Source organism: Ziziphus jujuba, chromosome 6, assembly GCF_031755915.1.
Source record: "Ziziphus jujuba cultivar Dongzao chromosome 6, ASM3175591v1".
NCBI lineage: Eukaryota > Viridiplantae > Streptophyta > Magnoliopsida > Rosales > Rhamnaceae > Ziziphus > Ziziphus jujuba.
This window is the reverse complement of record NC_083384.1, coordinates 9,595,829-9,700,017: the sequence shown is the minus strand read 5'-3', so window position 1 is coordinate 9,700,017 and position 104,189 is coordinate 9,595,829. Positions and strand designations below refer to the sequence as shown.

Here is a 104,189-nt window from a genome sequence, read left to right as displayed (position 1 = left end):
GAATAAAAAGATAAGCAGCAGACATATTGCCAAACAGTTAACCATTCTCAAGAATTTCAATTTTCACAAGCTAACACAATGAATATTCAAGCTAGCTACTTGTTATGGATTTTTTTAGTTTATTTCTTTGGACAAATCTTGGATAAAATATAGACTTCTTTATATAATATCTTTCTTAAAACCAAATATTTAACTTATTTCTTTGTGTTTCTTTACAAAAACATGGATCATCAACACTTGGCCCCAAATATATATATAAAATTGTAAAAGAAATTTCAGTCCAATTCAGGAATTAGATTACAAATCAACTTTCTCCCTCATTTTCTATTACCATTTCCTTAGTAAAAAAAGATAACACTGGCAACATAAAACAAAACTCATATATATATATATATAAAGATATAGAAATTAATCAAATTGAGCTCAGTACCTTATAATATTGCCAATATATGGAGTCTGAACACAGGCTCTGAGGGAAGAAGAACCTCGATATCTTGGTTATCGATCCTCTGCGAAAATTGAGAGTATTGAAAAATCAGACGTCCAGTATTAACTCACTTACAGATTAGGCTCAACAACCAACAACTCCTCCTCCATATTTCTCTTCTTCCCATACCATACCATCCTAATATTTTATTCATGTTCTCCATATACTCTTTCCCTATATAAACCCCCCAGAACCCTCCTCTTCAAAACCCACCACTATCCCACATTCCTTCGTCTCATAAACTAAAACCAAAAAACCAAAAAAAAGTAAAAAAGAAAAAAGAAAAACACTTTGCTAATCTCTCATTCTCTCTATCTCTCTCTCTTTTTCCAAACCAAATGGCGAACAACCTGAAGCTTATTGGAGCTCTAGTCTTATGCATGGTACTTGCCGGTTCATTGACAAGTACCGAAGCCGGCATGGCGTGCAATCAGATCAAAGTGCAGCTGGCACAATGCATGAACTACCTGATAAAAGGTGGCAATCCGCCTCCACAATGCTGTGCCGGTGTTAAGAACGTGGTTAGCGCATCCAGAACGACACCGGATCGCCAGAGCGCTTGCAATTGCCTTAAAGCTACTGCCGCCACTCTTAGAGGAATCAACGTAGGCAACGCTGCTAGTCTCCCTGGAAAATGCGGCGTCAACATTCCTTACAAGATTAGCCCCAACACCAACTGCGCCACGTAAGCTCTCTTTCTATATAGATTATCTAATCTAGAATTCATTCTATTACCCATGATAAAACAACAGAAGGCACTTTACTATTGATAATAAAATGAATTCTGGATGAAAATTTATCTAGAATTTTTGGAGAAGAGAGACCGATTATATATATATATATATATATTTACTATCTGTTTATTTTTCGAAGTATTACTTGTTATATTAAAATTTTTTGTTTTTGTGGATTAATTTTTGTTTTTGTTGTTTTTCCAGCGTGAAGTGAGGATGATGAAGAGGGAATTGCAGGATGAAGAGGGTGACGTAGGACTGTTTTCATGCAGTGTTTTTAATTAATAAAATAAAAGAAAAAAAGGGTGTTTTGTGGGTCAAGATGGTGAGCTCCACTTTGGCGAGTTTCCATGTGTGGTTTTTGTTACTTTTTGTATGTCGTTTCTTGTTTGGTTTTTATATCACCGATTTCAAATCGGTGGGAGGGTCGTTTTTACGTCATAAAACTTTTCAGATAAATCTATATGATCCAGTTTATATCCCCGAGTTTCAATGTGCGCTGTTGACTTTTTCTCTTTTCAGTTTCGTGCAATTTTATTATACTTTTGACTTTTTGCCTGGGCAAATTAATATTAATTATATGAAACAAGCAAATGGTAATAATAACAATAACAATATTGATACTCAGTAAAAAACCAACCCCCGCAACAAAATCCACAGCCAAGGCAAACATTCATGCATCTTTGCTTGACTAATGTATTAGTAATGCTTGGAACTAGTAAGCAATTTGTTAAAGTACAACTTTTCTAAAAAGTCAATACTTTTATAAAAAGATGGTCAAAATTATGCTTGTCTTAGAAAAAATTTCAGTCTCTGAAACACTAGTACATAAGCACACTTCAATTGCCATCTCACTGGCAAGAGATCAGAGTGAGAGGAAGTTTAAATTAATAATCATGCATCGGTATGGAAAGATATTCACCTGCTGGTTATTGAATCAGCAACTTTATTTAAAATAGAATTTTATTATTTATCATAATTAATAAGGATCATTAATTTATATGATAAATTTTAACTAGAAATATTTAATTTAATTTATTTTTAAACTAAAATTTTAAATTGAATTTTTTAATAATAATTATTTAAATTGTTTAGCATATAGATTCTATAGATGATTTTTCAAAAATAATAATAAATAATATTTTTTTAATATATATATATATATATATTTGAAACATGCCTATTATTATAACATGATACATTATAAATATGCGACCGAGTTGACAAGTGTCATATTTTTTTATTTTTTTTGTTCAGATTCGAATATGTGACAAGACGACATTGTCGATAATTACTAAAAAAAAAAAATACATCATAAAAAATACAGCTAACTTGCAAAAATTCAAAAAGTGCAGCCATATTCCGAGGGTTTTGCGAAAGAAGGGAATAGAGGTTGTTCTAGGTTCTAGCTAGCATTCATTCTTCACACTTTATGCATGTTTATAGGCACTATACTTCAATAATTAAGTTCATTAATGAATAATATACATATATATTTTTGGAAAAAAATTCTATATATATAACGTCTTATTTTTAATATTTAGAATATATAATTTATAAATATAAATAATTTATCAACTGAATTAATTTTATTTGAAAATCTAAATTACATATTAAATATATTTTTATTAAATTTAAGTGTAAATTAGTCGTACTAATTTCTAAATGTGTTGCATCATATATAAGAATAATAATAAATATTTATTTTCACTAAACTTAGGTCAAAATGGAATATATATATATATATATATATAGATAATTTAAGTGTACAAGGAAAAACAAAAAAAAAAAAAACTCGTAGGATTTTGTTTGGAATTAGAAACAAGAAAAATTCGTCTTTTTCAGAATACAGCAAAACGCTTCATAAACGACCAAAAGAGACACGATTTGACTCTCGTGTCCTCCGAACAAATAAACAAGTCGTTTTTAAAAATGCAACGGCCATATTCAAACAGTTGTCACCCTCTCAGCATTAGAAAACGACATAAAATTATATTTTTTTAACACAAGAAAGCTAAGTCGTACTACAGCTCGTCTTGCGTTTTAGTCGTCTTAATATCGAAGGGTCCATCCTGTTTCAAAGTATAACTACTCAATTTCTGATTTTCATTTGCGCAAAAAACAAAAAAACTTTTGCATTTATATTAGTAATACTAAACTAAAACAAATTTGTTTTCGAAATTTTGGATACCAAATTTTCATAAAAACTAAAAAGTCTCTATATTTTATTTTATTTTATTTAAAAAATTTTAGCTTGTTATAAAAGTTAACAATTTGTTGACAAATAACATGTTGACAAAGAATATTTCTGGTTTTTGTTTTTGCTTATTTATTGTTTTCTTTATCGTTAAGCAAGCGTAAGTAAATAACAAATACATTTTTTCTCTCCTTTTTTTATTAAGCAAACATACAAAGATTCTTTTTTTTTTTTTTCAAATGGAGTATTTATCAAACAAAGAATAATTGTAGATTTCTAATTAATGATTTTCAAACAAATTAAAAAAGACTTCTCTTATTATAAAACTTAAATTTAACTTACTTCTAGATATATATATATATATATATATATATATATATATATATATATATATATATATATATATATATATATATTATGTAAAACTAATTTTGACATGAAAAGATAAGTAATACACAAGAACAAATCAAATACCTTTAAGAATGTTTGTTTGAGAATAGAGGAGGATAGAGTATATATATAATTAACCTTTCACTTTAGTATCAAGTAAGATTTATCTTATTTTATTAAACTAAGATTTATCATTGATAATCATTCAATTTTATTAATGGATCAAGCCTTACATTATCGTTTAATAAGGTAAGGTAAATCTTATTTAAACATAATTAATTAACTTTTTTATGCTTCAACTAAAATATATAGTAATAAATGTGTAGAGTCAAGTTTAGATCAGGATGACATGATAGTTTTAATATTAGATCATCCTTTATTAATTCTTGTGTTACATCAAAAGTGAGAATTTAAAAGTTTATAATGATAAAATATATATTTAATGACATATTTAAATTCTATTTAGAAAAAGTAAACATTATAAGTTCTAATGATTAATAATTACAATTTTAAATCTCAATTGAAGGACTAAAAAATGAAGTTCCAGCATTTATTATGATATTAAAGACTTAATTTGATTTGTATTATATATATAATGCTGTTGGTAGATGTTAGAAGAAATTTGGAATGGAAAAGAACTGTATCGTTCAATGACTAGTTTCTTTCTTTCTTTTTTTTTTTTTTTTTGTTTTTTTCTTCTAAATCTGAACTAGTTAAGAAGTAAAATTATGTTCAGACACTAATGTGGCATTAGGAATAGAAAGAAATTGTGTGACTATTCCTTTGTGTGTGAGAATCCTTGTCTACCTATAAATAATTTACTCTCAAAATTCACTCTTTTTTAAGCACAATTTGACCTTGATTTTAGACAAATCATGACCGCTGAGTGAGACAGCCGATTGCTTTGTATTTGGTTGTAATTTCATGGGACCCGGCCCATAACTACGTTTGTCTACCCACTCTCTCTCTCTCTCTCTCTCACCTCTCCCTCTTTTTTTTTTTTCTTTTTTTTTTTTAATTTAAAAATTTAGGATCCATTAATTGATTGTAAATTTTTTCCTCTTTCTGCAAACTTGTCCGTGCACATTAATTTTTTGATTATAAAATTATTAACAATTTTTATGTTGTGAATTTAATTGCATAATATTTTTCATTACCATAATTCCTCGTTTTCAAAAGGTAGTCACAATTTTCCTATTCTAAGCTCTATATGCCTTTTTATATATAAAAAAAAAAAGAAAAAAGAAAAAAAAAGTTCTATACCCCTATTCATTAAAACTAGTTACGCCATTCTTCATTCTTTCAATTAAATGCAAACTTCTAATAATTCATTAGAAAAAAAAGATTCCTCGTTCTCAAGTATATAAAAAAGAATTTTCGCAATTATTTATTTTTAGTTTTTTGTCTGATATCTTCTTCAATACTATTCATCAAACTGGAAGCAAATAAAATATATTATCATCAGACTACATTATGCCATTCTTTCCATATAAAAGGGGCAAAAAAAAAAAAAAAAAAAAAACTTATACACTGTGCCATGATTTAGACTTTTCGTTTCCTAATTTTTTGTTGATTTTTTCATGATTTAGTTATCCGTTAAGCCCAATCATGATAACGACATAGTACAGAGCATTAAAGGTTCTCAACCATAAGAGTAACCCAAAATGCAAAGAATTTTGCTTTGTATTATCAATTATGAAGACATGGTTATCATTTTGTTGGTTGCATTTAGTTATATATTAATTTTTTATCCTAAAAATTTTATTTGAAAAAGTAAACTTTTGTAGATAATCATTTAAATTATTAAATGATATACTCGCAAGAGGATGGTTACCAATGCTTACAAATAACAAATTTCAAACAGAAAATAAAATAACTATATATCAAAGCATTGCATTAATAAATCACACAACTACCAACTACCACCGTCCCTCTCCCTAACCCCAAGCACATCACTTTAATTTCCGTCCTTTCATTCCATCCAATTTTTCACCTATAAAATCATAACCACAAACTCAATTTCCCACATCAAAACTAAGTTGAAGGTTTTCTTGTTTTTTGAATTTTTTTTTTTTTTTCCTTTCTCTAGCTTACTAGTATCATAAACATTATGGCAAGCTCTATGTTTGTGAAGCTGATTTCCATTGTAGTGTTGTGCATGGTGGTGGGTGCACCGCTAGCCCATGCCATAACATGTGGCCAAGTTACCAGCTCCCTTGCACCATGCATAAACTACGTCAAGTCTGGCGGAGTTATCCCTCCCGGCTGCTGCAGCGGGATTAAGTCGTTGAACAGCGCGGCCAAGACCACTGCCGACCGCCAGGCCACTTGCAATTGCTTGAAAAGTGCTGCTGGCAGTATTCCCGGAATCAACTTTAACCTCGTTGCCGGACTTCCTGGCAAGTGCGGTGTTAATATTCCTTACAAGATCAGCCCCAGCACCAACTGCGCCAGGTCGATCTTACATTATTTTCCACCAGTTAACTTAGATCTTAATATTTTTGAGTTTAATTATTTGAAAAATCCATTAGACTAAAAAAAAACAAAGGAAAAAAAAAGAAAAAAGAAAATGAAATTCTATGCACGCTTCATTTTTACCCCAAATGAAAATTTTTAACTAAACAGTTTCAACTAATTAATAACCACTTGTATAGCTGTATTATATATATGACTGCTAGTATAATGATATTTCAGTGAAAGAATGAATATACTACAGCTAATTTTTGTTGTACTGATACAAGTTCTATTTTTGTGTTGCAGCGTGAGGTGAGCTTGATGGAAGATAAAATTTCAGTCACAGAATATATATATATATATATATTAAATTAGAATAAAATGGGTCCTCATGTGGGATCGACACGTGGCTGCGGAGTTGTTTTATTTTATATTGTATTATTATGTGAGATGCTGGAGTGTGGTTCAAATCAATGTGATAATTACTTATAACTACCTCTTCTATCTTATACAAAGTTATCGTTTTAAATTCCTTTCTTTTCCAAGTGGATGAATTATTCGAAAACCTACATTTCGTTTTCATATATGGTTGTATGCTACTGACATCAAAATGCCCAAAGAATTAAGAATATGCATGCAATATTTAACCAACACTAATCAGTATTGTGACTAATAATTAAACATATCTTTGTTTGTCACAATAATTAAACATGCTATATCACTAAACGTTATCTCGGGTTATAATCTAACTTTGTTAGACGGATAGAATAAATTTAGACAAAGTTAATTGCTAAATGATTCTAGCTAAGCTAACACACGATATGCATTATCAGCAGGAATATTCTTATAATCAGCCTAACACTCTATCACATAGAAATAATTGGATGAAAATTTTCCATATATACAAACCGTTGCAGATTCAGATTTTCAATCCCCATTTATGTTCTAAAGGATATTAACAAAGAAATAACATAAATAAAATGGAAAAAAAATTTAATTACGTTTTAAATTAAGATGAAATTCTATGACAATGGATATAGAAAAATTGAAACAGGAAATCTCCATCCAAAAAGTTACCGCTCTTCTGTGCATATATGCAAGCAATTAATACACCAACACACGGGTTTGCTGGACATCTTTCCTTAAAAAGTAATTGAACGCTAAACTTGAGATTTGATGATGATCAATAATAACAACTTGATAGAAAACAAGAAAATGGTATATTGCAGCTAGATGAAAATCAATTAAACATACCTAATTAAAAAAGAATAAGTAATAATCAATTTGCCAAAAGGTCATTGATGCAATGAATGTAACTAACTTCAGGATATTAGATAGAAGAGATGGTGCAATTTGTACCTAACTCCGAACATGCCACAATCGGGATCCATCCTTTTCTAAACCGTTTTGAAAGGCATGTACAAACATAAAATTTTGACTCAATTATACCATAGGAGGCTGGTGGCTATTGTTTATTGGTAAGGCTTTTTTTTTTTTTTTTTTTTTCAAATAACCCATGGCGATAGTTTATAAGTCCTAACTGGTTGGTAACGTGGGATTCTTTAGCAAAGTCCAGTTTATAACCATGGTTTCTTTTATTTTTTTTTTTCCCAAAATAAATATGATTTCTCAAACTAGACGTAGTTATTCTTTAAATTTTTTTTTTATATTTAAAATAGTTTTTATAGTTTTTAAAGGACAATTTTAACTTTGTTTCTACTTACAAATATTTTTATTTACTAAATATCTGTTTTTAAATACACACCCTAGCGTTTACAAACATTTTCAGACAATAATTCTAATTGAAAGCTGTCCCATTGTAGAATAACTATTATTATTATTATTATTATTATTTAATCAAATATACATACATATATATATAGAAGGTTTTCATGGTGCGGACGGTTAACATACGGATGCACCAAAAGCCGATGCTTTTTGGATGAAAACATTAGTTTACTGTATACATCAAAATCGACGCTTTCATCCAAAAAGCGTCGGTTTTGGTGCGGTCCACATGCGGACCATCTACACCGTAGAATTCTCCCATATATATATATATATATATATATATATATATATATAAAGGCTACTAAATTGGATAAAATCGAACATCACATAGTGGGTAATAGCTATACACAATCATTAGATTTGTATATGATCTATGTAATCTGACGATTATGGATGATTGTGGTCTACCAAATTGTGACAATTTGTCCCAAAATTAGAAGTTAGAGTTTATATTTTATTTAGTTTGATTGGATCCATTAGTTAGACTTTTAGTAGGATCTAAGTTTGACTTTTTATTGGTTAATAACTTTGCTTTGACGAGTACACTGTAGTATAGAGTTCGTTAACACGAGTTTGTAAACTGGTGGCATAACTAATTCTGAGTTATAGTGCAAAAATTATGATTTTAGGAAGTTTTTAGATATTAGTATTATATCAATATTTAAACTAATATTGAATTTTTGTCTCTTAATAACCCAATTACCTATATATATATATATATATATATATATATATATATATATATATATATATTTATTTATTTATATCTCTAAGAGTATGTGCCTTAGGAACCCAATATTTTGAAAATACCTAAAATGCTCCTGGAAAATATAAAATCTATATGAACACCTGCAGACCATCCCGAAAACCAAGTTGACCAGCATAACCATATATAAGTAGTTTGGATTTGCAGAAATCGATTGAATTCCAGCCTCCCAAACACCACAACATCGGACCACACCCTTCTCCATCTCAAGATTGGTCGACCAAAAAACTTTCATTGTAATTGCATTGTCGATGAGCCCAGATCGGCATTGAAAAGCCACAGTGATGTCGTCACATGTCGCTTGCAAGTTGGCTAGATTTTTGGCCATTTTAGACCGTGCTATACTCTTTTCCCCCATAATTTGGACACTTTGAGCTCGAATCTAACCTCCATTAGTCAAAATTCTCTACAGTTTGAAAGATCCATTAACGTCAAATTAGGCCAAAATTTTTGTCATGTTTTTTTGTTTTTGGCGATCTTTTTGGACCAAGGTGACCTTGGATTCTTGTTACTAATTCCATAAGTTTTCCATTTATATAACATTTATAAATTTTAAACATTGTTTTATAAATTTTTTCATTTTTAGGTCAATTTGATAAATACTGGATAAAATTAGATTGTGTTTAGACACTGATAAATTATATAAAATTAAAGTTACATTAGTGTAATTAAATGTTAAGAGGATCCATGAAAAGATTCAATCTCATAAACTTTGTTTCTGGATAAAACCCATATTTTGGATATCGGGTCTTAAAGGTTTACTATATACTTAGATCTTTTAGTTTTCAATTTATGTAATTTTAGAGTTGTAGTAAGTATTTTAAGATTTTTGGTATGCACTAAAGTCTTGGGTTTTATTTTTTGAGTCTGAAAATTATTGTATTATATTATAAACACTATAAGTTAAACTTGAGTTGACCTTGCAAAGAAGTAGGAGTGGATATCAATGGTATTAGTGCATGGTTTATAAAATGATTTTTGGATATATTAGTAAAACTATATATATAAATATATATGGTTTGGGTTTATGGTGAATTTGAGAATTTTGATATTTAAATAAATGGGTATTTAAATTGATGCTTTAGTCTTTTTGAAAAATAATTGATTTTAAGATACTTAATTTGAAATTGTATATTTTTAAGCAAATTTAAATGTTTACATGTTAAAATGCTTAAAAATAATTTATGATTATATATATTTCTTTGTTGATATTTATTTTTAGTATGAAATATTGATTTTGAGTATCTAAAGTATTTAAATAAATGAATGGGTTTGAATATCAAATTCTAATTTATGGTACTATATTTATTTAAATATATATATATATATATATATATAATATTTAAAGGATGGTTTATAAATAATGCACTCTTGTTTTTAAAGTGTGTACCATATAATACCGATTGCTCCTTTTATATTATTAGCCATTTGTAGGCTTAGTCATCCTATGTGTAATCGAAATATGAGAGAATTATAATAAGTTATATACCATTCTTTCAGAGTGATGATGGATTATGTGTCACTCTTTTGTGATCATAGGATGACAGGTTATCATAATATGAGACAATGATGACGAATTATGTACTATTTTCTCTGAATGATGATGAGTTGTATGCCATTCCCTTATGATATTGATTTTTATGTATATCTTTATTATTTGGTGGTTTTTCGGGATGCCTTGCACCATGTGGTTGTGCTAGGTATATTGTATTGTATATTGTATGTGTTTTATATATATATTTTGATGGTTTTATTACGTTTCAATATTATTTTTAAATTATTATTATATTATTTATCGTTTCATGATAAGTTTATATTTCAGTTGGTTAATGATATTTTAAATTTTTTAATTATAAAATATACTTTGTATGATATTGTTTTAGAGTATAAGTTGTGTTTTATGAAACGGTACTAAAAGAGAAAATTTTTCAAAAAAGTACAAGTGAAGTCTCGAGTGAAAATGTTTGAAAATAATTATTTTCATATTGTTTATTTATTCCATTTATTGAGCTTATTTCATGGTTTTATTTTTTTTAAATTGTTCTTATAGGTCTCAATTGATAGGTTATGTATACTGCATCTACTATCTTCATCATCTTTCTAGTATATCATCTTTTTATATATTTATTACCATTGTTTTCCATTGTTGATATATTTTTTGTTTTCCATTGTTGATATATTTTTTCACATACTTCTATTGGATTTTTTATTTATATTATCTTTTATTTAATTTTAAATTTTTACATTTCTTAGATTATTTTGGTAAATTGACTTAATATATATGACTTTTATTTTATTTTTTTTCTCTTGATTTTCGAGTTAAAACCCTTGATGCTTATGAAGATGTTTTTTATATAAATTTTATTAATAGCGTTTGATATTTTATTTACACTGTTGGGTTAGATCTTACTAAACTTTCAATACCGATTTAGTGGATTTTCTTAGACGGGACTATTTTGAACTTGGGGAAGGATTTTGAGAAAGATCCTGTCAAAATGTTGAATGACTTTCCACAATTACATTTTCATCTATATACATATATATATTTTTTTTCAAAACTTTACTTAAGACAAATAAGGTTCTTGTTAGAAATAGATAAGATAATATAATGCATTTTCATTCCTTGATAGACTCGGTTAGTTTAAAAACTGTTTTTCGATTAATTCATTTCAACCTGAAATTTATAATCCGTATTAGAAATGGCTTCAATATTATTAAGCACTCTTACCATGCCAAACCCAACAAAAAGTTGTTCCTCCATAAACTTCACGATTTTTTCACCCCCTCAATGCCATTTGCATTTCATCAGTTATAGTACTGAATAGCATTAACTACTCCAAAATTGAAATCATTCGCAGTGGACCCACAAATCTACAAATACGTGTATTCACTTTAATGAGGGTGTCGTACCACAACCACCAATAGACAATAGCCACGCAATGTTTGTCCTTTTATGTATTTAGTGAATTCGATATCAAGTACTCGAAATTGGACTCGTCTTTCACAATAATGCACCCTGAACGTGACAAACGTACTCGCTGACTCCTTCTGGGTTTTAATTTAAAGCATTTTCCCGAGCTATGATGTGACATATCAACCCTTGGACAATAATTATTTACCAAAAAAAAAAAAAAAAAACCCTTGGACAATAATTAATTAGAAAAAAAAAAGAGAGAAATTACTTTGTTTTTCTTTTTTGCTGAGAGAGAGAGAAATTACATCTTTTAATTCAGTAAATGAGAGAAATTTATAAAATTATTTGACTTCGAAAATTAATGTTATTTGCAAGAAATTAGTAATGAAATAAAGCACCTTAGTATCATAATATGCATACGTAATATATAAACGATCTGTGCTTCCTATAATGTCCAATTTTTACAAAAGTTTTTTTGGTAAAACGAATTTTTATTAAGTTGCGTTTGCATGTGTGATATTGTATTGTGTTTCGTATCGAGCACTATGGTATCGCCATTAAATAAAGGCTCTGTACTGTAAATTATTAATAACAAGCTCTATATTTGAACCAAAAAAAAGTTTTTTTTTTCTTTTTTTATTTTTTTATTTTTCTTATTAATAAGTTAACAATGAACTCATTTTAAGGTTTTATACATATATTATGAGATTATGGATTCAAAATATTTTTATTAATAATAATAATAATAATAATAATAACATTCATGTATTTCCTATTTAATGTCGGAAAGTAGGTTTTGACCGTAAGGGGGATGGAATCTTTCAGTTGGTAATTACAAGTAGAACATTTATACATAAAAGCATTTAAGGTGCTCAACTGTAAGCTTAGCACAGATATATAGGTAATTATCAATGCATTTAATTAACCAACAACTACCACCAAACGTCCCTTTCTTTCTCTATCTCTAGATCTCTCTCCCACATTACAAATGACGTTTGTAATGGTACATTTAATTATTTCCCTCCGATATTTTCTCCTATAAAAACCAGCACATCTTTTAGCCCTAATCACTACTACTACTACTACTACTACTACTACTACTACTTCCAAATCAAAGTTCAAGCTCTGAAAAAATCAAACTACATTTCCTTCCAATTTATTATTATTAGGGTTTATTATCAACATGGCAAGCTCTATAGTTCTTAAGGTGGTTTCCATGGTGGTGATGTGCATGGTGTTGGGTGCACCAATTGCTCAGGCCATAACATGTGGCCAAGTTAGCACCAGCCTTGCACCATGCATAAACTATGTCAAGTCCGGTGGAGTCATCCCTCCCGGCTGCTGCAGCGGGATTAAGTCGTTGAACGACGCTGCTAAGACCACCGCCGACCGCAAGGCCGCTTGCAGTTGCTTGAAAACAGCTGCTAGTAACATTCCTGGACTCAACCCTAACCTTGTTGCTGGACTCCCCGGCAAATGCGGTGTCAACATTCCCTACAAGATCAGCACCTCCACCAACTGCGACACGTATAAATTTCTTACAAATTCTACTTTCTACAAATTTTTTACTACCTTGTAGGATATGGTTCTCATTATATATATATATATATATATATATATATATATATATATTCTACATCTAATTATTATATTTTATCTTCAAGTTAAATATTTATAAAAGCTTAGACTCCATTTTGTGACATTTGCTTGAATATTAAAAATTTGATAAGTTAATTAATATAGTTATTATATAATTGATTCTACATTATATATAGAAATAACTATATTAATTTTTGATTAACTTTGTCTCATTTGTGTTCTATTTGGTTGCAGCGTGAAGTGAAGTCGTTTGGACGAGCAAATTTTCAGCTAGGGAATGATATATAGTTGCGTCAGAACTAGGGTATAATATATAGTTGCGTCAGAATAAAGTTTGGGTGGTCATATATATAGTCATATATATGCATGTCCATGTGTCTTATTATGGCTCCTCGTGAGGGCGTCAATCGTCTTATTATGTTGTCATTATCAGCCATGCATATCTATAAAATAATTCTAATACTTTTGTGTGGTTAATTTTATCTTCCTTTCTCAAGTCTTTGTTTCCTTCCTTCTTCCTTCTTGTTCTTCTTCTTTTCTTTTTTGTTAAGTGGATACAAAAAATTTTATAACTTACCCGCGTTAATTTTCACAAAATGATATCGAAAGCAAAAGACAATATATATTAAATTATAAACAGATTTGTTTTGTTTATGGCCAGTGGTAAAATCTTTAATTCCCAATTTATCCAAACAAAAAAGATAAATAAATAACATAATCGATATCTTAAACATACTCCACAAAGGAATACTTCTAAAGATTGTCATTTCGTCAAATTCCATCCAGCATGAAGTTTCAGATGGAGGGAGTTTGTTATCTTTAAAACTACTATTTCCAAATAGATAAAAGGAGTATTAAAGCGATTTTTAGGGCCTGTTACGAATTATTGTGATTACTAATTTAAACTATATATTAAAATAACTGCTACACCACATAAAACTTTCCATTCTATTTTATGCAATTCTTGATTGGGACTTTTATTTTACTTTATAAGGTAATATAGTGAATATATTAACTTACAGGCGCAGCATATAACTAGTTTCCATTTTTTTTTTTTTTTTTTTGGGTAAATACTGAAATTCATTACGGAAGCGAACAAAAAGCCTCCAAAACAGAGGAATTACAAAGAAGCACCACAACCAAGCATATCAGATATCTGGATGTCCAAAATGTGATCATCGGGAAGGGAAGATAAATTACAACCAATGTCAAAAAACAGATTATTATGTAAAGCTTTTTTGGCAAGCAAATCTGCCAATCTATTAAGACTTTCTTGAATTCCAAGAGATAATCACATTAGAGCTTGATATTTTCTCTAATTACTTGAATATAATATATATATATATATATGTATACTATATCTTTTTTTTTTTCCTGGATCCATGAATTATGAATTTTGTCTAATTAATACAAGAAGCCTGGCGAAGAATTGTTGATAAAACTGAGCTACCGCGTGAACTCATTTATTGGCTTTTGATACGAGTAAGAGGTTTTAACTAGTCCAAAGCAGAGGATCTTAATTTATTCCTATTTACCAAAAACAAAAATAAAATAAAATTGGGCTATGCAAGGTGTTAAGGAGGCATTGACAATCTGCTACCACGTAAAAAATATATTTTGTTCCACGTGTACGGGTGTTCAATGCCCAATTTTCTGAAATTCCATTTATGCCCTTTTCGAAGTCGAAAGAATTGTGACGTATTAAAGTGAAACAACCCCAAAAAAATAAAAAAGGACTAAATTTTATTCAATTTTTCGTTTTTCCCTGTTTTTTTTTCTTAAATTACGAGTAGAATACCTTCAAGAAAAAAATTTCAGTTTTTCTTCAAATAAAAAAGTATCTCCGTTTTTTCTCAAAAAAAAAAAAAATAATAATAATAAAACGAAAGTATCTGTGTTTAATATGCACTAATTGCAGAAAGAGAATTGGAGTTATCCATCCTGAATATCATTTATGTGGGAAATAATTTATCCTCAAAATATGCTTTGGGATTATATAAATTAAACAGACGATCTGAGGATTTTTTTTTTTATTTTTATTTTATTTTTATTATTATTTTTTGTTAAGGTATTAATGGTCGAAGTGAGACGTTGAACAAAGGGTATAAATGAGATTTTCAAACATCGGACAACACAAATTAAAGATTTACAGTTGGCAATGAATCATTTAAATTAAAAGATCAACACAGGCGAGGACAACACTACATAATAAAACTTCGGCGAAGCTGACAACTTATATATACACACACTCAACAATATTAATTTAGGACCCACGCATGTGCATTCTACAGGAGACCTACATATTTATGGTTTGCCACTGTATTCTAGCACTTTCGAGATATGAAATGATTAACGCATCCTTGAGAGTTTTCAAGAAAAACCATATCAATCATTAAATTTCCGGAAACATTTATATCAATAATACTATGATATATATAGTTGGATAAAATATTACGTAACCTATATTCTATCTTCTCCCAAAGGATAATTTCACATTGCTGGAAACCAATCTAAACGCAGCTTAAATTGAATCTCTTTCCTTTTGCTACAAAAAAAAAAAAAAAAAAAAAAGGAACAACAAAAAAAACAAAAAGAACAAAAAAACAAAAAATTATCACATGGGAACCTTAGAAAAATACCAATATTATTCGAAACAATGTTTTATTTTTTTCTATGTAAAATACTTGTTGAGAAAAGATAGATGCAGAGTCGGCTATCCCCACACCATTTAATTTTGCATGTCCTTTGTCTATGTAGATGCAACATTGTAGTAAAAACTCTGAGTTAGATTTTTCTTCACCAAAGAAAAAACACCGAGTTATATTTTATTATTTGATTTCCTTGGCAAATTAGGTTAACTTAGACATATAACCAAAAAGCACATGAGCCCACAGTACTGACAGGAAAAGTGTGGTCACTAATTATGGATCGCTAACTGCCAAAATTTTTCCACCGACTAACTGATAATGCAGCCAACAACCAATTTATGAAGCGTTGACACTTTTTATGGAGGGTGAAATTGCTATGAAATCTCATACATCTAGCAGAAAAAATAACACACAGATATATAATATTTATACATAAACTGTATTATTTCCTCCGTATGGTCAAAAGTAAACCAGCAAATTAAGTTATGTTCCTCCATATGGTCTCAAACTATTTTAGGTAGGTCGGTGTACCTTTAGAAATGATTGTATAGCCCATTTTGGTTGTTGGCTTTGTTGCTCACAAAGGATTATTTTGGGATCCACCATTAACGTGTAATAAGAATAGATAATTTGTCTTCAATCCAAAAGTTTCATAATCTGTTGTTAAATATTTGATTTTCAAACGATAAAAAGTTAGAGATGTTATGTGGTTATTCATGACTAATCGGAAATTTTTATGTTACAGAGGATCTTAATTGACAATTTGTGATAAGAGCTAGTAACAAAAAATGTAAAAAATATTCAATATTGTTAACCATGTCAAGGAAAAGTTTTATGGAAAGACTTGGTGAACAAGCTGATTTCTAATCAATATTGTTATAACTTATAACAATCCCTTAAGCCCATAACATGATTTCCACCAAAAGGCTGCCAATCATCTTACATCCTAAAAAGAAAAACACTAAGCAAAAGAACCAATACAGCAAACTGATATATGAAGGCCATGTTTGACAAATTTTCTGAAATGCTGCTTCGTGCTTCTAATTAGGCTAACAACATTTTTCAGAAGTGTTTAAACAGTTTTCTAAAGAGCTTAATGATTCTAGAATAGCTTCTAATCAAAACCAATAAAATACAACTTCTCATAAAACTAGGGCGTTAATTTGTAAAGAAGCAAAAACAAATTAAAGCTATCACAAACAAGCCATAAAATTAGAGGCTAGCCAGCAAGAGTCAAAGAAACATGCTTCAATTAAGTACATTTAATAACCAATTAGCAGTTAGAAGATGCACTTCAAATTTAATTAATGATCAACAATCCAATCAAGGTGCCCAACCGTGGTTATTATACCAAAACTCAGAGCTTCATTTGGAGGTTTGTGAAAAAGAAAATAGCATTAAAATTGAGCACAACCTCCAACCACTTTTCCCACCCCATCCCTCTCCAAAAGCCACGTGCCACCTTCTCATTCCTCTTCTTTCCCCTATAAATGCACCCCCACCACAGTTCACTCTCCACCCCCACAAAAAAATAGAAATTTAAAAAAAAAAAAAAAAGACATATACAAAGGTGGTTTCTCTGCTGCAACACAGCAAACTCGATCATGGCAATCTCAGTAGCACTTAAGGTTGCATGCATTGTGGTGATGTGCATGGTAGTGGGTGCACCATTAGCCCAGGCAATCACATGTGGACAAGTGGCAAGCAGTGTAGCACCGTGCATCAACTACCTCAAGACTGGTGGACCTGTTCCTCCTCCATGCTGCAATGGTGTCCGAGCTCTCAACAACGCCGCCAAAACCACACCTGATCGCCAAGCCACTTGCAACTGCTTGGTTAACTCCGCTAAGAGCATCCCTGGTCTCCAACCCAACCTCATCGCCGGCCTTCCCGGTGCTTGTGGGGTTAATCTTCCTTTTAAGATTACCCCATCCACCAACTGCGCCAAGTAATTTCAATATCCATAGTTAATATTTAATAATCTTTTACTATAGTGGATTTGCACGTGCATGTTATAATTAATTTTATATGGTAGGCTTTACCCAATTATAATTGGGCTATACATATCATAACGTGCATATCTAAGTCCATGACGACTAAATGTTTATATTCTTGAAAAAGAAAACCACTTTGGTTGTGTGAATTTCGGAATTTTTTTTTTTTTAAAACTTTATTAACCATGATTTTGATGGTTTTTTAACATGTGTTTTTTCATGCAGCATCAAGTGAAGTGGCACGGGATATGGGTGTGGAAAGAATAAAGTTGAGTGCGTTTGGAGATTGATCTCATTGGCTCTCTGATCGTCAGGATATATTTTAGTGTCTTTGTCTCATTGCTAGTTGTTGTTTTCATCAAAATTTAATGTCGGTTTTTACGTTGGTACCTAGCTAGTGTAGTACTTTATCTTTGTACTACGTTGCGCTGTCTCTGTTAATTAATAAAAATAAGCTTAATTTCTACTTCTTACGTATAATATTTTCTTAATGTTTATCTTTAATTAATTACTATACCCTTCTTCATGGAAATTTATTAATTAAGTAGCCATCAATGTCATAAGTTATAACCTTCTGGGCACATGGTCTTCAATATTCAATAATGTTTCTCCAGCATAGATACATATATATACCAATTGGTATAGGTCGAGTACCAATTACAAATGAATGAGACTATTGGATTTTTTTTTTCTTTTTTGGCTAGAAATGCAACTAATGGATACGATTAATCTAAATAAATAAAAAAAATAAAATAAAAACCAAACTTTTCAAATTCAATTTGTTTGGGTGAATTTTTAATTTGTTTTTGTAAAACATCAAAGAAACTCAACAAGCATATCATCCTCCCCACCTTGCCAAAAAGACCAAAAAAAAAAGAAAAAAAAAGAGAAGAATAAATAAATAAAGAAGAAGAATAAAAAATCAGCGGTCAGTCTCTGGCCAAAATTGACATATAGAAACTCTGCAGAGGAAGTTTCTCTGTTCCGAGCCTTGCTTGGTAAGCAATCAGCTACTCTAGTATGAGTATCTGTGTCCTTCTAAGAAGCCCAGGTGGCACTAATAAATGCAACCCAACTGCCCTATTTAATTTCTTCTCCATTTACATTAATTGTGTTTTTATTAATGTGTTTAAAACACCCATACAATTTACCAGGTAATAACTTTTCTTGAAAAAAGTCTCTAAAATATGAGTTCCACGATGATTTCAATTTTCTAGACAGCAAATTAATCCTTTAGTAACTGCACTTTCAAATTTCTTACACATGCTACGTCCAGCTAGCTAGCTAAGAAAGTTATAACATGTTCTTGCAGCCGTTTGAAGGCACAAAATGCTACAGCACAAGATGGAAACCAATAAGGAGAGAAGTAGTATAACTTTGGCTTAATGAAAATTAATTATCCAAAAATCAACTCGCTATTTCTCTAATAAGATTTTCACTTGCATGAGAGGGTAGGAAATGAACATGGTATTATGTAAAATGTATAATGCATGGTGTCGCCTTCAATTTATTCAATTTATATGATGTCTCACATGTACCTTATTGAATATTAAAATTTTATATGGGAAAGTAAACTGTTATATATAATTTTTTTTTTTTCCAGCTTATGGCAAAAAGAAAATTATATATATATATTAATGCAATGTGAGCTCGAAGCCATTAAAACGTGAAGGTTAAAAAGCAAGTTTGAAGAATAAAGTTTGTCAGATCATTTAGGTCAGGTTAGCTTAGCAAATGGTAACATAAGAGACACCGCCAATTGGACTTTTAGGCCCACATATGCGAAGTATAAGTTGCTTTCATTGATAATGACGGTTTGTTTTCAACGTATATAGAGAATTAGAGATAGATATCATCTTTTCTTTTCTTTTTTTTTTTTTTTTCAAACAATATAATCTAAGATTTAAAAAAAATAATATTAATTGTGGAAAATAGTGGAGCAAGAGATTGAAATGCATAGCCACTCAAATATTATAGTTATCGATCCCAATCGATCAATCTCTATTTGAAGCGAATTAATGGTACGAATAATTAATTCCTCTTTGCCATTTCTACCAAAAACAAAGACAGCAATTACTATTTAATCAATTCTATAAAAAAAAAAAAAAAAACTACTATTTAATTAATTATTTTGAACTGCCTCACAATTATATATTAAGAACTGACATTTACATGATTTACCCAACGTTTTCATGAACAAAATTATTTATATCAATTATTTTACTGTTACAACTAATTGCTTCAATAATTAATTCACCTAGCTAATAATATTATTTTACTAATCGCTTGATTTATATGCGTGTATATACATATATAGATTATTCTATTGACTTACGCTTTTACCACAATAGATGGCTTAATTAAACACGATTACTTAAGTTCCACCTAATTCAAATAATTAAAGTAATTAATGAAACATTTACTAATTTGGAAAGGAAAAAATGGAAACGAATGAGGATGAGTTCTTATAGGAGTCAAAGTAATCAAAACAGTCCTATGGGAAGAGAATTTCTTCTTCTTCTTCTTCTTTTTTTTTTTTTTTTTTTTTTTTTTTTGTGGGTACCTTATTGAATTGATAAATGAAAATTACTGACCATTAGGTATTCTATAGATAAGTAATAATAGGTATTCGAATAGGAATAGTTTTTTACAAAAATTAATTCTCTTCAGGTGTTGTATTTAAAAATCTAAAAAATTAGAAAAAAAAAATTGTTCTAAATAGAAATGGGAATAGATTTCGTCTGTCAAAATCCTTTTTTTTTTTTTTAAAAAAAAAAATTAGGAAACTCATTTCTTATTTCAGAATCCAAATATAAGAAATATATAAATATGTAGATAAAGAAAGAAGTCTAACTTCTAAAAGGAAATTAACATCTATATTTATACGCCATCTATTGCTTTGGACTCTGTTTTTCTACTGGTAAATTATTTTTACCCGACACAAATAATGTACTAATTTTTTTTAATTAATAAATGTACTTAATTGTTAAGAGAATCAATTTCGAAAATTTTTTCTTGATTTGAGATTTTTTTTTTTTTAACAACTTAGTTTGAGAATTCAAATATAGAGAATAAACAATATCTCCAGCATTTGAATTAAACATGTTCATCTACTACTATCTTTTTTTATAGCCTACACAATGTCCAAATTTTTTATTTTTTTTATATTTTATAATAGCAAGTTAATACTATTAAAAAAGCATATCTTAGAGCTTAGAAGTACTACCATCATAAATTCAGTATGGACCAGTCGTCATAATTAAATACTTGTAACGCTGGCCGGTACATTTGTTCTAGAATGGAGGCCGTCCAATGGTTTTTCTTGAAAGAATTGAAGAAGAATTTTGGATGTGGATGAATATTCAAGGCCAATATTGCATTGTACATATCTATTTAATATATCTTAATCGTACATTTTACACTACCAAAATTATTTTTATCCATGCTTTTCTCCCATGGAAGATATATATTTTTCAGTCTGGACTCTGGAGCATATCTCTCAAATCTAAATTGGTCATAGGGGGATGCATCATTAATGCCATTCAAGCTTTACACAGTTATACAGGAATTTGCAAATATAATGGCTGACTTTAACTTCAATTTTGAACCACGAAAGAAAAAAGAAGAAGAAAAACAAAGAAATTGTTAATTTGCTACTAATTTTCCATTTTAAACCTTTAAGTTTAAGGGGAAATTGAGTTAAGAAATTGGCAGATCCGAAGGAGGAGAAAAAGAGCCAAAAACTTCAGTGCGATCAATAGACCACGTCACCAAAGCCAAGTGGTACATTCATCCAACCAAATAACGCCATCTGTACTCGATCGTCTATGGCAGAACTCTTGTGCCAGCTCAAACAAGTAGTTTCCCTACAAGTGGCACTCTTTGGTTGGACGGACTTATCATCGGCCTAAAGGTGAACCTATTTTTCGTTTTAGGCCCAAGGTTGGGCCCTTAGCCTAAAGCTTTTTATATGAGTTTGGAAAGTTTTGAGTTTGGGTCCACATGTTGGAAGAAACAGTAGAGCCCAAATAATACTAATAAAATTGTTAAAAAAAATTTCTCCTTCTCCAAAAATTTTCAACTAAAATTGTAAAATTACTCTTGTATAATGTTCTCATGTGATTATGAACTGCATTTGCTATTCAAGATTGACTTATCTTTTAGATGAACTGAGTTAAAACGAGTATAAATTGTGATTATAAATCGATCTCAAACAATTGGAGCCTATTTACAATCTAAATTTTAATGTTGTTTGATTAAAGAGTTCGACTTTTATTCGATCGATCTAATGGTTTTAACGTTATTGTTTATTAACTTTTAAATCATATTAAAATTAAAATTTAAAATTTAATTATTGATTAAATATAAATTTAATAACATGTTAAAACTTTATTTTGATATAATAAACAGTGTAAGAACCAAATGATTATAAATTAATTTTTAAATCTTATTTTTTGTTTGATCTAAAAGATAAAAGAAATTTTTTTAAGAGTTTTACCACCATAATAATTAGATAGCATTCTACTTGTTGATTTAAATATAGTTTCAGTACTCTTCCTTTTTGATATTTTGGTTTATCATTGGAACCTTTGAAAATACCAATACTATCAACAACATGTGATATACATAATTGGGTTTTTATGTAAAAGAATTGTGGAGAAAAGACAAATGAAAAATTTGCATGTACCCCGTAACGTTTTATTTTGGATGTCCTTTTATATATGTATAAGCACCGTTTGATTTTGGATGTCCTTTGTATATGTATATCCAAACTTTTAGTAAAAATTCTTTAAGTTCATTTTTTTTTTTTCCCCCCTTGGGAGACTATTGTAAGTTGATTTCATTTTATATTTTTTGGTAAAGTAGTTTAATTTAGACATATAACCAAAAAGCACATGAGCCCACAGTACTGACCGGAACAACGTGGTCACTGATTATGGATCTCGCTGACAAGTCAAAATTTTCCCACCGACTAATTGATACTCTGGCTAACAACCATTTTATGGATCGTTGATCATGGAGGGTTAAATGGCTTTGAAATCTTCCACATGTAGCAGAAAAAAAAGCCCATAGATATATATATATATATATATTAATATAAACCGGCAAGACAATTTTCCTCGATATTGTCTCCAACAATTATAGACCAGCTTTTACAGATGGAAGACATTAATTAGATACATGAATTATTTTGAACTTTTTGCTAACTATTTTAGGGACGTCGGCGTGCCCTTTACAAATGACTGTATAGACTACTTTTGCTTTGGTTGTTGGCGGCTTGTTGCTAAGAAAGGTTTGTTTCAGTATCCACCACAAATATGTGATAGCAGGTGCGAACCTAAATTTTAGGTTAGGCAAATCTGAAAATTGTAAAGGGTATGTGAGAGAATTTAGATTATTGCTCTTATAGGTTAACTTTTTAGCTTGAAATTCCAAACAATGTGCAATAAATTTGTAAATTTGAAAAACTTGGTGAACAAATTGATGATTGATATACACGGATCGGGTCTTTTATCATTTTTATTTAAAATTATACTCAGAAAACAGAAAAATAAAGACAAAATATCCTCATCCATTATGTATACCAATGAAAAAAGAAAGCCAGTGAGCCAGTCAACATGCATCAATGAGCAAAACTCTTAGCAGAAAAAACCAAACGACGAAAACAAATAAAAGAGGGTAGCCATCCAAGCCTCATTTAAGTACATGAAATAATCAATTATAGCAGTCTGAAAATGCACTTCAAATTTAATTAATGATCTACAATCCAATCCAGTTGACCAACCACAGCCATTATACCCAACGACATAGATCCTCAATTAATTCTGAGGTGCATGAACAGAAGAACAAAGCATAAAATTCAACACAACCCCCAACTAATTCCCCTCTACAAACACCACGTGTTACATGTTCAATCCTCTTCTTTCCCTATAAATTCACCCCCACCATAGTCCGTTTTTCACAAACCCAAATACAATCTATCCAACCATCCCAAAAAAACACTCAAACACTAACACAGCGAATCGAACAAATTCGATCATGGCAAGCTCGGTAGGCCTCAAGGTTGCATGCATTGTGGTGATGTGCATGGTAATGGGTGCACCATTAGCCCAGGCAATCACATGTGGACAAGTGGCAAGCAGTGTAGCACCGTGCATCAACTACCTCAAGACTGGTGGACCTGTTCCTCCTCCATGCTGCAATGGTGTCCGAACTCTCAACAACGCTGCCAAAACCACACCTGACCGCCAAGCCACCTGCAACTGCTTGATTTCCGCTGCTAAAGGCATCCCTGGTCTCAAACCCAACCTGGTCTCCGGCCTTCCCACTGCTTGTGGGGTTAATCTTCCTTTCAAGATCAGCACCTCCACCAACTGCGCCAAGTAAATTCAACATCCATCATTTATATATATATATATATATATATTAATTTTCTACTGCATGAATGTTGGACAATAACATTGATTGCTGATTGCCCGATTAATATCTTATTACATGTAGTACATGTGAAAAAACCACTTTGTTTATATGAATTAAAGTTTCTATTTGTTAATTTTTTATTAACTATGATTTTGATATTTTTGAAATGTGTTTTTCATGCAGCATCAAGTGAAGTGGGACAGTTTAGGCAAATTTTCTGGCTACGGATATGGGTGTGGAAAGAATAAAGTGAGCGTTTGGTGATTGATCTCATTGGCTGTCTGATCATCAGGAAATATTTGTCTCTTTGCTATTTGTGGTTTTCATCTAATTTTAATGTAGTACTTTATCTTTGTACTACGTACTCTATTTCCATTAATAAAAATAAGCTTAATTTCTACTTCTTTTATATATATATATATATATATATATATATATAATTTTTATGGAAATTAATTAAGCAGCGATTTATGTCATAACCTTGTTTTTCTATCAGAGCATCTCCAATAGTTCTTTCTGTAAGAGTTTATGTGACATTGATTTTGGAAAGTGTTCATGTTTATATAGCATTTTTTCTATTTAATAGATAATATTTTAGGCAATTTCTCTAATGGTTTCTGTTTAAAATGTTCTGAAATGCTAATGTGTAATTTTTTATTTTAAAATTATATCTAATTAAAAAAATCAAAAACTCACGCAGGAGTTTTTTTTCTTTTAACAAAAATCAATAAAAATAAATAAAATACTAACTCAACATATTTAACAGAACTTCCAGAAGTAGATAGTATCTTTCACAGTTTCTATTTCTTTTGTTGTCATATCAGCTTGACAGAACTAATGCACAGAACCATTGAAGAAGATTTTTTTTAAATTTTATCTATTTATCTGATGTGGCAAATGATTTTTAAATGGACAAAAACCATTGAAGATGCTCTCATGTGTATAAGTGTTTGATACACACGTGTTCATTTTTTAGAGCAAAATTTACTAATGTTCTACTTACCGTTACAAATGAATGATGGAAAACGAGAACCATTTATGGTAGTTCTAATCAAAGAAAGATTAATTTTTATTTTTATTTTTAATTTTCCTGAACAACAAACTAAGATTAATTGATATGTGGTCAATCTAAATAAATAAATAAAACCCAACTTATTTTTTTTCTTTGTCGACGGTAAGACATGAAATAAATCATTATCACCCAAAAATATATAAAAAAACAAAAAAAAAACAACAAACTCGACATACAATTGTGGGCATATATCTCTGGCTAAAATTGACATATAGAAAGTCTGCAGAGGAAGTTTTCTGTTCTGTACACCTTGTTTGGTAACCAATCAGATGCTTTTGTATGAGTATCTCAGTCCTTCTAACCCAAGTGACACTGATAAATATAACACAACTGCCCTTTTGTTTCTTCTCCAGTTACATTAATTATATTTTTTCTTTAACGTGTTATAAAATTTGTCAAATTTACGAAAGTGTAATAACTTTTCTTCAAACAGAGTTTATGATATATGAGTTTCACGATGTTTTCAATTTTCTAGACAGCAAATAAATCCTTTGGTTTTGGTACTGCACTTCAAACTTCTTGAAAATTATTTCAAGGAACAAAAAATAAAGCAAAACATGAAACCAATATACCCAGCAAACTTAGGCTTAGTGAAAATTATCCCAAAAAATCAGCCTGCTCTTCACAAAGATTTTCACTTGCATGAGAAGATAGGAAATGAAAACACTTTACTCCTACAATCATAAATTTAGCATGATTGGCATATTCGTAATAAAATGGAGGCTGTCCATTGCTTTTCTTTTCTTTTTCTTAAAATGAAAAATTGAAGATGAATTTTGGATGTGGACAAATATTCAAGGCCGATAGTGCAATGTAAATGTAAATCACACATTTTACACTACCAAATTAATTTTTATACACCACTTTTTTTTCTCCTATGGAAGATATATATTTTTCAGTGTCAATCATATCTCATAAGTCTAAAGTGTTATATGTATATATAAATTTTTTACAAGGTATATGATTATTGCCATTCACGCTTGACACAGTTGAATTGCAAATATAATGGCTGACTTTAACTTAATTTTGAAACCCAAAAGAAAGAAGACAAAGAAAAACAAAGAAATTATTACTAATTTTCCATTAAAAACAAGTAAGTTTTAAGCGGAAACAGGGTAGAGAAATACGCAAATCCAAAGAAAAACAGAGTAAAGACTTCAGTGCTACAAATAGACCACGTCACCAAAGCCACGTAGTATGTTCGTTCAACCAAATAACACTAATTGTACTTGATCTCTCAAGTCATAAAAGTCTTTCTCTAGATGTGTGATGTGGCACTGTTTGGTTGGACGGACGTAAGCATGAGGGCCAGCCTGTTTGTTTGTTATAGGCCCAAGGTTAGGCCCGGGCTTGGAAAATTTTTAGTTGGTCCAGACTATATGTTGAAAACAAAAGTAGAGCCCAATTAAAACTACTAAAATTGTCAAAAAATTCTAAACAAAAAAAAAAAAAAAAAAAAAACTAAAAAGGTCAGCATGGAATAAAATGAAAATACCCGTGGTAGTTGGTTCAACGTTAAAAGTTCGAGACAAATGTCACATCACATCGATATTATCAGTATTTATGATCATAAAAGATATAATATTCTATATATATATATATATATATACACTCACACATAATAAGACAAACTCACATCATTAATGTGATAATTTTAATATTATAATATGATAATTTTTTTATTAACTATTGGATTATTGGATTGTTTATGATAATTTTTTTATTAACTATTGGATTGTTTTTTCTTCATTATTATTTATGGCCTAGTGTAGATTTAATTATGCAGTAAAATCTAATTTAAAAAAATGAATTTATTAAGAACCTAATAAACTATACATACATTTTTTAAATCTCGATCATATGGTTGATAAAAAAAAAAAAAAAAGTTTCAATGTAAAAATTATCGGATCTAATGCGAACTTAATGGAAAAATAAGAATATATGTTGAAGTAAAAAGGCAAAATTCCACCTATTTTTTGGGCATCATCATCGCCATCATCGATCCCTTTTCGGTCACATGCATGGTCCATATTGTCACCTTCCTTAAAAATCATAACAATAAAAGGGTCATGTACTTCCATTCTCGTATAAACGTTCTTATATCTCATTACCTAAAATATATGGAAACTGCGTTTTATCTAGTCCTTTCTCTTTCTTGTTCTTGGGGATCAGGGATATAGTAGTTTTTATATAACTTAGCCCTTATTTTGTAACCAAGAGAAACTTATTTTTCTGTGATGCTTTTATTATTTCGTCTGACAAGTCATGAATGCATCACCTAAAAAAAACCTTTCACTGGTACTTGATCAAGTTTTTCAATTGGTTTCAAAGATTTCTTGATGACTAAAGAAAATTACTTAAAAAAAAAAAAAAAATGCTTTCAAAGATTTTCTGTCACAGATTACATTCATTGATTGTATCACCCAAATTTGTACTTATTATCAATAAAAAATTCAATCATATTTTAGGTGTGTTATTATGTTTACATCTTCTAATGATCAGATTTTTGATGTCCTAAAAATTATTTTTAACTTATACTAAGAGATATAATGGCATAGAAAAATATTCCTAATTAAAATTTTTATTTTAAATCATTAATTAAGATATTAACTCAACGCAATTTGTCATATTACTATATCATTCATAAGTTTTGAGATATTTAACACGAAAACAGTTCTCATGAATGAGTAGATATATAAATATATACAACTTTTCTGAAATGGTTAGTTGGGAGTGATAAATTAGAGCATGGTTCCCATGTAGAGTCCACAGCCAGGTGCAGTAATATTCTGCAGATGATTTTGTTTCTTATCATACGAAACCAGCATTTAAAATGGCCAACCATATCCCTACCTAAATAATTAATCAAATTATTTAACACCAACCACCAATGAAGGTTCACCATGAATGTCTTTCAATTCAACTTACCGGCACACTTTGCCTATATAAACACCCATTACTCTGTGTTAGCTAACCCAAACTCTACAAAGAGCTCTAAGTTGGTATAGTAGTGGCCATTCAAGGACACCATATATTTTCTAATCGACCATGACAGGAAGAAGGCTTGTGAAGCTGATGTGCTTGGTGGTTTTTTGCATGGTGTTTTGTGCACCAAGCAAAGCCAGAGCACAGCAAGTTACATGCAACCAGGTGGTGAGGTATCTGACTCCATGCATTTCCTACGTGGAAACTGGTGGAAGTGTCCCAGTGACTTGCTGCAATGGAATCAAGACCCTCTATGGAGTTGCTCAGACCACTCAGGATCGTCAGAGCGTTTGCAATTGCTTGAAACAGGCTGTGAGTCAGGTTCCTTATAGCGGTTTTAATGTCGGCCTCGCTGCTGGTCTTCCCAGTAAATGTGGAATCAACATTCCTTACAAGATCAGCCCCTCCACTGACTGCAACACGTATATGATTTTTCTCTTATACACGAATCATGGATAAATTTTGTGTCCAAAACTCATCCTATTATCAGTAATAGAATAGCGGAAGGCGCCTTATTACTGATAATAGGAGGAATCCTGAACAAATTTTTTGGAAAAAAAAAAAAAAATTAATACTCTGCTTTGATTATTTGATATACTGAGTTTTAACTTTTTCTTTGTTTGCTATTTTGGTTGCAGTGTTAAGTGAGATTGATATTGTTGGCAAAGGAAGGTTTTAATTTTCTTTCTGCAGAATCTAGTGGTGTTAGAATAAGTTGGGGCTTTAGTCTCTTGATATATATATATATATATATATATATGAGTCTGAAGCTCCGGTGGAAGTTTACGCACAAGTAGTATCTCGGTTGTGGTTGTTGTTGGTAGCTGGCTAGTGCCATATGTGATGAAGTTGGAAGAGTTATGTAGTGGTTTAGAGAGAGTGAGTTGTAGCCCTTTTTTTTTTTTTTTTTTTTTTTTTTGGTGAATGAGAGTGAGTTATAGTTGCTTGACTTGTTTTTATGTATAAGTGATTATAATTCCATATTATCTATAAGAAAAATGCTACCTTGTTGATCAGCTATTAAATTTTGCATGGTCCAACAGCAGTATTTTCAGCTGATGATAATCGTGTATATGTTATAATAAATGAATACCATCCATTAGGAGAATAAAATGTCAAATATAGTGACATATAACAAAAGTACATAATAATAAAGCACATTACTATGTATACATATATCACTAATTCATTGACTTAACATTCAAGTTCAAATCCACATTTTGTCCGTGCGAGAAACGTCAAGAATTGCTCTTATCTGTTAACTACTAAAGCATAGAGATATAGATTACATGGTTAATTTCATGGCCAATTTTATTTTATTTTATTTTATTTTAAGTAATAGCAGTAAACCTATTCAATCAATAGAAACAGAGGAATTGAATGGATGTAAGAAAAACTTTGTCTTACACTGATCAATGTGTGGTTATATATATGTCAACTTGCAGAGATAAAGCCAAAACAGAAAGTCCCTTTGTTTGTCCCTTATATATCATTTTCCTGATCACTTTGATCCAACATACTGTTCTTGACTTCATTAGACTAACCAAATGCGAAGTTAAGGCCTAAAATGAAGTTTAAATGGGGATACGTACCATGGTCTGATACAGAGTTGAGGTTAATTCGGGGTTTAAATCAAGGCTAAATAAGTGTTTTAAGAAAACCTATGTATATAGACTTAATAAACCTTGTCAGCTACTTTTTAAGCAGTATTAATGTGTCACAAGAATGTATGTAACTGAACAAATTTTCTCAAGTCTAATGTGGCATCAAGTAACATAAAGAAATATATACTGCTTCTACCATACAAATACTTGTATTTTATTAAAATGCAGATACTGTTTAATTTTTTGAAATTACATGTCATTAGAACTAGAATTTTTTACTACATGTAACTCCATAACAAAATAGAACACTAAAATTTTTTCTAGAGATGTATATATAAGGAAGAAAATAGACCAAAATTTATATACATTTTTTTTTTTGTTGGAAAATCAAAATTAATATACTACATACACGTTTAAAATGTTGTCTATTGACATAAATTGCTCTTGGTAAACAGTTTTTGATTTTAAAAAAAAAAACTGTCAATCTAATACTGTTCATTCAGATGGATTTGAAGTATTTCTCGACTTGGTAAGGGAACAGGAAAATACAGGACAATAAACTTCAAACAAGAAGTTTACAGAGCAGTATATATTTTTGTATGAACTATATTTATTACTTGCATATCTGAAAGAAAAGTTTCAGGGCATAAATGTGACGTGAGGCATGGTGGTTTCCGATCTCTTATATCTCCCAAATAGTGTAATTTCTCTGTTAACAAACTAGAGAAAATGATTGCAATGATTTAGCAATTAAACAGTGTTAAGGTTTCCAAACAACAAATAATTTTCTTTGGTACATATATATGGAATACATATATAAGGAGCCACTTGCTTAAGGATTATCAGGTCAATTCAATGTTAAAAACAAAAAAAAACAAAAAAAAAAATATATATATATATATATATATAGAATCACCATAAAAAAAATAGGGTACTGCATATATACATATATATATATATATATAGGGATTATATACCACATATATATTATCTACAGATTTTGCAGTCGGGAAGTAAATTACGTAGGGTCTCCTCATCCTAGCCGACACTTGAATTTGAGAATTGAGAGAGCACCTTTCTATTTTGGCCGATCCTCCTCCAACTCTTGGAACTTATCTCTCCAACTACTGCATTCATTTGCTCAAAACTCTGTCCAGAAAAAAATAATAATAATAATAATAGTAAATAAATAATAAAAGAGAATCAAAGCCAACCACCATACAAAGCTTCACCATGAATGATGAAAGACAAACACCCTATATATATTAAAACCAAATGGAATTGTTAAGCTAAAATTAAATTTACATCTAAAAGATGGGTAAGCATGGAGTGGTAACACTTAGAATAGGTTGTTTGGTGATTTTGTGCATGGTTTTGAGTTCAGCAAAGGCCATAGCAGCAATAAGATGCAACCAGGTGCAGAGCACGTTGAGTCCATGCCTTGGCTACGTAACAAACGGAGGAGCTGTAACACGACCTTGCTGCAATGGAATACTTTCCCTCAAAAAAATGGCCAAAACAAGACCAGACCGCCAAACCATTTGCAGGTGCTTGACCTGTTCTGCCTCTGCCAATATCCTCCGGAAATACATCAATCGCGCAAATGAGCTTCCTGCCAAATGCCGTGTTAAAGCTCCTTCCTTAAAATATATACATTCCTCTGATGATTGCAAAAAGTATGAATGCTTTTATATATATACATGGTTTATGAATGCTTATATATATATATATATATACATGGTTTTTTTGATATGGTAAAGAATTATGGAGAAGAACTGTGAAGGATAATATCGATCGCCATCACATACATTTCTCTCCATAAATTCTCTATCATATCATTTATATATATATATATATATATATATATATATGTGTGTGTGTGTGTGCGCGCGCGCGCTCGCTGCTACACTCCCTAAAGCTAAATTATATTACTGTCTTTTTATGCTTAAAGAGTGAGCAAATGAAGTAGCTAATTTTATAAATTTGTGAATGCAGAGTGACATAGACGTGGACTGCTCGACCGATGGGTTTTCTGCATCTACAAGATACAATATAAGTGGGGGCTTAAAACCTTAAAAATGGATAAGTGGTGCTTTTAGCCCACTAGTGGGTGTACTAGTGTTGATAGTTTCTCCATCGTGGCATATAATTTTATGGTTTTCTTTAATGAAAGGTAATCTATATACCAATGGTTTTCAGACTCTCTTCTATCACATAATCACCTTAATTTGATTCTTGTCATGATTAGAGTAACTTGTTATCAATGTCCGCTTCATAGGAATATCTAGGGAGGTTTCATTGTTCCAACCATTTTATCCAATAATCAAACCTATCCAACCTTGATAGATTTTCTTAATTTTGCATCCAATCCAAAGGGAATTACACATCCACTTCGCTCCAATCCATTACAAACAGGTTTGGATAATCGATTTTTGATTTTGATTAGATTGGATAGGATTCTTTTGGGCTTTTTCCAGGTTTTTGGATTGAGTGTTGCTTTTAACACGACCAAACTTTCTTTTCACACTGCAATTTTATATACAATTACCAAAAGCTCCTTTTGACTTTTTTTTTTTTTTTCTGCTTTTAATTTTATGGCCAGTTTTCACGAAATTTTTGGTTATCAACTTTTCGAAGGGTATCAATTATTTCCAAATTTTCTTTTTAAGTATGATAGCTGCATAATTATTTCCTTTCCAAAAAGTAAATGATTTTCCTTCTTGATTTTTAAAATTCTATTTTCCAAATTAGGATTTGTAAAAAAATAAAAAAATTGGGTCATGTAAGATCCTGCCAGAACGGCAAATTTTGAAGGACGACGGGTGGTTCTACACCAGAGATGTAGGCGTGATACATCCAGATAGATGTTTAGAGATCAAAGGTCGATCTAAGGATGAAGGATGCGATCATGAGCGGCAGAGAGAATCTCAGCAGTGTGAAAGTTGAATCAATGCTCTATATCCATCCGGCGATCAACAAAGCTGTGGTGGTGGCTTGACCTATTACTGGGGAGAGACGCCATGTTCTTTTGTGAGCTGGAAGGAAGGGATATGAAGCAAACCCAGTGAGAAAGAGAAGATAGAATATCACAGACCAATTTGCAAATTAAAAATTTCGAAACGTACAAAAAATATAGACAAAAAGGGTTTTAAAGTAATTTTATATAGGAATGCAGTTTGAGTAGAAAATTGCGTCGTGTAAATTCAATTTTGAATTTAAAAATTGATTTAAACCGAACAAAATCAATTTTTCAACTAACAATCTAAACCAATCCAATTAAAGATTTATTAATCAATTTAATTATATTGAATTGGATCTGTTTTGTATGTTTTTTGAACACCCCTAGAACTATCTCACTTATGCACTGGCTAGAGTGGCTACTGGATGGTTGGTGCTCTATCAAAGATAGTCGGAGTAATTTATATGGTACAGGAAGCATCAAACCCCCAACAGAAAAAAATATTTATTTAAAAGAAAAAAGGACCCAAAGTGCATGTTTTCGCATCACAAGAACATTAAAACAATTAACCAACCATGTAGCAGATCCACATTCCTAATGAAAAACAGGGACAAAACATATCAAACTATTGGGTGGATGATTCACGCAGTGGAAGCATCCAGCATTTGTTGTCTTCTAAGCGGATATTATAATAGTCGATATCACTTTCAAAAACTTCAAAGTTGAAATTTGATTTAAAATTGTAAGTTAGCGAGAGAGAGAATCTTTGCTCCATTAATTATCAAACAAACCAATTCAATTGCCTCCATCCTCGCTATGTTATATGTTATGAATTTACCTTTACCAAATGGCTTATATGAGTACAAGAATAGCACCACAGATGTGGTGCCATGTCAAATAAACACAATCACCGGCTCATTCTACAGCTATTCAAAATTTCAAGTGCAAACCAAATAATCTTTCTATACCCTAATCAGTTTGTTAAAGATATATATATATATATATATACACAAAATACATAGAAAGCAACTTGCTATATACTGCACAACAATGTAGTGAAGAAAACTGTAATGACACTTAAGAGGCTCACACAAGAAAACTTTGTTTTCTGAATCATATTTATGGTGTCAACGTGATTGTGTCAGCATAAAGTTATGTTCTCCTTGACTAACTTGTCTCCCATCTTAAGAAAGCTTCACAACTGGCTAAGAAGCAGGCAGCGGGATGGTAGATGGCTATGACAAACATGGAGTTGGTTGGACATCATCATCAAGGAGAGTTTTGATAAAAATATATACATACATACATACATACATACAGATATATATATATATATATACCTGGAAGCATAAGATGGTAAATTATTTCTCACATTTAAAAGAAAAGAATAAACACTAAAAAGATTGAGAGCATATAATAGAATATAGATAGCATAGGGAAACCATTTTCTTTTACCTAATCTAGAGTAGGATATTATTCTTCTGTGGCACTAGCATCTCCATCCAAGAGAAGTTTCTCTAGTCGAAGCACAAGATTATTTGATGACAAGCTCAAAAGTTGATTTTCTCGTCTCAATTCATCCGCTTGTCTCTTCAACTCTGTATTCTGTAATTCTAAATTGGAAACTGATAAAAGCTGGTCTCTTAACAGTCCATTTTCCCTTTTCAGTTTGTCCATCTCCTTTTTCAGCTCCATGTTTTGCTCTTGTAACATCTTAACTCTGCTTCTCAAGTCATCATCCTGAATCGGTCGGAAAATTCACCAATTACAAGAATAATATAACACGAAAAAAAAGAATCTACAAGAAGCAATAATCTAGTCTCACATCATCACTGATAGCTATAAAGGATGAATCTTGCGAGGTGGATGCTAGCTTTGTTTGCTCCTCTCTCTTCGACAAGCAGCAAGATGTAGATGGGTATCCCACGGTGTCTGTTAGGACCTCAGGTAGCTTTTCTGGCCCAAACAGATGATCCGAATTGACACCCGTTGTGCTTGTTTCTGAATCAGATTCCACTTCAACAATTTGTTCATTCACCATTTGAGATCTGTTTCTTAAGTGATTATCCTGTTAAATAGACAATTACACATTTTATATATCATCTAAACACAAAAAGTGAATGTTTTATGTGAACTTTAAAACACAAAAGAACTATTTAAATATTCAAACATGAAGGTCAGTTCATCTAGAGTAACTAACCCCAACAGTAGGAGAATTGATACAAGAGTTTTGTCCTTTGAGATGCTCCTCTTGATTATGAGCCTCCATCAACTCTTTGATTATGTCAACTTCCATCTCTATAGGAGTAACTTGAAGCTCATTCAAAGTGACCTAATACAACAAACTTCTCAGTTTTATATACAAAAGCTCCAGAATGTTGGGTATGTACAAACACAATGGAAGACCTCAACAAGTAGCTTCAGTTCAATTTGCAAGCAAAAATATATTTTGTTGCTTCAGCAAGTCATATCACCTATTAGAAACTTAGCATAAAGCCAATTGTAGCTCAAGGAAGAAGACAATTTTGGGCGATATTACATAATAACAATAGAGTATTAAAGAATGGTTTTACATTACCTGATGATCCTGTAGATCCTTAAACTGTGAAGTGAACCGTTGCTTATGAAGGGATCTACTATTATCCCATCGGCATACACGAGGAAATGTAACACCGAAATCTAGCAAACTAGGCCTAGCTATGTCAATATGCTCATAAGACCATATCTGCTCAACATTATACAACAAACTTTGAATCATCAAAAGCGAAGATGAGTGCTTAAAATTCAAACACCATAACCTATTTAAATTGCAATTCCCTATAGTTACGAAATAGGGTATTTAAATAAATCCTTCTAAAGAAATGCCATCGTATTAAAATATGGATATAAAGAAACTCACTTGGAGAAATATAAGACAACCTCCAACATACTGTACATTCACTTCTTTTCTTCTGTCCAACCAATTAAATATATCTTGGAGAACCGCTGCACCCCAGGCAAACTCACAAATACCATCTAAATTTTGTAGAAAAGAAAGGTAACGGGAATCTACTTGTCCATTAGCATTTGGGAAAAGAAAAGTTCCGAACGTATACAACAAAAACGTCCTTACAAAATCATCATTGCAAATCCCAACAAGGGAATCAAGTCTACTCTCTAGGAATGCAACTGCAATCTTCCTCTTCCAAAGGGCAGCACCATATTCACTTTCTAGCTCGCTAAAAGGTTCATCGTCCCTGAGGAGTACTGGAACACCTACCACACGTAAACCCAAAATCAGGGCAACATCCATCAAGGAGATATGAAATTCACCAGGATGGAGTAGAAAAGCATGCTTCTCGACGCTCCAATTCTCCATTAACTCAACTAGCAAATTTTTGGAGAGGGTGTGGTTTGGTATCAGGAGCAGGTTCCCAAAACCCATCTTTTCTATCAAAGCTCTTTGATCATCTGTGAGTCTCTTCACTTGTTTGATGAATGATGGCAATGAGAATCGAGTCCTGAAAGTCCCACTCTGCACAAAATAATTTAAAAGCCCAACTTTTAAGTGTCACTTAGAAATCATATAAAAAGGATTAAAGACGTTGAAATTTTTCATGAAATCTGGGAAGTCAAATCACACTTCGACTAAAAACAAAACACAGAACCAAAACGATTTGCTTTTTAAACTAGAAACAAATGGTACAACAATGAGTAGCGAAGTTTGCCTATGCAATCTATAATGGTTATCACTAAATTTTAGGCGACAAACCATTTAAAATCTGACATAAATAGAAGACTACTGAATTTCACTATTATAGAGGAATTTTTGAACGAGAACATTTCACAAGAATTTCGTAACTATACCTCAACACCGCGAAGCAAAAATGAAATGATCTTTCGAAAAGAAATAAAAAAATCTGAAAATTCATTTCGTTTCCTAACAGATACTCAGCAATCAAATTCAGGGGTAAAAAAACATAATTATAGGAAAGCGAAAATACCGAATTGCAAGCTTTCGCAGTCCCAATTGACGATAACCTTGCTGATTTTCTCATGCTGCATACGACTCGCTGTGCGGAATTTTTGAATTTCAAAAACCCTAAACAGAGAGACAATGGGGCTTTAAGATAGTAGATGAAGGTGGAAAAGCTTCCCTTAGAAGCTTCAATGGGCAAATCTGGCGCGAAGGCATCCTATTGGAGGGTGTCTAAATTCCGGACAGATGCTGGGATATTCATTGGGTATACTCACTCACACGGAGAAGCATGGTGCTCAATTAATTTGCCAACGCTCACATGGAGGTAAATATCGTATTTGGTACCAATCACGCATTATTACGACCCATTTGTCGAATTACAGATGATATAAATAAGAAATAAAAGACAAACAAGAAAAAGTAAGAGGAAAAAAAAAAAAAAAACTATTTCTTTTAAAGTAAGCAATGAAGTGAAATTTTTTTAAGGAATTAACGATGAAAAATAATTTTACGAACATATTATATATTTATCATAAGCAAAATCATGTATTGTAATTTGACTTATAATTTTGCTACAAATGGGGAAAGATTTTATTTATTTATTTTTTAGACAATTTGTGCTATTTATTTTAAGTCATTAGTTATGTACGAAAATAGGGAATTTATTTCTCTAGATTGCAGACCCATAACACATAATATTTTATAAATAAATATTAAATAATTTGAAGTACAAAATATTTGCATTTTAATATATCCAATAATAGAGTTATCAAAATTTTATCACTTTTTAAATGATATCTAATTAATAATATTTAAACATGCATTGTTTAGTAAATATTTCGGTATATATAGCGGTGCTCCATTGTGTATTGTTAGAACTATAAATTTCAATCTCCAAAAAAAAAAAAAAAAAAAAAAAGCAATAGTGACAATGACAAAGAAGCAATACCGAATCCTCTTTCAAAATATTACATTAACATGTATTTTTAATTGTGTTGATTTTGTTTGAATTGATTTATTATTTTATAAGTATGGTTTTTATTTACCTGCATAAAATGGTTGTGAATTTTCTAATATCTACATACACATGCATCCTAAAATCTACACTCTGAGATAAGAAGTCTGTATAAGAAATAAAGTCTTCACTCATTATTCTACATCTTATTTTCCAAAATTGCAGCAATAAAGAGCACCTCACATACTTGTCCAAGAGTTCAGTTCACTCAAAAGCGACTGTTAGATATTTGGTTTAAACCGGTTCTACCCCACCCTTATATTATAGTAAATATTGATGAGAGGAAACGAGCTTTTGTGCCCTTCACCCAAACAGTACAACCATGGCAATCCACCTATTGGTGTGCTGCTGCCCTCAAGCGACTTGATCGTCCTAATCCGGTTGTTCTCACTAAAAGAAGATTCATAATCTCTTATCTAATGACTATGAATTAGTTATCTAATCTTCGTTTGCCAAGCAACCGTTTACTAGAATTTCTAGCATTAAGGTGGTTGGTGTGGTAATGCAAGCAACTCCTCTTACTGAATAAGAGTGCCTCCCTGAGTAGCGTGGCTTACACCCATTCGCATTAGTTCATCTAAAGTTCCTTACCCTGGCGCATGAATTATTGAATAAGCCATCTCCCTATCAAGGTTGAGGAGAATCAAAAAAGATATATTTAGAAAAATAAAATTAAGAATCAATTTAATTGATCTATGAGAGATTTCAAAATGATACTTTCTATTTATTAAAGAATTTGAATATCTGAGCTACCATGAAACCTGTTAAATGTTTTGGTGATATTGTTAATTATTTCTAGCAGGAATGTAAATCATTTTAAATTTGTTGCTCATATTTATGAATTATAGTATGTTTATAATTTTTTAATATTCTAATTTTTAATTTATATAACATATACAAAACACTAAAGCTGAGCTTGGAAATTTATTCATATTACAATTTGAAAGAAAATGGTAAATTAGAACAAGTTTTTAATCTATATATATAGCTACCACTTTGCAGTTGGCAGGACAGTATGTGTGCCTTTGCTAATGTTTTATGGATAAGATTTCACCAAAGTGTATATATGTGTATATATATATATATATATATATATAGAATTCATCTATAGTGTAAAGATAAATATTAACGATAATATTTTTAAAAACTGTCATCACTATTAAACTCTGCATGCATGTGAACCGCATACTTTGTATAATTTTCCTATATATATATATATATATATATATATATATGTAAAAGTAAAAAGTAGCAACATCCATTTAATTAGGAAAAAAAATGCATTTAAATGTTCATCAAAATCTATTTGGTATTTACTAAAATACCAAATAGATTTGGGTCGTCTGTATGCAAATATGTCATTTTAAATTAATTTAGAAAAAAAATTAATAATGGAAATAATAAAAGAAAATGCATAAAGTAATATGACAAAATAGAACTATTGTATTAATTTATAGAAAACCATCAAATTGAAAGTTTTAGAACTTAATAAGCTGAAATAATATAAATAATTGGGGTTTTGGTATATGGAGAGGTCCTTTTCCTTCTTGCATGATGTCAAGTCTTGTATGGCAAATTCTTGATCGAGGCAAATTTTTAAAAAAATAGGATTAATAAGCTGAAATGATAACAAAAAGCTTCCATGAGAATTGGTGTGTTGAGGGGGGTCCTTTTCCTTCTTACATAATGCCAAGTTTTGCATGGCAAATCCTTGGAGGCAAATTTTACTCCAATTCCTACATTAATGATATTGTTCCCATCAAAGCATTTTTCATTGTTATTTGTGAACAATTTGAATGATGACCACGAATTTCTCAAATCAAATTTCAAGAATAGAAGTTTTGGAGCGGAAATTTTTTTATCCAAATCAAAGATTGAATTTTGGATTTGAAGATATATTTTCAGTGATACAATAAAAGTTAAGCCTTATTCAAACTGTTTTGATTACTTCATCAATGAGTAAACTTTTAAAAATAAGTTATTGACCTTATTAAAGTCTGTTTACTCAAAGAATATTTATTATTTTCAAAATAAATTATTAATCTAATTCAGGTTTTCCAAATATTCCATTAATCACAGAAATTACATTTATTATTATAAAATAATAATAACAATAATAATAATAATAATAACAACGATGATGATGATGATAGAAAAATATATGGTTGAAACAATCTTTCAAAAAAAAAAAAAAGGTTCATCAGGAGAAAAAATTAAAAATGTTGGAGTTTGACTGTTTATATCAGTGTCGTCTTTGGCTCTTCTCCTTGGAACATTAGTAATGGCATTTTATCATCTTTTTTATATGACTGATAAAGAATTATTATTATTATTATTTAATAAGATCCTTCATGACATTGCCTTGGCAATCTTTTGAAGCTAATGTCTTGGGATCTTTGTAGCATTTCCGCAAGCTTTGCTTGAGCATGCATGGAACATAAAGTCTTATACCATGTTTTTATGAAGTAATTACGAGGCACATAGAAAATGATACAAGTTTTAGGTCATTCTGCAAGTGAATCAAGGTGAGGAAAGAAACAATACTCACTAATACAACAGTGACGCAAACATTGTTTAACATTGTTGAGTCCCAAAATCATGTTTTCTTAGCCATTTCTGATTTTTCTTTTTTGACCTATAATATTAATTACACAAAAAAAAAAGAAAAAAAAGAAGGTTGGAACTTGATTTGAAGATTCGTCAATTCTATCATTACTCATTAAATCAACTATAATCTATTGTAAATTAATAAAATTATTTAATTTTCTATTTTTTTAAGAGAAATTTTTATTACTTTCTCCATTTTTAAAGTGTTGCAGTCATATTCGCCCAAAAAAATAGTGTTATAATCATACAATTTGACATTTAAGGTAGGTTTGTATACCTTTTTACTTTTACAGTGAATACATAAAAACCACCCTATATAGTGGTTCATTACCTCATTTCAAGACTATATTATGAATGGATATTCCACTTGACCAAGCCCCAAAGCACAAAGTGAAGAAGAATCCAAGAAACCCACTTCACAATTCACATGGTGGGATTCAGTATTTTCAGCAGTTAGTTTGTAACGAAGCCTGTGACATCAGGTTTCTCAAGATTAGCCTGGATAGTTGTAGCCCAACTACCATGACCACACTCCCCACGTCATTTCTTCTATTTTAATTTTAACCACAATTTTCTCTTTCTACCAAATTTGGTTATGAAGCTTCACAAATTGCTTCAACTGCCCTAGTACCTTCTTATCATTCTTCCTTTTTTTTTTCTCACCTAACCTAACTGCACTCAATAAAAAGGGGTTGGGAAATTAGGTCGAGCCTTTACATCAATCATCAATTCCTTTTTCATTTAAAATCATAATAATTGAAAACTACTTCTACTTCGAGAGTTTAAGAAATTACTGTTAAAAAAAGACACACGCCCATCTTCTAGGAGGATCAAGCATAAATGACACAATCTATAATAAACCTCATTAATTAGCCAGATTAAAAGTAAAATAATTTAAAAAAAAAAGGTAATTCGCATTATCGATGTTTATTTTAGAATCACAAAATATATTGTTTTTCAATAATAAAATCACTAAAAAATGATTTTATAGTTTTTAAACAAAATATTATATAATGCGGTTTTTTCTATTTAATTTGAGAGTGATTTTAATCTTTCGAAAATCACTACTGAACGGGCACTGAGTTATATACGAAATTATTGATTTAAAAGATAATATAAACTAAATACGATTTACCATATAATTTGTTACATTATTTAGTGAGTAGAGTTGAAAAGAAATAAAAAATAAAAAATAAAAAACCTACTACAATAATTGAACTACATCAACGTGTAACCGTTGATCACAGGGCAAACCCCACCATGTGTTGTCTGAGTTTCGACATTTGTCTGGGAGTGTTTTGGAAAGAAACCTACCCTGCAACAAGTGGGGTTCTATTACAGGTACTGTACTCTGTCTTCCTGTATGTATTTTTCAAGACAGAGAATTTGGGTTTGTAAGTATTTCTCAAGATATACGTATTGTATCCATCAACACCTCATAATATATATTTATAATTTTTTTAAGAAAAAATATGCTCATATTTATTATTTATCATGAGAAATGTTCCTTGGTAAATATCTTTAAAATTAGAGCCGTTTATCTTGCAAATGAATGATCGCTAACAGTTATAATAATAATAACAACAAATAGGCAAGTCACTTTTTGTCATGAGTGTGAGAGGATGAATATCAGTTCAATTGCAAGACTAGAACTATCCTACTCATGTACTAAAAGTGGGAAATAAAAAAATAATATTAATAAAAGAAAAAAGCGATAGATATTTTGTGGACGATTATTATTTTTCCTTAACATGCTTATCTACCTCTATGATGTGAAAAGTTAAGGAACAAACAAATAGGAAAGTGGCAACTAAAAATTTCCACCACCTTGCAAAATTTCAATCTACATCGTCTCAATACAGATCACAGATTGAAAAACTTGTGATTGGTTAAAGCCACGCTGGAGTAACTTGGCTGTTAATGCAACTGTATAATCAAGAGGATTTAGGATTAGATTGTTCTCAGTATCAGGGCCCTTAATTAATTCATAATCATGATTAGGTAGGCAAAGTCGCTTATACCATTATAATCTCACTTTTTCTCCACTTTATTTTACTTTATTTTTTGTTTTATTATTATTTTTTTCTACTGTCCAGTACTATGTATATGAGCCCAAGCCTCTCGAGAGTCTAGTACCACTCGATGTAATAATAAACCCATTATTAGTCTTTCAGTCGGTTTTCCCCCTCTCTGTTTCTCTGAGCCACAACTATCAAATAGGCTAGGCTTATAGGATGTTTGGAGGAACATTAAGACAAAGAATTTTGATGATAGTTCTGGGTCATGGAAGAAGATGATTCAGGTAACAGAATAGAGAGAAATTATTGTTACTATCCACATCTTAATCAATCTTTTCTGCTTTGTGTGTCGGTTTCCTTGCCAACGGAGAGAAAGTCTTTTTTTCCTTTTTTATCATTTTGGATAGAGAGAAGATGGACCATTTCTGATTAATGAGATGGAATTTTGCAGCAAAAACGGTCCCTGATTCGGATAATAAGCAACTCACATATACAAATTAGTATTACCTTCTTCTTCTTTTTTTCTTTTTTCTTTTTTTCAATTTTCTTTTTGGGGTTTATCTTGGAGCTAGACAAAGGAGATGCCTTTTCTATGTCATTTTCTAGCTGGAATTTCCTAAACATTGCTGCAACTCAAAAAACCCACAAACCCAACAAATAAAAATAAAAATAATAACAATCACCAACCAAAATTTTCTCTTTGAACAACAAACCCATCAAAGATTTTCTTCTTCTTCTTCTTCTTCTTTTTTTTTTAAGCCAAAAGGTCCAAACTTTGAAACTATGCTTCCAGTTCTTTATGCCCATCGTCGTCTTCTCGACAAAGAGCTCGCAGTTCCGTCGCCAAATGGGAACAGAACCAGAGATTCATATATCGGAGAGACAAATTTCGACACCAATATGGTCATCATTTTGGCTGCTCTGCTATGCGCTCTGATTTGTGCGTTGGGACTTAATTCCATAGTCCGTTGCGCTTTGCGTTGTAGCCGAAGATTTGCTACGGAAACTCCGGAACAAGCCGCGGCTCGGCTAGCAGCTACGGGGCTTAAGAAGAGCCATTTGCGACAGATTCCGGTGGCGGTTTATGGGTCCTCCGGTGTGAACATTCCGGCGATGGAATGTCCGATCTGTTTGGGTGAGTTCGAAGATGGAGACAAAGTTCGAGTACTTCCGAAATGCAATCATGGATTCCATGTGAGCTGTATTGACACGTGGCTTTTGTCTCATTCCTCTTGTCCGAATTGTCGGCATTCACTGCTCCAACAACAACAACAACATCCGTCGGTTACCAGTTCCAATTTACGACAAGGGGTTGCCGGAGAACAGTCATCGGGAACGGGGTCCAGCCGGCAAGGTAGTAGTGTAGTTGTAGCAATCAGGGAAGAAAGTTGATGATAAAAGATCAAGATGTTTAAGAGGTTTTAGCGTAGTAGTTCTAGTTTGGTAGTAATTTTATATAGCAAAGTGCATAATATTGAAGGAGATTTTTGAGGAAACCCAAAAAAAAAAAAAAAAAAAAAAAATGTTGTAGTTACCATGCTCAGATTTTAATCTTCTAGAAGAGTTGGAAATGTTTTTAGAACCAGTAGAAGTTCAGCTAAATTGCAAATTTTCACTACCGCCCATAAAAATTTATGTTCCAATTTTTATTTTTTATTTTTAATTTGGATATGGAACTGTGGCGATTTATCTTAAACCTGAAAAGTATATAGGTTGGCTTTTTTATAGAACTTTCATGATGAGGTCCTTCTGTTATTATTATTATTATCATGATTATTTGCTTTTTCATAAAATTGTTTGAGAGTTGGTAGGGTGATTTTGTGGACAGACCTTCTTCTTAAGCTTTCTTATTATCTTTTTTTGACAAAGTTCATCCTTTCTTTCCCCTCCCCTCAGCGGCACTCCTCGCCATGTACTTGCATGAAAAGTGGTGTCCGTACTGTTTTGTATTCTTGCTATCTTTTTTTTTTTTTTTTTTTTTTTTTTTAACTATCAAGATTGGATAGTTCCGAATAAATTGTAGAACTAATACTTTGTTTTATTTTTTTTAAATAATAATAATAATAAATAAACTGTTTATTACATAGAAAACTAAAAAATTGAGAGAGTTCATGGTTTGTAAAATTGTGAAGTCTTGTCCCCTACGGCTTTGCTACAATTAATGAAGGAGCATTAAAGTCTCGAATCTTGTATAGTACAATTCTAAAAACTTATGGACAAGCTTTTTGATTTTTGACAGATTTATTATTCATATAAACAAACTTTCTATGACACTAGTCCCTTTGCCGACATCACCCAAAAATTAGACCCTTACATAGAAGAGTAGCATGAGTGCATGACCCTGTAAGCAATCATAAATTGAGAAAGTGTCCAAATTTTCAACTCAAAAAACAAAAAAAATGAAAAGTAAAAACTAAAGACCCTATCAGTGCTTCAAAGTTACAAAAAGTGGGTTTAAAGTTGGATCCAAATGGAAAATTTTATAGGGATTGAGAAGCAAAAGAGTAAAAGGTCCATTTGATATAGTAAATTTTAGTCTGTATAGATTTGTATAATAGATTTTTAAAAAAAAAAATATTATTAAAAAATTAATAAATGTTTGATTATAAATAAAAAAAAATCATATTAAATGCTTATTAAGTATTTATATAAATTAAAAAAAATAAATTTTTAAAAAATATATAAAATTTGAAAAAAAAATTATTTTTTTATTAATAAGTGCTTGTTAATTTTTATCAAATATTTTTATTTTTTAATAAAAAAAAAATTTTAGTCTTCAAATAAAGTTTCTGATAAAAAAAACAAAACTCTTAACAAACAGGTACTAAAAATTTGAATGGTGAAGGTGAAGAGCTTTTCCATAAGAATAAGCAATAAGTGGAGTTTGGACCACCCACTAGCTGCCTCTTTTAAGTTGGTTGGAGTAATATTTTCCAATCCAAAACCTTGAACCAATTGGGAGAGGTGGGTATGAGTTTTAGCTAACCACGGAACATCCTGAAAATGCCAACTTGGGTTTGTTTGTTTGTTTGTTTTTGTTTTTTTGTTTTGTTCTGTTTTATTATTATTATTATTATTATTATTCTTTTTAACTTGGAGGGTTAAAGGTGAGAGAAAGGAGGTAAACGAGTCATTTTCTTGAATTTTTCAATAATGCTCAACCAATTGCACATGGTTTTAACACTGTTTTTGGTGTTGTGAACTTTAAATTTATAGCTACTCAACTCTAACTACTTTGTTTTCTATTATTTTTCTTGACTTCTTCAAATTCTTGAATTAAAATGATTTGAATATATTGCAATTGCTAAATTAGTGTATAGAAATTTTGGATACTATGTGATGTGATGATATTTTAGTTGTTTAAAACTGAATGAGACCAACATATAATATTACCCAAAATTGGTATTTATGCAAAGAAATAAATATAAAGAATAAAATTGGTACTTATAATATATACTAAGCTCCCTAAACGTAAACGAATAGATAAATAACATATTCATTAATACTTTATAGCAAAAAGGAAAAACATATTCATTAATACCAAAAATTTTGTAAGCAAATTTGGATACTGAATATCATTACAAATATATATATAAGGTTCAAAAAAAATTCTCTTTATATATATATATATATACACGTCATAAACATTGAAATATTTAATAAGAATTTATTAATCTGCTCGTGTTTTATATAAAAATAGGTAAAAGTAAAAACTACTAACTAAATAACAGAACTTGTTACTATGAACAGTCATAAAGTAAACATTAGAATCGTTTACATCTGATAATAATTTATTGATAAATGCAAATTAAACTGCTAAAATATAAATTTCAATATATAATTCTAAGTATCAATAATTAACTAAACCCGAGAAGAAAAGGTTAATTAGATTCTTGGAAGTTAACCATAAAACCTTTCTATTTCTGCCGTGAAATAAAAGCAAAAAAGAAAAAAAAAAAAAAACAAAAACAAAATTCTTAGTAAAAACAAGACAAAACAAGTTTCACAATCTGTATCACTAAAGAACAAAACAATGTAAATATCTCCAATTTCTCTTATTAGTGCTAACAATTTTCAGATAAGATGTAGTATATTAATCAATACTTTTTTTGTTTCAGCCCTCAATATGTTGCTGAATATCACTGTCATTGAAAAAAAGGGAAAAAAAGACAAATTAAAAATACATCCATTAACAGAAATTTCAACAATCACTAGAATAACGTCATTGTGTTTTCAAAATCAGAAATGCCAAATAAGGCCTTATTGTCCTATCTAACCCAGTTTCTTTTGTAAAATTGGGCCGCAAACAAAAACAAAACCGACCCACCAAAAATTTAGCACAAATTACAGGAGTATTCGTGTCGGGTTCAAAAAATTCAAATTATAGGGCAAACGGAAAGCTACTCCAACGGCTAGTAAATTTGAAATTGAAATTCTGGCTCAAAGACGCTCACAGTAGTATTCAATGCAAGCAGAGGCAGAGAAGCAGCATTCATGGAAGATCAACATCCATACCAAGGCCAAGAGCTTCCATTTCAGATTCAAAGCCACAAATATCTCACCCACTTGGAAGTTTCACCGCCTCTCTGTTCTGCTAAAGATTCGCAGATTTCTCCTCCTCACTGTAAATTCAGAATCATCAGCATCAAACGCCATTTCCAAGCAGCGACACCAAGGAAAACTGATATCCAAATTCCTCAGATTGTTCAAGAAAATTCGCCTTGAAAGGACAAAGAACCAACACCCAGAAGCTAAATTTCCTTCTAATCGATTGCAACGGTTTTCTTATAAGGTAAAAAAGAAATGCATAATTATTTTTTACTTTTTTCTTTTTTCAGAATTATTAAATTTATCAAAATTACATGAGCAGTTTATTTGCTTTCAGGAACCAATTTGTGTGGGCTCTTTGTTCTTGGGAATTCTTGCATGTCTATTGTCTCCACCGATTTTCCAGGCAATTGCCATTTATAGTCTGGTTATGTTGTTGTTTGTTGCTTTCTTGTTCAAGAAATGCAAAACAAGAAAACCCAGTAAGCTTCTGATCCTACTAATTGCAGCGGTATGGGCTTGTCCGTTACTGTCACTGTTTCATTTAAGTTATTTTTTGAAATATGATAAAGGGTTTGCCTCAAACTTTGTTTGGAAGGCATGAAATATCGTTGCCTCTTTGATATGGAACTCCCTTGTGAAAATGTTTTGGAATTCCATTAAATTATTTCAATTCTATCAGTAATTCTTTCATATATTATTGAATAATGTAATTTTCTTTTGCTATGGACAAAAGTCTGTGTTCCTTAAAATCATTCTGAGAATACTAAACTTATAAATAAAGAAAATCATAGTGTCACTTTTTTTTTTCAACGAGTTGTTGAAGAATAAAAATGTAAGAAAAGTGTGACTTGCTCTCCAACTTCTTATATGATTATTATATTGCAATTCCTTAGATGTGGTAGACGTGCAAAGTGTGTTCTAGTCATACTATGACGATGAGGCCATGTGGCATGCTGTTTGGTATTTTATATTATTATATAGAGTTCAGTCCTACATTTTAGATCAGTATAATATCAACTTCAAATTTCCTCCCTACTTCTAAGACTTTATGAGGTTCTATCTTTTAGATTTGGGAATAGGGTGGTTGTTGGAAGCTTGAATAAGTTTATATCGTGATCAAATAAGAGAAAAATATATATTTTTAATTTGGCCCACCAACCGACAATGATTTTGGCCTAGATTAATCACAGTTATGTGACGTCATTTCTCTTTGATTTGAAAATATTGGAACTCAAAAATAAACTATTTAAAAAAAAAATTTCCGTATATTTGGATTTTTATCTTCATTTTAATAAATGAATTAACTTGTTAAAAAATGGTGAATATTTTTTTTTTAAAAAAAAAATTCCATCCAACATAATATATATTATTTTTAAGGATAAATTTAATTTACACTCGTTTATTGTTGCTATTATTTCATTTAGATCCAAAGTTTTTTAAAAATCATTATTAATTTTCTATATTTATCAAAGCAAACTCATTTCTCAATTTTTCTCAGTTAATTTTGACAATCAAAGGATAAATGAAAGTTAAAAATTTATATTTTATAATTGAATAACATTATAAAAATATAATTTTATTTTTAATTATTAAAATTAATTAGCAAAAATTGATAAATTAATCTCTTTTAACAGTTTTGAAAAATAAAAAGGAAAGTAAATAATAATTTTTTTAAAAATTATGAAATTTAAATGGAATAATAGCAAGACTAAAATAGTGTAATAAAACTTTATCCATTTTTAATTATTTTTGTTAAAGAATACCAATTAGACTTTTTGTTAAGAGTTTTTTTTTTTTTTTTTGGTTGGGCTTTAGAAATTATGACAGGGGCCCAAAATTCAAAATCAACCGAAAGTTAAAAAGGAACTGGGCCGGCCCGATTTGCAACTGAAGTGAGATCAAAGGGACCCACAATTTGGCAGAGATGAGGGGGGAAATCAAACCACCCGTGTGTGGCGCGTGAAGGAGCCACCACTTATTGTAAGGACAAAAATGTTGATGTCAGTGGGTCCCGTGAAACCTTTTAAAGAGAAGATAGGAACCGTCGATCTATTCGCCACGCGCAAATCCGACGGGAAAGATGGGAGTCAAAGACCTATCTTGATAGGTCTCTTTGACCACAGTGGAAACATGCTTTTAAAAATTATAATTTTCCAAACTTTGACTGGGTTGTCACTTCAATCGAGGCGCTCTTCGTTGAAAATCGTGGTAGTCAATTAATTTACCATAATATCCTCGCCCTTTTAAATTTTACTCTTCTATTTATATACTTTGTAATGTCTTTAGAACCCCTCAGGCTCGTACCTATCATATTCAGCATCATAGCTATTCTCTCTCTCACTCACACACACACACACACACACACACACACACACACACAATGAAAAACAGAAAAACAAAGCTTGATTTGGTCTATGTTTTTATTACAATAATCTACTTTTGATTGCAATAAAAGATAAAAATGAGAAAAAGTACACTACATGTATTTCTCAAAATTTGCATTTTTTTTTATATAAACTGAAAAAGAAGATTTTAAAATTAGATTTTGAACCTGAATTTAAAAATTATTATGAGTGGTTATTACCTACTGAGATAAAAATTTTAATTGCAAACTTGTATACTAATTAAAAATATTTGTTCTCTGAAAAAAAGGATCTCCACAAGAGCCTAAATTTGAATCACCCATTCCAAAATATAAGAAAAAAATTAAAATATTTGTTTCTTTTGGAAGACTCAAATTAAAATATTTTTTTTTCAATGAAATAATTAGATAACATTAGTTACTAATTTTGTTTGTTGAATATTAGTTATAAATTGAAATTTATTTATTTCTTGGAATATTAGTTATAAATAGAAATTTATTTATTTCTTGGCAACTAGTTATAAGAAAAATTGATATTCATTCAAGACTATAATTTGGAAAATACAACACTGTATATGGTAACATTGAACTAAAAAAAGAAAGAAGGTAAATAAAATCAATCGGATTTTAACATACAAATAAAACTGTAAGTCACTAATAAATTAAAACTAAAAAAAGAAATAAAATAAAAGTGAAACTAAAAGTTGGTTAATTTTCTATGTTTCTAATGCTGTCAGTCAAATGCACAAATTCAAACGACTAAAGGGCATTGGAGTCATTTTGAATTAGAAAAGCAATTTTCGTTAAGCAGAAAAAAAGAAATAAAAGAAGAATATGGAGGAGAAAAAGGTAAAAGAAAGAGAATGAGATAGCCAATTCTGCTGTTTAGGGATAATAATAATGATACTTTTAAATGTTAATTAAATCTGGGTTTTTGGTAGGTTTGACCGCTGTTCATTGGGCTCCATATTTCTCTCTCTTCTCTCTTCTCTCTTCTCTCTCTCTCTCTCTCTCTCTCTTCTAATTCTAAATATTCTCTCACAACTTTTCCTACCTTTCTCTCTCCTTCTCAGAAATCTCTCTCACTTCGTCAGCCTTTACCATCTGCTTTCCTTGACCTGTTGAAGGTTTTTTTTTTTTTTTTTTTCCTTCGCCAAATCAAAGCCACAAGATTTTTCAATTTCACCTACTTAGCGTTTCGGAGAAAAACCCATTGTGAGTTGCATGAGCTGGTAAATTTTCTAGCTTTAATTGCCTTCTTTTGTTTCCATTCCATATCTCATGGATTCTTGGGTTGCTATAAGTAACTGAAAATTTTCTCTCGGTTTCTCTTTGGATTTTTTCTCGAGAAAAAGTCATGGTATTTATTTCTGGGATTGATTTGTCTGTTACTTTTTTCTTTTTTGTTGGTTTGCTGTTTGATTTGCTTTTATTATGTAATGGGTATGTCTCGATGCTGTAAATTCGTGGATTGGATAATTCTTTTCGCTTACATACAGTAAATCTGTAATCATGGATTTTGGTTCTTTTTAATTTGGGATTTCATGGATCCTGGTTTCTCTCTCTCTCTCTCCTTTTTGTTTTAATTTATTTAATTTATTTTTTTTCCTCTTTGGGTGTGGAGTTGAGTGGATGCTGATTCGGGTGTCGTTTTTCATTCATTTTGAGTAATATTTAATAATATGTGGTTTTAGATTTCGATTCCTTTGCAGTTGAAATTTAGTATGGTTCATTTTTGTAGGGTATTTTATGTCCAGTTGGCATTTAGGATATTTGGGCATTAAGTGATGTGGATGGAATAAAATGGGGGGTCTTTTTTACTCTTTTGTTTTTCAATTTAGTTGCAGAAGAGTGATTGCAATGGGAATATTAAGATTATGGATTATTAATTTTAGGTGGAATATCAACAAGCAAGTGGCAAAATGGTGGACCATTAGGCACCGATGGATAAAATCTAATTCCCTCCTTTTTCCTCCTAATTTCTTTTTTTGCATTTCACATATTGATTTTTTGGGTAACAGAAAGGTGATTGAGATAACTTCTGATTATGTATGTTTCCATAACAAGAAGTTCTCCCATCTATTTTTCTGAAAATGCAGTCTTTTAAAAATGCCATAGAAGCAATTTATCTGTTTGATAGCTTATATGGAAGATTCACAGGGGTTACTTTTTGATGTTCATTTTTAATTGGTAGCAAGGGCTATTTGGGTTAATTCGAATACAGATATTCCTTCTATTAGGGTGTTTATTCAGTTCTTCTACTTCTTTTGGTAATATTTTTAAAACTTATGATTGTAATCTTCTGGTGCTTTTCACCATACAAAAATTCTCTTTGTGGGCTTTTCCATGTTCTCATTTAGTTCTGAGGATTCGCAGGATTTGACTGATATGCACTTTCTTTGTTTTTATGCAGAAAATTAGATTTCCTGATTGTGAGACAGGTTTAGGACGGAAGATGGGCTGTTTCACCGTTTTGAAGTGCAAGAAGAAACGCTCTGAGCAGAATGTTCACATCAAACGTGTCAGCCCAACGGAGAAAACACCCACAACATTGCCTGAACCTCAAATCGCAACCCGGTCACTACAATCTGCACCTCCTAGTTTTAGGACCAGAGTGAAACCGATTCAGCCAGTTAACCGAGTCACAAACTGTAGAACACGAGCGTTATCTGCTCCGTCATCCCTTGATGCAGCAGAACAAGATGCACTTTCATCAATTGAATATGATGAACCAGATGAGTCCAAGTACCGAGCCACTTCGACAAAGGAACAACGGCCTCCTAGTCCACAACCTCTTCCTCTCCCAACACTGGGTCGTGTACTCAAGAGTACGGACAGCTTTAAATCAGGGACTGCTAGTGGCCCACTTTCTGGACCATTGCCATTGCCACCTTCAGGAACACTCCGGAACTATCCATATGAAGAAATAGCATCTGCTTGCCATCACTTCTCTTCTGATCGATGCATGTCTGAAGGCCTTTCTTCCATTATATATAAGGCTTCTTTTGGGGATGAAACTTCAAGCTCCAAAAAGTTTGAAGCCACTGTAACTCGTCTTCACCCCTCCACTCAGGTAATTTGTTAATATTTGGTCTCTAAAAATCCTCAATATTATTTCTTCCTCGCTTTCTTGGTCTCTTGCTGAATGATGGGGTAGAATTACAACATCAGAAAAGAATTTGTTGTTTTGTTGCTCTGCCTCTTCTTCTTCAGTGTGAACTTTTTATGCATCTTTCTGTTGTGCTTCATTTTTATCTTCTTTTCCTCCAACAGACCAATTTTGCTTCTCTCCCTCTCCACCTTATCTTTGTTCCTACCTTTCTTTGTACTTATTTTAGAACAAGTAAAACTTAAGGAACCTTGTTTTGCTTTAAAAGCTAGCATTCTACTCATTAGTTAAAATCCTAGAGAAGCAAAAATGTATTGTTTTCTGTAAATATTAGAAACTGCAGAGCCCCCTTATGATTTAACACTGTCTTCATTCATCCAGGCTTTAAAGGAATTCATAAATGAGGTGAACACTCTTGCATCTTTGCAACATCCCAACCTTTGTAAGTTGCTTGGTTTTCATGCACGTGAGGGTTCAGATCAGAGAATGTTGGTCTATGAGAGGCTCTTTCATGGAAGTTTGGACCGGCTACTATATGGAAGATCAGACGGACCCCCTATTGATTGGAATACAAGAATGAAAATTGCTTTATGTGCTGCACAAGGTCTTACTTTCTTGCATGAAGAAGGTCCTTTTCAGGTAATGTAAACCTTTGCCGTATTCTTTCTTTATAAAATTTATTCCTTTAATTTCAAAAAAGTGTTTTCCTTTAGCTTTATGTAGTTGTATTTTCATCAAAATGAATTTTGAAAGAATGATAGCCTGTTTAACCTCAATTAGCTTCATTATTGTGGATCTTTTATTTATTCTTAAAAACAATAGAAGGAAAATGGTAAAATTTGAAGGTAAGACGTGGTGTTAATGTGCTTGCAATGGTTTCGGTAATATAGAATTTTATATATATATTTATCTGCTTACTCCGAGGATCCTTTGTATCTCCAGGCAATGTACAATGAATTTTCAACGGCTAACATACAAATTGACAAGGATTTTAGTGCAAAGCTTTCAGGATATGGTTGTGTGGGACAAATTCCTGAGACTGAGATTTCTAGTAGTTCAGTTGTAAGTTCTTTAATCTCAGTGTTGCGGCAACGATATTCTATGTTATTCTTTAGATTCCTTTCATTCCCCTTTACCAGAAGTTTCGTCTTTCCGTTGGTATTAATTTATAAAGTCTAGTTTTTCATGATTAACCTGAATCTCTGTAAGAGCTGATTGTATTTCATCCCAATTAATGTACAGGCAGTGGCAAATCTTTCAATGGAAACGTTGGAAAGAGGAATGCTCACTCCAAAGAGCAATGTTTGGAGTTTTGGGATAGTCCTTCTGGAACTACTTACTGGCAGGAGGAATCTTGATAGCCGTCATCCCAAGGAAGAGAGAAATCTAGTTAAGTGGAGCTGGCCTTTCCTAGCGGATGATTGCCGACTTTCACTAATCATGGATCCTCAGTTAAAAGGTCGGTTCCCAGCCAAAGCCGCAAGGACAGTCGCCGACATTGCACAAAGATGCCTTCAGAAGGATCCATCTGAAAGGCCAACCATGAGAACAGTCGTTGAGCATCTCAAGATCATACAAGACATGAAATACTCCTACCGCTTTCCCTTGCAAGAACCAGCCATGATTTCCGGAAGACATATGTCAAAGTCTCCAAGTTTTAATGGAATCATTACGCCAGCACCGAGGTTAAGTTTCTCGCCATCACCACCGTCTGGAGCCAGGCCCTCCATTTCGCCTACAAGACGGCCTATCTTGCCTGCATCCCTTCCTCCTCGTGCCTGTTCCTCCACACTCTCTCTGGAGGATCTTGATAGACAAGAAAGCCGGAGATCATCATCTTCTGTTCGGAGGCCTAGTGTTGAGGGATTTTGATTGTGTATAATGTGCATTTTTTAATTTTTTTACTTTTTTACTTTTTCTGGTGTTCTTTTGTGATTCAACACAATATATAGAAGATAAAAGATGTGGTGGTTCTTCCACCTTCCCATCCCTCTAGATGATGAAAATAGAGAGGATGCTTCTTTGTAGATAGAGTGAAAAGCTGTTATGACCCAGGGTTAATTAGTTTTAACAATGCCATTCATATGAGGAGCTTTTATGTTCTCCCTTTTTTTGGGTTTGCCCTCAATGTTCCCATGATAAGTGATTCTTCATTCAATTGTTTTTAATATTAATATCATAAAATAAACATTTGAACTTTCAACGAACCCTGCATTGCAAAATGGCAATTTGAGAGCAAGTTTGGTATATGGAATAGAATGACTATTTCATGGAATATCTTAAATTTTAAGAATATTTCTTCTATAGGAATGCTTCTTCTTTACTTTGAAGGATGGTTATTTTTTTTAAAAAAATTGAAATTGCTATTCTTTCGTTTGAAAGATAAATATTTATATATATTTGAAATATATTTAAATTGAAATTGATTATCAATATATATTTAATTTATTTTTATCAAATTTGATATTTTGGGAAAGAAATTTTTTTTTTAATAAAGATTAAACATTTAATCTAATTCAAAATAATGATCAAATATATTAATAGGAAAATATGTTCTTTTTTTTCTTTTTCTTTTTTTTTTTAATTTACATGAATAGATATTTTTATTTTATGAGAAATAATCATTGTTTTTTACCAAACATATCTAAAGTATACTTTCAACATAGATTTCAATAGATTCATCATCAGCGTTCACATCCAAAATTTTTTTCTTAAAAAATAACAAATTAGGTGGCAGTTATCTATTTAGCAGTCAATTTTGAATTCAACAAGCTTAAATATTTTCCTTTAAATCAAATGATTTGGAAAAGTAGGATAAATTAAGAGTATGTTTAGTTTTATCTGACTGATTAATTGAAAATTCAACATTAAAAAAAAAAAAAATAGAAAAGAAAGGTAGAGGGAAGCAATAAGGAAAGCGGCTGGAAGGTTGAATTCGGCGGGCGAACGTGGGCCAATAACACGCTGTATTTGACTACTTGAAAGCCCAACAAGGACGACGAGAAAGCTCTTTTACGTAATAGGTTAGGGAAGACATCACTTTTTTTTTTTTAATTATTATTATTTTTTTATGTTAGTCTATGCATGCATCATATATATCAATATATATATATATATATATAGCTATCGAGAGAGAGAAAAATATAAATATTTTGTTTGAATTATTTATTCTCTGTATAAACGTTGAATCTTCCAATCTACTACTTCATTTCTGTTCTAAGTTCTAATCAATTGTTGTTGCCTCCGATATTTTCATACATAGATCTAGCATTGAGAGTCAAGTCTCTATGACCATGGAATCTTATTTTGTTACATTCTCTAATTGAGTTTTTTTTTTTAATTTTTTTTTTGCTACAGCATTTTCTTATTGAGTTGAGTTTATTAATTGGGTTACTCTGTAAATTTTTATTAAGACTTCCAAAACGAATTTGGAGGTTTTTTTTTTATTTTTTTTATTTTTTTTTATTTTGCATTTAATTTCCTATTATTTGAGGTTTTGGTTTTCCACCCTTAGATCAAACACAGAAAAAAATTAAAAAAAAGTCTTTGTTTTTGGGTTTAAATTAACGCCGTGTTCTCTCATTGTTTGACAGACAAATTTAATTACATGGATTTAAAGCCAAATGGAAACAGACTCAAATTCAGCCCCCCCAAAAAAAAGGGGATTCAAAAAGATGAAGATAAGAATTGTTTGTCACGTTTTGTATTTGTCCAATTTAAAACGAGAAATTTTTAAGTAATAAAGAAGAAAGTTGAATTATGCAATTTGCGAATTATGAAAAAAAAAAAAAAAAAAAAGGGAAGAAGAAGAAGAAGAAAGTTGAATTTGATTAACAAAAAACGAAGGAAGTTGAATTTGGACTTTTTTGACGTTAATTAGAAAAAGAATCATTACCCAAAAAAAAAAAAAAAAAAAAGGAGCACGTGGACTTAGATGAGTTATTATTACCATTAAAAACCTATGGGTACGTGACCTATGGCGTACAAGACCTTCCCGAAAATTCAAGGAGGTTTGGCTTCGTTGTTCAAGCTTCTCTCTCTCAATTTACCAAAAAAAAAAAAAAAAAAAAGAAAACAAAAACTTCTCCTCTCTCTCATTCCACCCTAATTGGCCTTTTGACTCCAACTATCCTCACCACCCAAAAACAAAAAAAAAGGTAGAAGAAGACAACTAAAAAGTGTTAAATTTTGTGGCTAAAACTGTGTTTAATCAAAATTCATTATTATGGCAAATGTAATTTAGACACAGTATATAAATGGGTAGCGAAATGTCCTTTTCTCCTCTTGAGTATAAAAGTAGAGATGATTAAGTTGACAAATGAAATTGACAAGAGCTTCTTTTGACAAATCGTCCATAAATGTTTTTTTCATTGGAAGTGTATAATCAATCTTCGATCATACATTATTAGAATGTTTCGAAAACAATCTCTAACAAAATTAATAACGGTGTTAGATTTATTTGTATTATTCACCACCCCCTTGTGAATCTAGAAGTTTGTTAGAACCAATTCACCAAAAAAAAAAAAAAAACGGTTAGATAGAATCAAACCTCGTTAGTTTTCTTACATTCACACTACAGATGCAGCTAAAAGTGGCTAAGGGGCGGGAACTTGGTGTGAATCGTAGGTTTGATAATTAAATTTTGGGTCATATACAAAACAAAAAGGGGTTTAAAAAAAAAAAATGCCATACATTTTTACAACACTGTAATTCTTTTCTTGAAAAAATTGTCTATACAGTAGAAGTCAGGTTATAATTGAAAGAAGCATGCACGCTTTAGATAAACAAACATATAGACAGCCCATGAAAGAAAACTTATAATAATATCTATGTTAAAAAAGTAAGGTGACCAAAAAATCAAAAAGGTCACATATATATATATATATATATGAACCTTCATCAAAGAGGATCACTCTGGTTTTGATCTGTTTCGCACTGCTCCTCATCCCCACTTTCTCGCTCCTGAACACCAGAAGCACAACAGGGATCTTCATTTCGTTGTCCTTCACTCTCAGTAGTGACTTGAGGTAGTGCATGTGTTGCTGAGCTTGTCTGTTGCTCCTGTATCAAGCTTGTCAGGCCATTCTGCTTCAAATATGTATCCAAAGGACGGCTCGCTACTTGAAGAAGACTCATCATGCTGACTCTGCTTGACCCTGCTTGCAAGTCTTCTTCTCGACCAGGATGGCTATTCAAGTCCAGTTTTTCCTTTGCAGTTTCAGCTGATTTAGATTGGCTCTTGGATTCTAACTCGTTTGCAGACTTGGCTTCGTTATCCGAAGGATCAAGCTGTGATGATACATGCCTAGAGGAGCTTTCTACTTCTGCTTCATCTCTAGAGGCCCATGCTTGCTGATTTCTTTGGGCAATCTCTGCTTCACGCTCCGATTGTCGTTTCTTCTTGTTCATCATTAATGTGTTGAAACGGCGCTTTACTGTCATGCACACATTGCATGTGCAAGTAGGCTTATGCTTGCCCTTGCCACTAGGAGGCTGGATGCACACAATGCATGAGCAACCAGGTCGATGCCTAGGGTGTTTTGTTGTAGTAGCAACAGATGTGGTGCCTGGGTCAGCTGCATTGTCTCCTAGTATTGCAGCATTGGCCAAAGCATCAAGACCAGAAGATTCATGTTCTTGGGATAGCCTCTGGTTTGTTGCTGCAGTTCTCCTTTTTTTAAATTCTAGATAAAATAAATAAATAAATAGAAGGTGTTAGTCTCGATATGCTTTGCCTGGACACATACAACAAACATCAAAGCAAAGAAAACCATGACAAAAAGAACTTATAGGCAATCAGCCACCGACTCATAATGTATTATGTTTTTGCATATTATTTCATAGTCGATGATGTGCACAATTGTGACTTTGCATGATAACTATACGTAAGTTAATCTGAAAATCCTATGACATTATTTTTGAGCAGACACTAATAAGTTTGTAGAAACCTTAATTTTCCGCTTTAGAGTTTGACCTACTGAACTGGCCCAGTGGTACATGCATAAAAAATAAAAATTAATACAAAATCTTTTCATAGACACTCAGAAGTCATAAGGTTCTTCGTTATCTTCTTGTTATTCTTCTTTTTTAAGCCAATAATATGTTTCTTTCGTTAGCCAAATCATGCTACAATTAAGTGAGAGAACAGACCATGTATGGGGGATGCACCATGTCTTCAAATACACAAGTTAATCTAATAAAACTCTGCATCTAGTTAATTATCTCGAAAGCAGAAATGAGTTATTCAGCACCACCAAACTAAGATTGCTAGCAATCAGAACCAAACTGGAATGTATAGAATTCCTCAAAGTGCAATTGTTTATAAACAACTATCACAAACTAAAAACGTCATGTAGATGTAGAAATGATTTGTGATAGATCACACTAAGAAGCATAAACATACCCTTATTCATTCTGAGAAGACTTTCCAGTTCCCTTGAGGACAATTCATCTGGTGCAGAGCATGAACACCTGAGGATACAAATTTTCAGAAATAATAAACACTGATCCATGAAGAAGCTAGCAAAGAAAAACCAATTGCTAACCTGCTTTGATCCCAAGCATTGTCCACACATGTCCACTTAGAGGGAAGAAGTACATCAACAGGCAACCTTCGCCATTTAAAGCAACCATCACACTGGACCCATTGCTCTTGTTCCCTAGAAGTCAAGTTCATAAGATTAAACTATCAGTTATTCAATCAGAACCCAGGTGTACATAAAGCACATGAAGAAAAAACATTGAACTGAATCAGGAGGATTGTAAGAAAAGGAGAAAAGGCTTTCCTTCCAACATCAGCAGTGGACACCATTTTTTCAATAAAATAAATAAAGATTTTACCATCTTAGACTGATGCAATTGGTGCCAAAAGAAAAAAAAAAAAAAAAGGGGCAATATCAAGAGGATTTTCAATATTCAATGGTGATAGACCATAGCAACTAAATTTTATTAACAGATAATCACATAATCTTACCCAGATGAACGAACAGTGAAAATACTCCTCTTCCCAAATACTGGAGGTTCCTGGCAAAACAGACATTTTATTATATACAAAAACATACTTCTTGAGAATTAAGAATACTGTGTATCAAATATTTACAAATTTATGTAGATCTCCACTACAGTGCTTAGAAAGTCAAGATAGACGTTTATTATCAGATAAAACACAACTACACCCACAAAGTAGCACGATACCCTAAAGTCAATAAAACTAAATTGCTTTCTAACATGTAGGGTGAATATTTATAGATATGTGCTTATATTTAAATCTGGATATTTAAAATGCAGATTTTAATACTTATTTCCATGTCAACTTGGATATTGTGACAACAGGTTACCAGGTCAAACAATGTACTGTCTGATTCCAGTTCCATACATTATAGAGCATAAGATGATGGTAATTACTTAAATAGAAAATTGGAGCATAAAAATCACTAAAAGAAATAAGAAAAAAAGTTTCAGGCAAAAATTTAAAAATATACATAGCAGAATTGCTTACTTCATATTCTTCAAATTCATGATCCTCAATAACAACAGTGCTTGGCTTAACAGCTGGAGGTGGACGAAGCAAATCCTGTGCCTCTTCCCATGTAAGTTTTAGCTCCAGAGCATCATGGCTATCAATGTGCAACCTCTTACTTTTGGACCCAATATTTCGAGCTCTTTTCTTCTCTGGAACCAGTAGTGATGGCAACAGCAAGCCCTCCCTTGTCCTGCCTTCATGCTTCTCACTCTTATGCCAGGTTATATCAGCACAAGCTGAAGTCAAATGTTTCGACAGTGGATTTAGTGGGGTATCCGCGCTTCCTTTCAACGACTGAAGAAGGCCAGAGTAACCACTTATTATAGGTAGGTTCTCAAAAACACCCGAAAAGAAAGTTTCACTTGAATGACCGCCATTGTGAATGGCAGATGGATGGGTATCCTGTTTATTTTGATAATTTGTAATATTAATATTACATGATCCAGGTTTCTAATATGATAACTGATAAGGGCTTTATACCTGCATTGCCACAGAATTCGATGCTTTCCGAAACCCCATAATAAGTTTTCCTTCAGGATCCATACGACTAAAAGTCACTGTGGCAAAGAAAAAAAAAAAAAAGGTTAACCCTAAATTAACCTCCACTCGGGAGGGAAGAAAAAATAGGTGATAAAGATCCATTTCCAAGAAAGAATACTCAAAAAAGAAATAAAAACTTAGCTGTGCAGTAGACAGTAGAGATATGTAATGATTAAGCAATTCTCAACTGATCCACTGGGATCTAAAATACATTTGTTCTCTCAAGAAAAGATAAAGGAAAAGAAACAATACATGTTGAAATGGCAAATAATGGTCAATGTAGGTAGAAGTAAAACAAAAAACAAAAGGATTCACAACACAAGCTTTTCACAAAAAGAAATTCATAAGGAGGGTATCTATTCATAATTCAAGACTTGTATATGCATATTCTAAATAGGTATTTAATCAATGATGTGCTTGTAGTCGGTAAAAGATACCAGTATCTCCCGCTTGCAACTGCATGGACTGGATGCAGGGGGTTACACCCTCCAACACGTACATCCTGCTGTTATTATTAGGCCAAAATCTGAATTGAAAGACCCATTCTTTTCCCTTTACATCTTGAATCTTTAGAGGAAGGCCCTCAGGTTGAGAAATAGCAGGAAAATATGCCTGCAAGGTGATCCATTCAATCCATATAAAACAAGAATCACTAACTTAAAAGGATTTTACTGTTACAATTATTTATCACAAAGATAAAAATGTTGATGATTAGCATGTAAAAATCAATTGAAATTTTAGGATAAATAAATTCAGAAAACTTACTTCTGCACATGCTTTTGGGAGAACCAAACGACCAATTCGACCAGCATCACTAGCACTCAGCATCTTTTCAAACAATGGAACAATGGTCGAATTTGAGCTTAATAATAACAAGGTCAAGGAAAAAGCTTTGGAGTTCGCTATAGTCACGAATCATGATCGTGAACAAACAAAACATTTAACATATTATTCTGCAGGAAATGAGAAAACAGGACTAAAAAAATGTTACGGAAATACAAAATGAAGGATACTCTCCAGATATTTGCTGTAACTCCTGGTCTGTAATTCTGGGCCAGTAACGAGGGAGCAACTGATTGCGTCCCCGACCTTCAGCAGGTGGCCGTGCAACACGTATCTGTCCCTGTGATGCCATGCTGGTATTTGCTTCCAAACCTGTGGCAAGGGCTGACTTTGGGGGTTTTGGCAAAAGATGCCGAGACCTGGCCCCTTGTAAGAATGGTGGAGATGCTTTACTATTTTCCCTCTCATCAACAATAGCACCAGGGAAAGGATTTAAATTTCCTAGAGGAGTACCAAGAGTCATACTCAAATTTGTGTGTGGCAGTGACTCATATATATCATTTGTCCCAATATTTGCTTTGCAAAGTTCTGCTTTGGAAGCTTCAGATGATCCATTAGATGCCTGATTAAGATTTGAGAGACATGTACTTCTAATCTCACTGACAGACTGTGGAACTTCCTCTTGTTTCATTTTCCGAAACAACCCATTTGAGTCATCTTTCTGGGATTGAAGCAAGTCCCTAAGCCCATTACCCTGTGTATCATTAGCCAACTGCATAACCTTTATTTGTTCAAAACTACCATCTAATTGGTTGTTAGCAGAACCGAGTTGCAGGTCACTGACTTTGGATGTGCCAGGTCCATTAGGCTTTTCATCATTTGTTATCTGTATGAATGTTTTTCATCAGCAAGACTTATATTTGAGGTATAATGGTACAATATTGTCACCATATACTACAGTCTTAATATGCATGAGAAACAACCAATTGTAAAGACGTCAGAGATAGCTGTACAATGCTCAAAACAGACATATTGCCCATAATTGGATTCTAAAAGCTTCAACATTTTTTTAAAATTCCTTTTTGTCATTCTTATTTTCGTGGGATTTATGCAAATGGCCAGCCTCAACATATACACCCTCAAAAAGCTCAGGCCATCTGAAGTGTCATCTTTGACAATGCATGTCAAACTAACATCCAAGGTTCTGGCTCCTCACAGAAATAGGTTAAGGACATTGTGAATTCACCTATAGATTAGATACTTTAAGGTTGATGTGATGATAAGATCTACTTAAATTATTACTTGATTAATCAAACATCAAGACACTCATAAACGGAACATGGGTCTACACAGAATTTTTTGTATCATATATAATTATGTAAATTGATCTTACAGAGCGAAGTCCTGAATTCTTTGCACAGTTTATACACTTCACACCTCCGCCATCTAGTAGCTCAAGCAGAAACCTTGAAGCAACGCATCCACAATGGAGACGCTGTGGATACCCAAGATTGTTAAATTTGAACTGGAAATTCAGAAGAAGAAGGCAGGAAAACAAAACAAAAATTCTGAAAATCATGAATATTGCATCACCTTGCCACATAAAGTGCATTCCCTCCAACCAGATTCCTTTGCGTGGAAGATGTCACAGAAAATAAATTGCTCATATGCAGACCTAGAGCACATACATTGAATCAAGAATTGATATTATGTGGTGAAGACCATTCAAATTTAAAAAGTAAACATATCAAATTAATCATCCACAATAGCCAAGAAAAAAATTATCTAATGGGTTTATCATAGATATAACATGATATAAACAATTGAAGAAGACAAGAAAACAATTTTGATAGAAAGGTCAACACTAAAGCCAGCATGGCAATAATGTTGCTTCCCTCCTTCATAGGCCCTTGTCAAATTGAAGCAATCTCATTCCATTCATTAGTCTCACTTTCAAAGGTTTTTCAAATTTCCACAGCTCAAGTAACAGCAACAACAGATATTAAATGTTATTTTTAATGCATAAGTAATTAATTCAATTTAATATTTGATAAAATACAGGAATTATATAAAATTTGGTACTTATTTTGAAAGACACCTAGGTGTTTGAAAAGTGATAATTGGAAGGAACACATGCCTTCTGGAGAGCAGAAGAAAGATGAGAGAAAAGGTGGCTAGGACCAAGAGACAATCAAGTTCCCTTGTTCCTAAGAATAGAAGGGGGATGAGCCTGTAATGTAGCTGGCTTTTGCCTGTGCTCCAAGAGGGCAACAAGGACCTAATTCAGTTATGAATCTACAATGAGAAGTAAAATCTGACTTATACTCAACATATTAAACCACAGTGCCCATCTAAAATTGTTCTCTTATATCCATTCCACAACTAGTCTTCTCTCCTCACATGCCCCTGGGCATTTCCAAATCCCATCCTACCAAGGTTGTTATTTCCAGACTTGTCACTAAATTTTACCCATCTAGCCATATTGGGTTCTGTTCTCTTCAGAAAAGAAACAAGAAGGACTACATTTGAATGAGTGGCCTCCCTTAATTCAGTATATACATGATGAAATTATTTCTGCAAACCCACCATCATTATCATCTTTGAATTATCTTCAGTTGTAAAGTACATTGAATATTATGGGCAACATCGCGTTTATTAAATCCAATTAATTTGAAACAAACATATAAATGTCATACGGTAACGTTGGATGAGAGTTAGTCAAAACGGAAAGAAAATCAAAGTCAAACCTTCACATGACCGCAAATAGCATAAAAGGAGACACATCCAGAAAAGTAGGCCGTTAAAGAGGAATTCCCTCAAAAAAAATAAAAAATAAAAAATAAAAATTGAATAAATAAAGTAAAATAAAAAAATAAAATCTCAAAACTTAAGTTAAAACTAAAATTACAATAAAACAAAAGAAATGCTTTGCAAAAAAAGAACATATGGATCGAAGACGCATAAAATTTATCTTAAAAAGATAAAAAAAAATTCCTAATACACTGTCCGTTAAATTTCACATAATAGAAATATTAAAAAAAGAGATTGGCAACTACCCGCACTTATCACATAGATTAGCATATCCACCAGATCGCAAAGGCCAGCCCTTTTTCCATTCGATCGAATTCGACGCTCCACAAGATACATTCATGCAAGCCATTCCCACACTCAAATCCTGCAAAATTTCTACAATACTCAATCAAATCTGACACAGAAAAGATATAAAAAGCTCGCACATAAAGCCCTAACCTCCACACAAAATTCCAACTCTACGGCATAACAAACACACAAAATTCGTCAACGAAAACAGCAAAATTACAAAGCGAAAAGCAAAACGTAAAAACTTGAAAGAGCCAAACTTACTTCAACTACTTGTTCCTGAACAACACCAGAACCACTTCATTAGCCGAAAAGAGTCAAAGAGGTGTCGCGTGTATCTCTACGATGTCTCAGAGTTTAAGAGCGATTGAACTCTGATCGCTAATTTATGAAAGCAGAACCGGCAAAACCGTTGGATCATAGACTGACGTGCAAATTCCGGCGACTGGATCGGCGATCGAGTTTTGGAAGAAGAAGAAGAAGACGTGTGCATGCAAAGTTGAAAAAAGAGAGACTTATAGAGAGAGAAACAAAGAAAGAAAGAGAGAGAAAGAGAGAGAGGCGCAAAATGCATGCACGATGATGATGCTTCAAGACTCGGCCAACTCGCCCACCTCTTTTTTTTTTTTTTTTTTTTTTTTGGGGAACCCTTTAGCTTAAAAACCAAAATTATTAACAAAAAAAAAAATTCCAAAATGTTATTTTTTTTTTTAATTCTCAAAAATTAGTAAATAAATATTTTTAAAATTCTGAAAAAAAAAAAAAATGTACACATAAGTAGGATAAGTGTGAAAAATACGGCGGCAGGACAGCACCGTGAAATGCGCCACTAAGCGTTATTTTATCCAATCGCGCATTTCGCATGCAACAAGTATCAGAGAATGAAGTTACGGAAATGCCCTTCGAACTTGATGATTATTTACGGCTGAGCCGATGAGTCCCATATACGACAACAAAGTGCGGGCGTGGAATCTGCGTTCCAAGGGGTCGTCTTGGAGTCGTAACACCGTCCAAAAAAATTCTAAAAATCTTGATTGAAATTTGAAAGTCTTGATTTCAACGATCACGAACCGTTTGATTTTTCTTCGATTATGACGTCATAATTAGTGGGTAATGATGTTAGGTGGCCTGGAAGTGCGTTACCAACCACGCTGAAAGAGAAACGCCAACCCACGCGCTAGCTGACTAAGCAGTCACGCTTATAACTGATGAGTCACTGTCCTCGCAGGTTAGTCGCACGCGTTCCCATGACGTCTGGATTAAAATTCCTCGTCCTTATTGATTATAATAGTAACCTTATTATATTCACTGTTTTGGAAATTTCTTTTTAAAAAAATAATTTTTCTTTTATTTTTAGATTTTCGTAGACTTCGCAACTTCAACGAAATTATTAACAAGTAATTACATCACCTTATCATCATTAAATTGTTTTTTTTAATTATTTTATAAACTAAAATTGAGGAGGAGATGATGAACGGTGATGATTGGTGGAGGAGTAAGTGGACCACGTATCTTAAGAAAATTAATCTAATGATTTTATGTAAGCTTCTCTCACCCACGTTGATTATCCAATACTACTTTTCCATCTATAATATCTTTCAGATTGAGACATCTATAAAACTACCAAACGAAATATTTGAAAAAGAGAATAAAAAATTTATATTCAAAGTAACATATATTCTTTTGTTTTTAGGGTAGTTTTATTTGTCTGACTTGATCTCTCTCAAATTTATTTATTTATTTTTTTTTTAACTTGCTTAACATATTAAATAACTAACATAACTAAATTATTAAATGTTGCAAAAAACAATGATATATTTGAGTACTAACTTACAAATTCGAACATTGGTAGGTATAAAAATATCATTTTAATTTTTTTATTATTAAAAAAAAAAAAAAAAGTGATAAAGGAGACAGCCAAGTCGGCCAGAACCGGAAATGGCAATTTAGAGGGTGGGGGAGAGAGAAGGCAGGCCCAAACTCCGAGCCCAATACGAGGTGCGTGAAAGCCTCCGCCCCCAGTCCTTATCTAAATTGCAGCCTAAAAATACAGATGAAAATTGGTTTGGTCTATCTGCTGTAGTGTTAAACTCCATGGTCAGTTGCCTCCAGTTACAGTTATAGAACCATGGTGGCGGGAATGGCAGCAACGTTTCATTTCTCTTCTGCTTCTTCTTCACCTCTCAGACGTCCATCACCGTTTTCTTCAGTCTCATTCTTATCCAGGTCTTCCGTACTTACAGTGCCGAAATTTTCCCGCACGTCTTCGCGTTCCATATTTCCCAGTTAACTCCTTCGGTTCTCGCTTTGGTTCTCTTTTCACTTAATTTCTCGCTCATTTTCCTTAATTTATGTAGAAAATGTAATTTCATAGCTGTTGATAATTCTATGCCCTTCAGGGATTATGGCGTTCTCTAGCAATGATATTAAAGTGGGTTCCAACATTGAAGTAGATGGAGCTCCGTGGCGAGTTTTGGGTAATTTTATTTCTCTATTTCTCTATTAGGGTTTACTTCTATATGTAATTAGTCTGTGTTCAGTTTGGTTTTCACACAATAGGCCTAATTTTGGTTGATGAACTTGGGTCACTCATCATCTTGAATCTTGATTAAGTTTTTGTTTATTCATTTGTTGATTTATTTTTGAGATTTTCGCTAGGAGAAGTCTTATATTTCTTTTAAGTCAACAATCTATTTACTTTTTGTAAATTGAAATTTTTTTTTTTTTTTTTTTTTTTTTTTTGTAAATTGAATTTTTATAGTTCTGCTTCGTGTTGGCGTTTGTAGAGTTTCTTCATGTGAAACCCGGAAAAGGGGCAGCATTCGTGCGGACCAAAATGCGTAATTATGTAACAGGAAATACGGTTGAGAAAACATTTCGAGCTGGAGCAACGGTAAAGTCTTTTGAACTCAAAAATATTATAAATCATTTGGCTGGCGCATTTTAAGTTTCGTAAGTTAGTACTGGTTAATATACATCCGAAAAAATCATCCTGGCAAGTGATATTGCTATTGATATGTGGAAGTTGCTCTGAAAAGTAAAACAAAAGACTTAGCTCTTTCAAGCCATACAACTAGCTAATTGTCATATTAGAGCATTCTTTAAGATGCCACAGTCATAGTTAAGGTACAAAATATATGAGCAAATCAAGTTAACTATAAAAACGGAAATTTAATGTGCAAAATTGTTTGCAAACTTACCAAGGTGTATGTTCTTGTCATTTCCAGCAGTTTTAATCTAAAGAATGTTTCTCATGTTAATTGGAAAGCCTTAAGCTACTTGGTACCCCTACCACCGTATCGAGGTGGCTAGCATACTGGCATTTAGCATTGCCTCAGCTTGCATTTTGTGTGCAGCGCAATTGGATTTGGATTTACCTGTAGTTTAATAGTTAGAGTATTATGCTACATGATGTTGACATGCATTGTGCCAATACAACAATGACAGTGTAGTCTTGTCTTATCTATCAACATAAATCGTAGTTTCATTGATCAATGGAATTGCTCAAACTAAAAGATGTTTCCTTCTCATTTTTTATTGTCTTTCCAGATAGAGGAGGCAGATGTTTTTAAGGAAACCAAACAGTTCACATACAAAGATGGTCCCCAGTACGTCTTCATGGACCTGGTATTGTTCAATCTTCACATCATCTGACCATTGAGTTCTTTTGCAATTATGTTCCTGTTACATTAGTTGCAACATCCTATTCTATCCTTATGGAATGTATACTCTAGGATCAAATCCTTTCCCATGACCCAAGCCCCAAGGAATCTGACAATGCATCTAAATTATTAGTTCCAACTTGTGTCATTTTCCTATCTGATGTGTATTTTTCACTTTTGTCAGAGCACATTTGAAGAAGTTCGTTTAAATGAATCGGATGTTGGTGATAAGACAAAGTGGTTGAAAGAAGGAATGGACTGCAATCTGCTATTTTGGAAGGGAAAGGTACTTATCCAAATCGTTTAAGCTATGCTTATTCTTGATAGTCTTCTCATGGAAGAACTGTGACATCCCTAAAGGTGGTGAAGAAGGGACCATCTGATAGACACGGCATTTTAACCATGCTTTCAAATTACTGATACCAATTTCATTTGTTTCATGGTTATTTTCATATGCTTGCTTTTATACATGTGGTATTAATAAGCAAAAACAAATATACAAATGATTTTGTTGATATGGAACAAATAATGATTATTAATAATTACCAAAAAGAATAATGATGGTTAATCTGATTAGTATTTTTCTTAAATAATTTGCATTTTGGTATTGTTGCAGGTTATTGATTTTGAACTCCCCATCACAGTGCAGCTCACTGTTGTGGATGTCGATCCTGGACTTAAAGGCGACACAGCTCAAGGTAATGTCGGTTCTCTTGCTAATTTTTGAGGACCAAATGTAATATGCCAAATAAGAATATTGTGAAAAATATTTTCATAAAAACTTGGAGGGAGAATCTTTGTCCTTCTGCATACACACACTCTCTGCACCCCACCAGATATTATTCTTTGTTTCAATTCTAAACACCAATAGCAATGTCATACTTTTTCCATTTTTATAATCTGAAATTACGCTGCCAGGTGGATCGAAGCCAGCAACTCTTGACACTGGTGCTGTTGTCAATGTCCCATTATTTGTAAATACAGGCGATGAAATATTGGTAGATACGAGAACTGGACAATACATGAGTCGTGCATAGATTTTACCTTGGACATTTCCTTGCTTTAGCCAGAAATTTTTGTCGTTGGTACAATATTTGAGACTTCTATCTTCACTGGGTGCGAGAAATGTATATCATTTGTCTTTTTTTTACCGTATATTAGACTTCTATATTTACTGGACGAGAAATGTATGTCAAGGTTAGCCGGTGCTTTGCAAGCCCCCAATTTTCTGCTACAATGTTTGCCTCATGTTTAGAATTCATGTACTTTTTGTATTGAACTATGAAAATAGAAACTTTGATTTGTTTAAATATGGAAAATAGTACAAAATCTACACTGTTTCAGTAGCCATTGTTCAAATTAAAATTTTAATCGAAACAAAATTTATGAATTTATGATACAGAAGTTCCATTGTTTGAACAGTCGTAATCTATCAACAATTTTGACAATGACATTTGAGAACTGTGAGCTTAAACAATGCTTTCCTCATTGTCGTGGCTTCCTACTGGGAATCATGCCTCGCTTTAATGCTGCACCATATACGTTACAAGCACCCAACTTGTTCCCCTGTTCATTAAGCTCACCGATCAAAAGATTGTAAGAAAAACTACTGGGCACTCTTCCTTCTTCGTTCGCATGAACCAAAATGGGCAACGCCTCAATGACCTTTCCCTCTTCACAAAGTGCTTGAATTACATTGTTGAGGGTGACCTTTCCAGGGGAATAACCCATTTCAATCATCTCCTTCAAATTGATCCTAGCCTCATCAGTTTTCTTTCCAATGCAAAGAGTTTGGATCATTAGCTCGTATGTAGATGGGTCAATGACAAGACCCTCACACTTCATTTTCTCAAACAGTTGGTGGGCGTCTTTCAACAAGCCTTTCTTTCTGCAGGATGTCCTACATAGCCCTCTCACAAGAGTGTTCATGGTGCTCTCCTCCACTTTAAATCCAATTCCCACCATCTCATTATAGACCCTTACCGCTGCCCGAGCCTTTTCCCATTTCAAGAGCCCATGCAGCAAGGTCTTATAACTTATATAATCAGGCCTGCAATCCCTCTCCTTCATCTGCTTCAAAACTCCAATGCCCTCCAATGGCCTTCCCTCCCTGCTATACCCAGTAAACAGAGTGTTAAAAGTGACCACGTCTGGTTTCAGACCCAGTTCCAATGCTTCAACAAGCAATTCCATGGCTTCGTCTGACCGACCCACTTTACATAATCCATCCATAACAGCTGTGTATGTATAAATGTCAGGTTTCACCTCACCTTTCTTGATTTCCAGCAATACATCGACTGCTTCCTCTACCCGGCCCACATAACACAACCCCTTCAACAAGCAATTGTATATCTGAACCGTGGGTTTGTATCCGATTCTACCCATGACCTCCAAAACCTTCAAAGCTCTCTGCAACCTACCCTTTTTGCATAGGGAATTTATGAAAATGGTTATGGTTGCAAAATTTGGATTAAGCCCATTTTCTACCATATCATCTAAAACTCTTTGGGCCTCATCAAGATTATTGTTCTTGCAATAGCACCTTATAATGATAGATAACGTCTGAGAATCGGGCACTAAACCGTAAGATGAGATATTAGCAAACAACTTCAATGCAAGGTCGGGTTCTTCTGCTACGACGAAAGCCATGAGCAGATCATTGAATTCACATATTGTCAGAGAGTTACTAACTTGTTCCACTTTTGCGATAATTTCACTTCTTTCTTTGGTGGGTAACGCTTTAATTCTATCAACAAGATTTGTTACCTGCAATCTGTTGGGTCTTTTATCAACACCCTGGTTACGTTTAACGAGATTGAGCACAATGGATGGGATTCTCCTTGTTGGATTGGTAGTATATGACGATGGAATTCCGTCATTAATGATGCTAGAGGTGAATTTAAAGCAAACAGGGTTTCTGACCAAAGGAGATGAAGAGGGATAATGAGTAAATGTGGAAGGTACACAAAAAGTAGAAGGCATTAGAGTCAAGGTTGATGATGCTTTACTGCTTATCATCGATGGCGCTAATATATCAATTTGCCTCAACGACTTACTTTATTGCCATTTCAAAAAATAAAAAAAAATAAAAAAAAGGAAAAGGTTATAAAAGAAAAATGAAATTCCTATGATTTATATCATTTTGTCGTTTTGTATGCCGTCGTGTACAAGCAAACAAAAAGCAGAAAAATGATAACATGAAAAAAGATGGTACCATCCCTGTTTATCAATCCAGTTCTTGTCTCTGTCTTGTTGGGTTTGCAAACAAACAAATATGTCTTAAAATTGATTTTAAATAAAAATCTCGAAGAGCGAGAACATATTTAGAACACGGTGGATAAAACCATTTACTAATTCGGAGTAAATGTAGTAAATTATAGTATTTCTTTTGCTCGAGACAAACAACAAAAATCAGAGAAAAATTAAACAAGCGTATATATATATATATATATATAGAGTAGATACAAAAATATTGATTCTTCAGGATTCAAACCCGCATAGATCTACTAAATGCCTTCAAATACCTCTGATCTTTTGGATCTGCAGGCATTTTCTTCTTTCCACTACTGCCACCCTTCCTTCGAAAAATGGGTTTCAGAAATTTCTTCAATACCTTATGAAAACCCCACCCACGACGCCCTTGTCGGACCTGTGACACCAGAGGTGGTGGTGCTGCTGTTGGTGGTTGAGCCATACTGGACGGTAGTGGCATTTTGGACCCACCCATGGTGCTTGGTTCAGATAGGCTTCGACCCAGAATGGCTTGGTTTAGTTGAACCTCAAAGGTGAGCCTCTCAAACTGATCCAATAGATTGCTCTGTTCGTCCCCAAACTTCTTCATAATCACTGATAGTTCCTCCATATATGATTATTGGCTTTCACTTCACTGGCATTGAATTACTCCAAACTCTCACATGTTTATAAAGAATATATATAAATAAAATGGAAGCTTAAAGGGTTGGTTTTTTGCTTTTTGGAGTTATGGTTTTGTGGCTTTGTCTTGGTATGGGAAAGCCAAAACTGAAGAAGGACAAGGGAAAGAGCAAGGTATCCTGATCTGCTACATTTCAGCACTAACCACCATCGCTTGCATGGAAACTCCAAACGCTGTCTAAAACGTTTTAATGTTGTGTTGCAGTCACCTGTCACCCAATAATTACCAGTATGGTCCTGAATTTTTATTTTAATATGCCTATGAGAAATTATCATGGATACCAAAGTACTTTTTGCAAATTTTGGGTTTTATTATTAATTCACCTATATAAAAATACGTAATAAAAGATAGTTAGATGAAATTGAAATTTGATTAAAAAAATGATTAGTGAAATAAACTTTTATTCTTTATTGCAATGGAGAGATTATGTTTTATTCTTTTACAGTTTTTTAGTGAAGCTTAAAACTTACAAAAGTAGTAAAGCTAAATTTAAAGTTCCATATGTGGTCCAAAACGAAACTATCAATTTCCTGGCTGTATATCGTCCCCGGCTTTGTTCTAGTTTGCTTGAACTGTTATTAAAATAAGCCATTCTTAAATAAAAAATAAAGTTTGTGAGTCAATGTTGAGTAAGAAATTAAGGTGGTAAGTAATTTATGAATAACTTAAAATTTTGTTATTTATATAAATCTATAAAAAATTTATTTTATTAATATAAGCATACAAAATACTTATAATACATAAATAATATTTTATTTATGTTTAATTTTACAATTTTTTTTATTTTATTCAAAAAATTAATAAAAATAAATAATATTTACTAATAATTTAGTGTCGAAATAAAAATTTAATGATATTTATTGTTTAAAATTTTAAAATTTTATATTAAAACAAGCTCATCCAAATTAAACTTGAATATTTCATAAATGATTTGACTTAACCTCTGAGTTAGTATTTCAAAATTTAATAAACTTAAGTTGAGTTTGAGCATTTCTGAAATCGTGCAAGCCAACCCCCAACCAATTTTTAGTCGGTTGCTTTTTTGTTTTCCCCCTTTTTTTTTGGATTTTTTATTTGCCAAATAAATACTCTTATTTTTTATTTATTATAAATATTATATATATATATATATATATATAAAGATAAGTATTTGTGACATGGACCTCCTTCTGGGTCTTCAATCTACAATATTGTCATTTGGGTTGCCCAAAAAGAGGCCGTTGAAGTTCAAGGCATGAAAGTAGGCCCACGATGGCCCATTTTATTAGTTCGACGTGTCACGCGTTTCAGACTCTCCGATTGGTCTTCTCTAAGCGTATTGACTCCGGTAAGCTGACTTTATAAGCGTCAAACTGCTCTTTCTTTTTTTTTTCTTTTTTTTTTTTGGTAATTCTGTCAAACTACCGCTTGGCTTTACAGCAGAGCGCAAGAATATCAAATCCCAAAACCCTAGGCATAAAGCTGAATTTATTTCATACAAAAATCTGAATCCAAAAAACCCTATTTATTTCAAAGGTCTTAGATTTTTTTTTTTTTGGGGGGGTCTCTTCCTATTTTATCATCTAATTTTCCACCCCTTATTTTTCTCAGCGTGATTTCTGAGCAATTTCTGAAATTCGGTAAGGCTGCTAACTTACCCTCCCCGGAAAGTATGAATATCCGGATCCGGTTTTCGCAGCGATTTCTAGGGTTTTGATATCAGCAAGCTAAACCCCGGATCTGAAAAAAGGTCGGATCTTTATCATTTTTGATGGATAGGAATGCGGTTGTGGCAGTGTTCTTGTTGTTTCTGATTGTTGCGGATGTTTCCGATGCTTCTTTGCTCTCGAACATCAGAAAGTTAGTTGGAGCGCAGCCAAACAATACTTCACCTGTAATTCCACTGCTGTTCTTTTCTCTGTCTATCTATGGAAATTTATTTATTTATTTATTTGATTGTTTGTTTGTTTTTGGGTTAGGCTACTCCAATTCCTAGTCCAAGTCCTGTTTCACAGGGCAAGAAACCGAAGCCTATACCAAATGATGGAACAAAGAAGAAAAAAACCTCTGGTTCTCCAGTACCTGATGATTTGAAGAAAGCTAGTCCTGTTCCACAGAGTCCTAATACAACAGTCCCTGCAATTCCACCCACTCAAGTTGCTAAACCAGAGGAGAAGAATGAGAATAAACCCAGTTCAGAACATGGGAATGTTGAAACTTGTGTTGTGTCAGTGAAGGAGTGCAAGACAATTAAGAATGTGGTTGCTTGCATTAAAAGCTTTGATGAAGGTAATTCACATTGTTATCCAACTTCTTTAAATGCTTATGTTCTTAATTGGTTATGCTTATTATCAATTGGATTTGAATGTTCTATTATGCTTGAATGTTAATGTTGATTATAGCTTAAACTGTTTATGGGAAATTAGCAAAGTGAAATGAAACTAACTACAATAACATTTTTAGCTTTCTGTCAACTGTGTTTGCTTTAAAACTGTGGAATTAAATGCTTATGTTCTTAATTGGTTATGTTTATAATCAATTGGGGAATTGTTTATGGGAAATTAGCAAACTGAAATGAAATAAAAAAAACAATAACGTCTTTAGCTATCTCGCAATGGTGTTTGCTTAAAACTTTGGAATTATTTGCATTTTATATGGTGCTTTTGTGCCTTTGTAAGAGCTATTTCTTTAGTGTTGGTATAGAATGATAGTGTACTGATACTATAGAATATTATGTGTTCGTTTTATGTATCTCTAGATGGTTAAAACTCATTTCTTTCTATTTCCATATCTTTGTGTTTTATTTTTTATTCAATATTCTATTACCATATATATATATATATATATATATATATTTATATACATGCATTATTATATATATATATATATATATTCTGTTACCTTATCTATGCATTAACTAGTTGGAAAATTATTTCCTAGTCAATTAATTCATACTTGGAAAAAGCCAAACTTAGTCGAGGAGTTTCTGATATTTAGATGAATGGTCATAATTAATGGCATTTGCAGAAACTATTATCTTATATTTTCTCTAATCAATGAGGAGCATTTATTATGCTCCTCAGCGATATTACTGGTTGTCTGGACAAGCACACTTTTTCTCCCAGAGAAGAAAAAAGGTCCACACATGAACTAAAGTAAACTTTTTATTAGACCCTCTGAAAATAAGGGAGGTTATTTCATATGGTTAATGGCAGGATTAGTCATTGTATGAGAACTAACAAGCTGTAGAAGGCTTATTTATGGCAAGTCGATAAGATTCATCATGCCTTTCAGGATAAGTTACTAACAATATGTTAATTTTTAAATTTTCATGTTTTGCAATTTGCTTGTTAAACTGACTTGTACTCGGTGATGTTTGCTATAATTTATACCCAAATAATTGGTGTGTCAGAATAGATGCTAGCAGAGTAAACTTTTTATTGGACCCTCTGAAAATAAGGGAGGTTATTTCATATGTTTAATGGCAGGATTAATCATTGGATGAGAACTAACAAGCTGTAGAAGGCTGATTTATGGCAAGTCAATAAGTTTCATCATGCCTTTCAGGATAAGTTACTAAGAATATATTAATTTTTAATTTTTTGTGTTTTGCAATTTGCTTGATAAACGGACTTGTACTCGGTGATGTTTGCTGTAATTTGTACCTGGATAATTGGTGTGTCAGAATAGATGCTAACAAAGTTCTGTACTTCATATTTCCCAAATAATGACCAAGTCTTTTCTGTATTGGTTATTTTAAAAAAGGGCTCCAAAATGCTTCAGTCCCTATTACATTGATAGTATTGTAGTTCTCCCTATTACATTAATAATCTTGTAGTTCTTTCTTATTCTATGACCATTGACTTCTTTGAACTTCACTACAAATATTCTTATGGAATTACAGTTGTATACTAATTCACCTGCACCCAAACTTTCTATGTAGCTATGTTTTCATGTCTAGATTTTGGGGAGTAGACTTGTAGACCCTTTTGATGTAACTGGATTGTATCATTATTTTAAAGTATTTAAGATGTATTCTACACTGTGTGCCTTTTCTAAAGCTTTAATCTGATTTAAATGTTCTCTACATTGCAGTATAGTGTGAGTTTAGTTTTGTCTCTCATTGCTAGCACAAGCAGGTGCTATGCTGAAATCAAATGCTAATATCAGCATTCTGTTATTTCCTGGCATTTTATGCTCTTAAATTACAGCTAAAAAAAAATTTAGTGTGCTATATGGCCTCAAATTTCTTGGTAAGTTCAAGTTTTTCATGTACATTCTTTTGCCATTCTGCAGTTTCTAAAGAGCTGGTTGTTGTAATCCAAAATGAAAGAGAAAGTTCTTTGGAGGCAGATATTTCTTTAGAAAGTTTTCACACGGTTCTGAACATTTCCAAACACCAGAGTGAAAGGGTACGGTTGCTATTCTGCTGCTTTCTTTATATTTTTTGGTTTAAGGACTAACTTAATTGTCTTGGAAACTTAATGAGATCTAATTATTCTATCAAAGATTTGGAATTAATTGTTTAGTTTGGGCAGGAGGGAAATGTTCTCTCATCTTCTGCATAACGGAAACTATGAATGGAAGCAGGAAAAGAATTTTGTCAAACTAATTTTAATAGAACTTAGAACAGTTCAAAATTGTTTTTCCAAAATTATCTGACATACATCTGAATTTCATCAATGCAACACATATTTTGTGAGGGTAAATGTTTTTGCTTTTCCTGGATGAAAATCTTTTTGTGGCAATTGCTTGAAATAGATGATTTCTTTAGGGTTTTACAACTGGTACCTAAGATATGCAGAAGACCACTGACCAGTGAGAAAAGTTTGGATGTAAATAGATTAAACCCTTTCTTGCCATTATTTTTAGATGAAAGAAGATTGGTTCTGATGTTGCCAGTTTTGGCTCGGATCTAACATCTTTGAAAGATCTATCATATGGCCAGCTTGTTAGTGGGTCATACCTTTTTCCATAATATCCACTTATGGGTTTATTAGGAGTCCATTTTTTAATTTGTTAATGATCTCAGCTTTGGTTGGTCCAAGAAAATGCATTTCTGCTATATGTGGGGAACGTAACCATTTTTCTAAGTAGAATTGTCCTATTTGTTTTCTTGTTTCTTTGTTCAGATCAATATATCACATTCTAATGGAAAAGGAGCCCAAATATTTATAAAAGCCGCAAAGGAAAAATGTGTCCTTCCTATGGATTCTCCAGTTGCATGGAGAGCTGTGCAGCTCCCTTCATATGATCAACTAGTAACCCCAATCAACGGTGCCTACTTATTAATTTTGACAGTGCTAATCTTCGGGGTGACATGGGCTTGCTGTATGTTCAGGAAGAGGAGACGGGAGAATAGGGATGGAGTCCCATATCAGGAGCTTGAGATGGGCATTGCGGAAACTGTTTCCGCTACAGATTTGGAGACAGCAGAAGGTTGGGATCAGGGTTGGGATGACGATTGGGATGAAGACAAAGCAGTGAAGTCACCAGGAGGTCATGTAGGAAGCATCTCAGCAAATGGCCTTACTTCTAGGACGGCGAACAAAGATGGCTGGGAAAACAACTGGAATGATTAGTTATTTTATATACACGGCCAACAAAAATTTGTAAAAGCAGAACTAGAAGAACATGGACAGACAAAACACACAGCAAAATAGGATACTCGGAGATATTAAATGTAAATCCTTTTGTCACATTTGGCCTGCGTTTACATTAGTGGTTAACATGCGATAGCAAGAACCCAGAAGGGTGGTAAAAAAAAAAAAAAAAAAAAAAAAAGTCCGTAATATTGATTGGTTTTTTTACCAGAATTTAGAAATGTATATTTCTTTTGCTTTTGTATTTTATCTTTGTTATTGTTTCATCATCTTCTCTCTCCATTCTCATGTCTAAATATAATGACAATAGACTATGCAAGGTCTGCAACATTTGATATATGGCTATATTCTTGCTGACACAGGACAATGGGAATAGGTTCACTGCAAATACGTAATAGAATGAGCACATTCCGTGAAAAATTCACGGTGTGGCCGGTACAACTTCCATTCTGCTACATGGCAATATGAGACATTATCACGTGGCTTATTTGAATAGTATGTGGCAATGTTCAAAGTGTGTGCCAACTCAATTGTAAATCAAAACTGTCTTTTTATCCTAGATTGCGTGGTGCAAGCCTCGTACTTCCTCAAATTGTTTTAAATATCAATTTGCAGCATTATTTCAACTATAAGATTTTTGGAAAGGCATTAGTTTTGGAGCATGGTTTGTCTCTACGAAGGTGAAATGAAGAATGGTATTTAAGAAAGGAGGAAGTGACACTGACATTGACAAAAGACGAGGCAAGTGAGATGTGGAGCCGAGGAGGCAACGTGAAGAGCAATGAGGGAAATTTAGCAGTGTAGAGTGAATATTGAACAAATTTTTGGGTTAATATGTGGATTGCTGGGAACAAAGTTGGAGATAGTGGGTGTCACTAATTCAAATAAAATAATGGACCCCGCATAAGTTGTCCAACAGTAGATATGATATATTAGGCCTTTTGTCAGCTGGTCCCATGATTTTGGTGTCACTTCACAGATGTCCAATCCAACATACATTCCTAGTCTGAAGGATATACTCTTGATGTGATTGTGGATCAATATCTATCAGGTTACCAGGGATTTGTGCGCATTCACTATTTTAGAATTTTACAGTTATCCGTAATTTATTTTTATATTAGACCAAAAAAAAAATTGTTCCAACTAGACATGCATTCATGCACTATTAAAGAGATGAAAATAAAAAAAAATAAAAAAAGGGGTTAAAGTTGAGGGTGTTATGCAGTGTGAGTCTTGCATTTATCCAAGTGCCTTTTCCTCTCTACTTTCTCATATCACATACGGGCTCTTAGTGGGAGTATACAGTATGGGGGTCGTGTATCATTCTGTTTCTCGATAAAGTAGACAGAAAAGAAACAAAGGAAAAAAAATATATATATTTAAAAAAAATCTCCTTCTAATTCATCAATTTCCAAGGTGTTCCTTTTTCTTTTATTTTTCACTTCTTGTTCTGGGTGCGTAACTCACTTTGACCGGCTTTTCTACTCTATGGCTGAATCTCCATACCTAGACATTTTGAATGTGTCTTCAAATATAAACAATAATGCAGCATTAGTAATATGGTCACTTTTACAGTATATATATTCGAGTAGCATGTCAATTTTTATTTACAGCCTTGCAAATGATTCACTGTTTTCAAGTAATTATAATGTCACATTGCGTAGTTATAAATCAACATTATGGTAGTTGATTGTGTGTGTTTGTGTGTGTGTGTGTGTGTGTGTATATATATATATATTTTGGCAATCCATGACGGATGCAACCAAAAGCATGAAAAGTTCCCATTAGACAAAAGCATGATTGCCATGCACTAGAATACTACTATTTCAAAAAAGCTTGTAAGTGCTTTTGAGGACCCCCATGTGAGGTGCTTTGATGGTGTCTGAACCACGTTTGATTAGGTTTCCCCCTTTGTGTCCAACACCATTTGATTAAAAACCAAAGCTTCAAATCTAAGGATTAATTATTATCCATACTTGAACAAACAGCACATTTTTAAATCATCATACTCGACACTTCGGTTTTTTTGCTTTGAAGGAGTGCATTGGAGTATGTTTGATTAGAGCGAGTGGAGTACGCAGAAATGGACATGATTGAATATTTTTTTAAAAAAAAATGCTAAAGTCATTAAATTATTAATCATGTTTTTCTAGGGCTTGAAGGAATTCTTGCAAAAAAGCAAAAGATACCTCCAAAACTAGCTTTGTGAGTATTAATAAAGCAAAAGGGTGTTGTTGTTTCTCCTTTCTAGAGCATGACATGCTGTTCCTTAAGCTGTAGAGTTTTATTATTTTATTGGTTTCTATTTCATTTTTGGAAATTAAAAATTTGGTTTGATTTTAATGACTTTTTTCGTTTTTGGTGGGTGACATGGAAGGTAGATGTTGGTGGGGGAAGAAAACCACCTTGGATATTGTTTACCGATTTTACATTCTGCTTTTCAATCTTTTTGGAGCACTAATCTGAGAATAGATTGTCTTTTTTGAATAATATGAAATGTAGCAGTACTTAGATTTTAATACTTGTCTTTTTCCTTCTGTTTGGCAACTATATTTCACTTCCAGCGGCGAAAGGCTAGATGGGATTTCACTAGCATCAAATATAGTTTCGTATGGAAGAAACTATTCATCTTATCCACACACACCAAAAAAAAAAAAAAAAAAAAAAAAAGTTGAAACTATTCAACAAAGAAAAAGCATGGCACGACAAGTCAATAAAAAGAATGGAAGAGATGCAGCCAATTGGTATCCAGAGGCAAATGTCCTAAAAACAGTATTGAAATTGTCCCATTTCAAGCCGGTGAAGAGAAATCCGGTGCAATACAACTGATATAAATATCAATAAAAGAAGGGGAAAAATACAAAAATAAAATAAAATAAAATTGATATGAAATAGACCTCCAACAATCTAGTATTTTCTTTTTTTCTTGACCAAACAAACCGGATTAATCTTCACCAAGGTATGAGCATATATCTGTTGATTTTTTTTTTTTTTTTTTTTCTTTTCTTGATTTCTGTAAGTTTCATTCTAATTCATCTTGACCTTCTGAAGGGCATTGGATCAGTTCCAAAATATTGACCACTTCACTCATGTCTGGCCGGTTGGACGGAACTTGAGAAGCACATATTAAACCCAGTTTGACGACTGGAATTGCCTCATCTGCTGGAAAATTACGCACAAGTTTCTCATCAACACATTCCTCCACCCTGCCTTCTTCCAGTGCTCCCCTTACCATGTCACAGAGTACTACCACATCATCCTCCATATATTCCACCGGCCTCTTTCCGGTCACCACTTCCAAAACCAAGACACCAAATCCATACACATCACATTTCTCAGTTATCTTCACCGTTTGACATGCAAACTCAGGAGCCATGTATCCGAGTGCACTTTGGATTTTGCTGCTTAAGATGCAACGGTCTAACATTGGCAACAGCCTTGCCAAGCCAAAGTCGCCTACCTTTGGCTCACAGGAGCTATCTATCAGAACATTTGTTGATTTTAGATTGTAGTGGATTATATTCATTTGGTGTAAATGGGACAAACCTTTTGCCATCCCAAGAATTATGTTGAATCTCTGTCTCCAAGAGAGGCATTTTCCACCAGGTGCATCATGCAGACGCCTATACAAACTTCCACTGGGTATGAATTCATAAATAAGGAGCTGCAAGGATGGAGTCCAGTAGTATCCTTCCAATGCTACAAGATTATGGTGCCTGATCTTTCCAAGGTTTTTCACTTCCCTCTCAAAATCTTCTTGGGACTTTATCAAACTTGAGACTGTTAGCTTTTTTATTGCAACTGCACGTCCATCTCGAAGGAGTGTTCGGTAAACAACTCCAAATCCACCACGACCTAGTTCTGAGTCCTTGTTGAGCAGTGCCTGAGCACCAGCATCAAAGTCAGCATCACCAGAAAACATAACAAGCTTGCCATAATTTGGATCATTAGTGGGAGAACAACTGAAATCTTCTCCACCAGACAATGCAAGAGGGGCAGCAGAACGAGACATAGAAGACCGCACACGGATATTGAGGAGAGTGACAGCTACAACACCGAGGACAATGAAAGCAGCTGCACCAATGGCAATGAGAGCTGATATGCTTAGTATAATCTTCTTGTGACCACGATTTCTAGAGGAATAACCACCAGAGTCAGAAGAATTTGGATTCAGGACAATGGGTTTGGGATGGACAGCAGGACAGGTACGGTTAACAACAGAGCCACATAGGGATGGGTTGCCTGAGACAGATGATGGAGAAATAGTGTTAAAGAAACCTCCTACTGGCAGCTCACCTTTAAGATGGTTGTGAGAGACATTAAAGTATAGGAGATGGGAAAGATTTGTCAGCTCTTTTGGTAAGCTTCCAGAGAGAACATTTAGAGAAAAGTCGACATATTGAAGATTGGTAAGGTTTGCAATGGCCACAGGAACAGAGCCACTGAAGTTGTTCTGAGACAGAATCCTGTATGTTGAACAAATAAAGAGAAATTTTTTAGAACAATGTGGATTCCTTAGCAAACAAAATGTAGGGGAACAAAAATGATAAAAACAGAAACTCCTTTCTATATTGCAAGAAAAGAGAAAAATACCATTAGTTTTGATTCCAAACCACAGTTTAAATCAAGAAAATGGCGGTGGGAAGATCAACATGCTCATTCGTTAAAGTTTAGGCTGAGGTTTTGAATGCTAAAGTAAGAGCCTACTGATGTACACTTAAAAACCTTCATTAACAGAAGCCAAAATGCCCCTTTTTTTAATCCAGTACTAACTGTTTATGCTAACATACTCAATAATTCGGCTCCATATGAAATGGCATTTGGCATATGTTCGGAACTAATATTTTGAACATTTCCCAATTACCATGCTTAAGAGAGTTACCGAAACATGTATATTTAAGTTAGTAAAACAGGGCAACAGAACTTACAAAGATTGCAGAGATGAACATTTCTCAATCTGGGCAGGAATTTTTCCACTCAGAAAGTTCTTCTGCAGCCTCAATTCCTTGAGTGAAATTGCTCCTCCAATTTCAGAAGGAATACTTCCATTTAGCCTATTCTCACTAAGATCAAGAACGTCTGCAACTTTCAACTCACCAATGCTTTTTGGAATAGAACCATAGAAATGATTCCTGGACATATTCAAGACTTGCAAGCTACTAAGAACCCCAATATCTGAAGGAAGTTCACCAGAAAACCCATTTGCAGACAAATCCAAAAATTGAAGACCTCCATGAGAGTCTGTCCCTGTTGATGTAAGCCATGGATCTTCCCCTTCGGTTAGTTTGTTTTCAAATAGTGAAGCACTTCTTAAATCCTGCTTAAAAATCCATGAAGGAATAGCACCCACCAACAGATTGTGGCTAACATCAAGAGCCAACAAGTTTATGCAATTAGTCATCGACTCTGGCAACTTCCCACCAAACCCATTTATGGACAAATTCAACTTCTGCAGCAACTGAAGATTTCCAATAGAATTTGGAATTTGCCCAGAAAAGTTATTGGCAGAGAGATCTAATTCCTCAAGGTTTCTCAAATCTCCAATCCAGTACGGAGCTTCACCAGCGAAAGAGTTACCTCCTAAGCTCAGAGAAGAGCATGAACTAAGGCTCTGCATTGACTCCGGAAGCGTTCCAGAAAGAAAGTTCTCACTGAAATCAACCGACTTCAAATGCAAACAACTTCCAATATTCTCAGGAAGACTCCCAGAGAATCGATTTTTCCTTAAACTAATTATCCTCAGATCATACAAATTTTCAATACCTTGAGGAATTTCTCCATCCAACAAATTATCAGAAAGGTCAAGCAGTCGAAGCCCCCTCAAATACCATATCCCAGATGGTAGTTTCCCAGAGAGCTGATTAGAAGAAAAATTCACAGCCGTCAAAGAGAAGCAAGAGCTCAAAGATTCAGGAATCTGACCCGTGATGTTGTTCCCAGCAAACGAAACTCTTCTCAAGGAACCACATTGCTGAAAAAACTCATCTGGGATTGGCCCGGAGAGGCTGTTTTCGCTCAAATCAACAATTGTTAAACTCCCAATGTGAGCAATATCAGGATTTATCGTCCCCGTTAAGTTGTTCCGGGATAGGGATAGTATCTGAAGGAACTGCAATTTCAGGAGGCCTTTGTCTATATGTCCAGAAAGCGAGAAGCTGTCAAGGGCAAGCTCTGTAACTCGGTTGGTTCGAGGGTTGCATTTGACGCCGCACCAATCGCAGGGATTGTTATCGTCTTCATTCCAGGAACTGAGTTTGCCTTCTGGGTCCTGAAGGCCAGCTTTGAATACGATCAACCCCAGAACATCTTCGTTCAAAACTGGGTCCAAAGAATGTATGAGAGTAGGAACAAGAAGAAGAAAAAGGAATAGCTTTAATGGCATTTTTTCAAGTAGATTATTTTTTTTTTTTTTAACAGAAAAAAAAATGTTAGGCCGCCATGGAAGAGTCACCTCACACCTCACAAGAAGCTGAGGAAGTGAAGCTAGTATGAAAGGACACAGAAGAGAATCCAAAGCCCAGAAAAAAGAAAAGAAGTTATCAATATTTAAAAAGCCAAACACAAACAAACAAAAAACCGAGAGCAGAGAAAAAGCTCTGTGCAAGTCTGAACTGAAAATGGAACAAAAGTAAAGCAATACCCAGCAATACCCACAGCTTTTTTTTTTTTTCCTCTCTTTTTTTTTTTTTTTTTTTCCCTCTGTTTTTTCAAACAAATACAAAAGAAACACTAACAAACACAAAACTACAAAATTAAAGAACAAAGCACCATAACCAAGCTCACATTAACACTTAAGAAAGCAACAAAAAGAACCCTTTTTGAACGTTCTTTAAGGCAGAGGAGCAAAAACTAGAGGTCCAAAAACACAAACTTGGAGTACCCAAGATCCAATAAAGTCAAGTTAGAACAAAAACAGAGCTCGTGTCGGAATCCAAAAGGTCAGCGGGGAGATCGTGGGTTTGGAAGCGAAAAGTTCGCCGGAAAATAGCCGGAGCGAGCGGGAGACAGCGGGGGGGAAGAGAGAGAGAGAGAGAGAGAGAGAGAGAGAGATAGCTAAGGAAGTGGAACCCTAGGTAGGAAGAGAAGGCATTAAACAAAGGAAAGAAGAAAGTCAGGGAGTGTCAGAGAGTGTGGGTTGGTCCGGTAGCTATACAAGAATAAAAATAGTGGGTTTTTGGTTTAAGAGACAGAGAGAGACTAAAAAGAAGCATTTAAAAGCTTCCAATGCCGAAAACAGAGAAAGAGTGAGAAAGAAGGAAGAGAGAGAGAGAGAGAGAAAGAGAGAGCTCTGAGGCTCAGAGGTGGTGGGAGGGTGTAGCAGTCTTTTACTGCCTTTTTATGGGGTTGGTGTTGGTACGTGGCTCTGGGATTCAATATCCGGTCAAAAAAGCTTAGTCCTATGTGTTGTCCACGTGGCCATTTATTGTCTCTTTCCTTTCCACCGTGGCTTCCTTCTTCAAAAACCTTTACCATCCATTCTCTTCATTTTTATTTTCTTTTCTTTTAATAAAAACAAAATTACATAATTTATTGTTGACAATGAAATACACATAAAAAAAATAAATAAATAAAAGCTTCAATTTTTGTTTTTCTATAAAAACAAAAGTAGAAAACGAACATTCTTTATGATAAATACCAACATTTACTCAAAAGAAAAAAAAAACTATTTTTTTTTTCAGAAAACGAACAAGGTTTTATAAAAGTAAACTTCTTGTTAATAGCTCTTTGGGGTGGGGGGGAAAAAAAAATACTTTATCTCAAATGTTTATGGAAACACATGACATTTCAAAGTATTTGATTATTTATAGTTTTGTAATGTGAGATTTCAATATGTCATAATCCATATTTTTGAAAACAATATTTTGTGGATAAAAATATAACCTAAATGCAGACCAATATCAATGGCATATATTATATAAATAAATAAAAAGTGAAGAAGAATGAAGGTGGCTAAAAATGGGTTAAAAAACTTAAAACCAAAAAGCATTGTTGTTTAGCAACAAGTCTTTAAATACCCAAAACGAAAATCCACCTACTCATTAACCAGAGAAGTTTATAAATTCTCTTTGCAATGACTTCTCTTTAATCGATGTGTTTTGTAAAATAAAAAATAAAAGTGGGTAAGAGTCTTAAATGTGAATCCGTTAGAAGATATGAGATTGAGAGGATGTCAATGTGTGTAGATCAGTGGCGTAAATTTCGCATCTGTTTTCTTTATTATTATTATTATTATTAGTTTTAATCTAAAAATTATTGCATTGTCAAATTCCTTGGTCCCATAATATTATAAACTAAATTTAATTTATGGTATTGTTTATTAATTTCCCTCTTTCTTGATTTATGTGCTTTGGAACTTTTTTTAAAGGCGAAGCAGCGTGCAAAACGGATTAGAAGCTTCAGTCCCTCGGTAATTCTGAATTCCTTATTTAAGTTTCAATACGCTCGGACTATGGATTTTATAAATTATTATTTTCTTTTTCCAAATTAATCTTTTATCTATTCATTTGTTAATCTAGGGCTTTGTCGAATTACTCACGGATCAAGCCCAAATTAATTGTGTTCAGAAAAACTCCGAGTCCATTTTCTTCATTTCCTTTTTGGAACTCCCTCAAGATCAGATGGAACTGAATTGAGTATTGGGCTTCTTACACTATATATTTTGAGCCCAGTTGCATTGGGTTTCCTTCAAACTAGCCCTGCGAAACTTTCCTCTTTGACATTGCATTTACATCTAGGCCTATCAAGACTCTATACACACTCTTTCTATGAAAATTTCTTTAAAGACCACGGCCATTTTTATTAGGAAAAAGTGTGTATCAAATTTATCTAGGAGTCATGCAAAAAAGAAAAGTCCTATAGATTAAAACAAAAAAAGTGACAAATTTACAACTAATAGGATCCAGGTAAGTTATTATTATGGTAGTAATCTAAATAATTATGCAATGAAAATGGGTTTACTTGGTTGCAATCCAAGCAAACATGATTAAAGAGCATGCTCCTCATATCCTTGTGCAATACATGTGCTATGTATCAATTTTTTCTTTTTTCTTCTTTGATAGAGATAAAAGATACCTTAACCTATAGATGACATGCTACAGTATTGATTCAAGTACCGAAAAGTGAGAATTGCCCCCACTAATTTGCATCAATTCCTTCCTTGGTCCTTTGCCTAATGGACATTAGACATGTTATATTCAAGAGATGTTGAAATGTGGGTGATAATTCGGAGACCAATCTCTTTTGCATTTGGAACGCTTTTCAAGCTTCTTTAAAAAAATAAAAATAATAATAATAATAAAAAAAAGAGAGAGTTGAAACTTGAAATACTATTATATATGGTCATGCCAATTCGATAACTTTGTTTCCCTCATGTATATCTCGTGCTTATGACATGATGTTTATACTTTTATACGTTTTATTTTCTTTCTCCATTTTTCACGACACCAAAGATAAAAACGCACTTATAAAAAATCATGAAATAGTTTTGTGTTTTTGATTGTAAACAAAAGAAATAAAGAAGTTAGTTATGTATTGCTTTTTAGAACAAAGATGCTTGAACTAAATACCAATATATTCATTTAATAATATAATATATGATAATCGGTATTCCCGTTTGAAGCTCCATGAAAATCTAAAGCTTTTTTGTTTTTTTTTTTCCCATTTATTTGGAGCATTAAGATCATTGCCGTGTATTTTTTATGTTCCAAAATTTTATTATTACATCAAAACGTGTTTGCAAAACTTTTAAGTGGTTCACTAGAACTCCATTTGAAACAAAAAAGAAAAGAAAAGATAAGTTGACTTAATTAATTTTTGTGAACCACCATGTTTGAGTCGTTTGACGGCTAAGACAAGATAGGACCATACGGACAATAATACACCTACACGTAGAGAATCAAAACCACCGTATTTCGGAGATTGAGTGGGCTCGCGGTCCTACAGCTCATCATCTATTCGTTGATTACGTGTCACCAAAGGCATTAAACAAATTCTTTTCTCTCTTTTTCATTTTCCTTTATCAATTATTTTATATATATATATATATTTTTTTTCTCCCCCTTCGTTTTTCCAGGCAGACAAACAAGCCCTCCACAACAGAGACGAGAGATGCGCATCTCACCCCTAGCGTACTTTAGGCAACCTCCATTTAGCTTAGCTTGTACCTGATACAGCCTCTTTGAATAGGAAAATAAAAAAAGAAACATATAAGCCCCCAAAACCATCGAAAGACTATCGTCATCGTCGCTTCCATTTCCGTTTTCAGACGCTATTTGTTCTCTATTATTGCTCTCAGGGAAGCCTAAACGGACCGTTTTAACAATGACCGCAATATTCGAGTCTTTCTCGGTCTTAAACCCTAAACCTGTTTCTTCTTCTTTCCCTTTAAACAAAAAAGCAGCTTCAATGGCTGCTTTGTGTTCCTCGCCTTCCTCTTTGCGATTCAATCCGCTTCTTAAACCTCGCGTTTGCAGAGTTTTCGCTTCGCCGTTCAACGGGCTGAGCTCTACCTGTCTTTCCCTCCATCGTCGGAGCTCGGTTGTCGCTCTCGCTGCTTCGCATGAAGAATCGGTGAGCTCGAATTTTCGAGGTTTTATGATTGTTGAGTGTTTGGATTCTGGGAAAATATAAAAATTGAGACAATTGAGGGGAAATCATTTTTTTCCCCCGTCCGCCAAAATATTCTTCCTTTGATTTTGATAATTTCAAAGTTTTCATCCTCTTAGTTTGGAATGCTACGCTAAATTTATTGATTAAAGGTAAAGGTCTAAGAATAGGAAAATTTGATATCAAGCAAATTCGTTACATGTTAGTTGTTGTTGTTTATTTATTTATTTATTTTTGTGGTGATTCTTGTCAAAATGCATGCTTGTGATGCTGGTGATCATGTAATTTTTGTTCAATAATTCTTTTTGGTAGAAGCATTCTGAGATTGAAGTTGAGAAAGAAAAGGACAGTGTCAAATTGGGAGCTGATGAGTCAAAGGAAGCTTGGAAACAAGCCCTGGCTCATTTCAAAGAACAAGCCTTGAAGTTACAAAGTGTATCACAAGAGGCGTATGAGATATACTCTAAGAAAGCATTGGTCATTTTGAAAGAAACCTCAGTGCAGTTGAAAATACAAGCTGAGAAAGCCAGACATGATTTGAGTGAGGCAGCAAAGGAAATCAATGAAGACGGTAAAGAATATCTTTCTACGGCTGCAAAGAATTCTCCTGAACCTGTTAGGGAAATTGTGGATACATTCACCTCCTCAGCTGATGATCTCAATGATATTTCGCGGGTCCACGACTTTTACCTTGGGATTCCCTACGGTATGTGTAACTTGTCATAAAAATTTTGCCAACTTGCTCTGTGTGACTGTTGTTAAGAATTTATTGATTAAAACTTGCATTGATCAATTGCTCCAAAAATGGATGTCTTGTACCCATTTTAACATCGCTTCATTTAAATGTTCTAATTCTTCGAAGCTAATTGTTTTGCCCATAAGTATATTTGTACTTTTACGGTAAACTATTTGTGTTTAATCGACTATTGTTTGCAGGTTTGGTTCTTTCGGTTGGTGGCTTTCTAAACTTCATGTTAACAGGAAGCATTTCCGCCCTTAGGTTCGGTGTTATCCTTGGTGTTACTCTTCTGGGTTTAAGTATATCAAGTTTAAGGGCATATAGGCGAGGAGAGTCAGTTCCTTTATCCTTGAAGGGGCAGACAGGTTGGTTCCTATTTTCAATTTTACACATTGATGCTTAAGTGTATTCTACATTGGTTTGTTGATATATATATATATATATATATATTATTTTTTTGTATGTAATTGACTTATATTGATTTTATGTCCATAAATCTTCTGTTGGACCTGCAGCCATAGCCAGTGTAATTTTTCTGAGGGAGCTACGCTTGCTATCTCAGGTAAGCAGTTATTTGTTTAGATTTAGATTTTTCTTGGTGATTTCTATAGAATGCTCATATACTCTAATTGGTTTAACCATGCATGGTTTACCTATGTAAACTCTTACCTATCTAAGCTCTTGATAATTTATGTTTTCATTTTTCCTCCGTGCAGAGACCATCATTTCTGAGTGTCATAACAACCTTTATCAGGTTATTATACTATTTCTATCTTCTAACTTCTATATTGTTGTTGTTTTTTATTTAAAATTTTTTGTTTCCTTTCATCCTTTGATTGGAGGAGATGTACAATGTTTATTGGATGATGAAGAAGTAGCAAATGGCCATGGTTTGTCACTCATGTTTCTGCTTACATTCATTGTTTGGATGGCCACGTGATAACATATGCTTTTGGGATATATTAAATGGCGTTGGATTTAGAGATAATGACTTAAAAAGTCACACAATTATTTTGATGGTTTGTGTGGATCATGATTTAGTTGTTATGATCGATGTATCGGTTGTTCCATGCTCCTCTGCTTGCTAGACAGAATTTTAGGGTTTTTTTGTGTAGGCATTCAAAGCTACTGATATAATTTTGTGGTTTCTTTGCCCATCTGTCCTCCCAGTATTGTATCTCTTTTGTCATTTGTTGACATAAAAGCTATCAGTCTCCAGATATCTCATAATACTCTCACACATCATAGACACTTGGAAAGAGGTTCCTCGTTAAAATAGCTAAAACATGAAATGTATTGAGATAAAACTTTCAAAGAATATTTTTTGTTCTGTTCTCCTGTTTTTATTTTGAGTAATTGCAGCTTTTGCAAAGCTGGCTTTCTCGCCTACAGACAGCTGATTCTTCATTCTTGTATCTTATAATTGCTTTCTTTTGTGCAGCGGCGCGGTGGTAGCTTTCTATGTCTATAGGATTATACTAAAAGGGAAACAGGAAAGAGGGCCACAATTTGAAAACGAGGCAGAGAATCAGTAAACTTGCCAAGGTAGGTTGGTTTGGTAGTAGTGCCCAGTGAGTGTCTGGTGGTAAATTGCGGTACACAACGAACTAGCATAATCTGTCTGCTTGATCACATTGAGGATAAAGGATTTTCTTCTTGCTTTTTACGGATATATGCAAGCTGACAGGATGTGTTTTCAACGGACGAGTAATTTTATCTGATATGTATTGTTTGCTCTTTGAAGCAAAACAGGCATTTTGATATATACTCAGGGCGTTGGAAGGGTAGAGCCCCATAAGGAGGCCTCAAATATGTTTAATGTTATTATTATTTTTTTTAATATTTCTTTTTTGGGTAAATTACATATACACTATAGTTTGGATTTAAAATTTTTCACATTTATCGTTTATCGTTTAACTATTGCATTAATTGCATATATCGTTCCTGGTTATGAATTTTCTTTACTAAAACTACCGTGTCTTTGAGTCCAACTGTCCAACAGTTACACGTGGTGGTCAACGAGTGTTTATTATTGTTATTCAACGAAAGTTGCCTTTTTATTTAAAAACAGCTAAACCCCTGCAAGATATGTTTTAAAAATTGCAAGGAAGAAAAAAAAGAAAAAGGAAAAAGAAATAGAAAAGGAGACCAAGGATAAGTGAGGCAGCACAAAAGTAATAATATCGGCCGGGACCTCTCTATGAAACAAGAAAAGCAAGAAAATCTTATTTTCATCTTTATTTCTTTTGTTCTTTAGCCATTGGTGTAGACCAAAAATCAAAACCCATAAACATAAAATCATACTCGGCTTAAACTCAAAAATCCATGTGTAATTATAAATTATTAACCTCTCGATTAAATACTTTTGTAACCATCAGCCATGGAGTGACCAAGACGTTCTTATTCTGGAATTTATGGTTGGTTCCCGATACAAGGTTAAAATTCTTTGCGCGAAGGCATGAAAGCTACTGTTTGAACTAATGATTCACATCTAGTCCAATTACATAGACCTTGAGCTATCTATGCATGCGGTATCCGATTACAGTACATAAAAACAATAAATCTCAGATGAGAAAGAGAAACTACTCATGCTCTGCTTCCATAGTGTGTAAAATCTTACCAAATTACTCACGAGTTATGTGCATCAGCTAAATATTTTATCTTTACAATGAAAAGAACAGAGAAAATGGTTCTTTCCTGCTAATTAAATAGAAAGATGAAATGCTAAATAGAGATAGCTGCTGCTGGGCAGCCACAAATTGTATATTTAACTCCCATAATTTTTAAACCAATTGGAGGGTGGACATCATAATTTGTAAGGATATGCACCTCCATTTTTCTTTTTCTTTCTTTAATATCATCTGGACCTACATCTCCCAGTCTCAAATATCTCCACGAACCACATGATTCGGGACTTCTCCTTGGTTATCTAATGGCATGTACTGCGCCATGATCGCCCTGATCTCTGAATCCATGTATCTCTGCACAGAAGTTACACACATATTCAACTTAGCATCATTACAACATTGTAGAATAATATGAAAACATGCCGAGTTTTTTAAACTTATATTCTATAAATTCAGAAGATAAAAATATAGCACTCATTAACTATAATGAAAATATAGTGACAGAAGGAACAGTGGAAAAATATTATAAAATTCAACTGGGGCAAAAATATAAAGGTCATACCCTGATCCTGTACTTGTAAACTGCATATCCCCCAACTCCAGCAGCAGCCAAGCAGAGAATAACAAACCAAATGAAGCCCCAATTATACCGTACACTTGATTCACTACCTGCATTTTTGTTCCCCATAGACAAGACAAACATAGAAAAGGAAATAAATAAGGGGCATTGGAGAAGCCGTTAGTCACAAGACAGATATCTAAAGGGAAACAAACTCAAGAAACATTGTTATATATCAGACAGATCCTGATCCGGTCACCATGTAGTGCAAAGGCTAATACTTCCATACCAATTGGCTAACTAGCTCACACTAGACTTTTCATCGGCATTTCCAACCATAAATGCTAATACAGAACTTGTTTGTGGATGTAAATTCTAACTGGATAATTAATAATGAAACAAGATGTTCAGATGACAAATAAAAAACGAAAAGAGAAAACTCACCTATGCAAGTGTCATGTTCTTGCATGTACAATAAACCACTGTTGCAGCTACATTCATAACTGCCCCAGGTATTCTTGCATTTACACTCTGCGCACTGGCAGGCCACCTTCTCCTTGCATTCATCAACATCTGAAACATGGGAAAAAGCAACTTGGTATCAATGCAACAAACATATCCATCAAGAATTCAACAGAAACATCCATCAAGATAATGATAATTGTTGGCAACAATTACTCCTATTTTCGACATCAAGATGCAAGATTAGAAACACAAATACATAAATACAAAACACAAGAGGGTACTGGCATGCAATGACCTAATTATGCAGTGACCTAATTATGTGTGCAGATAGCCTCCCTTGTGTGTGATTACAGATCAAAAAAAGAAAGAATGAAACCAAGGAGTGAAGAAACCTTCAAATGGCCCTCATTATCAAATACACTAATCTGAAATATCAAAGAAAGCAAGTACCTTCACAGCTATTCACTCCATCACCCTTGAATCCTGGTGGACACTTGCAACCTTTAGTACTGTCATCCTGAACACCCATTGGAGAATTAGCTCAATTAGAACCTGGGGTAAAATTGTAGCAACAATTTAGCATACTGATGCAAGAAAAACTTACAACACAAGCAGAGTAAGTCCTGCCATTTTGGGATTTCTTCCAGCATCCTCCATTGTTTATCTCACAACGTAGAGGTCCTGAAGCTGTTACAATAAAACAAACAAAAATATGGTATTTAGAGCGAATAAATAACCAAACAGATGAATAAAAAAAAGCCCCACACCAGGATTATAAAACTAACACTCAACACTCAAATCATCTGCTGGAGCTGCTTATTACCTTTTCCTTATGATCTACTTTTAAGCATAAACTTAAATACCAGTGTAACGACAAAAGGCACGTGACATGTTCTAATACATTCTTTCACATAACCTTCAACATCAGACCATGAGTGTTTAACAACAAATAAGAAAATATTCCGTATATGAATAATCTATTAGACATGTTTTCCATAAACAAAATGTAATCAACGAGAAATTGAAAGCAGGTGTCCAATAAAGCAGGGAAGCGCTTATCATGTAAGCTAGCACATATATCATCACATCAGAAACAAGAAAGCAACAAGAACAAGCATCTAGTAATTGGAAATTACAACAATCATACTATTACTAGGTGATCTATGGTTGAATGTATCTAAATGTAGAGCCAAAATCTACAATGTCATCCCATGTAAAGCATTTACCTTCACAATGAGTGTAACCATCACCAGTAAACTTTACACCCTGCACAATAGGACATTCGCACACTCTTCCTCTGAACGTATCCTACCAAAAAAAAAAAAAAAACAAGAAAAAGGATTGTTTTAGGCAAGATCTGAAAAAAAACAAAAATCTGAAAAGACATTGAAAGAAGCATGCAGAATAGTCCTATATAAATACATCTATTCAAGTCATAAAGGTTCGAGACAATGCAGATACCCTGCATGCAGTGATGTTAGCCTTCTTGTCCTGCCAGCAGCCACCATTGTTTTCCAGACACTCATTTGTTTCTATGCCTGTAATAAATAAATGAAAAGGGACAGTTGAGACAATCTCATCAATAGTTAATTGCAGGAACTATTAATCATTCTACAAAGACATGACCTACACATTTAGCTTAAAACCCAAAATATCAATTCAAGTGACTTCAAGACGGTGGTTGCAGGTTTGGCAACTAAAAAATGCTAGGCAGTTGAAGTAAGACACTTTAAATCAAAAAAGACAACCAAGAGAGTTTCAATTAAAATAAATCCAAAATATCTTCTTTTTTTTCCATAGAGGTGCCCGACTTAACCAAGTTATGTGGCTCATACAACACTAATAAATGGAATATACATCCTAATATGGTAAAGAGCAAAGAAGGGGTAAGCAGTCACAAGAAAGTTGTACAAAACACACATATGTATGTAGAGAAAGCAAAATGAAAAGGTTAGACGAGGACCATCAGTCAAACAAATGGCAGGTTCAGTGGTCTCTTGGAATCCTGCACATATGGCCTTAAGCACTGCTCCCTTGTCCAACTTTCCTGAAAGATAGCAAAAAGCACACTTCAAAAAAACAAATTCTATGCAATTCAGCTACTAATGACATGCAAAAGAACCATTGGAACCTCTATATTGTCTGTTGTTTATCACAAGAGTTGGTAATATAGTAACATCTCCGCGTGAGCCCTTGCCAATCTGAAACCAGGATTGTTAAAATATCATAAACTGAACTCAAGATGAATAACAATACAGCATAAAAATGCTTACAAATCCACGTTAGAAACTTATAAGGATATCATGAACAGCTAATAATATAATTCTGAAAGTCCAACCTGTGTATCCTGCTCAGCTTTAAGAATTGGATTGTCCTCATCAGCCTCAGGGTCTCCAACACATTTCTGTACCTTCTTGACATCAACACCTTTAAAACATTGCACAGAAAATTAAATTTTATATAAAATACTTGATATATTCAGATCTTAGAAGGGTCACTTCCTGATTAGCTCTAATAAACCAAACTGGATTACAAAAAAAAAAGGATGCACTTTCTAACTCGCCAATGAATTCGAAAGATAAATTGATGCAAACATAAATATGTGTGTGTGTGTGTGTGTGTGTGTGTGTGTGTGTGTAGTTTGCAACGTGTGCCAAAGTCTGAATTGTCAATGAACATCAAGTCTTTTTAACTTACCGAGAGATTGAACGACTTTATTTGCACATTCTTCATTGTATTTCTTCTCTTTCATTGGGCAACGGATTGCAAAGTCAGTCACATAATCCCACCAAAGCCATGGTTTTCCACTTTCATTGGCCACTTTAAAGAAGCAAGCTTGGCGTAGATTTTGTAACACAACGTCCTTCCCATCATAACCTTTAGTGAAGTCCTGCTCAGGATCCGGAGCACAGTACCTCCCATGGTTAATGCACTGAGACTTGCACTGTCTGCTCAAGATAAAAGCTTCTGGGCAGTACCAAGTAATGTAGTGAGGAGTAAACTGAGTGTACCCTTTCTGCTCGAGTATCTGAGCTGCTCCTTTGAAGTTCTTGACAAACTCAATCTGGCTTTCGCATTTAGGTCCACATTCATCATTACTATTTGTCCAAAATTCATACTCAACTCGCTCATCAGGATGTGGAAGAGCCTCTGTCCAATCAAGATTAATGTTAACCATCTCCCCACTAGAAAGGGCTTTCTTTATGCTATCACCCAAGGATTTGCTGACAAGAGCTGAGGGAACGGTGATCTTTTGCAGATAATCAGCATCCGCATGTTCTTCTTCAGGAGTGTCCATGGTAATCAATGGTTCAGTCCTGTCATCTGCAACAAGGATAGCCGCTGCTCCGCCATTCTGTGCATTCCATGCCTTCAACGTGAAGTAACAATCTGCCGCAACAGCAGGGTCATAGGTAAGAACATGCAGTAGAGATACTTATATAGATATACTACCAAAAGTAAGTCACATCAAACTTTAAATCACAAAACAAATGTCTTAAAGCATTTATTTACAAAGTAATTTGAACAAATAAATTTTTGATAATTTAAGAAATTATCGTCAAAGAGTTCCATTCAAAGGACAAACATCAAACTTTAAAACACAACAAATGTCTTAAAGCATTTATTAACAAAGTAATTCGAACAAATAAATTTTTGATAATTTAAGAAGATATAGTCAAAGAGTTCTATTCAAAGGACAAGAAACCAAGGACAATATCAACTTGGGTTAAGAAAACAAGTAACAGATTTTTAAGGTAACCAAGTAGGTGAGTTTAGATTACGACAGCTACCATAGAAAACAGAGACACGGTTGGTTGCCATGCTATAAATAGAAATTCTACGACGAAATCAAAAGGACTTATTGCAATTTAAAATACTGATATATTTTGCTAAATAATAATCTATCTATTAATACCTTCAAATCTTCCTTATTCGGAAAAGTAAGACAATGAAAACATACTTAAATTAATTGGGCGTGAGCGTGACTAATTAGAAAAGCCAAGTGAAAAAATAATGAATTGCTAACCTCCTCGATCGGCGAGAAGAAAAGTGGGTAGTCCTCCGGGCTTCGATTTGAATGAAATACCGACATCGTCGAAGCTCTTGCATGCTTTCTGATTGGCTTGCGGATAAACCACAGTCCCAACCAAGGTTCCTCCATACTGAGGGACTCCAAAATTACCAATTGCACATTCATAGACACCTCTCAACGAAGTCGGAGAAGTCATTTTCAAGCTATTCTTCTCCACCACGAACCTACCAAAAGAAGACCCGCATAGAAGAAACCATACCCAAACCAAAAGCCCTAGCTTTTCTCTCATCATTGCCACTAAAACTGAGTCCCCTCCAATCTATAAGCCCAAAGAGAAAGACCCAGATCAATAAAAAGCTCGCAAATTTCCCTCGGAAAACAAAAAGCTCAAAATCAAAAACTCAGATTTTGGCACAATTAACCAACCATCTTCACAAATTACCAACCCAAAAGAGCTAAATTCGCAAATTAAGAATTTTTTTTTTTACCCCCAAATAAAACCAGATCGCAGATTTCAATAATCAGAGAAAGAAAACCACTTTTATTCAGTGTGAAGATTTCTGGGTCTTGAGCTGAATTTCGTGGGAAGCGTTCAAAAAACGATTTGTCTGATAATGTCTATTAAGAAAAGTATCAAAAAGTGAATTTTTTTTTTTGTTTTTGAGAGAGAAGAGGCTGTTAGATAAGGAAGCACTTGAGAAATTACTTTTCAAACTGGAACTCTCTCTCTCCGAAATTCACCTGAAAAACCCAAACCAAATTCCACAAGAAGTTTGATTTTTTATTTTTATGGATTATCGATCTAAACCGCCATTAATCAAGGATAAATAGACGATTTTGATAGAGTCAACATTATGTATACTATTCCATCATTCAATCATTCATTTTTTTTTATCATTATATATATATATATATATATATATCTAGTATCTTGGCATCTTGAATCAGATAAAATTAAATGATCTTTGATCATTTATTTTTATATAATTTTTTTAAAAGTTAAAAATTAAATTATATTAATTAATTTTTTACACAAAAGAATTTGTGATAGATTCTTATAGAAATAAATGGATTTTAGATCACTTGATTCTTTTTCGTTTCAAATTTATTTTCACATAATAATGAATAACTTACCAACTAATTTTTTATAAAAATATTAAATATAATCGGATAAAATCAGTGGGGCCCACGCACGTTGGATCATTGATAGATGTGCTTGCTCTCTTGCATGCAGCCCAGGTGTTAATTTGTCTGTGCCTTTTTAATATGAATAATGTTATTTGTCCTAGTAAGGATCTATATATATATATATATATATAAATTACATAATAATGAATAAAAATTACATAATAATGGATTATATATATATATATATAAATTATTTTAATATTAAATCTATCATTATATAGGATGGTGGCTGGAAACATATAGTAATATTCTTTTAATATTTCGAGTCTTCACAAGTTACACTTACTTTTACCTTTATTAATTTTTTTTTTCCCACAAGAAACCAATTTTCTTTCTTTCCTTTTTTTTCTTTTTTCTTTTTTTAATTTCAAATTTACATCTTGAATTTGATCAAAGTTACGTATTGGGTTTTCACCAAAGAAAAAAAAAAAAAAAGGTTATGCATTGGGTAATAGCTCAATTGTTGGCCAATGGTTTTTTTTTTTTTTTTTTTACTTCCTTTTTCAAAAAAATATTACATTTTTAGAACTATTTCCTAGTTTAATTTATTTAAGTTCATGTTTTTATTTATTAATTCCATTGAAAAGTTAGTTCAAACAGATTATATGTACTTTTCTTTTTAACTTGTAAATCTGTACTCTCTTTATTCCAAAAAAAAATAAAAAATCTGTACTCTCTTTTTCTTTTCTGTCATTTTATTGGAAAATTTAAATAAATATAATATTATAAACATAGATTTTATTTGCTATAATTTTTTTCTATATTTTTTTATACATATATATATATATATTAAAAATTTATACTTTATTAACTTTAGGTAGAAACTTTTCTAAAAGCTTAAAACACTTCCAAAAAAAAAAAAAAAAAAATTGCTGAGCAGTTTTTAAATTTAAAACCTAAAACCAACCTCTCAAAAACCATCCTAAACATGGCCTTACCTTATTCTTACCCAAGGAAAAATGAACTTATATGAAAGTTTATTCTAGGAATCATTTATTTTTTATTTTTTGGGTTTGTCAAACAAGAAATATATCATGGACTACATATATGGGTTAGTACAGACGTGAAACACGTGTTGATAAATACTTAATGGAGAAGAAACAAAGTAGAGTACACGTGGACACTCTCCTCTATTATTGCACGGATGGTGACAAAATTCTTGGAAAATGGGAAGTCGGGGGCCCCACGTGCCACTACACAAATCACAATTTTTTTTTCACAAAAATTTTTAACAAAAGCTTTGAGTTTTTTGTGGGGGACAAACGGGTCCTCTCTCACTCTACAACAATATGAAAGGTCATATTTCTAAGTTGAGGAACAAATTATAAGAGGTAATTTGTATTTTTTATTCTAAATTATAATAACAGCCGAAAGGACAACCACGTTATTCTTAGCAAAAGACGAAGGCAAAAGAAAAATCGAAACATTTTATAGTCTGCCGGCCTATGTGAATTTATTTGAACCATCCAAGCAAAAAATGTATATAGTGCCAGAAAAATAGTTAAATAATCGCATTTTGTACAGTTACTTCTTGCCATTTTCTCATTATTCTCTCATTGTTCATATCTGTCTTGGTTATGAACACAAAGCATCTTTTTGTTGTGTAACCAAATTGTTAATTGAATGGGCTTTTTACTGATTATGCAGTGGCACCTTGAATTTCACCTCTATGCCAATGATATACAAAAGACATTTTCTTATTTTCCATATCTATAGAAAGATTTCAACAAACTCAAGAGGTACAGATTCATGATTGATATTCTACACGAATCGATCTTGCAGATTCCAGAAAAGAGAAAAAAATAAAAAAAAAAAAAAAGTGCGCAAAATTTGCAGTTAGATCAAATCTAAGAGCAGCAAAACTATAACAAGCTGTAAAGAATCTGAGCAAGTCCAAAGTTAAAGAGAGAAAGAGGCAGAAAGAGGAGCGTGAAGTGAGAAAAATCAGTGAACTTTGTCTGAGATGTTCATTACCATTGTTGATTCGTTTAAAGCATTGCATCAAGAGTAACTATCAAGCAAGCATAAAGTATCAACAAGATAGCATGCATAAGAGAAATCAAAACCATCATAGAATCTGTTTTTTCAGTGGTGATGGAGAAGATTTCAGTAACAGACCGATTCTGTTTGGTGGTATAGACACTTTTCTGTTTTCCGAAAACAAATAACAGGCTTTGTTGCCACTACCAAGTAAAACCTTTTGAAAGTATTAATTATCCATCATATGATCCCAACCTTACCTACTCTTCCCCAGCCACTTGGAAGAAACACCCGCCAACCAAAATTGTCAATTCCCTCACTCTACTTCCAATCGGATGACTAATCACCTTGAAGTTGCTAGTTAGATTTCTAATAAGCTCTATAAGCACCTCATGTGCACATCAGTATGTTCAAATCACAGCTGGTAGAAAGGACTGCAAAAATGTATATTATTGATCTGAAGTCTTGAAAGGTTGTGAAAAATAGACCAATGATATACTGACCTAAATAGTTGAGGCCCATCCTTTTTTTTTTTTTTTTAATTGAAGGAAAAAAAAAAAAAAAAAGGTCTTATAAAAAATTTCAATTGTTAGCTATAAATATCCAAAACCCACCAGCCTAACCTTAGAAGGACTTGTCGTTTGAGATTTTTTCATTGACTAAAGATTCGATAGCAGATTCTTTGGTCAGCATGTATGGAATTAATGAAGCATGCTAATGTTCTCAGATACATACTCCAAAACTGGCAACGTCCACAGAGGTTTCCATCACAGAAGATCAAGAACAAAATTCCCCACCCACTTTACCAACTAATCAGAAATGGATTTCGAAAGAAAGGGTCAAAAACTTAATGCAATGAAATTCAGTCAACTGAAAAGCGAAAAACTAACTTAAGGCAGAGCATAATCGCAAAAACGACAAACACAAAAAATGCAGGACATAAACAACGGGCTATTCAACCAATAACTTTCGTCTAATTAATTAGCCAAAATATATCCCAATATTCATTTGCAAGAACCCAATTAGAAATAATCAAGAACTAATCTTTACCCGTCCAAATCTCAAAAAGCACTTGGAAGATCTTATTTTCACATTCAAGAGTTTAAAAAAAGAATAATAATAATAATAAGTAAGTTTCAGTTGAAATGGCTGTGGTGATGGTGATGGCGACCATAGTCATCCAGTCCAAGGCAGTGCAGAAGAGGGTAACAAGCCACAGAAACGCCTCTCAAAAATCGCCTGAAGATGGAAGAGAATAAATAACAAGGGCAACAACAACACGACAAGAATGGATCATCATATGGGCTGTCTCCATGATGATGGTGATGGTGATGGTTACGGTGATGATGGTCATGACCCATGTTCTTCCTTCAACTACCAAACAATTGAAAAAACAAAAAAATCAAAACCCACATCCTGAAGACAGCCCTTTTCATGAAAAATTCTTAAGAAACACAATTAATGTCTAATTGGGTCTATTACAAGGAATATTTTTACTACCTTATGAGCCAAAGTGCAAACCTTTTGTGATTCTTTCGGGTCAATTCTTTTGTCTCTGTGCTGCGGCAACCGACCAAGATCTGTTTGCGAGAGTGCGACTCTCTGAGTTTGCCGGCTGCCTTTTCAACTTGAAGAGCTGTTGGAGAATTCAATACGGTCAAACGAACGAAGTTCTTAAGAATTTGATCCACAGAACAAAGCTATCTGCGAAAGCGTTGCGAAGAAATTTTTTTTTTTTTTTTTTTTGGGTGATGCTGTTGCGAAGAATTTGGAGACGAAGAAGACGCCCAATTTCAGCTTTGGGCCACGGGTGCTGGTATTGCGACGGCCCACGGTAGGTGATCCTTTTTCACTTAAAACATTTATCTAAAACAAAATTACAAAATACCTCAAACCTTCTTTTGGAATATAAGCTACACGTGACAATTTTCAACACTGAACCGTTAACGCAATGATAATGGATCAATGCGTTAGTAAAATGAATTTTAACGAGTTGATTCCGTTACCCATTAAAAAAATTAATTTTTCCCTTTTAAAATCCTACATTTTAGCTTAAAAGAAAATCTTGACCGTAATTTTTAATTCATATTGATATAGGATTACAAGTATCTTTTTATATATTGTATATTACAAATATTCTACTTTGGTACGAAATCCTAATACATCATAATTAATCACATTCATCTAAACCCATGGAAACAACCAAAAGGAGAAGAGAGGGTGTTTTTATAACAGAGCTAAAAGTTACTGCCTACAATGTAATGCCCATAGGTCTGATTAGACCTGGCAATTTGGATCATGACACGGCGACACGACTCGAAAACGACACGAAATAAATGGGTTTGGGTTTATTATAAATGGGTTCGGGTCATAATCGGGTCAACCCGTTTAACACGATTATTAATCGTGTCATTTTCGGGTTGACCTGTTTAACTCGAAATTGACCCGTTACGACCCATTTATTAAACGTGTCAGTTTCAACCCGACACGATTATATACCTATTACAACCCATTTAAATTTAATTTTAAATTAATATTTTATCACTAATATAATATTTAATAACTAAAAAATATTATAAATTAAAAATTTTATAAAAATAATTTTCTATTACTAATTTTTTAAAAATAAAAAATACATCTTTAATAAAACAAAAACATAAAAATAAAAAAAAAATAAAAAAATTTTCGGGTTAATAGGTTAATTTTCGGGTTAACGGGTTAATAGGTTAGTTTTCGGGTTAATAGGTCAATTTCAGGTTAACGGATTAATAGGTCAACACGACCCATTAAAATAATCGTGTTAAACGGGTCGTGTCGTGTTGACCTGTTTATAAACAGGTCGGGTTAGTGTTTTAGGTACCTGACACGATTAATAAATGGGTCGGGTTCGGGTTAGGCATTTTTGACACGATTATTAAACGGGTTGACACGAACACGACCCACCAACCCGAATTGCCAGATATAGGTCTGATTACAGTTCCCTGGAGTTCTGGCTCACTGATAATAATACATTCCAGTGCTGTCGATATCAACTGTCACAGGAGACATTGGAGCTCCCCAAAAAAAAGGGAGTGGAGTTACAATCGTTTGGAAGGTGAGGAGATGAAGTTACTGTTTTTGATCGGTGGTATGCGTGGGTCAAGATACCATTTCCTTGTAGACTTGTTCAATTATACAAAGGGTTTGGGTTTGAGTTTGTTTGAAGACATCAACACAATGGAAGAAGCACGTAGTAGATTGCATTCATTGGTTGATAAACTCAAAGACTCTTGTTTGTTGCTGGATACTACTGCAAATGAGATTATTGCAATGCATGATCTTACACATGATGTTGCTAGAAAAATTGAATCTAGAAATCAGCATTTTTTAACACTGGAAGATGGAGGTAAATTCAAGAAATGGCCAAACAAAGAATGCACTTTAGGGTCTTTCCGTGGGATCAATATTCCCAAACTCCCCGAACAAGTGGAATGCCCAAACCTACAATTATTCCATTTGTGTCCTCAAAAAAATCACTGCCAATTCCAGAGAACATTTTTAAGGAGATGAAAGAACTCAAAAAAATCGGTCACTGCCTCCATCTATTCATTTTTTAACAAATCTGCAAACATTATGTCTAGGTCAGTGCAAATTGAAAAATATAGCCATGGTTGGTGAGCTAAGGAGCTTGGAAATTCTTACTTACCTTTCTGAAATCCAAGTTTAAACTGTAACCCAAAGAAATAGGCCAATTGACTAGTCTGCGGTTGTTGGATTTGAGTGGTTGCTCTCAACTTGAAGTGTTTCATCCAAATGTCATATCAAGCTTGAGAAGATTAGAAGAATAGAAGATGAATAACAGCTTGATCAAGTGGGAGATTGAAGATGTCAGTAATATTAGTGAAAAAAGTGCGCCTTTCAGAGGTAAAGTTCTTGTCTAACCTGACCACATTGGACATAAATGTTAAGGATGCTAGCCAGTTACCAATTAGCTGTTCCCCTGTGAAGTTGGTAAATTTCATGATATATTGGTGGTTTGCAAAATATGCAACTTCAAAGACACTGAAACTTAAGCCTTCTCAAACCAATCAATTGGAACAAGGTCTTCAGACACATTAAGGAAAAATCTGAAGAATTGTACTTGGATGTATTGGAGGAAGTTACTGATACTGTTGATCAACTAGGTATGGATGGTTTTCCACGACTGAAATATATCCATGTCCAAAATAATCCTGAAATTTTACAGATTGTGAAGTGC

General features: G+C 32.9%; 17 protein-coding genes and 1 long non-coding RNA gene across 29 annotated transcripts; 12 read left to right on the top strand and 6 right to left on the bottom strand.

Annotated features, from left to right (window-relative positions):
• Positions 1–674: 674 nt before the first annotated feature.
• Positions 675–1,700, top strand: LOC107431015 (non-specific lipid-transfer protein 1-like). Its single transcript, XM_016041892.4, has 2 exons — positions 675–1,172; positions 1,426–1,700. Exons 1-2 carry the CDS (start codon positions 826–828, stop codon positions 1,433–1,435), a joined length of 357 nt encoding a protein of 118 aa, XP_015897378.2. The 5' UTR covers positions 675–825; the 3' UTR covers positions 1,436–1,700.
• Positions 1,701–5,825: 4,125 nt separating this feature from the next.
• LOC107431013 (non-specific lipid-transfer protein 1-like) lies at positions 5,826–6,757 on the top strand. The gene is made up of 2 exons (XM_016041891.4): positions 5,826–6,262; positions 6,569–6,757. Exons 1-2 carry the CDS (start codon positions 5,919–5,921, stop codon positions 6,576–6,578), a joined length of 354 nt encoding a protein of 117 aa, XP_015897377.1. The 5' UTR covers positions 5,826–5,918; the 3' UTR covers positions 6,579–6,757.
• A 6,057-nt stretch (positions 6,758–12,814) lies between these two features.
• On the top strand, positions 12,815–13,809 carry LOC107431050 (non-specific lipid-transfer protein 1-like). The gene is made up of 2 exons (XM_016041923.4): positions 12,815–13,260; positions 13,567–13,809. The coding sequence occupies exons 1-2, from the start codon at positions 12,917–12,919 to the stop codon at positions 13,574–13,576; spliced, it is 354 nt and encodes a 117-aa protein (XP_015897409.1). The 5' UTR covers positions 12,815–12,916; the 3' UTR covers positions 13,577–13,809.
• A 3,679-nt stretch (positions 13,810–17,488) lies between these two features.
• On the top strand, positions 17,489–18,440 carry LOC107431041 (non-specific lipid-transfer protein 1). The gene is made up of 2 exons (XM_016041916.3): positions 17,489–17,928; positions 18,200–18,440. Exons 1-2 carry the CDS (start codon positions 17,585–17,587, stop codon positions 18,207–18,209), a joined length of 354 nt encoding a protein of 117 aa, XP_015897402.1. The 5' UTR covers positions 17,489–17,584; the 3' UTR covers positions 18,210–18,440.
• A 5,488-nt stretch (positions 18,441–23,928) lies between these two features.
• On the top strand, positions 23,929–24,800 carry LOC107431056 (non-specific lipid-transfer protein 1). The gene is made up of 2 exons (XM_025078982.3): positions 23,929–24,357; positions 24,578–24,800. Exons 1-2 carry the CDS (start codon positions 24,014–24,016, stop codon positions 24,585–24,587), a joined length of 354 nt encoding a protein of 117 aa, XP_024934750.3. The 5' UTR covers positions 23,929–24,013; the 3' UTR covers positions 24,588–24,800.
• Positions 24,801–28,423: 3,623 nt separating this feature from the next.
• On the top strand, positions 28,424–29,467 carry LOC107431058 (non-specific lipid-transfer protein 1). Its single transcript, XM_016041932.4, has 2 exons — positions 28,424–28,873; positions 29,090–29,467. The coding sequence occupies exons 1-2, from the start codon at positions 28,515–28,517 to the stop codon at positions 29,097–29,099; spliced, it is 369 nt and encodes a 122-aa protein (XP_015897418.2). The 5' UTR covers positions 28,424–28,514; the 3' UTR covers positions 29,100–29,467.
• A 2,589-nt stretch (positions 29,468–32,056) lies between these two features.
• On the bottom strand, positions 32,057–37,312 carry LOC107431063 (protein MAINTENANCE OF MERISTEMS). Of its 3 annotated transcripts, none has more exons than XM_060818023.1 (7): positions 36,998–37,312; positions 35,914–36,528; positions 35,593–35,739; positions 35,215–35,346; positions 34,840–35,082; positions 34,470–34,754; positions 32,057–33,090 (listed from the first exon to the last, which is right to left on the bottom strand). In XM_060818023.1, exons 1-6 carry the CDS (start codon positions 37,049–37,051, stop codon positions 34,488–34,490), a joined length of 1,458 nt encoding a protein of 485 aa, XP_060674006.1. In that variant the 5' UTR covers positions 37,052–37,312; the 3' UTR covers positions 32,057–33,090; positions 34,470–34,487. The 3 variants fall into 3 exon arrangements, with proteins under 3 accessions (XP_060674006.1, XP_060674007.1, XP_015897421.3); XM_060818024.1 differs by lacking the exon at positions 32,057–33,090 and adding an exon at positions 33,998–34,249; XM_016041935.4 differs by lacking the exon at positions 32,057–33,090 and having other exon boundaries at positions 34,403–34,754; positions 36,998–37,311.
• Positions 37,313–42,700: 5,388 nt separating this feature from the next.
• On the top strand, positions 42,701–44,437 carry LOC107431091 (RING-H2 finger protein ATL74). The gene is made up of 2 exons (XM_016041973.4): positions 42,701–42,896; positions 43,064–44,437. Exon 2 carries the CDS (start codon positions 43,396–43,398, stop codon positions 44,002–44,004), a length of 609 nt encoding a protein of 202 aa, XP_015897459.2. The 5' UTR covers positions 42,701–42,896; positions 43,064–43,395; the 3' UTR covers positions 44,005–44,437.
• Positions 44,438–46,614: 2,177 nt separating this feature from the next.
• Positions 46,615–47,857, top strand: LOC107431066 (uncharacterized). Of its 2 annotated transcripts, none has more exons than XM_016041939.4 (2): positions 46,615–47,404; positions 47,483–47,857. In XM_016041939.4, the coding sequence occupies exons 1-2, from the start codon at positions 47,078–47,080 to the stop codon at positions 47,762–47,764; spliced, it is 609 nt and encodes a 202-aa protein (XP_015897425.3). In that variant the 5' UTR covers positions 46,615–47,077; the 3' UTR covers positions 47,765–47,857. The 2 variants fall into 2 exon arrangements, with proteins under 2 accessions (XP_015897425.3, XP_048320340.2); XM_048464383.2 differs by having other exon boundaries at positions 46,624–47,404; positions 47,498–47,857.
• A 2,620-nt stretch (positions 47,858–50,477) lies between these two features.
• On the top strand, positions 50,478–54,768 carry LOC107431082 (probable serine/threonine-protein kinase PBL1). Of its 4 annotated transcripts, none has more exons than XM_016041961.4 (5): positions 50,478–50,740; positions 51,939–52,598; positions 53,016–53,273; positions 53,577–53,696; positions 53,877–54,768. In XM_016041961.4, exons 2-5 carry the CDS (start codon positions 51,981–51,983, stop codon positions 54,504–54,506), a joined length of 1,626 nt encoding a protein of 541 aa, XP_015897447.2. In that variant the 5' UTR covers positions 50,478–50,740; positions 51,939–51,980; the 3' UTR covers positions 54,507–54,768. The 4 variants fall into 4 exon arrangements, with proteins under 4 accessions (XP_015897447.2, XP_015897446.2, XP_015897445.3 ...); XM_016041960.4 differs by having other exon boundaries at positions 50,478–50,757; XM_016041959.4 differs by lacking the exon at positions 50,478–50,740 and adding an exon at positions 50,748–50,885.
• A 2,559-nt stretch (positions 54,769–57,327) lies between these two features.
• LOC107431083 (B3 domain-containing transcription repressor VAL2) lies at positions 57,328–65,222 on the bottom strand. Of its 3 annotated transcripts, none has more exons than XM_016041963.4 (13): positions 64,843–65,222; positions 64,536–64,665; positions 63,073–63,154; positions 62,873–62,974; positions 61,710–62,365; positions 61,462–61,558; positions 61,134–61,308; positions 60,637–60,713; positions 60,133–60,558; positions 59,608–59,657; positions 59,180–59,293; positions 59,038–59,105; positions 57,328–58,318 (listed from the first exon to the last, which is right to left on the bottom strand). In XM_016041963.4, the coding sequence occupies exons 2-13, from the start codon at positions 64,637–64,639 to the stop codon at positions 57,534–57,536; spliced, it is 2,736 nt and encodes a 911-aa protein (XP_015897449.3). In that variant the 5' UTR covers positions 64,640–64,665; positions 64,843–65,222; the 3' UTR covers positions 57,328–57,533. The 3 variants fall into 3 exon arrangements, with proteins under 3 accessions (XP_015897449.3, XP_015897450.3, XP_015897448.3); XM_016041964.4 differs by having other exon boundaries at positions 60,133–60,450; positions 64,536–64,654; XM_016041962.4 differs by having other exon boundaries at positions 64,536–64,654; positions 64,843–65,221.
• Positions 65,223–66,513: 1,291 nt separating this feature from the next.
• On the top strand, positions 66,514–69,586 carry LOC107431076 (uncharacterized). The gene is made up of 7 exons (XM_016041952.4): positions 66,514–66,863; positions 66,978–67,055; positions 67,365–67,471; positions 68,128–68,205; positions 68,425–68,526; positions 68,857–68,938; positions 69,159–69,586. Exons 1-7 carry the CDS (start codon positions 66,707–66,709, stop codon positions 69,275–69,277), a joined length of 723 nt encoding a protein of 240 aa, XP_015897438.1. The 5' UTR covers positions 66,514–66,706; the 3' UTR covers positions 69,278–69,586.
• On the bottom strand, positions 69,525–71,304 carry LOC107431074 (pentatricopeptide repeat-containing protein At5g41170, mitochondrial). Its single transcript, XM_016041949.4, has one exon. The coding sequence runs from the start codon at positions 71,256–71,258 to the stop codon at positions 69,726–69,728; it is 1,533 nt and encodes a 510-aa protein (XP_015897435.3). The 5' UTR covers positions 71,259–71,304; the 3' UTR covers positions 69,525–69,725.
• Positions 71,305–73,371: 2,067 nt separating this feature from the next.
• On the top strand, positions 73,372–78,093 carry LOC107431075 (uncharacterized). Of its 2 annotated transcripts, XM_048463812.2 has the most exons (5): positions 73,372–73,501; positions 73,765–74,047; positions 74,133–74,442; positions 76,450–76,565; positions 77,286–78,093. In XM_048463812.2, the coding sequence occupies exons 2-5, from the start codon at positions 73,925–73,927 to the stop codon at positions 77,733–77,735; spliced, it is 999 nt and encodes a 332-aa protein (XP_048319769.2). In that variant the 5' UTR covers positions 73,372–73,501; positions 73,765–73,924; the 3' UTR covers positions 77,736–78,093. The 2 variants fall into 2 exon arrangements, with proteins under 2 accessions (XP_048319769.2, XP_015897437.3); XM_016041951.3 differs by lacking the exon at positions 73,372–73,501 and having other exon boundaries at positions 73,552–74,047.
• Positions 78,094–80,517: 2,424 nt separating this feature from the next.
• LOC107431084 (probable LRR receptor-like serine/threonine-protein kinase IRK) lies at positions 80,518–85,072 on the bottom strand. The gene is made up of 2 exons (XM_016041965.4): positions 82,685–85,072; positions 80,518–82,222 (listed from the first exon to the last, which is right to left on the bottom strand). Exons 1-2 carry the CDS (start codon positions 84,136–84,138, stop codon positions 80,779–80,781), a joined length of 2,898 nt encoding a protein of 965 aa, XP_015897451.3. The 5' UTR covers positions 84,139–85,072; the 3' UTR covers positions 80,518–80,778.
• Positions 85,073–87,809: 2,737 nt separating this feature from the next.
• LOC107431069 (protein FATTY ACID EXPORT 3, chloroplastic) lies at positions 87,810–91,036 on the top strand. Of its 2 annotated transcripts, none has more exons than XM_016041943.4 (6): positions 87,810–88,325; positions 88,677–89,067; positions 89,298–89,465; positions 89,616–89,662; positions 89,817–89,854; positions 90,542–91,036. In XM_016041943.4, exons 1-6 carry the CDS (start codon positions 88,077–88,079, stop codon positions 90,633–90,635), a joined length of 987 nt encoding a protein of 328 aa, XP_015897429.3. In that variant the 5' UTR covers positions 87,810–88,076; the 3' UTR covers positions 90,636–91,036. The 2 variants fall into 2 exon arrangements, with proteins under 2 accessions (XP_015897429.3, XP_015897428.3); XM_016041942.4 differs by having other exon boundaries at positions 87,811–88,325; positions 88,674–89,067.
• A 635-nt stretch (positions 91,037–91,671) lies between these two features.
• Positions 91,672–97,629, bottom strand: LOC107431068 (vacuolar-sorting receptor 1). The gene is made up of 12 exons (XM_016041941.4): positions 96,779–97,629; positions 95,449–96,141; positions 95,090–95,178; positions 94,883–94,952; positions 94,715–94,798; positions 94,213–94,289; positions 93,978–94,059; positions 93,356–93,438; positions 93,202–93,268; positions 92,731–92,859; positions 92,290–92,396; positions 91,672–92,081 (listed from the first exon to the last, which is right to left on the bottom strand). The coding sequence occupies exons 1-12, from the start codon at positions 97,074–97,076 to the stop codon at positions 91,983–91,985; spliced, it is 1,878 nt and encodes a 625-aa protein (XP_015897427.2). The 5' UTR covers positions 97,077–97,629; the 3' UTR covers positions 91,672–91,982.
• A 3,277-nt stretch (positions 97,630–100,906) lies between these two features.
• On the bottom strand, positions 100,907–101,858 carry LOC107431059 (uncharacterized). 2 transcript variants are annotated; one of them, XR_009639393.1, is made up of 2 exons: positions 101,453–101,858; positions 100,907–101,326 (listed from the first exon to the last, which is right to left on the bottom strand). It is a non-coding gene; the product is annotated as an uncharacterized LOC107431059 (long non-coding RNA). The 2 variants fall into 2 exon arrangements; XR_001582600.4 differs by having other exon boundaries at positions 101,474–101,858.
• Positions 101,859–104,189: the final 2,331 nt, after the last annotated feature.

Excerpts from the sequence above, each read along its gene's own strand:
- LOC107431074 (XM_016041949.4), bottom strand. The coding sequence starts at position 71,258 with ATGATAAGCAGTAAAGCATCATCAACCTTGACTCTAATGCCTTCTACT.
- LOC107431058 (XM_016041932.4), top strand. The coding sequence starts at position 28,515 with ATGACAGGAAGAAGGCTTGTGAAGCTGATGTGCTTGGTGGTTTTTTGC.
- LOC107431056 (XM_025078982.3), top strand. The coding sequence starts at position 24,014 with ATGGCAAGCTCGGTAGGCCTCAAGGTTGCATGCATTGTGGTGATGTGC.
- LOC107431084 (XM_016041965.4), bottom strand. The coding sequence starts at position 84,138 with ATGCCATTAAAGCTATTCCTTTTTCTTCTTCTTGTTCCTACTCTCATA. Across the intron at positions 82,223-82,684 it reads TGTTCATCTCTGCAATCTTT|GATTCTGTCTCAGAACAACT; the intron begins GTAAGTTCTGTT and ends TTCAACATACAG.
- LOC107431082 (XM_060818399.1), top strand. The coding sequence starts at position 51,329 with ATGGGGGGTCTTTTTTACTCTTTTGTTTTTCAATTTAGTTGCAGAAGA. Across the intron at positions 53,274-53,576 it reads ATGAAGAAGGTCCTTTTCAG|GCAATGTACAATGAATTTTC; the intron begins GTAATGTAAACC and ends TTGTATCTCCAG. Across the intron at positions 53,697-53,876 it reads AGATTTCTAGTAGTTCAGTT|GCAGTGGCAAATCTTTCAAT; the intron begins GTAAGTTCTTTA and ends ATTAATGTACAG.
- LOC107431075 (XM_048463812.2), top strand. The coding sequence starts at position 73,925 with ATGGATAGGAATGCGGTTGTGGCAGTGTTCTTGTTGTTTCTGATTGTT. Across the intron at positions 74,048-74,132 it reads AGCCAAACAATACTTCACCT|GCTACTCCAATTCCTAGTCC; the intron begins GTAATTCCACTG and ends TTTTTGGGTTAG. Across the intron at positions 74,443-76,449 it reads CATTAAAAGCTTTGATGAAG|TTTCTAAAGAGCTGGTTGTT; the intron begins GTAATTCACATT and ends GCCATTCTGCAG.
- LOC107431015 (XM_016041892.4), top strand. The coding sequence starts at position 826 with ATGGCGAACAACCTGAAGCTTATTGGAGCTCTAGTCTTATGCATGGTA.
- LOC107431041 (XM_016041916.3), top strand. The coding sequence starts at position 17,585 with ATGGCAATCTCAGTAGCACTTAAGGTTGCATGCATTGTGGTGATGTGC.
- LOC107431013 (XM_016041891.4), top strand. The coding sequence starts at position 5,919 with ATGGCAAGCTCTATGTTTGTGAAGCTGATTTCCATTGTAGTGTTGTGC.
- LOC107431068 (XM_016041941.4), bottom strand. The coding sequence starts at position 97,076 with ATGATGAGAGAAAAGCTAGGGCTTTTGGTTTGGGTATGGTTTCTTCTA. Across the intron at positions 92,860-93,201 it reads TGGAGTGAATAGCTGTGAAG|ATGTTGATGAATGCAAGGAG; the intron begins GTACTTGCTTTC and ends CCCATGTTTCAG. Across the intron at positions 92,082-92,289 it reads TTTACAAGTACAGGATCAGG|AGATACATGGATTCAGAGAT; the intron begins GTATGACCTTTA and ends ACTTCTGTGCAG.
- LOC107431069 (XM_016041942.4), top strand. The coding sequence starts at position 88,077 with ATGACCGCAATATTCGAGTCTTTCTCGGTCTTAAACCCTAAACCTGTT. Across the intron at positions 89,068-89,297 it reads TTACCTTGGGATTCCCTACG|GTTTGGTTCTTTCGGTTGGT; the intron begins GTATGTGTAACT and ends TATTGTTTGCAG. Across the intron at positions 89,855-90,541 it reads GTCATAACAACCTTTATCAG|CGGCGCGGTGGTAGCTTTCT; the intron begins GTTATTATACTA and ends TCTTTTGTGCAG.
- LOC107431066 (XM_016041939.4), top strand. The coding sequence starts at position 47,078 with ATGCAAGCAGAGGCAGAGAAGCAGCATTCATGGAAGATCAACATCCAT. Across the intron at positions 47,405-47,482 it reads TGCAACGGTTTTCTTATAAG|TTTATTTGCTTTCAGGAACC; the intron begins GTAAAAAAGAAA and ends TTACATGAGCAG.
- LOC107431063 (XM_060818023.1), bottom strand. The coding sequence starts at position 37,051 with ATGAGAAAATCAGCAAGGTTATCGTCAATTGGGACTGCGAAAGCTTGC. Across the intron at positions 35,083-35,214 it reads TCAATTCTCCTACTGTTGGG|GATAATCACTTAAGAAACAG; the intron begins GTTAGTTACTCT and ends TCTATTTAACAG. Across the intron at positions 34,755-34,839 it reads TTATAGCTATCAGTGATGAT|GATGATGACTTGAGAAGCAG; the intron begins GTGAGACTAGAT and ends CGACCGATTCAG.
- LOC107431091 (XM_016041973.4), top strand. The coding sequence starts at position 43,396 with ATGCTTCCAGTTCTTTATGCCCATCGTCGTCTTCTCGACAAAGAGCTC.
- LOC107431050 (XM_016041923.4), top strand. The coding sequence starts at position 12,917 with ATGGCAAGCTCTATAGTTCTTAAGGTGGTTTCCATGGTGGTGATGTGC.
- LOC107431076 (XM_016041952.4), top strand. The coding sequence starts at position 66,707 with ATGGTGGCGGGAATGGCAGCAACGTTTCATTTCTCTTCTGCTTCTTCT. Across the intron at positions 67,472-68,127 it reads CATTTCGAGCTGGAGCAACG|ATAGAGGAGGCAGATGTTTT; the intron begins GTAAAGTCTTTT and ends TTGTCTTTCCAG. Across the intron at positions 68,206-68,424 it reads AGTACGTCTTCATGGACCTG|AGCACATTTGAAGAAGTTCG; the intron begins GTATTGTTCAAT and ends CACTTTTGTCAG.
- LOC107431083 (XM_016041963.4), bottom strand. The coding sequence starts at position 64,639 with ATGGCTTGCATGAATGTATCTTGTGGAGCGTCGAATTCGATCGAATGG. Across the intron at positions 63,155-64,535 it reads AATCTATGTGATAAGTGCGG|GTCTGCATATGAGCAATTTA; the intron begins GTAGTTGCCAAT and ends TATGTGCTCTAG. Across the intron at positions 59,106-59,179 it reads AATGCTTGGGATCAAAGCAG|GTGTTCATGCTCTGCACCAG; the intron begins GTTAGCAATTGG and ends TTGTATCCTCAG.